This window comes from Aedes aegypti, chromosome 1 (genome assembly GCF_002204515.2).
Source record: "Aedes aegypti strain LVP_AGWG chromosome 1, AaegL5.0 Primary Assembly, whole genome shotgun sequence".
NCBI classification, from domain to species: Eukaryota; Metazoa; Arthropoda; class Insecta; order Diptera; family Culicidae; genus Aedes; species Aedes aegypti.
This window is the reverse complement of record NC_035107.1, coordinates 18,774,037-18,901,014: the sequence shown is the minus strand read 5'-3', so window position 1 is coordinate 18,901,014 and position 126,978 is coordinate 18,774,037. Positions and strand designations below refer to the sequence as shown.

At 40.8% G+C, this 126,978-nt stretch overlaps 3 protein-coding genes and 2 long non-coding RNA genes across 11 annotated transcripts in view; 3 read left to right on the top strand and 2 right to left on the bottom strand.

Annotated features, from left to right (window-relative positions):
• The first annotated feature begins 5,350 nt into the window (after nucleotides 1-5,350).
• On the top strand, nucleotides 5,351-19,867 carry LOC5570402. 2 transcript variants are annotated; one of them, XR_002499182.1, is made up of 4 exons: nucleotides 5,351-5,475; nucleotides 5,533-5,568; nucleotides 5,624-6,260; nucleotides 19,662-19,867. It is a non-coding gene; the product is annotated as an uncharacterized LOC5570402 (long non-coding RNA). The 2 variants fall into 2 exon arrangements; XR_002499183.1 differs by having other exon boundaries at nucleotides 5,357-5,475; nucleotides 5,685-6,260.
• A 1,840-nt stretch (nucleotides 19,868-21,707) lies between these two features.
• LOC110674775 lies at nucleotides 21,708-40,169 on the top strand. Its single transcript, XM_021839064.1, has 6 exons — nucleotides 21,708-22,640; nucleotides 23,188-23,229; nucleotides 37,384-37,658; nucleotides 37,727-38,859; nucleotides 38,936-39,106; nucleotides 39,511-40,169. The coding sequence occupies exons 1-6, from the start codon at nucleotides 22,527-22,529 to the stop codon at nucleotides 39,714-39,716; spliced, it is 1,941 nt and encodes a 646-aa protein (XP_021694756.1). The 5' UTR covers nucleotides 21,708-22,526; the 3' UTR covers nucleotides 39,717-40,169.
• Nucleotides 40,170-51,494: 11,325 nt separating this feature from the next.
• Nucleotides 51,495-111,369, bottom strand: LOC110674772 (amyloid beta A4 precursor protein-binding family A member 2-like). Of its 6 annotated transcripts, XR_002499179.1 has the most exons (13): nucleotides 111,125-111,369; nucleotides 95,035-96,018; nucleotides 78,568-79,459; nucleotides 77,636-78,095; nucleotides 77,431-77,578; nucleotides 77,088-77,342; nucleotides 76,942-76,978; nucleotides 58,138-58,259; nucleotides 57,898-57,903; nucleotides 56,937-57,809; nucleotides 53,178-53,318; nucleotides 52,035-53,107; nucleotides 51,495-51,793 (listed from the first exon to the last, which is right to left on the bottom strand). XR_002499179.1 is itself a non-coding variant. In XM_021839060.1 (12 exons), exons 2-12 carry the CDS (start codon nucleotides 95,800-95,802, stop codon nucleotides 53,036-53,038), a joined length of 3,792 nt encoding a protein of 1,263 aa, XP_021694752.1. In that variant the 5' UTR covers nucleotides 95,803-96,018; nucleotides 111,125-111,369; the 3' UTR covers nucleotides 52,288-53,035. The 6 variants fall into 6 exon arrangements, 4 of the variants coding, with proteins under 4 accessions (XP_021694752.1, XP_021694755.1, XP_021694753.1 ...); XR_002499180.1 differs by lacking the exon at nucleotides 57,898-57,903 and having other exon boundaries at nucleotides 58,138-58,277; nucleotides 79,318-79,459; nucleotides 111,125-111,368; XM_021839060.1 differs by lacking the exon at nucleotides 51,495-51,793 and having other exon boundaries at nucleotides 52,288-53,107; nucleotides 58,138-58,277.
• Nucleotides 70,188-70,622, top strand: LOC110674774. The gene is made up of 2 exons (XR_002499181.1): nucleotides 70,188-70,391; nucleotides 70,459-70,622. It is a non-coding gene; the product is annotated as an uncharacterized LOC110674774 (long non-coding RNA).
• A 13,990-nt stretch (nucleotides 111,370-125,359) lies between the features above and the next one.
• The window catches only part of LOC5570403, a 1,885-nt gene continuing 266 nt past the window's right edge, over nucleotides 125,360-126,978 (bottom strand). Inside the window, exon 2 of the mRNA XM_021838645.1 lies at nucleotides 125,360-125,787. Within this exon, the coding sequence (XP_021694337.1) occupies nucleotides 125,407-125,787 (381 nt within the window). The 3' untranslated portion in view covers nucleotides 125,360-125,406. The remainder of the gene's footprint in view (nucleotides 125,788-126,978) is intronic.

The window sequence follows — 126,978 nt, the reverse complement described above, 5'->3', positions numbered from 1 at the left end:
ATCAGCTTGAAGCTAAGTATTCTCAACTGTTAAGAAAGGTGAATTAATGATTGAATTCTGGAAAAAAAAATCATGCCAACCTTTTACACTCGCGTTAGTCACTGTTAGATAATTAGCTAAACCTTATTCATGTTTTAATTAGAATGACCTGCATTGTTTCCATTCAAATGAAACTTCATAAACGTATCGCTGACATGCTATGTCATTGAACAAAAGATTTCCAGGATGTATATCATTGAACAGAAAAAAAAAACAAGTGAGAGAAGGATTAGTATTGTGCATACACGCTAAGAAAAAATTATACTAGATGGCTTAAATACCATTCTAAAACCATATTCGGTCTATTCACTCATTGTAATGCATTTTGACGCATTAAGGCTTGGTTAGTATAAACAGATTTTATATCCGGAAATGATTTTTCGTGAATTATTTAACTCATGCATAAAGGTCTATAATCCTGTACAATCAATAAAATTAACCATTTTCTCTTGTTGTGAACAAAAACAAACAAAAATGAAACAACAATTAATATTCGCATGAAGCGCATTTATTTTCAGTCAAATCATGAAGAAGTGTGTGATAAGGGTCTCATTATATTGCATTTGATGATCATCGTTGATTTTAATTCAGATCACTTCCACTTTTGCGCCGCTTCGAACAAGATTCATTATCCACAAGCTTGCAGCTGTTCTTCCCAAACATCTGTCCGGAAAACTCCCGACGATCGCAATGGAGCTCTTCTGGAGAATTAAATTGAAAAAGTTAGACATAATTATTAAATAGTACCGAGATACTTCAGACAAACGAACTTAGCTTCATATTCATTGCTACCACTACGTTTTTTTATTTATTAAAGTTGAGGCCCCGCCGCTGGTGGCGGTCGCGGATGGTTTGCTATGGAGCAAATTGTGTAGGGAACTTTTTCCACATTCTTATTTTACTTTAAATAACTTTCACGCGAAGGATCTTCGACTATGAGTTTAATATTTAAGATCAAACTTCTCAGAACGCGTGCTATTCGGAAAACCACCGGAGTTCTTAAACGCAACGGGATTGCAATAGGATACTGTAGAGCAAACTAAGACAAAATTATTTTGGTTAAGTCCCAAGAGTAGCGTGATTCACCGCATATGCACGTCCAAAAATAATTCATGGTTAAGCATGGAAAAGTATAAAGCAAAATATTTCGACGATTAATTTTTAAGTTTCTTGATGATTAAAAGGGAATAATGTTGGGAGAATAATAAATCTCATACTAATTAGTATTTTCGATTTTCTCCGTGTAGGTTAAGTGGTGAACTCGCCAAGGGCAAAAAGCCACTCTAATAAAGATAAATAATAATAATTGTGCATAGGTTGTCATATGTCTTAAAGTAATTTCTCCTGAGCTGAAGTTACATGTTGGAGACGAAGAATAGTTATGAATTCGGTAGAAAACTTATTCCATCCTATAATTGTTTATAAAATAATTTTTGCAATTATATATGTTGACAAATTGCATGCATTCGATTATGGTTAAACTCATTTTCGTTTTTAAAGAAAGGGTGGGATGTAGGGTGATGAGATGCGCACAAACACTAATCAATGCGCGCAGCAGCCTTACCTAGTAGGATAGTCATGTTGGTAGAGGATTGACAGGTGGAGGGGGAGGAAGATGCGCGAACGGCGAGAACGCAAGAGAGTTTGGAATCCGGATTCCTGGTAGTTCCCGTAAACCTGGACAGGTGGAAGTTCCCGTTGGAAGTCCGACACTACAACATGAACAATATATCGTATTGTATTTTCAAAATGTTTGTATGATAAAATATCTATATTTGTATTGTTACGATACTTAACCACCCATATATTATATTGCAAAAATCTCATATACCATACAGTGAACTGTTCAAAACAATATATTGTACTGTAATTGTATTGTCATTTTACAATATACTGTATTGTATTTCCAATACATTGAATGGTACTGTTTCAATACGTTATATTGTTTTTGTATAGTATTTTTTATCCGGGTATCATGAACGCTTTTTATTTGCGTTTTGTTTCCTCTCAATCCAACCGCGTCGATAGCCGTTGAAAAAAGTTGAAATTTAGCGTGACATAATTTGTGTACCATCCCATAACCGTGTCCCAGGCTAGTGACCAGGGTTGTGAGAATTATACTGTACTGTGCATTCTATTGGTTTACTCACAAATTTTATAACGCCAACCCAAGGACACCCACCCACCCGAGGGGCGCGACTCTAATTAATTTCGTTCAAATTTCACCAACTGACACGCACATTTATTTAATTGTTCAAATTATTTACAGATTATTTTCAGTTTATCGAATTCATCATCATTAACGACCCGCATAAACCAAAACCACAACTAAACCGTACTGAATGGGCTTGTTCATATAATTCATAACGCTAAAAATGGCCATTTTGGACACCCACCCACCCCCTTGTGACGCTTTTTGTATTGATATTTTTCTGTTTTTGTACGAACCGTAACACCGCAAGGACACCCACCCACCCCCTCCAGCGTTATGAAATTTGTGAATGAGCCCAATATGGTTTATGGTTCACTTTCAACCATTTCTAAAATGGTACAGTCGACCATAAGCCAATCACAATTCTGGGTAATGTTTTTCGAGATCCGACCATATGAACAACGGGTTGTTAAGAATGTTTACCGTTCCAAAATACAACTTTCCTCATACAAATTTTGAATGAGAACATCAAATGAAATATATCTGGTAAGGTTGAATATCATACAATCGGAAAGTTGAAACTACAGTTGGAGTATCCACTTATCCGCGAGTGGGAATGGCGTCTTGTGGGTGCTGGTTGATGGCGGGTGGGATTCAAAATTTGACGTTTGTTGGAGGTCATCAAAGCAACTGCACCTACCAGAGACAGCATTTTAACCATCCAGAGGAGAATGATAAGAAGAAGAAGAAACACCTTCCGCAGATTATTTTTATAACTGTTAATTTGGCAATTGCTTCAATTTACGGTAATTTTGGAAAATATTTGTAAATCTAAATGTGTAAATATTGTTTAATAGGCGTCCCGGACACAGTGTCGTACCACAAATTTCCATTCTGCCCCAGTTCAAAGTAAACTAAGCGACGCTGGTTTATGAACAAGCTATGATAGAAGTTGTTTCACGCGAAGTCAAATAAAAATACCAGAACAAAAGTGAAATCATCAAATGAATATTGTTCCCATCACCCACGAAAATGAAATGACTTCTCAAGCTACCTCAATGCTTGGATCCTGCGGAACAAATATATTTGAGGAAAAGATATCAAGATAGAGTAGATTCCGGATATGCTTTAAGGAAGTTGCTGCTTCTGAAATCTTGAATTCTTATCAATTTGATATTGGCTTGTTTGGGCTAAGGGATGGTACACAAATTATGTCACGCTAAATTTCAACTTTTTTTTACAACCCTCCCCCCACCCCCTTTGTCACGTTTTTTGTATGAGTCCTTCGAAATTTTTGTAAGGCTTGTCACGCTTGGCTTGACTCCCTCCCCCCCTCGGAGCGTGACGTAGTTTGTGCATGACGCCTAATTCATGTTTTGCGGTGGGATTAGAACTGATTAAGTTAAACTTGTTTCAAACCGTGTCGCTCTTTCACATTGATATTTTGTAAACATCAAACCAACCCAGCGACGACAAAATTCTCACAGGTAGGTGCAGTTTCTTTGACGACCTCCAAGAAACGTCAAATTTTGAATCCCACCCACCATCAAGCTGCACCCACAAGACGCCATTCCCGCTGAAAAGGAATCACCTATCTCGATGCGTGGAAAATTTCTTCAAAGAAATGGTCAAGAAAATCTCATTTTTCTGATCGCAGTACGCAGTTGAGAAGAAATGTCACTTCAAAGGGTGCTCTGGCGGCATTCATTTATTACGTAACGCTAAAATTGGAAATTTTTGACCCCTCCCCCCCTCCGTAACGCTTTTTGTATGAAAAATTTCAAATTTTTGTATGAGCCGTAACGCTTAAGCCTACTCCCCCCTTCCCCCTAGAGCGTTACGTAATTTGTGGATGCCGCCTCTCTGTAGAAAATTTCTTGACCCATTCACTCAAGCAATTTCTTTACTTTTCTTGGGCGAAACAGCATACTTAGCTTTACAAAATATCAATATGGAAAACCGGCACGTTTGTATGGAAGTTTAACTCGAATTTCACCTCAGAAAAGCTGATGAAATTCAATCTGCTTGAGTGAGCACGCTACCCAAAAATTTATTTCTTAATCTTTCTGTTGGCCCAACCAAGCCAACAATTCAGAAGAAATCAAGCTTTCGGGAGCTGTAACAACAACTTTCCCATCAAGTACCTCCCATAACACGTAACACTCTCCGGAAACTACTCTATCAAAATCCTCAAAAAATGGTTCCGCAGGATCGTAGCATTCAAATAGCTCGAGAAGTTCTTTTTCATGGGTGATGAAAACAACATTCGCTTGGTAATTTCACTTTCGCAATTTCTAGTGTATTACCAAATTTGCGTGAAACAGCTTCTATCCTAGTAATCAGTGTTGATCATTTTCCTCAGAACTGGGGCAGGATGGAAATTTGTGGAACGATGCTGTGTCCGGAACGCCTTTTGAATTATATTTACATTCATTTTTGTTCGATATTTCAATTTGAAACAGCTGAAATTCCAAATCCACAGCCATCGAAATTCTCTGCTTTTTTTTCTTCTTCTCTGGGTCGGGTGGCAAGACTGCTGTCTCCGGTAGGTGCAGTTGCTTTGACGACCTCCAACAAACGTCAAATTTTGAATCTCACCCACTATTAAGAAGCACCCACAAGACGCCATTTCCGCTCGCGGATAACTGGATAATGCCTGCTACGTTTGCAGACATAAAATTTCACTCAAAATACCGTTATGCTTCGGTGTGATACAAACGCAATAGTTTTTGGCTGCGATGGTCATGTGAGAGCTTGAACGGTTTGCGCAAAATTGATGTCCACAGTGGATGGAATAAGAAAAAAAACTCAGCAATAGCAGAAAAAGAAGACCGTCTCCGCGAGTCTCGTCTCAGATTACGACCAAGTTTTTGGGTTGGAAACATGCATTTTTGACTTCACAGCAAAAAATTATGTAATATGGCTCGACGTAATACCGTTGATGTAAAAAAATTCCGATGTAATCGTGTTTTCCAGATACATAATCACACCGGTTCGATGTTAAATTACGTCCATTTGAAATTACACAGAAGTGGAATTAATTTTTTTCATTATGTTGGATATATGTAATATTTACATGAACGGAATGTGAATATTACACGCAAACAGCTGCAACCAACTCGTTGCGACTAAGTTGGGTAAAATCACACAACATCAATTTAAGATCGCATTCTTTTGAAATGCGATATTAAATCTAGCAACACTGTTCTGATTTTGTTGCGCACGCGTGCTCGGCCTCAAGCCGCCATTTTCAGTTTACCGCAACCGATGGATGTTGTGTTTTGGTAAGTATTTTTTGCGTTTTAAGATGTTATTTGAATTAATTCGTTCTTTCTTTGCAGGAAAATCATTGACGGTGTTGATACATATGCAATGAGGTAAGTAAGTAGTATGTAAACTCGTTGTATGTAATGTTGAATATGATTTCCGTAGTGATGTTCCGATGCCAAGGAACTTCATTGGGAATATTTTTTCTGAAAATCTTCAATTCCAGCATTCTTAAATGACGGAACACAACTGTTGCTGTCCGAAATCAGCCTATCAGCGGCCTAAAGAACGCCGTCAAGAGTGAATCCTTGAAAATATGGAGGAAGCTCGTCGGATCGAGTGAAACCAAAAGGAATCGAGTGCGAAAAAAAGCGACCACCCAGCGCTCCACGCTAAAGAATCGTTATCGATTCCTCCAAACTACAGGTCAACCCAATGCGTTGGCAGCATCTACGTCTTGCTTGCTCAGCGATGGATCAAAGAACATATTCCGGTAGCAGTTCGGTGTACCTGTTTCCTCAAGCTGTAACAAATTTCCAACCGGAAGAATCAACAATAAAAGGGGATGTTGCGCTGGAAGCTACATCATCCTCATCTACAAAACTTCCGCCACAGCAACGTTTCGTCAACAGACAGCGTGGACCTCAATCTGGTAAATATAAACCATTGGATGAAGGCTACGATTCCATCGCACATGGCAAAAAACGAACCATTCCTGGCTGGTCCACCGAAGGCACACGGGTGACCATGATTTCGCTCTACATGGGATGTAGCGGAGACACCAGCTGCTCCGCTGTTTTGGGTAAGTAACGATTCTATAACATTCTCCCCTGAAAGCACCATTTCTCAGAACACTATCAGGGCTGATAGCGCCTGAGTATTTCACAATTGGAAATATTAGAGATCACATGCTTAAAAAGAGATTAATCAGGAACAAAATAAATAGTCCAATCAGGAACCAGGAGAACTTCAAGAGTAATTTTATATATCAAGTATTTTATTAAAGATTACTGAAGAATCCAACCAGACACTTCTCTGAGAGCATTTCTATGATTTTCTTTAGGGCTTCGTGACATTACGCCAGATGTTACTCAAGGCATTTTTGCATGATTTTTTTTCCAGAAATTTTATAACAAATCTCGCGTTTAGTATCATAAGGGCGTAACTGCAGTGATCGATTTCTCTTAATCGATTTTCTCTTTAGTTAAATATTTAGCCGAGCGACTGTTTTCGACTGCTATTTTTGACATAGTAGATAGTACTCATCATCCTTTGTCTTACTGCATCGTAAAATGTTTCGAAAACCTATTGAGTTTCGCGTAATAATGCAAAGAGAAAATCGACGAAGAAAAATCGATCACTGCAGATACGCCTGTATGATACTCAACGCGAGAAATGATTTTTTTTGCGCTCGGGATTGTATTGTATAAGAGCACATCAGTACCATCTACCGAGCCTGCCACACGATATACGAATGCGAAAATGGCAACTTTGGCAAAGAAAGCTCTCAGTTAATAACTGTGGAAGTGCTCATTGAACACAAACCTGAGAAGCAGCATTTACGTAAGGCTTGACGGGGGAGAGGAAAGGGTTATAATGCCGAAATTAGAAGAATATTTATACAAAATGCATTACAAGGAGGTGGGTCGGTGCCGAAAATGATAATTTGTGGCTTTATGAAATTTGTGAATGAACACTTATACTCTTTATAGTGGATAAAAGTTCCTCCAGAATATTGTTTATTTAGGTTTACATCATGTTCAGCTCAAGGCATGGCAAAAGAAATTTTTCGAATGATTGCTTTAAGGAATTTAAGAGGGATTTTTCTGAAAATTTAATGAAATTCTTAAACGAATTTTAGTTCCCTTTTAAAATTTCTTTCTAAGATTTCTCGAATTCATCACATACATTTCTTAAATATTTCATGAAAGTTTAATGATTAAATATTTCATGAAGACTTAATCTTCAATAAACTCTTATAAAGATTATTCCACAAATTCTTGCTTAATTTATGATCTTGCCCTAAAAGCCATTGGTAACCAAGTGTGTAGCTTGTTTTCGAGTAAACTTTCAACCATTCATTCCGTCTTGAATTCTTCCAAGAAATTTTATATGTTAGAAATACTTAAAAAAAAATATATTCAGTAATCACTTTGAAGTTTTTGTTTCCCAAAATGTAGGGGGAAGTCCTCTATGCCCGGACACTTTTTGTTTTTTGGTATTGTCGCACCGCCACCAAACCGGATCGCGCCAAAGAGACTCGCGACGCGCCTCAACTCGCCGCATTTTGAAATCAGTTTTTTAGTGTGGCGCTGCATTCTTACGATTTTTATGAACACAGCGCACTATTCAAATATTAGCTGCGATTCACGGTGCCCGCGAAAACAATAATTATAAATAAACGTTGGTCTTGATTTCTACCGGATACATAAAATATTTCAAAATCTACATTAGTTTCACCATTAATTTTTGTACAGTATAAAAAAATCACATTATTTTAAGTAAAAACTCACAAGACAACGAAAATAAACCTTTACAATTCATTTTTATGAAGGATTACATTATGTACCAAAAATGGTGTTCACTAAAATGTGTCCTCTATGGCCGGACACTATGTCCTTTATGCTATAGGACACTATGATTTTCGCCATCAAAGTTTACATCAAACCCACAGAAAGGCCAAGGGGTACTTCGTATGTCAGTACATGCCTTGTGGGTTCAATCTTTGCATATTAGCGAGATCATAGATCAGTTCCATAAACTCCTTCTTGATCAGCGCCATAGATCGACTCGCCATATGTCGTCGTCTATGTTGCATAAGCGGTTGCTCGTATCCAGCTTTTTACGAGCGCTAATGGCTGCCGCCAACAGGCTCACTTTCTAGTAGGGATTAGTCGATTTGACGTTTGGCTTGGGTTGGCTCAATATAAAACGACCCAAGCCAAACGTCAAATCGACTGATCCCTACCAGAAAGTGAGCCTGTTTGCGGCAGCCATTAGCGCTTTTAAAAAGCTGGATTCAGATGAAAATGTCTTCGGGAATTCAACGCGTTTATAGTTCTTCACAATCAGGCTGACCATAAGCCAACCAGATAAAAACGGGACAAATAAAAACCAAAAACAAAACAATTTTAAAAGACAGATTATGCGATTGTGCTACTTTTTTTGACCCGTTCCCTTGTAAAGCAATGCAGCTCAAAAAAGTGCAATAATAGTCTTTACCCAAGGAGGCGAAAAATGCTAAGCAATACCAAATTTTGATATGGACATACAAAAAAGATATTAACTTGAAAGATACAAGAGTTAAAAGATCCGAAAATAATATCTAAAATTTACTCCTGGAATACTATTAGCATATCATATTTAGCTTTTATAAGGTCTCACCAATATCAGCGAGCTATTCCTTAGATCTTCCAACATCAAATTTAGCTATGGCTCAGAAGTTCCAGGAATAAAATTTTGATATTATCTTCAGATCTTTTATCTCTTATGCCAATCAAATCAATATCTCGATTTAATGGTCAGAACTTTGCTTCTGCTCGGGTAGTGAGATAGTGTTGAGTTAGAAAGATCAATGAGCTACCAAAGAAGGAGATATTTGATCATTCTCGACTAAATACATATTGCCAAAAATACATATTGTTCACCACCTTGAAATGCGAAAGGTTATGACAATTATTAGTGTTAGAACTTTTCGGATAACTGAGCTCTTCGGGGAAACGGGTTTTTTTTTTGGGGAACTTGCATTCTGAGAACTGGCGTTGGGAGAACGACATTCGGGAAATCGCCATTCGAGGGAAAGTAGCAGAACCAGATTATGGAATCCCAAGCTACATGTCTATATGATACTATAAAAATCACTTAAGAACCTTGAAGCGCATTCTTTGATTTCCAAAAAGCAGCGTTTTTTAAGAATTTCCCAAAAAAAATCGTTACACTTTTCAATTTTCCAATTCAAGCTTAAACTTTTCTAATATTTCATTACTTTATTGAAATATCCAATTTTTAAACAGGTAATCCAATCAATAACGTATCAGAAGTAAACACATATTTGTACTTTTTCATATAAGGTATTATAGAATAATTATCTTATGAAGATCCGTATTTTGGAAATCCACCAAAATTTTTCATAAATATTAGTAAAGAAACGCAAAAAGTTAAGCAGAAGCGTGTACGGATCAAGTTAAATGTTTAATTCCCTACATTTAACTCTGTATGAGAAACTAATAATTGCTTGAAAATAGATGAGTAAGACAATAAACTCTGAAATATTTCTAAAAACTGTTTGTTATGTTGTTATTTTTATTGTTTTACTGGTGTTGAAAATTATGTGCCAATTCTCCATTTCCTAAAATACGGGACAGTTCGGGCATTTTCCACAAAACGACGGGACAGCCCGTCGAGTTTAAGATCATCGTCTATAATCACGGATTCAAATTTACTTCACATTTTGGAATTGCAATGCTCCTGGCTTCAACAATGGAATTTGTTATAGTTTCAAGAGCATTGTCAATATCAAAATCCTGCAGAAGCTTCTAGCTATCGTCCAATCAGTTTGCTATATCAAGTTTTGTTTGTAAAGAAATGTTAAGCTGAATAGCTGAATCAGCTGAAGAAGCTGATAGGATTAAGAATCGCTTCATGGGATATTTGAAATGTAACAGGGACATGATCATAATCAAAATATGCACAATGTAATATCTTTCCGAGAAAAATATAAATATGATCGAAACAAATTACATTTTTATGTTCAACGGTGCGAAAATCTGTAGTGGGACTTTTATGCGATTACTTTTCATCATGGAACAATTTGACTTGCTGTTGTTTCCTAATTTTTTCGAACAAATCATATTATTCTATTAATGCAGCTGAAAGAGCATTGGAAGATATGTTGAAAACTGAACTCAACTCAATTTTGACGAAAATGCACTTGTAATACGAATACTGCACTGACTTGCGATTCACGGCAGTATTCGTATTACAAAAAATCCTCAAAATGAAATTCCTAAATTGGTTTCAAAGAAATATTATGAAAAAAAAAAGAAAAAAAAACATTTGCATGAGAACGAACATTGTACAAGTACTTCTTAAGAATTCTAAAGGTCTAGAGGTTAAGCAATTTCATAATATTTTACAACCAGTAGGAAATCTTAGAGGAATTTCATGAATAAGTTTTACAAGAAATTTTATGATTTTTTTTTCTATAAAAAAAACATTTGCAGGATATCCAGATCTTCTTATGATATTATTCAAAGGCGATGTTATAAAGTACATATTACAATAATCAGAAAGAAATATTGGAGGAAATTCATAAATTAATCGCTGAACAACCTGGAAAGGAAAAAAAACGTATGGATGGATTCCAAAAAGAAAGCCTGACAGGATTAAAAAAAAACTTCTCTATTCTATTATGGAGAAAACTCAAAAGCAATTAATAAAGAAATTCTAAATGCTCAATTTATTCTATGTGGCACAATTCCACGAAGAACTTTTATATAAATTGTACAAGAAACTATTGCTGGATTTACCAAAAACTGGTAATATAATGGAACAATTCTAAAAGTAACTATAGGTTCGAATTACATTATTAAATCCAGAAAAAAACACTGGATGAATAACATAAATGTTTCATAAATTCATATTCATATAAATTCAATTTGATAAAAGTACACTAAAACTATATGAGAAACTCATGGAACATCTACACTCAAGAAAACAACCCCCTTAAATAAAGGTGCATTTGTGCATACATTGGTCGAATTTTCATTCTCATTAATTGTATGTGTACCTCATATCAAATAAGCTCGTAATCAATATTATGTATTTGAGTAACATACCTATATCATTTGAAGAACATTCAAAGTATGTGCAAAGTTCATACCCTTCTGGAAAACATTGTGTAAATAAACATGGTCTCCGAAAAATGTTTCCGCGATTGTGATCTCCTCGGTGTACTCAAATAACAGTATTTCAACGATATCTTGATTGAATATACAGGTATTTAGAAAAGAAAAAAAAACTATCTCAGTGGTTTTTTAACATTTATTTACTTTTGTGCAGATGCGAGAGTCTTCAAACAAAGAGTTCCTGAACAGCAGCGGGACCAAATGTTACAAGCCATAAACGAAATCGAGGATAAGTTCCACTAAGAATGATAATATGCAGATGCAGGGTGTCCATCCATCCGGGAAAACCGGGAAAAACCCGGGAATTACAAATGACCGGGAAAAATACGGGAAATACCCGGGAATTTGGTGAACACCCCGGGAAAACATGTATTTCAAACATAAGACTACCAGTTTATTTAAATTTTAAGTACTATGGGGTAAAACTAGAATTTTTAACAAGGGGTGCAACACCGTCTGCAATTCGTACTTTGCATTATGATTATTTTTTGGTGAGGTGATAGAGAGATACTTAACGATTAGGATCTTTGAAACATTTCAAGGTACCCCTCTTGAGGATTTCTGACAATGTTCTTGGCGAGATGATTGTTAGATTTCCATTTGAAATCATTGCAAATTTTATATGAAATCTTTGGTAGAATCCTAACGAAAATCGAATCGATATTCGATAAGTATTTAAAAATTCTTTCTGAGAGATCACTGAAATGGTTAATAGTAGATTGCTAATAAGATTTTCTGTAGACTCTAGAAAAGGTCCTTGGCTGATTTTGCTTTAAATTCTTAGAAGTTAATGTCCCTCTGACATTTGGATAAGAATTTTTTTTTTTTTTAATATTATCCGTTCAATTTTTTTCTCACATGAGCTCTTTTTACTCACAATTTCAATCACAAACACATAGTAAATGTTCATTCAAACAGCATAAATGTTGATACATATTTTTTAAAAAGCAGTTTCCTGAGAAAAATCATATTAATTCAATGTGAATTTAAGAAAATATATTTTCTAGAGGAAAGCGCAAAACATTACTGACATATTTTTGATTTTCCTCGTTGTAAAAATCCACGAGATCTTTGAAAAAATATCGTAGGGATGAACAATAGGTGTAATTTTTGAAATTCAAAATTCTTCACTTATTGCACCCAAATCCTTGGCGCAACTCGCATACAGTTAACTGGATTTCTATTTGATTCCTTGTTAGATTTTAACATATTCCTGCAGCAGTACTTCTTGGGAAGATTCTTGAAGGTTATCTGACTAGCTTTTCTGACAGTTCCAGGCGAAATTCATCCCACGGTATACAATGAGCTATGAAACCATGCTTGCTATATTCCTTACAATATCCTCGAAAAATTGTCTAGCAAAAATATCTTCACGGGAACCTTTCAAGACGATTTTTGGGGAAATCTTTAACGCTAATCCCTGGCCAACAAATTGATCGTGAGATTATTTGTTGGAGTTTTCGCAAGAGCTTATACTGCAAGAATTTTGTAGAATTTGAGCAATATTCTTTAGAGATGTTTCTTAGATACTAGTTCCTTGTTACAGGGCTGGTAGCAAGTCACTTTTTAGTGACTTGGTCACTTTTTTCGACCTGGTCACTTAAAAGTCACTATTTCCAACAAAAAGTCACTAAAGTCACTTTTTTCAGGAAAATGGTCACTAAAGTCACTTTTTCCGTGATCTGATGATAATGAAATTGAATATTTTTGGCTGGGTTAGCTTTTCAAACACAAACAGAAAGAAATAGATATTTGTTATTATAAAGACAATTACATATAGCGTGTTTAGGGAAATCAAACCGTCAAGATTCTTGAATCAAGTAAAAATATATACTCTTGGCTAACTTTCTGGAAGAGTTCAAGTGAATATTCCGTAGACATTTCCAACGGAAAATGTAATTTTTTTTTTTTTTTTAGTTAGTTCTTACGTTAGCACAAATCACACAAATTGATAGTGAAATTCAGCATGAGTTTCTATTTTTCATTTGGTTTTGAGCTTTGAATTCTGTCAGGATTTTTTACAGAATGTTCTGAAAATTATTCACGATTTTCGCCACTCTTTTGACTCTGATGTTCCTTGGGGGACCGACATTCCCCATATAAAATTTCTTTGGCCACACAATGTTAGATAATGAGGAGCTTCTTTGCAAAAAAAAAAAAATCATACAAATCGGTTGATTCTTCTCCAAGCAATCTTAAGATTAGAATATGGTGTGTTTTGAAATTTTCAAGATCCTCCTTCGGCCAGAGTGGTATCACAAACATAAATGCTCATATCTCAAAAACGGTTGCACCAAATCGTTTCATTTCTTAAGACATCATCAACAGACTGTCATTAAATTGTTTCAAAAAATGAACAACCGAACACGAGAAAAAAATCTGTAGCCTGAGATATTACCGTGAGCTATTGCTTCGCGTCGGTCCCCCAATGAATTTGGGAATAATCACTGGATCCAGAAGACCAATGAATAAAATCGACACTTATTCCAAAAATAGAAGTGTTTTCTTTAAACTTGTAAATAAATGGTGCCAAAAAAAAAAACAAAAAACTTATCGCAATATTAAAACCTTTTTGTTGGAAGAAATTGATGGTGCTAGTAGAGTGGTGAATATACACGTAGAATGTATTTTATTTTGTAGCCATTTTTATGACTAACACTTGTAGTTTTCAAGTCACTTTTTGGTCACTATTTGGTCACTTTTTTGATCATTTTGGTCACTAAAGTCACTATTATTTTGTTGTCTGACTGCTACCAGCCCTGTTGTTATTTTTACTGTAAATCCATGCAGAAGGCAATAGAAAATATTATACATGGAACGCAGACGTAATCTCTGTGAGACCCTGTCAAGGATATCTATTGATAAATGTATAATTTTTCGAAGGATTTTCCTAAACCGCTAATCAGTTTCCTTGCCAAGATGGAAATCACGAAGCATCTTACGCGTGTAAACCAACGCAAAACAAACACGACAGATTCGCGAACAAACTTGATGAGAGTAGGTTTGCACCTGCCTGCACGAGAGAACATACCAGAACATACCAATCAAATCTTTTTCATTTATTTAACAAAAAAAATCAAATCTTTTTCATTTATTTAACAAAAAAAATCAAATCTTTTTCATTTATTTAACAAAAAAAAAAAGAAAATTTTTGTTTGCATGGGTCCGCGGGATATTTGTAGAACTTGAAAGGGGCCACAGCTCCAAAAAGGTTGGGAACCACTGGCTTATGAGGCCTCTGACGAGATTTTGTATAGATTTCTGCAGATTGACAGCTAATTCTTTCAATAATCCAAAGCAAATGTCATGGCTAGTTATTTGATGAATAAATAAATAAAGAGGTCCTTTAGGTACTATTGGTAAGATTTTTGTAAAGTATTTGGCTAGATTATTGATATTTTGATTGAATCTCTTGAAGATTACTTTGAAGATGCAATCTTGGATTCATGTCAAAAGTTTTAGCCAGCTTCAAAGGAGAACAATAACATGTATTTGGAAATATTGTTTCTGTTAAAAGAACTTTTCTTGGATCCAAAATGAGATTCATCACAGATCAATCATTTCTCCATAAATCAGGCATAAGCCATGTCTAACGCATAATTCTTAAGACATTCTTAGAAGGTAATAGCAACCTATTGAATTTTGCCCTTTTGTGGAAGTTTTTTCATAAGGGCCTATCTACATTCATCGATTTCTCTTCATCGTTAATCTCTTTGCGTTATTGCAGAAAACTGATTCTGTTGTCGTAGGATGAAGAATTACTATATCTTCTTCATTAATAAGAAATATTGAAGATTTATCTAGTTTAGCTAAGTTATTAGCGGAAGAGAGGATCGATGAAGATGTGCAGAAATATTTTAAATCTTTTTTCCCAAAACCCTTTTAAAATGTAAACCATTTTTTTAATTGTATTAAAAATAATTCATAAATAAATTAGATCATGTCCTCCATATTTGTCAATATCGTATAAAAAAGAAGAAATTTCTTGGACACCCGGGAAAAATCCGGGAATTGGAAAACTGATTTTGAATGGACACCCTGCAGATGTAACTTCCGTGTGATAACATGTCTTTTAATAATAAGTTTGTTTCAATAAACTTTTATGAAGTTTGCTCATTATAACTGTTCATTGTTGATTGTTTCTTGGATCTTATTTCATTGGAATCATGTGTGTGCGTGTGTGATTCCGATAAAACATTTCTGATCCAAGGAACGAAAAATGGAAATTATTCCTTTTAATGTTAAGAAAAAGGTCGCTACAATATATTTAATATATTCCATATATTCCATTCAAGCCAGCTATGAAAAATATGTGTTTCGATCATGATTTCAATGAAGATAGAGATTGGTGATGATTTATTGGTTTCGCACATACTATGTATGGGCATACCTCCATTGCCAAAATCCATATGGGTTGGCACATGAATCAAATGGGAAGTTTATCTTGAGTGTAGAAACGTTTCTAAAGGAATTGCGGGAAAAGTCAAAAGCAAGTCTTGTGGAAAATATTGAAGGAATGCTATAATGTCAGGAAAATATCCTCATGTAGTTTTATAAGAAGCTCATGTAAAAAACACAATAATCTCCCGAAAAAAGCTATAAGGTATTCCTTTATGAAATTCATGATGATCTTTATGATAAATTTTAAAAGCAACTCCTCAAGTAATTACAATAAAAAAAACTGAGGTGGGTTATTATATTTCGTTTATTCATCGGGGCATATGTTTATGGGCCATAATATTGCTGTGCACGTTTGAAATGCAAATATCAAATGCGGGAACAACAAACGCGGTATGATTTTTCTCAAGGAAGGCGAAGTCAAAATTTTATTTTCTTTGCTAGGGTGGCGGTGATTTGGATCATGGTTGTTAAGTATCCTTTGGTTGCTTTGTGTTACCGCATTTGAAGCCCAGTTAGCCAAGTTTTGCACGTCAAACGCAAACAGCAATAACACCAGTATCTTCAAACTTTCAAATGATTTTAGAACATTTAAAATAGTTAGTGAAGACTGAAGATTTACAAAACTCGTAGAAAACCATAAATGAATTTCAAAGCTTTTATGATCCATGCGAGAAGACTAAGTATTAATGTGGGACAAAATTTAGATTCTCGCTCCAGTAGTCCACCCAAGAAACATTTGCCTATTTTATAATAATTTATTAAGCAATTTTTCACAACTACATACTGAATAGTTGCTTTATTATATTACTTTGCAGCTGCTACGCACACATTGTTCAAGCAAATCTGGCGAAATTATTAAGCTTCTTATCATTTAGTGACTGTAATCATATATTGTAATGATGTTTATTCAGGTTTCACTTAGCTTAATAAGGATTGATGATTTAACAACGCTAGTTTAACAAACTACATTATTGCAGTTTAATTCAGCATCATGTTTAACAACATTTTAATTATTTTCAAGTGAAGCCTTTGTTCAGGCGTTGTTCACACACATTTGGAGAAGTTATAAAGCGTATCGTTGTATATTGACTTTATTCTACAACTTCAAAATCGCTTTATAAGCATTCATATCAGCTTTTATTCAACTGCCACAAAATTGATTGAAAACAAATAAATGACTAAAAATAGCTAACCTGTATACATCAGCAGTGTATACCTTTACCATGAATTAATAACCACACTTTTAATAATTACCTGAATACTGGATTCAAACTCGAGACCTTCCCATCGTCAGCGGTATACCTTGCCATCTACGCCATCCTTGAATTCATATATCAGCCTTCCAGTGCCCAATATAAACCTCTTGTAGCTGATTATTGATCATGCTTGAGCTTCTATTCAACAATAACTAATCAACACGTGCTATGCTGATCAACAACTGAATAAGCGCATTACTTCTGCTGCTGTTCAGTACTGATGCGAGCTGAACTCAGTCGGCTATTTATAGCGCACAGTGAGAAAATTTATTTCAATGCCGGTCAAAAATAAAGTTTATTCCCAAAGTAAAAACAGTCTGAAATGATTAATCGAATTTCGTAATAAGTTTTAACTTGCTAAAACTTTAATTGAATTGTTCATCTAACTATACTAAAATTCATTTATTAAATGTATAATATTTCTACTAGGTTAATATTTTAATTATGTGTCGTACTTTTTCCATCTATTAAACATTATACAAATATAAAATATATTTCAATCAATAATCCTATGTCAGAAGACTGATTCAAAATATTTTCTAAACATAATTGAATATTGTATTGAGAAAACATCAGTTATTATTGTATCCAACATGTTTTTATATATTAGTTAGTTAGTGGCGAATTCGCCAAGGGCGAAAAGCCACTCAAATAAAAATAAATAATAATAATATTAGTAAGTTGAACATTGCAATACATTAGGAATACAACGCAATTTTTAGATATTTTGTCCATTTTTCAAAAATTTGGCTATGGTGTGACCTCTTTTGTAAAGCTTCTTTGTTGCTGAACAATGTGTTTAGTAATCGTTATTTTGGACTTCTTTGGATGACCTGCTCGGATGATATATCTATGTTGTATTAGGATTTTATAAAATACCTATTCAGCTTTTAATCATGTTCATGTTAAACATGGAAACAGCTGAAGTGCGAAGCAACCAAGACGTTAGTTCGTCTCCTGTACATCTGTTTACACAACCATATTTGTTTGGTGGAATATTGGCTCTTTAATAGAAGGAAAAATGACTTGTTCAACTCATTAGTAAAACAATCTTGACAAGTCGGCAGAGATTCATTGGAGAAGTTTAATAAGTGTTGATTCTACTATTATTGATTCCAATGGAAAATGTTGAACATTGACTTAAATTTGGATCTAAATACCATCTTCTCAGCTCTTTGTAGGGCATTTTTTCAGCTGTCACCATTATTCAACAATAATTAACTATGTATGTTTATTTGTGACACTTGACTGTAAGTTGGGTAACCACTTTCATGTAAATATTGTTAAATTATTATTTTTACTTTGATTATCATTAAAAATGTTATGATTAGTAACTTTTCCGATATCAATAACGTCACAGATGATGATCACTACATTTGGAAAATTTAAATTTTGATATTTTTAATCCAATGTGATTCGAACTTTACCCTCGTTGATCCATTACGTCGCCATTACGTCCATTACGTTAATCCATCCATCGCATACACGTCTTGGATTTGATTTGAAAAAACATTTGAAACATTTGAAAATAACATAAAAAGACATTATATGTTTTGCTTGAATAAGAGCATACTCATATACTGTTATTCACATTGTTTATAAGTTTTACTAATCATGCTGGTCAACATTTTAAGTATTAGACACTGAAACTTTTGTACGATTTGTTGTTAATCAAGTGTTCAATATGCTACTAAAATGATGGCTTCACCCTCTAGAAGCTTTTAATCAGTCAATTGTTAAACTTCTTATGTGTTGTAGAACAAAAGCTACTATATTTGCATTTTTGGAGGTTTATTCAGCTATTATTCAAAACACAAACTGCAAGTGGAATAACAGCTTTTTTATAAGCGGAAATTAATTTTATTCAATTAATGATTCAACTAAAATTTTGTTCAGCAATGGTTGCTGCTATGCAGCTTGTATTAAACACGTAAGTATCTTAAAAGCTACCAATTGTTCCTTGGGCAGTCTACTTTTTGGATTGCATTTAGGTCCCATAACAACTGTACAAAAGTTCAGCTCGATCGGAGAAACTATATTTTAGCGCCAGCCGTTCAAAGTTTGCATGGGATTTACTATGGGAAAAGTTACTTTTACAAAGAAAAATCGCCAGAGGTCGCCCATTGTCCTCTATAAAAATTCTGAACACAGACTTAGATAGGTATTTTTACGATGAAGAATATTGCCGAAGACCGCGAAACAATCCGACACTTGTGAAAAAAGTTATTCAATGAAAACCTATTGGCAAGGCGACGTTGATTAACACGTAAAGGAATAACAATAATAACAAAATCGGGCAAAATCTCCGAATAGTCTATGTCCAATAACTTTTTTCACAAGCATCGGATTGCTTTGCGTTCTTCGGCAATGTTGTTCATCGTAGAAATACCTATCGAGATCTGAGTTCAGAATTTTTATAGAGGACAATGGGCGATCCAGAGTACCAGAGGGTTTTCTGAAGCGGGTTTGTTGAATCTTTGCATCTAAGATTTCCCCAAAGCAGAAAAAAAAAATGAAAACTCATATTTCCGTTAAACATTTGAATAGAACTTCCGTTTAAAATATCGATCCGTTGTAGTATACTTAAATTATATATATTTATGTATAATTCAATAATATATTCTTTTGTTATTTTTTTAGAACGGCACGAAAAACATGAACGAGCTCTACGATTCATTTCACTGTTGGCTGAAAGAAACTAATCACTACCTGAAGTGCCTGCAGGCTTGAATTTAATCTCTGTCCACTGCGGGTTCTCGGACTATCACCTGAAGCGCTCCAGTCGTTATGCTGCATCATTTTAAAGTTTTTGAAGCAATAAAAATGAAATAAATAATGTAAATTTATTTTATTTTGTTTGAAACATATCTTATCTTACTATCAAATCAAATTCCCTTCAATGGTTGATTAAATTGTTTAAATCGATCCCAAAACTCAATAACTTAGTCTGTGGGTAAAACACAATTTAACATCATAACTATTATTTAAATGCGAAAAAATATTAAAAAGCAATTTAATCAACCATTGAGTAGAATTTGGGATCGCTTTTTTTCGCACGGGGGATTTGCGATCGCTATGATTACATAGTTTTTATATTACACCGCATCGATTACATCGTATTTTGTACGTCGAATATATTACATCGGAAAAATTACATCGGTCGCTTTCATTACACCAATAGCCCGCGAGTACGTCGGGCTGTGTAATATTACACAACCGAGGGAATGACTTGGTTGCAGCAGTTTCGATGTAATATTCAACAACTTTTTTTGCTGTGTTTAATAAACATTTCAGTGATATTTCTCTTGTCCCCCCTTGCAAACTCTATGACGGTGGCGCATTGTATTATGCATCCGGTAGAAATCAAGACCCACACGTATTTGAAATTATTATTTTCTCTGGCCCCAAGCGTCGCAACTAATATGTGAATAGTGCGCTGTGTTCATAAAAATCGTAAGAACGTAGCGCCACACTAAAAAACTGATTTCAAAATGCGGCGAGTTGAGGCGCGTCGCGAGTTTTGCTGGCGCGATCCGGTTTGGTGGCGGTGCGACAATATTTGCCTACAGTGTGTGATTCATTTCTCGATTACTTTTTCAAATCGACGTAAGTAACTTTCACATGGTTTTGAGAAAATTAATTCAGAAGAATCACAACCTGTCTTTTAAAACTGTTTTAAAATTAATCAACTTTTTAAATTTTTTTCGCCGTGTACATCGCTTAAATTTTGCATACATTAAGCTCGCGTTAAAAACTAGGGAGTTCCTGTTATTTCCCACAAAAAAAATATTACAAAATGATAAGCCGATTTATTCAGTTACTTTCGACGTTCTTCTACCAGTGTAAAATCGGCTCAAGTAGTGTTTTGTTTTGATTCGTGGTTAAGTCACTTTGTCTCTCCATACAGCGGGGCGGCGAAAGTAGTGGTTAGGTGGCGAAAGTTGAGAATCTTACTTTCGTCGTTTTGTAAATCCTGAAATTAAACGTTTTAAAAGTGAAAAATCGAGTTGGTTCAGAGCGCAACGTGTAGAATTTCGTCTGCGAAACACGTTGAATCGATAAAGTAAGTTTGTATACTTTTTTGACTTGAGTCTGTTAGAATAAGTTTTCGAGATTTGGTTGATTCGCTCCCAATACGACAATTCGTCCGGTGGGGTGTGCTGCTGTCGTCATGATGATGGTTGACGAGAGCAATGTCAAACTCATTCATGGTTTCAAAACATTCGGAACAAAATATTTATTTTCACCGCTTACTTCACTTATGTATGAAATTGAATGAGATCCAATGGTAGAAAATTCATTTATCTACCCAATGGTATTTTTAGGAGCAGCGGAGAATGTTCCGAAGCGTGTTTTATTTAAGCGCAAAAATCTCGCCGGTGAAAGTTCCAATGAAACTAACCTCACATATCCTGGTTTTCCAACCTCAAACTAGTGCTCCTACCAGCCGGATCTCATTTTTTATGAAAGTAGTGCAATAATACAAAAAACAAACGTATGTAGAACATAGAAAATGGATATTCCTACCTTTTCCGCCTAGCTGTTTTACTGTGAATTGTCTTATATCAGGAAAATAAAACATTTTTCCCCACAGCGGCATGAGATGGATGCGTGAAAAATCAAATCTCTCATCATCTGACTAGTTGCGCTACCAAAGTATAGATGGCTAACAGTATGTTGCGTTTTGCGATTGGAAGCGTATTTGGAAGACTATAAATTAAAGTATAAAATATCATGGAACATACTTTCAGTGCACTTTCCTGTTAATTTATTTTTTACGTGTAGTGCTCTAGACAACTATGCAAAAACCAGACCTACCTTGATCCGTGCTTCGCTGAATGACCGCACCGTGGCGCTCCCATCGCACGAGAGCACCATCAATGGGTATGAATGACGAGATATTCTCTTCCTTCTGAAAAATACCTACCAAATTGGCAATTAAATGCCGAGGGTCAGCTGTTAGAAGCCTCATTACTTCGTAAACGCTTACTTTTGATTGACCAGCGCGATTAAAATCTGCCCAGAAACTCGACCGGCTCCGGCGCCGGAAGTGCGTACCAATCCAACACAAACCATCAGCCAGCTTCCGCACAACCGTTGCGCGCGTTCGTTTGTCATAATCGTTCCTTTCAAAGCACCGTTTGTCACTACTTTCAAAGGGGAGAGAGGTTTCTGTTCCGCGAAGAGAGAGCTTCGCTGATGTCTGCCTGCCAGAAGAGAAGTAATCCAAAAACAACACGCATAGTAGGCTAGAGGTCCAACTCGTCGCTTGAAAGAGAGCAGCCACATATCACATCGCCGCCGCCGTCTACTTGGATGGTCATTCTGTCTGTCCCGTGGCTCGGTGAATATTAATCGGAAAAATTCGCGTCAGCCGCAATCAAAGTTGCGTAGATTGGTGATTTGAGTGCAGAAACTGTGAATAGAGGAACTAATTAGCGAACTTTTGCAATCACTGTTCAGGGGAGTGACATTGGGATAGTGGGTAGTCAGTGTGCATTATAAATGGTGAATCCAAGTCTGAAGGAGAAAATGCTTCGGTTCCAGATACCGAGCGACCTGAAGGACGACCTCGTCTACTGCCAGCGATCTCTGCGTCACTTTGTCAAAGTGCATCAGGTAGGTGCAATACTTTTGAAGGCCTTTCGATTTCGATCGCACGCAAAAACAATATTCCCCGCAAGGGAAGGGAATTTCGTGTGCTGTAAGATTTGAGTTCACGGTCACACACACGTCGTAGTCGTCGTCGTTGTCACGTTCGACTCGGAAAATCGTTTTGTTCGCCAATTGGTCGCGAAGATTTTAGAAGGATTAGACACTTCCGGTGCAATTCCATGGTATCCTTAGATGGGACGATTCGGAATCATTCCCCTTGAAAGGAGCATGGCATGCCATGATCGGTTGCAATCAATCACACCTACACAGCCTTCTGAGGTGGAAACATTGCCTACTTTGTTCAATGCTCTGCGGCTCGAAAAATTAAATCGACGTGCAACCAATGCTGAGTGTGTGACGCGTGTTAGGTATTTGTTGATTTGATAATATAATGTCGACAAAGGCGAACGAAATCGAATGTGGAATGGATGGTTGGGATAACATCGTGACCGAAGAACGAAAATTGATGCTCCATGACATGCTTTGATTTTCTTCTCTTTTTCATTCACAGCTGCTGGCATCCAAGTTGGCCAATGGATTAACGCAGAGTCAGGTGAGTAAAGCTTATTTCTCCTATAGTTTTAGAAAGATCAATCATTTCCAATCGCTCTGGGATGCATTTTTATCGCTATCGTTTGTTGGGATGGTGGTGTGCGCTGTATTATTGCCACAATGAGATTTTGTAAACGTAAATATCACCCAGACTAATGCATAAACAAGAAACTGAACGGCGATGCGCTGCAGAATCCATCTCCGATGGCATGCATTTTTCGTGATGAATAATAAATTAGGAAGTCATTTAACTGATATTCTTTCTGAACTATGCATTTGGTTGGAGTTGAAATACGACATAAAACATTCAAAAGGTTACTTAAACTCGTTCAAATTGTTGTCAAAGGTTGCTATGATTGAAAATTATTGAACATATTTTGACCGATATGACATAAGGCGGTCGACTTATGTATGTATTGGTTTGGTGTTTGTGAAGCTCTCCGAGGAGTTTCTTCAACACATGATCAAATCCAACGATTTGATGTTATCAGAACGTGCTTTTGCTTCTTGTAGGCAAACATACGCATAGGTACAAATTTTGGGGATCAATTATCGGCATCTGGATGAGTCAATCGGCTCGTCTTTAAAGCCTCTGTTGAATACAATCGACATGCATATTTTATGCGCTTTTAGGCGACTTTCACTAATCTAATCGACTTGGATATAATTTCAGGTCATCGTAGTCTACAGGGTTGACTTTAATACCTCAGACAACATAGTTTTAGGGAGATGTGTCATCCAATCCAAGGCCCAACCAAGATACCCTTGCTAGAGTTGACACAAAATGACAGTACTGACATGCAATATGAGAATATTGATTAGCTCAAAAATCTTATTAAGTCTACGGTTAGTACAGTCAAACTTGCATGAGTCGATATCTTAAGGCCCATCGACTCATGGAAATATCGAGTCATCGAACAGAAATGTTTTCTAAAGCTGATTGAGGGACCATCATAGTAATTACTAGTAAGTAATTTCTATCTTCTGTTCAGCTTTTGGCCTGCTCCTGCTTGACAATTTTGAGCTTATTTGTTTCAACAGATGCGATTGCATTCTGTGACCCTTCTTGAAATCGGAATCTTATCAAACTTGAATTGGAATCGAATCAAAGTTGAATGGAAATCAAAATCGAATCAACTCGATATTGAATCAAAATCGACATCGAATCGAAATTGAATAAAAGTCGGTTCGAAATTAAAATGATATCGAAGCCCAATTCTATTATATTAAAATCATTCAAATACAATCATCAACTACGGGTCGCCATCTTGAAGCCACTCTGATTTGCTCGAAGCGAAGCAGCTTGGAAGAATAGTCCGACCCGGTTTACATTGAATTGAATATTTATTACAAAGAAAATCAATTTCAAAAGATTTCTCTGGGCGCTTTCTCCAAGAAATTAACAGAGATTGTTCCTAAATTCCATTTCTCATTAGATTCTTCAAGAATTTGTCTATGGTTTCAACTAGGGATTTTTCGGTTACTTTCCTTACGAATTGAAAGGACCAAATCTTTTAAAAACTTCTCAGGATTTCAAGTGAGACTATAAAACTCTATGGGCACAAATCTCCCGATTGGCGGGCAAAGTGTCTCTGGAGCAGCGTTGCCAACCTTCCAGATTTGTCAGGAATATTCCAGATTTTTGAGGCCCCATTTTACAAAAATCTGGAAGATCCAGATAAAATTTGAAGCGAATTTGTAAGGTTTTGTAAATAATTTGTAAGGTTATACGACATACGATACGACATACATACGACATAAGCGATCCAGACTTTTCCAGACGAATTTTCTAAATCTTCCAGATTTTGGAATACCGTTAAGTCACCAGTCACCGTGCGGTCTCCATTCACCGTGCACATATACAAATTCCTACAGAATATTCATACAATTTTCACAAATTATTATTTCATCAGCATAATAAGATAAAACTGATGAAATGAAGTAGTTCTTGTCACAAAACATTTTGAAAAACCTAGTTTATGTAGTAAACATCATGTGAATTATGTTTAATAATGGGATTTTTCAATACTCTTAGAAGAAACGCCAAAAATTAACATTTTTCATTTTAACGTTAGAGTATAAAATATTTCATAATTGCAACAAGTTTTTGCTGTAGTTACTTCCAGTAAGATGTATTTCATCGTATGAACCATGAAATTTTATGCAAATAACATTTTTTTTGTGTTCCAGTCGAAAGACTAATGCACGGTAAATGGACCCTTTTCAATATATATGGTTCCTATTACCGTGCATTAGTATAAAAGGCTTGAAATTATTGGGTAACATTGGATTTATTGTTATGTCGTGATTTAACTACTTCATATTTAGTTTTGAGCGAATATGAAATGATTTGGACAATACAGTCAACCCTTCTATAACGATTTTGATGAAAAAAAAACTTGATTTAGCCTTTTTTCAACTTTCTATGGATTTTATTGTAAAAGAAGATTTGAATACCCTTAAAAATGAGTGTGCACACTACTAGCAATATATTTGCTCCACCAACAACGTTTCTTCAAGATACAAAATTAAATCATGACGAAAACTATACGCACGGTAAATGGTGCACCAGCGTGCACGGTGAATGGTGACATAGAACGGTACGAGGCAACCTCAACATGATATTTGTAAACATAATTTTTCAGTAATTTTTTGTTATGTATCACTGATTTTAGATTTTTCCCTGAATTATGGTATAATTGCAAGCTTCGTTGTGGTATTCTAGTTCGCTTTAAATGATTGGGAAAAAATATACAATTTTTTGAAGCGTAATTTTAAATGCACGGTGAATGGTAGCTTGACGGTAATTGACTTGGCATCCCTGCTCTGGAGCAAGCCTTCTGATACCTGATACTTCTCAAATAACCAAAGAAATCTAATGATTCATCAAAGCGTTCTGTCAGGGATGGGCAGCATCAATTTATTACGTAACGCTGAAATTGGAAATTTCTTACCCTCACCCCCCTCCGTAACGCTTTTTGTATGAGGGGTCATGCACAAATTACGTCACGCTCCAAGGGGGGAGGGGAGGGGCCAAGCCCCAGCCTTACAAAATTTTCGGAGAACTCATACAAAAAGTGTGACAAAGGGGAGGGGGTTGAAAAAGTGGAAATTTAGCGTGACATAATTTGTGTACCATCCCTGAGTCGTAACGCTCGAGCCTATCCTCTGAGGAAAATTTTGAAGAAATTTTTGGTGGAGCTCATAGAGGAATTGTTGAATGAAATTCCGTTTTCCCCGAAATCTTCTCAGTGTTCCACACTTAGGATTCCTCCAAGTTTTAATTTTATAAATCCTTTCAACGCTCTCTTTCGACATCATCTTTGAAAATCTCATAATACTCGCGTAACTTTTCAAAATGACCTATGTAACAATGAAAAATTCTCTCCTTTCTTTCGAAAAACATTCGATTTTTACATTGCAATACTTAATCAATGAATGATGTTCATCAAATGATACAAACGGAAGCCCCCTAGTAAGGATATTAGCCGTTTCATCATCAGTTGGCACATAACCCACCTCTACCTTGCTTTCTTGTACACGCTGCTTGATGAATAACAGCTTTACCCCAGTTTGTTTCAGCTTCTTTGAAGGTCCATCAGATTCCGCAATGGCTATCGCAGACTGATTGTCCTCGACCAGGATCCGCAACTTCAACTCCTCGAATAACTTGCAGGTCCACAGGGGCAACTGTCTTCCACACATCGTATAAGCAAAGACGTTCCATGCAGTTGCCGAAAATGTTATGGCACATAAGGTACTAGAGCAAAATGCCGTGAAAAGTGTACTGAGATCTGTCAAACTTGGGTACCTTTTGCCCCAAGGGACCAAATGCAGTACTAGAAATGGCACCGAATCTGAACCCTACTACAATGTCTCTATTTGCCTCTGGTTGAAATCCACATTTATTCACATGTATTCGTTAAAGCGATCGTTCCAGCAGGTCCGTCACACTCGGGCTCAGATTGAGTACCACTTCTCGTACTGCATTTGGTCCCTCGGTAGTACAAAAGGTACCCAAGTTTGACAGATCGCAGTACACTTTTCATGACATTCTAGATTAACTTATGAGCCATAAAATGTTGGGCAACTGCAAGGGACATGAAGGTCTTTAAGAGGAAAATAACCATCATCGTTTTACAAATTTCCAAAACCAGTTTTTTTGCTCAAAATTGAAGCAATGATCATGAAAACCTATCAATGCATTGCACTCACTATCTGTAATGCAGTGATAGATTATAAAGAGGATATCTTAAGATTTGAACGAAAAAACTGGTTTTCAATTTGTGATGATTGCTGATGATTGAATGATGGTGTCTTGAGCCTTAACTTGTCTTTGGTTCCAGGCTTTCGCGGCTTGCCGCATTCATTTCAGACCTTTACATATAGCCCTATCCAGCTTTTAACGCTAGCATGCCATGCATTTTGAATCACCCCTCTCTGACATTTCTTGCCATAAATGACAATCTTTGGAGGAAGTTTTCATGTTGACGAAAAACCATTATTTTCATTTGTGTTTCCAGGACACCAAAACTTGAAAATACTTCATATGTTGTATTCTTATCGGAATATAGTGATGTGGGGTTCGGTCAATTGACAATGAAGACTAAGGTCCTGAAAACGTAATGTACAGCAGCTTTCCATTATTTTACCTTACTAGGATAGTACGTTAGCGGCAGCTAGTTTTTCTTCAGAATTCTTAGTTAGTTGCGATCTCCAGCAAAAACCTATTTGTATTTATCTAAGTATATTATTACCCGATGATTGAAAAAAAAACTGGAAAACCTGCGGTATACAATTCCATTGCTAGTTCAAAGCGCATTGCTTCTGTACAAAAGAGTGTAATTATTCGCTTTTGTAGATTTTCCAGAATCCTAAAATGATTAACCTTTCAACAACACCGATTATCGGAAACGAATGGCTGAAGAATACTGATAGATAGGACCTGAGAGAGACTCGCGAAGAGAAAAAATCTAGCGTAACATTTGAAAAGAGCCTATCTGCAAAACGTAAACATTGAGAAATTCTCAATTGAAGATTCCGTACCATATTTATAATTCCTATTTTAAACCCATTCGCATGTTTACTAGTTTCATACCTGTGTTCGACACCCATTAAAGTCTGTTGTGTGGCCCATTATGTTTCTAATCTCAAGTAACACAACAACTCGTAAAAATTGTTGAATTCAAACATCATCGGCAGATAGGCCCTTTTATGAATCTTCAAACCAGTTAGGCCCTTTCAGTTAGGCCCTTTGATCGAACATGGTTTCAGTTAGGCCCTTTTATAATTTGCTAATTTTATTGATTTTTGAATTGTTTTGCATAAATCTTGAACAAAATTTAGCGATTATGTGAAAAAACACTATATAATAGCTAAATATTGGAAATTTTCGGTTGAAGATTCAGTACCATATTGATTATTCCTATTTCAAACCCATTCGCTTTTCACTAGTTTCATACTTGGGGAAGATCCGAAAATGACGTCCATCGTTTTTCGGGATTTCTAGAACCCTTCTACCCCCTCTGTCACGCTTTTTCTAATACTCAATCCATGCACTGTCACATTTTCGTACATCCCCCCATTGGAGGAGGCCCCAATTGATGGACGTTATTTTCGGATAACCCCTTGTGTTCGACACTTATAATGGTCTATTACGTGACTCACAACGATTTGAATTTCAAATAGCACAACAACTTGTAAAAATAGTTCAATTCAAACATCATCCGCAGATAGGCTCTTTTACGAATTTTCAAACCAGTTAGGCCCTTTTTGAATTTAATAATTTTATTGATTATTGAAGTGATTTGCATAATTCTTCGACAACATTTAATGATTAGGTGAGAAAACAGCACAATATCATACAAGCTAAATATTGGAAACTATGCTATACAAAATCAGCAACATATTGATTATTGATATTTCAAACCCATTCACTTTTTTTACTAGTTTTATACTTGTGTTAGACACTCATTATTGTTTATTACGTGGCCCAGAACGTGAGTAATCTCAAATAGCATAACGACTGGTTGGTTGCATTCAAATATCATCAGCAGTTAGGCCCTTTAATGAATCTTCAAACCAGTTAGGCCCTTTCAGTTTGGCCCTTCGATTGGACATGGTTTCAGTTAGGCCCCTCCCGTTAGGCCCTTTTATTAAACATAGTCCAGTTAGGCCCTTTTGGAATTTGTTGATTTTATTGCTTATTGAAGTGATTTTCATAGTTTTTAAATAAAATAAAGCGAGAGAAAAACAATGTAATAGCTAAATGTTGGATATTCTCGGTTGAAGGTTTAGTACCTTATTGATTATATCTATTTCAAACCCATTCACTTTTTTACTTGTTTTATACTTGAGGGCCTTCCTTAGCCGAGCAGTTTAAGTCCGCGGCTACAAAGCAAAGCCATTCTGAAGGTATCTGAGTTCCATTCCCGGTCGGTCCAGGTTTTTTCGTAATGGAAATTCCCTTTACTTTCCTGAATATAGAGTACCTTCAGGTCCGTCACACTCGGCTTCAGATTGGGTACCACTTCTAGTACTGCATTCGGTCCCTCGGTAGTGCAAAAGGTACCCAAGTTTGACAGATCGCAGTACACTTTTCACGGCATTCTAGATTTTGCCATGTGCCATGAAATTTTGGGTAACTGCAAGGGACATGGGGGTCTTTAATTTGTCTTTGGTACCTTCGTACTTATCACACGATATACGAATGCGAAAATGGCAACTTGTCAAAGAAAGCTCTCAGTTTATAACTGTGGAAGTACTCATTGAACACAAAGCTTAGAAGCAGGCTCTGTCCCAGTGAGGACGTAATGCCAAGAAGAAGTATAAGAAGAATTATTGCAGGGCTGTTACAAAAACAAACGAATTTGTTTTTGTAAAAATCGCGACTCTTGGAACTCGATCCACAACTAGAGGCAACAAATAAAAATTAACAAATAAAAATTATTCAAAATTTTTAATGTAATTGATTTTTTTTTTCAGGATAAAAAATCAGTTACTAACTTCGTATTAAGATTATGATAAAACTAGTAAGAAAGAGAATGGGCTTGAAATAGGAATCAATATAGTACTGAATCTTCAATAAAGAATTTTCAATATTCAATGTTGATTTTCTCACATAATCGATTGATTTTGTTCTAAAACTTTGAAAATCTATTCAATAATCAATAAAATTAACAAATTCCAAAAGGGCCTAACTGGAACTATGTTAAATAAAAGGGCCTAACTGGAGGGGCCTAACTAAAACCATGTTCAATTCTTCTTCTTCTTTCTGGCGTTACGTCCCAACTGGGACAAAGCCTGCTTCTCAGCTTAGTGTTCTTATGAGCACTTCCACAGTTATTAACTGAGAGCTTTCTATGCCAATTGACCATTTTTGCATGTGTATATCGTGTGGCAGGTACGAAGATACTCTATGCCCTGGGAAGTCGAGAAAATTTCCTTTACGAAAAGATCCTCGACCGGTGGGATTCGAACCCACGACCCTCAGCTTGGTCTTGCTGAATAGCTGCGCGTTTACCGCTACGGCTATCTGGGCCCCTGTTCAATTAAAGGGCCTAATTGAAAGGGCCTAACTGGTTTGAAGACTAGTGAAAGGACCTATCTGCCGATAATTGAATTCAACATTTTTTACTAGTTTTTATGTTATGTTAGATTTAAAACGTTACGTGGCCCAGTAATAGACTATGAGTGTCGAACAAAAGTTTAAAACTATTAGATAGAAATGAGTTTAAAATAGTAACAATCAATATGTTACAGAATCTTCAATCGAGCATTTCTCAATTTTTACGTTATGCTGATAGACCCTTTTCAAATATTTCACTAGGTTCCATTATGTAAGAAAAACACTATACAATGGCTAAATATTGAAAAATATGTAGGAAAATTAAAAATGCACGAAAGGGCCAATCTGAATTTGATGGAAATTTTCAGTTAGGCCCTTTTATGACCAGTTAGGCCCTCTTAGTTTTATCATTTTCAGATAGGCCCTTTTAAATTTGAATAAAATTACCATTGATAATGCATTTTGCATGCCCGTAAGAGTATGTAGGAGCAATTTACGTAAAAAATGATACGAATAATGAATAATCAAGTTTGTTTAAATTCCGCAGTTAGGCCCTTTTCAAATGTTACGCTAGAAATATCAACGTCATATGCAGCCCAGATCCCGCTGTCACGAAACGTCAAATGCAGCCCATTGTTTTTATGGCTGAAAAGTAAAAAGTATTGTATTCAAAATAAACTACTAGGTATTTAAAACCTCAATCAGCGGAGCAGATTTTCCATAGATGCTGATGAATCTAGACACAAGACTAGTTATTTATAATATCTGCTACGTCTGCTGGCATGAAATTTCACTCAAAATGCCGTTTATGCTTCGTTGTGATGCAAATGCAAAAAAAAATTGCTGAGATGGTCATGTGAAAGTTTGAACGGATTGCGCAAGATTGATATAAACACTGAGTGGAATAAGAAAAAACTCAGCAATTGCAGAAAAAGAAGACCGTCTCCGCGAGTCTCATCTCAGGATAGGACCCTATTCAACGTGATAGTGAGGAAGTAATTTTGCGCGATCACTTTAATCCCGTTATTCAATAATTCACTGGAATTTGTTCACATCGGGTGTCTTGTCATGAGTCCTAATGAATGATTGCCTAAAATCATGAAAAAAATATTTAAAGATTATAGAAAAATGGTTGATGTAGGTTTAACAAATTGAATACGAAGATGTCGTTGCTGCATAACAAAATAAGTGGAAATTAATGACATTTCAACCAACAAAATAAAATCATTGCCTACTAAGCTGCCCTTATACGCCTACTTGTCCCATGTTCTATGTAAACCTTTTGGAACGCGGAACAAATATGCGTAGAACGGCAGTAAGACTCGCTATAAAATCTGTAGGCAAGAAATGTCAAAATTAAATCACCCCTTGTCGTTTTAGAGTCAGCATAAAAAGCTGGATAGTAATCATTTCAGAATTTACCCATGGTTCTTCTCCAGAAGACCCCTTTGAATCTTCTCAAAAGTTCTTGAAGGTTCCTCTCATCCCTCTATTCAAAATTGCTTGGAAGCAGTCTTATTGCAATCCTCCTTAAATTATTAATCTTAGAAATTTGCTCGGAAACTTTCCAATCCTTTGAACGAAATCAACTAAGAATGTCGAGTAGCATTCATTACCAGGGTGTCTACTACCTGGAAAAACCTGGAATTGTCAGGGAATTGCAATTAGGGAAATTATTTTGAGTCTGTAATTTATGATAAAATATGTTCGCGACAAAGAATTTTGGCATCAAAACCCAGAGCTAACTACTATTTGCTGTAACTTTCCAGAATAGAAAAAAATTCGGCTGCGCCGCTTTCAAACCACTATTTCAGCTGTTCAGTGAGGATCTTTTTGATTATGAAATTTTATCGACTTACCAAAACATGATTTTTTTTTTAATATCTCTATATTTGATCAGTAAAGGATTCTCATTTGTAGGATTGGTGGCAGGTTTGTTTTTGGAAACTTGGTCTCTATATTAATGCAAGTCTTTATTTCTGATGAAAGTTCTCTGCAGTCTTTATTTTATTCGAAAGGGTCTCTAAAGTCCCTTTCTTCCTTATTTTGCTTGAAGTGCAAAATTTCATCTCATATTTCTCGAGAAAATCTTCAGGAATTATCCTAGTGATTGTTTCAGAGATTTCATCTGGAATACTTTCAGGTACTAGTACAGGGTCTCTCCAGAAATTCTTCAAGAGAGAGGAATCTCTCAATCAATAATTGAAGAATTATTCTTCTAGCAATTTTTCGAAGGATGTTCAAAGTATTTTTCCAGAATTTGCTTCAGCACTACTACTTCCTGTATTTTTCACTTGAGCACTTCAACATTACTACCTCCAGTAATTTTCTCATTGGTTAATTGAACAATTTTTCAAAGACTAGCTAAAGACTTCACTCTCTCTAGTTGTTGCTCTAAAAGATCTTCCAAAGATTTCCACATATTTTCTTCCAATAAAACCCGCCAAGATCAACTCCAGAGTTTTTGATAAAATTCATTTAAGGATTTTTTTTTCCATGAACCCGACAAGAATTGCTATGCTATTTCATTCACGGTTACTGTAAAGAATTACTTCAAAAATTCCACAAGGTGTTATTCGAGTAAATTATTGAGTTTCTCTACAAATTTTCTTGGAAAACAGGATAACTGCAGTTCTTTCAAACATTAGTCAACAAATCTGTTGGAATCTCCAAATGATGATCAAATGTACCGCACCAGATAACACTACAGCAATTTTGCCAAGAAATCCATCGATCATTCCTACACAATTTTTTAGGTTTTTCGCCTGATGTTTTTCAAGAAGTTCCTTCACAAATTTCTGCAATATGTTATCAAGAGATTCAATTGATTTGTTTTTTTTATTATCTTAGCAAAAATCTAGAAAATCTTCTAAAATTTCATCAAGAGTGAGTTCTTCTAGAAATCCTCATTCATCAAGATTGACACAATAACATACACAAATTTACCATTTGCTTTAGGAATACGTCATGAGTTTTTTCAATTTTAAATTCCATAGTTTTGTGGAACAATTCATTCATTCATTGTGGAAAAACTCCTGGATGAATGCTTGATTTTTTTTTTTAAAACTTCCTTGAGGAATCTGTTAGAATTACTGGAGGAATTCCCAAAGAAATCTTATGAGCAACCCCTGAAGTAATTCCTGAAGGTGACGTAACAAAAATCCTAGCTAAAATCTTAAAGAAATTCTGAAGAACATTTTTGTAAGAAATCCTGAGAAATACCTATTGGCATCTGGAAAAGTTTCTGATTGAATATTCCAACAGTTTTTAAATGGGAGTCTTGGAAGATGTTCAAGAAAAACCGATGGGAGAATCGTCGGGTTAAATCTTGGGAGACTAAGGGCTTTATTGAAGAATATCTGAAATAATATATGAAGAAATTCCTGTTAGAATCTCTTAGCCTATGAGGTAATTTTTGTGGTATTGTTTGGGAAAACCCAGATTGTATTTTTAAATATAAAAAAATAATCTTGGAGGAATTCTGTCCATCTACCTAACCTAAAGTAATCTTTGAAGTTATATTTGAATCTTTGGGCGAATACCTAAAATAACTTCTGATGAAATTGCTTGAGAAAATCATTGAAATTACATACTCTCTCTCTCTCTCTCTCTCTCTCTCTCTCTCTCTCTCTCTCTCTCTCTCTCTCTCTCTCTCTCTCTCTCTCTCTCTCTCTCTCTCTCTCTCTCTCTCTCTCTCTCTCTCTCTCTCTCTCTCTCTCTCTCTCTCTCTCTCTCTCTCTCTCTCTCTCTCTCTCTCTCTCTCTCTCTCTCTCTCTCTCTCTCTCTCTCTCTCTCTCTCTCTCTCTCTCTCTCTCTCTCTCTCTCTCTCTCTTCTATTGATTAACATTACTATTGAACACCAACTGTTTGCTTAAAACTATTTTGGCAAATTGAGCCCATTCATAACGATTGTTTGTTCAAGAATTTTTTATGAACACTGTTTTCGTAAAACAAGTGGGAATTCACAGGCAAATACTGCGAGATTAGTGCGCAGCTTTCGAATACTGCGATTACAGTTATCTGACTTCTTTAAGCCTTTTTGTCTCAGTATTTATTTTCTTTTCCTTAGCATTGCTTCCCCATTGAAGACAGAAATCGACATTTCTTGAACTCTTGCAGTATTCCCGTATGAAACTGTCGAAGCTTCTTTTGGCATCTTTCAGAGAATTTGCCTCTTTGGGATTTTAGAGGTTGTTCTTAAGGCTAAATAGCCCGTCATTCGTTTTGGCAACAATGATGAGTTTTCAGCTTGCATTTCAAAGTGATAAAACTCAGTCTTGATATTTTATATTGACTTGAAAATGTATCACTGTACGCGCTAACATGCATAAAGTATGCTGATACTTTTTCAGCTATGTCAGTGCAAAACCAACTGATTTTCTTTGATTCGAAATCGTGAGATGAATTAGCAACACTCATCAACGACGAGTACAAACTTCAATGACGGCCTACTTCGCCTTAAGAAGCTTCTCAAAACGCCCTTCAGGAGTTCTCCTCTGCTTACCCTTCGATCCCGTCCAAGATTCCCAGGTGTAGGTCTTATCTCAAAAAATTTCCAAAGGCCCACATTGCAATCCTTCAGATATCCCTTTTAGAATTCTTTTCGATATTCATTTCTATAAAACTCAACAGTAACCTTTTTGAAATTTCTATTAAGAATCTAGTGCAGGCTTCCCTTGAAATGATGTCTGAGGTTCTCTGAGGACCTTTCAAGATTCTCCGCAGCAAATACGTTGACAATTCTATGAGAAATCGACTGACGATACCTCTCAGGTCGACTGACATCAACGAACGATATCCTCAGAAGTTTTACAAATTTGTCATTCCTAATTTTCCTCAAAAACCTCTCGAAATATCTCTAGGAATCTCCAACGATTCAATTCTATTCAGTTTTACTCTAAATCCTCCAAATATTTCCATGGGAATCTCAATCACAAATAACTAAAACATGTTTTACATGCATCAGGGCCCTATTTTATAAGTCGAGTCGATCAAAATGACTCGACTGGAGTCACTGTCGACCGAAAAATTCGCTCGACACGGCTCCGTCACTCGAGTTTTTCGACAGTTGTCACTCTATATGACTGGATTACTATGGGAGTCGACGGGTGACATCTGAAATATGCATGCTTGCTTTGATCGACAATGAATATAGACGAGTGACATGAATCTGCTCGATTTATAAAATAGGCCCCTCAATAAAAAATAATTAAAAATTATTGTCATCCAAAGAAGTTGGCGCCTACGGGAAGGCATTTTCTAAATTTGTGCTGACGAAACTTCATGCTTTTGGAATCCTTCTCAATATTCTTCGCTCTTGCGGAATCTATAGGTTTACAAATGATAGCTTTTTCAAATTGGCGCCTCAAAGATTATACCGGATAAAAAAAAATAAATTAAAATCGATTCGTAATAGAATCCTATTTTAAAAAGAATTTAATCTTGATTGAAATCAAACCGAATTGAAATTAAAATTATTATGGGATGTTATGGGATTATTCATCACGCATGTAAAATAAAACACCTACTCCAATAAGCGAAAGAAATGAGTTCATCAGTCCTCTCATGGCGTAGGGGTAACGCGCCCTAACTAGAGATCAGGGAGTCGTGAGTTCGATTCTCACTGAGAAGACGTGTAACTTTTTCGCAAATCTTTACATCAATTTGTCCATCTAATCCAATTGCAAATTATATGTAATGTTTACTGCCCATAACTGCATTACAGTCACATTCGACATTTTTGACAAATTGGAGTTAATACCATGGAGAGTCATCAAATGATAAATACTTTCGATCAACTTACCAAAATCTGTGAGATTGTTCTAGAAAATTTGGAAAAAATACCAAGTTGTTTTGTCACATTGGCAATTGTAACCGCATAACAGTCACATTGAGATTATACATGAGCCTCATAATGTAGTGGCAACGAAATTTTTATCAGAATTATTTTCTGACTATTCACCCAATATGCGCTATGAGTTGAACAAAATTTCAGCCTCAAATAAGCTCTTTTGAATTCTTAATGATTTTTTGAAATTTTAGTCTCCTCCCATACTGCAGTAAAATGCAAACTTGGTATGCCATTTACTCAATGCCTACTTTTGTCGAATGTTACAAATATGCAGTTATGGGCAGTTTAGCTTTTCGGTAGTTGTTAAACTTCCACTCGGCTGATTAGCCGTAAACCACGATTCATAATTAAAAACTAGTAGAGAGAAATGAGTTTTAGCATCTCTCTCTCTTTGGGGCTCTCGTTCGCTGCTGTTATTTATCAAGCTTGTTACAACTTGCGAAACATGGCCGATGAACATGAACCGAAACAAATGGGATGTTTATTTTTGTTTGCTTTCATCTTGCTTCGAAATCAAATGAGAACGAATTCTGCAATGCCTGATCTCGTAATCGAATTCCATTCGAATCAATATCGCATCAAAATCGATTTAAAAAATGATACGTGTCGCTAGACACACCAACCATACTTGAGTTTAGGATTCTTTCACCAGATGACACTAGTGATCAAATGCATACATGATTGATTCTAACGGTCTTGCTTGTTAAACCACCCCCTAATCCTCCACCCCGTTCCAGATATCCAAGCTCAAGCGCTACCTCCAGGAGCTGGAGGGCGAGATGATCGACATCGGCAACGAGCAGCGGCCGCTGGTTCGCGAGCTGGACCGCCTCGTGCGCGAGTACATCAAGGAGGCGGCCGCCAAGGAGTTCGTCGACATCGACCGGGAGGTGGCCAACGGGTACGTCACCCGGGCCCTGTCCGTCCACTACGAGATGTCCTTCAACACCAAGTACACGCCGAAGACGGTCAGCGATCGGCTGACCGAGGCCCAGCTGGTGCACAAGTACGAGTGAGTATCCCGGAAGTTTGTCAAGTCTGAGATCGGATTGATATGTTAAGATGATTTTTCTATTGCAGACTTGCTTCCTTCGATGAACCGCAGCCGAAGAAAGAGAAGGACGAATCTCAAAGTAGCAGCGGGTCGTCGATTTCTCCGACCGCCACACATCCGTACAATCAGCGGCAGATCTCGCTGCTCAAGCCGAAGGAGGAGCGGGTTGCTTCCGGAGGCAGTAAGAATCTTCCGCCCTTCAACAACATCACCTACTCGAACGCAAAGGCCCTGGTCAACGAGCAGGCTCTCAAGAAGATCACGCCGGAGAACATCGCCGTTCCGAAGAAGCTTATCAAGGTCCCGCCGAAGATCGAGAACCTTCCGCGTCCGGTTCCGAAGCTACCGGAAATCGATTGCTCCCCGGTCAAGCAGGAGGAAGACTACGAGCCGGAAGAACTTCCGGCAACCGTCGCCATCAAGAAGAGCCGTATGAATCTGCTCCAGGCGTTGAACAAGGCCAAGAACAGCAGTCTGACCCTGAGTCAACCATCGGAGGATCCACCGAAGGCCGGATTTGCCACCCGTCAGAAGGGCATGGTCAAGACCAGAAGCGATCCTCTGCCCGGATCACGCAGCAAGCGTCCGTCCAGCGGAGCCTCGTCCGACTCGTCCCCGAATTCGCGCTCTTCCACGCCCCTTTCGGTGAAGGCCTCGGACGATTCGTCCGTCGATCGGGCCCCGATGCCCATAGAGGAGTATTGCGAACCGCAGCCGACGGACATTGCCGAACTGGAGCAGCCCGTCTTCCTGAAGTTCTTCGGACTGCTTACCCTGGACGAGAGCAAAGCGCTGGCCACGCGGAAGACCGAGCGGAAACGGCGCAGCTGCAACAGCACCGAGCGGAAGGATTTTCACTACGGAAAAATCGACTACTATGAGCAGCAAATATCGCACATTGCCCGGCGCCGGAATAAACGGCCGACCCTGTACTCGCCACCTTCGACCAGGGGAGTCAAGAAGCGGAAGCACTTCGATCTGATTGCCTCCAGTACCGGGGCGGGATCGATCCGAGCAGGCGGGTCGGGAACCAGCGGTCAGCAGCGGGAACAGCAGGCGCAGCAACGGGTCGGAAGCGGATCGGTCACCGGCGGGGACGCGTCCAAGTCAGTGCTGGCCGGCCTGGAGAACAAAATTTGCATCGTCTGCAACAAATCGGGTAAGTTTTCCTTCAGAAATCAGTTTGCGAGCCCTTAATTGACCTACATTCTTTTTTGATGATTGGCGCATTTCAGGTTCCCCGGATAGTCTGAGCGCGTGCGTCTACTGCTGCAACATCTACCACCTGCGTTGCCACAGCAACAGCATCTTCAATCCGCAACTGCTGCGCCAGCGGGATAACATCTGCCCGGTTTGTCTGCAGAAGAAGCAACAGGCCGCCGTGGCGCTCCAGAACCAACAGCGGGGTAAATTTCAACAACCACCACTTTATTAGGACGCGTAATTAGAAACCTATTTGTGTTTGTGTTGTGCTAGAAGCACAACGGTAGATGTAGTTTTTTCTATTGTTCATTCGTACGTAGACTAGGATTAGTTAGAACTGAATTAGGGCTTTAAGTCTGAAAGGCGACTCCGCCTTGGAACCAAATTCAAGTGGCTCTCCGTTCCCTCATCTCATTTTATTCAACTTATGATTTCCATTCCCCAAATTTATCATTTCGTTTCGCTTTTGTTTTATTTTTGTTTCTCTTTTTTACGTTCCGTTTGTCCTCCTGCACCACCTAACCTAAAAATTGCACCACCTCATTGGCATTGGCACACGCATACTGTGATTCATTGCACACGTACACGCTTACTGCGATTCGTGCAGATCAAATGCTGCGCAAACGGTTGCTGCGACGCAACGCGCAGCAGAGGGCGCGCAACGAGCGGCTGCAGCAGCAGATGAACGTGCTGGAGGAGGAGTTCACCGTCAAGCAGGCAGCGCGTCGGATTTTGCTGGAGCAGGAACGCTGCACCCGGGACCAGATCGCGCAGCTGATGAACTACGTGCGCACGCTGCGGCACGAGCAGTGAGATACCCAGCGATGCTTCGTTGAAGCCCCCAGGCCATTCAGTACAAATGTGTGCGCGGATTCCACGCCAAGCTCTTCCATCCGTTTTTGATTTTGATTTCATTTTATCTCTTTTTTTTCTTTTCTTTTTTTTATGTTACATTGCGTCTGCTTATTATTTCGCAAGAAACTGCCACATTTAGTTGTAAAAGCTTATTGATTATTTATATGAACACATCTTCATTATTCGTTTCTGCCGATATCAGGTTGTTGAAGACCTGTCGGGCATTGAAGAAGAGAGACAGAGAAAGATCTAGACAGCTAGATGTTTATTGGATTTAACGTATCATTGTATTTGTATTTATAATAGTTGTAATACACTCTGCCAGCAATATCATTGAACAGTACTGATTAGTGGAAAACTAGATGGATTGATTGGAAATAAAAAGACGTTATGATAGATTGTAATAATTTAGATCAAAGTTTTCTTTGAATACCGAGAAGACCTTTTAAACATGGAGGTATGTTCGTTAATGGTTATGTTAAGTCCTAGAAATAGGGGTGCTATGGGGCCTTCCTTAGCCGAGTGGTTAGAGTCTGCGGCTATAAAGCAAAGCCATGCTGAAAGTGTCTGGGTTCGAATCCCGGTCGGTCCAGGATCATTTCGAAATGGAAATTTCCTTGACTTCCGTGGACATAGAGTATCATCGTACCTGCCACACGATATACGATTGCGAAAATGGCAACTTTGGCAAAGAAAGCTGTTAACTGAGAGCTCTAAGAACTCTAATACCCAACTTTGGAATTTTGTGTATTTTTTCGTAGCTCGGAAATCAAAATGATTTAATTTTTGGCTTACACCTTGACTCATAACACGTATATAAGAAAAGTGTTTTATGACTTTTGAAACTTTTTGAAAATTGTTGGAATTTTTTTTTTTTTGGAAGACATGTCTTCCATTGGAAGACATCTGAGTAGTGTGGAAGACATTTGGAAGACGGAAGATTTTTGGAAGACTTTTTAGAATTCGTGAAGACTTTTGGAAGACAATTTTGAATTAAGGTACCGTGGGACAAGTGGGTAATGGAATTCGCATAGTTGAGATTCTTCCAATTCTAGAGACTTTAAATTGAAACAAATGAGGTTGTGTATATTTTTTAGCTTGACTCCCACCATATATAAGCAACATGCTGAAATTGATTTTTATGAAAAATTAAAGAAAAATATACAGAAAAAGTTTTTGAAAAATGTCTCCTTACTTTTCACTTGCCCCAAAAGTGGGGCAAGTGAAAAGTTTACCGTTTTGAACAATAAATTCGAAAACAAACAGTTATATTCACGATTTCTATTAGCTTTAATACTTGTTAAGGCTTCCAAATGAACAATAACATAAGTAACATGTAAACAAAGAAAATGTTATTCTTTTCACTTCAATTTTCTTCTGTTCAGTTATGTTAGTTGAAATGATTCGACAACATTATAACTGCAAAATTTCCAATGTAAGTTCTTACATTATAGGACAGTAATTGCATTTCTGCTCTGTAGAATTTCCACCGCTCGTTATTTGTTTTTGAGAAAGTCAGATATGACGTCGGATAACTCTTCGGGAGAAATCAAACGGAATCCTTCAATAACGTATATTTCGACCTATACCCCATTTTTATGTTTTGAACTAGTTTCACTTAGACATTCCACGAGATTTCCGTGTGTTCTCTAATATTGCAACTTTTCAGTCAACGTCTTCCTTTTAATTGGCTGCCCGAAGTAGACATATTGATATTGTAATGTTTGGCAACATCTTTTAGAGAATTTCCATGATTTCTAATAGCTTTTAACGCTTGAGTATAGTGTTTCTTGAATTATCAGCACGTTATGTTTTTCCAGGTCCGTCACACTCGGGCTCAGATTGGGTACCACTTCTAGTACTGCATTCGGTCCCTCGGTAGTGTAAAAGGTACCCAAGTTTGACAGATCGCAGTACACTTCTCACGGCATTCTAGATTACCTTGAGCCATAAAATTTTGAGCAATTGCAAGGGACATGGAGGTCTTTAATTTGTCTTTGGTTTTTCTATGATAATTGCGTACCATGTTTACTTATGGCTACTTAAAGAGAAAACACAAATTCAATCTCTAATGATAAACTTTTCACTTGCCCCACCTGATAAGAAAATTGACGGTGTTTAAATTTAGTTATTTTTAGGTCTACGTCGAATTAATTCTAAAACTTTTTTTATTGCAGTTTGAAAACTGTCACAGAGGACAACTAAGAAGTGGTACAGCAAATTATTTTCCGCAACTTTTTTCCACTGGAAATATTAAAATAAGATTGTACGCCGCCAACTTGTTACGGAGTAACAGTTGACAGGTTAACAATTTTTCACTCTATTATGCAATAATGGCTGAAAAATCTCAGAAATCTCTTACCTATCGTAATGTTCTCAATGACCTCAAAGGTTTACGCATAAGTTTAAAACGTTAATTCCCATACTCAGTAAAATATATCAATTGTTTTCACTTACCCCATTTACCCACTTGCCCCGCGGTACCTTATTGGCATTTTTAAAATTCCTAGATTTGGAAAAATAACATATGAGTTGGACATTACAGAAACTCTACTAAGATTTTTGCACGTCTAAATCAAACTATAGAGATCCCTCTCCGAATTCCGTTGAAAATTCTTTAAGGATTCCTTCAGATATTTATCTGAGAATTGGGTTGTTTAGCAATGAAAAAGTTACAGGTTTTCGTAGCTTGATCGAAAGAATTTACATAATGACAGCGCGTCCCGAAGTAAAGTTTGCCGAGGGGTGATTCAAAAGCGATTTCCATACTAACTTCAAACGTGTTTTAAAAATAGTTCCAGGGCACGGAAAATTATGAAATTTTGGGTTATGGTTTAATTTCCAACGAATAATAAGAATATGTAAAAAACTGGATACAAGCCAATTCTGACAACAGTTCGCTCAGTGCCGTAGCGCAGGACAGTCGATGTTCTTCATCTAGAGACTGTGAGTTGAACTATTTTCGCTTTTCGTTCGTCGCCTAAATCTTGAAGGGCGGACTGACCTTGACAAAGTACTGAAGTTTGAAGAGTTCTCGGATTAAACGACAAAACAAAAGTGTTTTTGGACTGCAAATTTTATAAAAAGTGAAAAATATACATCTTACCCACGTGTTCGACATCGCGTCAGAAAGTATCCATTGTTCAGTCGAACAATAGTGAGCAATACGCGAGTGATTTTCATGTTATCCAATCATCGTTTCTCGTCCGATACGTACAACCACATTCAACGCAACAACCGTTGTTAGCAGTCTGACGATGGCCTCAGGGTCATCTCAGGCGATCGGCGGGGACCCGTTTCCCCCTGACATTACAGGAAGAAAACCGTGGTCAAATGGAAACGTGGTTTCAAACATAGTTGATGGCAGCTTTGCGGGTCGAAGACAACCGGAGTGGATGGATCCGATCAACGGGGAGCTGTCTATGCTCTTGATGAAACCGGTTACCGAGAAAGATGTGCTACCTGATGATCCGTTTGTGATTCAGAAGTCCATTGATGCAGCTGTTGGTGCGATCGAAGATGCCCGTCCAGAAGCGAGAGGAGCCCGATATGTGCTGAAAGTTCGTCAGAAGCGACAAATCGACAAACTGATGAGACTGCGTGAATTGATTGATGGTACCCCTATTAAAATCGATTTCCACGAGACTCTCAACGTGAGAAAATGCATCGTAAGTTGTCAGTATGGACTGCAAATTGCGGACAACGAAATGGTTTCACACCTCAGTGCTCAGCGTGTCATCGAAGTACGTCGTTTTACCAGGAAAGACCCCAAAGACAGAACGAAGACTATACCAACGAACACGATGGTATTGACACTCCAAGGAACGACGGTTCCAGAGTTTCTCTACTTTGGGTATGTAAGGGTAAAAACACGCCCCTACTACCCTTCCCCATTACAATGCACAAAATGTCACCGGTTCCGACATACCAGAAAGTATTGTACGCAGAACGAATCATGTGCGGATTGCTCTTCGGGGCATGCTGTTTCTACACCTTGCGCAGCTGATCCTCTCTGCATCAACTGCAGCGGGCCTCACAGCTCTAGATCAAGGGATTGTCCGGTCAAAATTGACGAAGTCAACATAGTCAAAATCAAGATTGATCAGGATGTATGTTGAAGCGAGGAAGAGACACGAAGCCCAAAAACAACAAGCAATCACAGCTACACCGAGTACCAGCGACCTAATGAAGACATTGGAAGCCAAGGATCAGGAAAGTGCGAAGTTGAGAACCCTTTTACAAAACCTAATCAAGGAGGTAGCAGATCTGAAGAAAAAAGAACATCAAGCCATATCAGTATCAGCGGAAACAGATGATGAACACAGGATGGACACCAACGAAGAACAAAAAAATACGAAACGTCAGCGAAGCAAATATAAATCACCAAATACCTCGTGCGACTACGGTAGAAACTCCCCTCCCATCAAAAAGGCATCCGGAGGCTCAACGGATGTACAGCCACAAGCCGCATCGAAGAAGGATACAAGGAAAAAGAAAACTGCTAACACCGAAGGACGAACCACTTTCAACAAATCCGATTTCTGCATTTCTCCCTCCCGTGATACAAACGATTCTGAGTGGATTGAACCTACTCTCTAATGCATATATGAGTAAGTCTGCCTGATCCCAACCCAACCAACTAACATTCAATTCTAAACATAACTCTGAACGTACCAATAATCTTGAAACAATCCAACATTCTCATAGTACTAACACAGGCATCGAGCACAACAACAATAATTACAAAAAATCCTTCAAAAAAGCTACCGCGATACAGTGGAATATACGTGGTTATCGTGCTAGACGATCGGAACTACAAATTTTAGCTAGAATTATCAACCCGATGTAGTTTGTCTACAAGAAACTCTTTCGTGCTTATTCTGCGCGGCGTGTGAGGTGAGACGAGTCGAATGAGGTGACATTTGTCGATTCGCTCCCATTTGATTAAAATTAGTCGTCTCACGTCACTCGCGGTGAGAGCGACTGGTCTCGACTCACACGTCGCGCAGAATAAGCACATTTGCCAGCCTAACTGCCCATATTTTTCAACTAACTACAATTTTTACTGCTTGCATCCAACCTCAATAACCGGTTGGGGTGGAGTTGCTATCGCAGTGAGTAAAAATGTACCGCATTCAAGAATCCCTGTTACTACAACTTTACAGGCGGTGGCCGTACAGGTTAATTTGCCCACCAAACGAACATACGTTTCACTGTATATCCCCCCTTCTCATGACAACAACATACTTAAAGATGAACTTAATGAGCTAATTCTTCAACTACCCAAACCTTTTTTAATAATGGGTGATTTAAATGCGCATTCTGAAATATGGGGTGGACATTCGACCGACCTGCGAGGAAAGATTTTGATAGAAATAATAGGAAATCATGTGCTGACGATCTGGAATGACGATTCTATGACATTCTTCTGTCCAGCTAACGGAAACCAATCAGCCGTTGATCTGACATTGTCCTCGGAGTACATCAACAATCTCTCCTGGAGTGTTGATAACGATTTACGCGGCAGCGATCATTTTCCAATCTTTCTGGCTCCTATTGATAGAAATATTGATAATCCCGGTAATCCTAAATGGATCTTCGAAAAAGCTGATTGGAGCGAATATCAAAGTAGAATCGACCTCATTTTAGATCAAAATATTTCTTATACCCCAGAAGATCTCTCTAGCTTGATATTCAACACAGCTATGGGCCCTATTACGGATTTCGATCACGGTGACAAAACGGTGAAGTGATCACTTTCCTATTACGGATATCACCTAAGTGACAAAATGTGGAGAAGTTCATCGCAAGTGATCGCGCGCATGAACACGAGCTATTACGAATGGCACGCTACCCGGCGAAGATCGACAAAAGCAATCACTTGAAGTGGAAACTTTACACCGCCGTTTGCGGTGGTGAAGAGTTGTCACGTAAAATGAAATAAGTTCAAAACAGCATTTTTTCTGCTTTTTAATTAACATATTAACTTATATTTTGAATTCGGCACCGCTCAAACGTCAAATTAGTGAACTCGTGCATTGATCCATTCCCGTTGTCACGGACGGTGAAGTGACTGAAAATGAACTCAGTGGAGTGACAACTGCAGTGAAGTGGTATTCATCAGAGTCTATGAATGGAGAGTTGCGCAAAGAGTGAAATCAAATCTACCTATCGAACTGTCAAACCGTCTACCTATCGAGCACACCAGCAAAACAGATAGGGGTTATTTTCGAAGACGAGGAAGAACAATCATTGAAAGAAGTCTCTTCGCGCAACTCTCCATTGATAGACTCTGGTATTCATAATAGCATTGTTTTTAGCGAGATGCCATGAATAGTCACTAGTTGCGTTGAATGGTTTATGAACATGATAAGGTAATAGAAATGTCTTCGTTTATTATTTGCCTGATTAGAATTGTTCAATTTTGAATCAATGTATCGATACTTACATAAAGATTAAAATACAGGTTTGTTTGGTGCGATTTTGGAAGTAGATTTGAAACTTTCGCGCGGATATGAACTATTAAATTTCAATCAGATTATCCAAATTATAATCAATAATTCGAATGACTTAACAGTTTTAATTGATTATGTAGAACATGAGATAAGTCTAACAAGAATTGCATTTGTGTTCCTACAAGCGTGGGATGCCTTTTGAATTTCATAGGCAAGGATTTACTGGTTTGGTAGAGAATTAGAAAAAGGGTTTTGTCGACTACTAAATACTTTAATGTATTTTAAATAGTGGTGAACGCAAACAGGACTTCAATTATAGGAAATCTTCAAAGTACGGAGCGTTTATCGGCAGAAGATCTAGCTCAATACTTTGTAAACAACAACTAAAACTATGCTAATTTTATTATTTTAAATCAGAATTTTTTTTAGAGTTGGATAGAAGAGATAAAATCCACATCTTTCGATTTTCATATACAATGATTCGTTGTAGTCCTTTTTTTTCAATAAACTTTTTATCTGTGAGTTTATTGAAAAAGACTGGTTTACTGCTGAACAGAAAAGTAATCGCTCATCTCGATGCGGGTGAAATTCAAATCTATTCAGAATTGTTCAACGATTTAATTTTTCTTTAATGGCAGTACCCAGTTGAGAAGAAATGTAAATTAAAATTTTAGCTCTTTGTTGAAAATATCATGATCCTTTCGGTCAAGAAATTTGAAGTAAACAATAAAACAATTTATGTTTTTGAGCCTCCTCCAGTAGCTCCAACTACGTAGTTATTATTCCGCTACATTTTTTTTTACATGTGTAGGCCCACATCTATTGTCTAATTTGCAATTACAAAAATGTTCATGAGATTTCTGTCAATAAGCAGAAATTTTCTACAGCGACTCCCGTTTGAGTTGACCTTTCTTTCCTTTGCGTATAGCGAGCGGAAAAAAATGTTTTGTTCGATTCTTGCCTCACTTTCCCGCAAAAAAATAAAGGCCAATACATTACTTTTTAACAGCAAATCGGGACTAAATATAATGTTCTGCTTCCGCGAATAACAAAAACATAAGATTTGTTAAACAAAAAGCATTAAAAATGCTGTTTTAAACTTGTTCTTTTTTACGTGACAACTCTTCACCTACCCGAACGGCGGTGAAAAGTTTCCACTTCAAGTGATTGCTTTTGGGCCCTATTCTGAATATAACTTTCACGCTCACTTACACTTCACCTTCCAGTCACTTCACTTGTTTTGCTCTATTCCCGTTGTCACGGACGGTGAAGTGATTGAAAATGAACTCAGTGGAGTGACAACTGCAGTGAAGTGATATTCATAATAGCTTTTTTTTTAGTGAGATGCCACAAATAGTCACTAGTTGCGTTGAATGGTTTTTGAACATGATAAGGTAATAGAAATGTCTTCGTTTATTATTTGCCTGATTAGAATTGTTCAATTTTGAATCAATGTATCGATAATTACATAAAGATTAAAATACAGGTTTGTTTGGTGCGATTTTGAAAGTAGATTTGAAACTTTCGCGCGGATATGAACTATTAAATTTCAATCAGATTATCCAAATTATAATCAATAATTCGAATGACTTAACAGTTTTAACCCCTCTACCGGCAGCTTCATTTTTTTACCGCTAAAAAAATATTCAAATCGCGTTATCTTTTTTGTTTCTCGATATTTTTGCACCATTTTTTCACAATATCTCAAAAAACTCTTCTACTTCAAGAATCCGTATCGATATTAATCATTGGTGATCTAGTTTTGAAGATATTCCGATATTCCTTGGGGGACCGACATTCTCCATACAAAATATCTTTGGCGGCCATTTTGTTTTTGGTCAATTTATCAAAAAAATAAAATGTGTACTATACAATGCCAGGTAATAAGGAGCTACTCTGAAAAAATCATACAAATCGGTTCAGTATTCTTGGAGAAATCTAAAAATTACGATATGAGGTTTTTTAGGGTTTTGAAGATCTTTATTTGTCCAGCGTGGTACTAGAAACATAAATGCTCATTACTTAAAGACAGCTGCACCAAATTGCTTCATTTTTTCACAACATACTCGCATTAATATATAATTCCGTGGAGTGAATATCCAAATACGATAAAAATTTTGTAGGCTGAGATATTTACGTGGGTTATGGCTACGCGTCGGTCCCCAAAGGAATTTTGGAATATCTCCGGATCCAGATGATCAATTATCAATATCGACACATATTTTTAAACTAGAAGAGTTTTTTAAGAGCTTGCGAAAAAATGGTGCACAAATATCGAGAAACAAAAAAGTTAACGCGATCTGAATTTTTTTTAGCGGTGAAAAATGAAGCTGATGGTAGAGGGGTTAATTGATTATGTAGAACATGATATAGGTCTAACAAGAATTGCATTTTTGTTCTTACAAGCGTGGGATGCCTTTTGAATTTCATAGGCAAGGATTTACTGGTTTGGTAGAGAATTAGAAAAAGGGTTTTGTCGACTACTAAATACTTTAATGTATTTTAAATAGCGTTGAACGCAAACAGGACTTCAATTATAGGGAATCTTGAATACATTTCGAGATAGATCCATTTATCAGCTTTTAATTGTCTATCACGTTTAAAATATTAAATATTCTTTTCAAAGTACGGAGCGTTTATCGGCAGAAGATCTAGCTCAATACTTTGTAAACAACAACTAAAACTATGCTAATTTTATTATTTTAAATCAGAATTTTTTTTAGAGTTGGATAGAAGAGATAAAATTCACATCTTTCGATTTTCATATACAATGATTTGTTGTAGTTCTTTTTTTCAATAAACTTTTTATCTGTGAGTTTATTGAAAAAGGCTGGTTTACTGCTGAACAGAAAAGTAATCGCTCATCTCGATGCGGGTGAAATTCAAATCTATTCAGAATTGTTCAACGATTTAATTTTTCTTTAATGGCAGTACCCAGTTGAGAAGAAATGTAAATTAAAATTTTAGCTCTTTGTTGAAAATATCATGATCCTTTCGGTCAAGAAATTTGAAGTAAACAATAAAACAATTTATGTTTTTGAGCCTCCTCCAGTAGCTCCAACTACGTAGTTATTATTCCGCTACATTTTTTTTACATGTGTAAATAAAGGCCAATACATTACTTTTTAACAGCAAATCGGGACTAAATATAATGTTCTGCTTCCGCGAATAACAAAAACATAAGATTTGTTAAACAAAAAGCATTAAAAATGCTGTTTTAAACTTGTTCTTTTTTACGTGACAACTCTTCACCTACCCGAACGGCGGTGAAAAGTTTCCACTTCAAGTGATTGCTTTTGTCAATCTTCGCCGGGTAGCGTGCCATTCGTAATAGCTCGTGTTCATGCGCGCGATCACTTGCGATGAACTTCTCCACATTTTCTCACTTAGGTGATATCCGTAATAGGAAAGTGATCACTTCACCTATTTGTCACCGTGAGTGAAATCCGGAATAGGGCCCAGAATCAGAGCAGACATTTCTCTAAGAATTTTTGTAAGGCCTATTTTGAAAATTACTTTCTTTCGACTAAAGATCTTGCCTATTGTTAAACAGTCCGTGTTTTCCTTACTATGTGTTAAACCAGGCCTGCCCAACCTTTTTGAACCGCGGGCCAAATCACAAAAACAATTTCGTGTTGCGAGCCACATTGATACGAATACGCATAAAGTCTGACAAAAGCAAATAAATGTAGTTCATGAAATCTGACAAAACTCAACGAATGAAGTAGATTTACTTTGAAGAAATCGCAAAATTGATAATTCTTGCTAATCTTTCTGCTGGATATTGTGAGGGTTTCTTTCAAAACTATTTAATAATCTCTTGCAGAATATTTTGAAGAATCTACCCCCAAAAAAATATAGTCTGTGCGAATAATGCCCAGGATTTTATAAAAATCATACTCCGCATTCTGTCAGAATTCGCCGCGAAATGTGCTAAAACTCTGATCAAGCTTCTACGAAAATATTGGTCAGAATGTCCAGGATTTTACAAGAATCGTGCCTAGGATACCTTCGGAATCTAACTGAAAAATCATTTCGAAATATTTCAAAACCTGATCAAAATAGTATTATAAATTCGCTTAGGGTTCTAGCAAAATGTTATATAGTGATATATTGCAATCTTGCATAGGGTTTTAGAAAATTATGTATTGAATTCGTTGAAAAGCCGGGCTAGAAGTCTATGGAATTCTGGTAAAAATTCTGTAAGAATCTTGCCAATGTTATCCGTGAAAGCCGTGTACAGAATTCTAAAAAAAATCCTGTTCAAGATTTTCTAACAATCCCGCCTTTTTATAATCCTGTCAAGGAATCTGCCTGAATAACGCCGAGGTGTTGTTAAAATTTATTTCCAGGATTCTGTGAGAACAGCCTCTTGTCCATGAGTTTTATTCAGGCTGCATTTTTTAAAGTCATGATAGAAACATTGTTGTAACACACAAAATTTGAGATTAAGAATTTGAATCATTCATGAAATTAAGTACCTAAGAAAATTTGAAGAAAACAAAACAATTTAAATAAAAAATTGGTTTGAAATTGAATTTAAAATTGAATAGTTTCTAACTTCGGATTGGTAGGATAATGAACGGGCCAAATATGAGAAGAATCTTTGAACCCTCCGCGGGCCGCACAAAATGAGGTCGCGGGCCGGATGCGGCCCGCGGGCCGTACGTTGGGCAGCCCTGTGTTAAACAATTAGCGAGACGTTCGACAATTGGTAAATTATCCTACTGCTTATATTACTGTATGCATTTATTTATAATTTTCTTCAAGAATATCACAGCAATCATTTCAGAAGCTTAGGAAGTTTCTTCCAGAAGGTTAGGAAATTTCTTTCAGAAGCTTAATCCAGAAACTAAGTTTCTTCCAGAAGCTTAGGAAACTACTTTTGAAAGCTTAGGAAGTTTCATCCAGAAGCTCAGCAAACTTCTTTCATAAGCTTAGGAAACAGAAGCTTACAAAACTTCTTCCAGAAACTTAGGAATCTTCTTCGTTTAGGAAGCATCTTGATGAAATTCACATTAATATTCGAAAAAATAGAATCTTTTTTTTTTCAATCTCCTAAAAAGGCCCTACTATTAGCCCTGCGACCATCTGTTTCGGCATTCTGCTTCTTCAACAATCCATACGCGTCTTTCGTGTAGACCATCATCCTGATCTTCTCCAAAAGCTTACCACGAGTATTCAGCGAGCTTAGAGGATTATAAAAAGCAGGATAAGAAGTAAACATTTCAAACCACAAGGCTTTCTTTTAGTTCCATTTGGAGCAAACAATTCCCAATCATTCACCTGTTTTCTCATTTCGTCATTTCGTGTATTGTTCTGATTTCGTCTCTAGTTTTGCACCTGGTTTGCGTCTACTTTGCTTGCTCAATTGTTTGTTTCACATTGCATTGATTCGCTTTATGGTTACGCTCATGATTATATCAGTTTACAGTTTTTTTTCTGTTTGTTCAACAACCTTTTTTCTTGATGCTGATTGTTTCCAGAATGATTACTTGTTTGTTTTTTTTTGGTTATCACATTGAATACGTACTTACCTTCTTTCCGGATTTTGCTACCTTGTGTCTATTGTTCTGCGCGCTTAAGGGGACACGGGAGACCGTGTTATTTTCCCTATCTTTCGTCTCACTCTAACAATAATCATCAAAACATTGTGGAAGCAAATCTCGAGTTTTAGTGAACCGATGAAGCTGAAAATTTATCGGGTTGTGCACTACATATATAGAATCATAGTGATACATTTTCGCATCGATATATCTAGTGGTTCTTGGGATTTGCTTCTTGAAATGGATAGGGTGATTATGATGACGTCCCGTGCGGCCTTAACGTTCGACGTTGATAATACTGCTTCAACGGTATGACTTCCGCTTTCGCTCTCAATTTGATGTGTATGCGATTAGATGCATATCCCGTAGGGATATATGTAACTGTTACTGGGCTTCCGATTTGGTTATGTCTTCTTCCTAATAAGTCGACGAAAAGCGCATCGCTGCGGTAGCAAGCTGCATCCTCCCTAGGACTACTTGCAGCAATCATTCTTTTCCTAATCTCTGCGCGATTCTATTGTGTATTCCTGTCTGGCTTACATGTTTGTCGTCCCTAAGTATACGTATATATTGCTACAAATAAATACTTTCTTTGCTCGCACAAATGCTTTCATCGGTTTTGCTTTGGGTTTCACAAGTGACGCGATTTCCTTATAGTTTGCGGTAGATAGAGGCATGCATTACTGGTTTACGGAGTTATAGTATAGAGTTTGGTCGCACCGATTTGACAGTGTCTCTTTCAATTCGTGATGAAGGAAGATTCGCATTTTGAAAACCGTGGCTGAGTATGAGGAATGAGTGTGAGAGTGTATGCAATGCATGTCTGTAACGTTTTGTTAGGCCCCCGTCAGTCAACTAGAAGGTAGATTCGCTGAGCAAGAGCATCGTCGTATCTCCCGTGAGGAATTGTTCTGCATTTATGTTTTGTATTGGAAATCCACTCGTCTTAAAGGTAGATCTGTTCTTAGCTCCCAAGTCTTAACGTTTAGTATTAGCTTAAGCTTACCCATTATGAAATTCGTCTAATCATTCGACTACAAACTCCCTACTCATCATCGGTTCACAATCTCTTGGTTTCACGTCGTCGAAAACTTGTTCGTTTTGCAACAGTTTAAGAAGCGTCTTTTGCTTTGCAACTTTTTTTTGTCCCTAAATGCAATTATCATGCAGTTTCTACTGTTTTTTGGGTGTCCTGTACCAACTAGCCAACAAGTATCCGCTTTCGTGCGTTATCCGTTTCGTATCACAATCTTGATCCTCTTAGCAGGTCGCCTGCTTAGATGTACACAGGATTCTCCTGTCCCGTCAGCAGGCGGAACATCGAAGTAGGCATAGTTTTCATGTGAATCTGCGTAAGAGTAATAAAACGCATTTTTACTGCTTTTTGTATGTAAAGTAACGCACCGTTACACACTTACCTCGCCCACAGATGTCGCTAGCAGGTTGACGATCTTTTCGTGTGGTACAGCCACCACGCTTTGGTTGTTGATTTCGATGATTCGGTGCCCGACGCGGACGCCGCCCCGCTCCGCAATGCCACCGCGTAGCAGACTGCAAATCTGTTTACCGGACAAGGAATATTGTTTATTTAGAGCATTGATCTTCCGGGATACCCGAAAAAGATTGTCTGCGAACACACCGAAGGACTATACCTTGAGAATCTCTCGAAGAATTCTTTCTGAATGTTTTTCAAAGGGTTCCTTTAGAGAAGCTTGAAAGATTTTGTTGGATATATGGGAGATATTTCGTAGAGAAGCTCGAAGCTCGATTCTCCTCGAAAATCTTGAAGCATTCCGAAAAGCTTGAAAGATTCTTCTTGGGGTGGTCCCAAGATTCTCCTTCTGAAGGCTCTAGAAGATTCTCCCAGAAGCTCATGAAGCTACTCCAGGAAGCTTAGCCCAAAAGCTTAGAAAGCTTCTCTTAGAAGCTCAATTAGCCTTTCCCAGAAGGTCAGGAAGATTCTTCTAGAAGCTCATGAAACTTCTATCAAAAGCACAGCAAGCTTTTCCTAGAAGCTTAGGAAGTTCATCCCAGAAGCTCAGGAAGCTCCTCCCAGAAGCTCAAGAAGCTTCTCCCAGAAGCTCAGGAGGCTTCTCGCAGTACTTCAGTAAGATTCTCCCAGAAACTTAGGGAGCTTCAGGCAGAAGCTCAGGCAGCTTCTTCCAGAAGTTCAGGAAGCTTCTCCCAGAAGCTTAGGAAGCTTCTCCCAGAAGCATGGGAAGCTTCTCCCAGAAACTCAGGAACATTCTTCCAAAATCATAGAAAGATTCTCCCAGTAGCTCAGGCAGCTTCTCCCAGTAGCTTAGGAAGCTTTTCCCAGAAGCATAGAAAGATTCTCCCAGAAGCTCTGGCAGCGTCTTTCAGAAGCTCTGGCAGCTTCTTCCAGAAGCTTAGGCAACTTCTTCGAGAAGCTCAGGCAGCTTCTTGGAGAAGCTCAGGCAGCTTCTTCTAGAAGCTCAGGAAGCTTCTTTGAGAAGCTCAGGAAGCTTCTTTGAGACGCTCAAAAAGCTTCTTCTAGAAGCATAGGAAGCTTGTTCTAGAAGTTTAGGAAGCTTTTTCTAAAAGCTCAGGAAGCATCTTCTAGAAGCCCTGGAAGCTTTTTCGAGAAGCTCAGGCAGCTTCTTCGAGAAGCTCAGGCAGTTTCTTTGAGAAGCTCGGGCAGCTTCTTTGAGAAGCTCGGGCAGCTTCTTCTAGAAGCTCAGGAAGCTTCGTCTAGAAGCTCAGGAAGCTTCGTCTAGAAGCTCAGGAAGCTTCTTCTAGAAGCTCAGGAAGCTTCTTCTAGAAGCTCAGGAAGCTTTTTCTAGAAGCTCAGGAAGCTTCTTCTAGAAGCTCAGGAAGCTTCTTCTAGAAGCTCAGGAAGCTTCTTCTAGAAGCTCAGGAAGCTTCTTCTAGAAGCTCAGGAAGCTTCTTCTAGAAGCTCAGGAAGCTTCTTCTAGAAGCTCAGGAAGCTTCTTCTAGAAGCTCAGGAAGCTTCTTCTAGAAGCTCAGGAAGCTTCTTCTAGAAGCTCAGAGCTTCTAGAAGCTCAGGAAGCTTCTTCCAGAAGCTCAGGCAGCTTCTTCGAGAAGCTCAGGCAGCTTCTTCGAGAAGCACAGGCTGCTTCTTCGAGAAGCTCAGGCAGCGCCTTCGAGAAGCTCAGGCAGCTTCTTCGAGAAGCTCAGGAAGCTTCTTCTAGAAGCTCAAGCAGCTTTTTCAAGAAGCTCGAGCAGCTTCTTCGAGAAGCTCAGGAAGCTTCTCCTAGAAGCTCAGAAAGCTTATTCTAGGAGCTCAAGAAGCTTTTTCTAGAAGCCCAGTAAGCATCTTCTAGAAGCTCAGGAAGCTTCTTCGAGAAACTCAGGAAGCTTCTTCTAGAAGCTCAAGCAGCTTCTTCGAGAAGCTCAGGCAGCTTCTTCAAGAAGCCAGGCAGCTGCTTCGAGGAGCTCAGGCAGCTTCTTCGAGGAGCTCAGGCAGCTTCTTCGAGAAGCTCAGGCAGCTTCTTTGAGGAGCTCAGGAAGCTTCTTCGAGAAGCACAAGCAGCTTTTTCAAGAAGCTCAGGAAGCTTCTTTGAGAAACACAGGCAGCTTCTTCGAGAAGCTCAGGAAGCTTCTTCGAGGAGCTCAGGCAGCTTCTTCGAGGAGCTCAGGCAGCTTCTTCGAGAAGCTCAGGCAGCTTCTTCGAGGAGCTCAGGAAGCTTCTTCGAGAAGCACAAGCAGCTTTTTCAAGAGGCTCAGGAAGATTTTTTGAGAAATACAGGCAGCTTCTTCGAGAAGCTCATGAAGCTTCTTCAAGAAGCTCAGGCAGCTTCTTCGAGAAGTTCAGGCAACTTTTTCGAGAAACTCAGGAAGCTACTTGAGAAGCTCAGGAAGCTTCTTGGAGTAGCTCAGGAAGCTTCTTGGAGAAGCTCAGGAAGCATCTTCTAGAAGCTCAGGAAGCTTCTCCTAGAAGCTCAGGAAGCTTTTTCTAGAAGCTCGGGAAGATTTTTCTAGAAGCTCGGGAAGCTTCTTCTAGAAGCTCAGGAAGCTTCTTCTAGAAGCTCAGGAAGCTTCTTCTAGAAGCTCAGGAAGCTTCTTCTAGAAGCTCAGGAAGCTTCTTCTAGAAGCTCAGGAAGCTTCTTCTAGAAGCTCAGGAAGCTTCTTCTAGAAGCTCAGGAAGCTTCTTCTAGAAGCTCAGGAAGCTTTTTCTAGAAGCTCAGGAAGCTTTTTCTAGAAGCTCAGGAAGCTTCTTCTAGAAGCTCAGGAAGCTTCTTCTAGAAGCTCAGGAAGCTTCTTCTAGAAGCTCAGGAAGCTTCTTCTAGAAGCTCAGGAAGCTTCTTCGAGAAGCTCAGGAAGCTTCTTCGAGAAGCTCAGGAAGCTTCTTCAAGAAGCTCAGGAAACTTCTTCTAGAAGCTCAAGCAGCTTTTTCAAGAAGCTCAGACAGCTTTTTCGAGAAGCTCAAGCTGCTTCTCCAAGATGCTCAGGAAGCTTCCCCTCTGAGAATCTCGAAGAACTCTCTTCCGAGAGGATCTAAGGATTTTTCTTTCGAAAAGCTTTTAGGATTGTTTTCTTGAGAAGTTCTGAGCATTTTTCTCTTGAGAAATCCCGGAGATTCTTCTATTAAAAAAAGAATCTCGGAGGATTCTCCCTGAAAATCTCGGAGGATTCTCCTCGAGAATCTCGGAGGATTCTCGTCAAGAATTTCGGAGAATTCTCCTCGAGAACCTTGGAGGATTCTCCTCGAGAATCTCGGAGGATTCTCCTCGAGAATCTCGGAGGATTCTCCTCGAGAATCTCGGAGGATTCTCCTCGAGATTCTCGGAAAATTCTCCTCGAGAGGATTCTCCTGGAGAATCTCGGAGGATTCTCCTCGAGAATCTCGGAGCATTCTCCTCGAGAATCTCGGAGCACTCTCCTCGAGAATCTCGGAGCACTCTCCTCGAGAATCTCGGAGCACTCTCCTCGAGAATCTCGGAGCACTCTCCTCGAGAATCTCGGAGGATTCTCCTCGAGAATCTCGGAGGATTCTCCACGAGAATCTCGGAGGATACTCCTCGAGAATCCCGGAGGATTCTTCACAAGAATCCCAGAGGATTCTTCTCAAGAATCTCAAAGGATTCTTCTCGACAATTTAATCGCAGAGTTCTCCTGAAAGTGCTCTCTAGGTTATCTATCGATGGATTATTTTGAAGAGTTCTCCTCAATCTGGATATGGTATTAAAACTTACCACCCCGTTCTGCACGCTGAACCCCAGCTGATATTTCGTGTTCGGCCTCTTTATCCGCACTTCCACGACAGGCGCACACGGAACCACCGTAAACTTGACCGCCGTCTGGTTCTTGGTGTTCTTGATGTACCCCTGGCAGGTGGACAACGGCAGTCCCACCAAACTCAGCCCGTTGATCGCTATGATCTGGTCACCGATGTTCAACTGGCCGCACCGGGCCGCCGCTCCGGACGAAGCCAAGTTCGCAATGACCACCGTCGGTAGCATCGATCCCCACCCAGACTCGACGATCACCACTCCGAGGATCTCGCCCTTGGCCTTCGGGACCACCACCTCCTTCTGCAGTTCCTTCTTGGCGAAGACCTCCAACTCGTCGCCGAAGATCTCCTGACTGTTCAGCACCTCCTGGTAGTCCATCTCCTTCATAAAGCTGTGATCCTCAATTCCGTTCGCCTTCAGAAACTCCATGTAGGCCACCTGGAAGGCTTGCCCAATCGACTGCGCTATGAACTGGGCCTCTTCGCTTTCGAACACGTGGCAGATCATCTTCGGGGTCCGGTTGCCCCGCGGGAGGGACTTCTTTGGTGGACTATTGTTGTTACCACTGTCGCCGGTGGAAGCATTCGTGGCGGAGGTCTGCTGAGTGGTGGCCGCTACAAGCGGTGCGGCCGGATCTCCGGGATCCACGTCCTGCGGTACGAATCGCCTTCGGGCCATCAACACCACCAGATCACCGATGTCCGCAATGTAGGAGATCGTCCGCAGGGCGTGATCCATCATGATCTCCTTGAGATCGGTGTTCAGCACCATGATCTTCTCCGTCGAGATGAACAGATCGACCTCGGTACTGGGCTGGGACTCGCCTTCCGGAGCCTGAAACGGAAAAGGAAAGCGATCATGAAGGTGATATTCTGAATGGTATCAACGACACAGTTAGCAAATCTAGCGATCAGAGTCTTACCAATGCCTTCGGAGGGAGTCAATAACGCGGAATTTTCGTGTGATTGTGTTAGTGGTGGTAGTAGTGGTAGTAGTAGGTAGCAGTAGATCATCGAGCAAGCGAGCAATTTAGAAAGAAAAAAAAACGACAAAGGATCATCAAATCGGTTAGCGGTTCTGGTTCTTTTAGCGGTGGTTTTGAGGGAACAACGATCACACTCAAAGATCGTGAGAGAGATAGATCAAGCGCGGGAGGTGTTACCTTGATTCGGGAAACGGCCTCTTCGGCTTGCATCATCCGCGTCGATTTGGTTGGTTGACCTTCGCAAACCAGCTGGGTGGAACCGAGGTAGCGCGCGCGGAAGAGAACACCCTCGATGAGGACTGAAGGATCCAGAAGGCCTGTTGGGTAGAAGGGAATACAAATTAATATATTTCGAATTAAGGCGAACATATCTGATATTTGTTAAATTCTTCTGAATACTTGGAAAACGAACTGAATTCTTGCCGAACATAAAAGTATATAATTTTTCACTGAAGCATAAAAAATAGTAAGATCTTCCAAGAGTCGAAAACATACAATGTAAATATCTTGCATAACCCTCAAGAGGTTTTTATAACTATATTTTTACGAGTTTATCAAATTCCTTCTTAAAGCATCTCAAAATATTATTGTGGAAGCAAGCAAAATGACTGGATCTTCTAAAAACAGTCGAAAGGCTACCATCGTGTATGACCGGATGGTGTAGCGTAATCGGTGCGAATGGCGTCACTGATGCTGTTCGATGACCCCATTTTGTGGGGTAGGTCTTGAAAAACGAAGGAAAGCGAAGACGAAAAAACAGATATTTGTGCGTTCTTATGACATTTTGTGGTGAAGATGTGATCCTATGAAAGGTTGTCTGGACAAATATCAGCAATAACAGAAAAATTTCCGCATTGGCGGTGGGGGTTGCTACTGGGGTCTGTTGCGAGTAGATCAATTGTAGTAACCTACGACACTTCAATACTAGCAACGATTGTTTAGTTGATGTAATTAGAAAAAAAGGGGTCTTTTTTATAAGTCGAGTCGATCAAAATGACTCGACTAAAGTCACTGTCGACCGAAAAAATCGCTCGACTCAGCTCTGTCACTCGAGATTTTCGACAGTTATCACTCTATGTGACTGGATTACTATGGGAGTTGACGGGTGACATCTGAAATATGCATGCTTGCTTTGATCGACAATGAATACAGACGAGTCACATGAATCTGCTCGATTTACAAAATAGGCCCCTAAATGTTCATTACCTCTTCAGACTACAGCCAACACAGACGTGTTTTTCTACAACTCTCAACTGGTTATGGGCCCAGGATTTTGGCCATAGCCTGAAGAAAAGTTAACAAGCGTGAAGAGTTCTGAAGTGTCCGAAAATGGTTCTTCCGAGGGATGATCCAAATTTTCAAGGCGGCGGTAGAAGTACTGGTGGAGGAACGGCAGGGACCGGTCAAGGTGATGGAGCAACTACCAGTGGAGGCAGTGTGCGGCCAGCAGCTCCGGTTCGATCGTTTGGGAACGCAGTAAGTCTTCCGGCCATGGAGAAATTAAAAGGACGTCAGAATTACGCTTCGTGGTCCTTCGCAATGAAGATGATCCTGATACGTGAAGGTACGTGGCGCGCAGTGAAGCCTGCTGAAGACCAGAACGTGGATCCAGAGATGTGCGAACGGGCGTTTGCGACCATATGTTTAGCCCTGGAAAAGCAGAACTACAGTTTGGTCAAGACAGCGAAGACAGCCCGAGAAGCCTGGGAGAAGCTGCAGCAAGCTTTCCAAGACAACGGACTGATCCGAAGGTTTGGACTTCTCGACAAGCTAACATCCGTCAAGCTAGAAGAGTGTGAAACTGTTGAAGATTACGTGGACCAGCTGGTGACAACATCGAACGATTTGAGCGAGATTGGATTTGAAGTCAACGACCAGTGGCTTGCGTCCTTGCTGCTCAAAGGACTTCCTGAGTATTATAATCCGATGATCATGGGACTGCAGGCATCCGGGATCAACCTCACAGATGACGTAGTCAAGACGAAGATCATTCAAGACGTGAAGTGGCCGTTGAAAAGTTCCGGTGTGGGTGGCGCTCTGTACACGAAACCGAAATCGAAGCATTCAAAGGTGGACAAGAAGAGCGGATTGTGTTTCACCTGCAACAAGCCTGGACATTTCGCTTCAAATTGCCCTCAGAAGTCATCAAAACCCAAAGGTAAGGCGTTGTGTGCAACATTGGCCGTTGGAACTGGTAGCAAAGACTGCTGGTATTTGGCTCTGGAGCGACGGCACATATGACGAGATGAAAAGATGGATTTGTGAAGCAAGTGGATTGGGTACATCCAATTGACACCGCTAGCAGCCATAGCATCAAGTCTGTTGCAAAAGGTACGGTCCAACTGGAGTTGGATGAAGGCCCGATTGAAGTTAAAGAAGTCTTGATGGTTCCGGAGTTGTCGGCGAATCTTCTGTCTATCAGCAAAATCTGTGAGAAGGATATGACGGTATTATTCAAGGCCGGTGGATGCGAGGTACGCGACGAGAACGGCGACATCGTTGTAACCGGAATTCAGGAAGATGGCATGTACAAGCTGATTACGAAGAAATCCCCGAAAGCGTTCTTGATGACCGATATGGAACTGTGGCAACTGAAGCATCTACGTGTGTTTGGTTCCCGAGTAATGGTGCACTGTCCGAAGCAGAAACGACAAAAGTTTGACCCGAAATCCGTTGAAGGTTTCTTTGTGGGATACGGTGAACGTTCAAAAGGATTCCGAGTATTCAATCCAGCAAGAAATGATGTGATCGTTAGTCGTGACGTGGTGTTCATCAACGAAGGGCGTCCGATAACCTCGACAGCAACTGAGGACCGGAGCCAACCGGTAGAATTCAACGACGCTGGTGAATCCGATGATGTAGTGCTACCTGGTCCCAGCACCGAAGAATCGCCCGTGCCTGCCGTCGCGCTCCCACCGCAATCAGAAAGATCAGCTGTAGAGCAGCAAGGATTGAGGCGCAGCGGTCGGGAGCGCCAACCCACAGGCAAGTATACAGATTTTGTTTGTCTTAGTTCGACTTCTGGTTCCGATGATCTTACAGAACCAATTGAGGCGTTTCCCGGTCAAGCACAACCCGGATCAACTGATGACCCGATCAGCTACGCGGAGGTTCTACAACGGTCGGATCGAAATCGATGGCTGGAAGCTATGCGAGAGGAACTAGAGGCGCTGGACAAGAACGAGACGTGGGAGCTGACAGAATTACCAAAGGGTAAGAAGGCGATACGAAACAAGTGGATCTTCAAAACAAAGTACGGGTCCGACGGAAATGTGGATCGATTCAAGGCTCGATTGGTGGTGAAGGGCTGTTCCCAACGTTATGGTATCGATTACGAGGAGGTGTACGCGCCAGTGGTTCGTTACTCAACAATAAGATACCTCATGGCCCTAGCAGTGGAACACGATTTGGAGATAGAACAAATGGACGCCGTAACCGCTTTCCTTCAAGGGAAGTTGAAAGACGAGGAAATCTACATGGATCAACCTGAAGGCTTCATCAAGAATCCATCGAAGGTGTGCAAGTTGAAAAAGGCACTATACGGTTTGAAGCAATCAAGCCGCATATGGAATCTTCAACTAGACGAGCATTGCGAGAATTTGGTTTGCAGCGGTCGGAAATTGATCCCTGTTTGTACTTCAAGAAAGAAGGCGGACGAATGATGTTTGTGACGATATATGTGGACGATTTTCTCCTGTTCACAAATGATCAAGCTTTGAAGAAGAAATTGAAGGCATTTCTGAATAGTCGCTTCAAGATGAAGCGCAAGCAAAATTGGACAAGACGATGTGCCCATCTGACCCAGAAGAAGTACGAAAGATGCAGACGGTTCCTTACAAGGAAGCGGTAGGTTCCCTGATGTACGCGGCGTACGCTACAAGGCCGGATATAGCGTTTGCTGTGAATACGGTGAGCAAGTTCAGCAACAACCCTGGACGTCGACACTGGGAGGCGGTGAAACGCATAATACGGTACCTGAAGGGGACAATGGACCATCGTTTGCAGTTTTCGAAGCAGAGCAATCCGGATTTGACAGGTTACTCGGATGCGGATTGGGGAGGAGATGCGGAAGAGCGAAAATCAACTACTGGTTACGTTTTTACCAAGATGGGAGGAGCCATATCCTGGAACTCCAAGCGGCAAGACGTTGTGGCTTTGTCTACGTGCGAGGCCGAATATATTGCGCTATCGAAGACGGCGCAGGAAGCACTCTGGTGGCAGCAGCTACTCAAGCAGCTGGACGATCAACAGGTGGTGCCGATCATGTGCGACAACCAGTCGGCGATCTGTGTAGCGAAAAACCAAGGCTTCAACCCGAAGACGAAACATATTGCGATTCGTTACCATTTTGTCCGAGACACGCTCAATCGAGGAGAAGTTACATTGGATTACGTTCCCACGAAGCAGCAACCGGCAGATGGACTAACAAAACCTTTAACTAAGCAGAATCACGAACAGTTCAAGAAGATGCTTGGTATCGTATCGTAGGTTAAGGAGGAGTGTTGCGAGTAGATCAATTGTAGTAACCTACGACACTTCAATACTAGCAACGGTTAGACCTAGCAACGATTGTTTAGTTGATGTAATTAGAAAATAAATGTTCATTACCTCTTCAGACTACAGCCAATACAGACGTGTTTTTCTACAACTCTCAACTGGGTCTAAGCCATTTCTAGAAAAGTTCAATCCCCCCTAGAAAATTATAACTTTCATGCTTGCTCAAGGCTAAGTAGCCCGTCATTCGTTTTTGCAGCCATGTTGACAATGCAGCTCGCAATTTCAAAGTAGTAAAACTTCGTCACCCTGTCACCATAGTTCATTTCCGGATCCGGAAAAGTGTTACTACTTGCGTCTACATGCAGATAATTTTTGCAGATATGCTGATAATTTTTCAACTACGTCAGTACAGTACCAACAGATTTCCAATAATTCGAAAGTTGATTTAGCAACAATCATCGACGTCGCGTACAAATTTCAACGACGAATTTCTGGCCACTTCGTAAAGGCGTCTACCACTATGAGGAAGTACAGACCGCTGATTGGGCCAGCAAAATCGATATGAATACGCTCTCAGCGAGATTGATCAAGCGGCCACGACTGTAGAGGAACCTTGGATGGTGTCTTCGAATGTCTGACACAGCTTTCACATCTCTTGACGAAATCACCAATGTTATCATTGATTCCTAACCAGTTCACGTGGCTAAGTGCAATAGCTTTCATCCACTCCATTCCCAGATGTCCTCGGTGGAGTTGCTTGAGAATCCACCGACGAAATCTGTCCGTTCACTACCGATAGTGCGTCTCGATGAACGGAGAACGGGCGAACTTCAGGGTTAGCGATGTCATCAAGTTTGGAGGGCCATCCACGCTGGTTGTACTGGAGGGTAGCGTCGCGCACCGACTTGAATGTTACTGGCTGCGATCTGATGGCTTCCTGGGATGGAATCTCGATGCCATCTTCCAACTGAATCGAGGCGATGATGAAATCCTCCTCTGGTTTAACGTGACTGTCGAACGTCGGCGTGTCCAAACTGCGTGGTAGACACGTAATCGACGTCGAAGTTGTAGCACAGAAGCGTCAGGGCCCAATGTTGAAGTCGGTTGGACATATAAAGCGGAATCCCTTGTTCTGTCCGAATATCTGCAGGAGTGGCTAATGATCCGTCTGGAAGGTGAACATGCGTCCTAGCAGCATGTGATGAGATTTCGTTACGGCAAACACCAGCGCAAGACCTTTCTTTCTCGATCTGTCCGTAATTTGCCTCCGAGGTAGTGAGTCAGCGGGAAGTGTGCGACGGCTTTGAGTGAACCATCAGGAAACCTGTGTAGAAGGCAGGCACCGATTCCGGACTGCGAGGCATCGGCAGCAACAATGATGTCCAATGTAGGATTGAGTGCGTCAGCAGCAAATCCGACTGGAATACCTCTTTGAAACGCTTGAATTATTGCTGACACTCGCTGTTCCAAACGAAATTGGCATCCTTTTTAAGCAGCGCGTCCTCCGGAAATCTAGGGGGTTGGTGTCAGGCCCTGCAAGCCAGCCGTAAAAATACACCAGCACAGGAACGTCAACGAGAGAATACGGACCGGAACAATCGGCAAAGACCACAGCGACGAAAATGGACTAGCGATTGGAAACTCGGTACGTGGAACTGCAAATCTCTCAACTTCATCGGAAGCACACGCATACTCTCCGATGTACTGAAGATCCGCGGTTTCGACATCGTAGCGCTGCAGGAGGTGTGCTGGACAGGTTCGATGGTGCGAACGTTTAGAGGTAATCATACCATCTACCAGAGCTGCGGCAACACACGTGAGCTGGGAACAGCTTTTATAGTGATGGGTGATATGCAGAGGCGCGTGATCGGGTGGTGGCCGATCAACGAAAGAATGTGCAAGTTGAGGCTCAAAGGCCGGTTCTTCAACTTCAGCATCATAAACGTGCATAGCCCTCACTCCGAAAGCACTGATGATGACAAGGACGCATTTTACGCGCAGCTCGAACGCGAGTACGACCGCTGCCCAAGCCACGACGTCAAGATCATCATAGGAGACTTAAACGCTCAGGTTGGCCAGGAGGAGGAGTTCAGACCGACGCACAATGGTCGGAAAAAAGTGAAGTTTGGCCAAAACTATTTTTATCGCCTTAATCGATGAAATATGTAATCTGAATATGTTATTTGGCGTTTTTGTTGTTTCAGAAGGGGTTATTCACAAATTACGTAACTTAAAAAAAATATTTTTTTTTTAAATTCAAAATGTTATCAAACTGGGCTGAAAGAACAAATTTTGTTTATATTTGATCGAGTTTGATCAAAATGTGTATAAATACTGGTTAAATATATTTTAAATAAACTTTGTATGAAAAATATCGTCAAAATATATGTAAAATATTGTGTTATTCAAATAGCCCTAACTTACAAATCAGCAAATTTCTGCAAAAAAATTAAAGCTTTTTTGTAAGATCTAAGGATGCTTTTTGATGTGCAATATTCGAAATGGCGGCGACATGACGCGACAAGAGTTGTTTTTCATGTTGAAAATCATCAAAATTACTAAAGTGTAATATTGAACAGTATTAAAACTTCAACCAAATATTTTTTTCCATCCTCATGCTCAATAAAAGTGTTGAACCATAAGCTTTCAGATAGTGGGTAACTTTGGGGAAATATTGCATTCCTAAATTATAAATTTTGTGCTTTATTTTATTGTTACATTTTTCAAATTTTTGACTTCTGCCGATTTGCCGTCATAAAACTCAAAGAAATTGAAATTTTAGTTCAATTTCAATTCGTCCCCTTAATGCTACAACTAGATAACTCGAAAATCAAAATTTTGAGATGTGCAACTTTGAAAGTATGACCGTTTAACAAGGTGATGGTTAATCGCAGCGATTATGATTTAAAAATAATCTTTAACTTGTGTATTTTGAATCACACGCTTAAGACCTGTGGATATTTTGCAGATCTAATTAAGAAAAATGTTTTGACATATTGAAGTCAAAAATTTCAAATTTCGAGTTATCTAGTTGTAGCATCAAGGGGACGAATTAAGGGCCATAATAATATAACACATGAGGTATATTTAAAAAATAAAAAAAACATAAAAATCTCAAAAAAGTTTTTGGTAGTTTTGGCCGCTCCTTTATATGGAGCCCGACCATTGTGCGACGATTGGAAAGTTCAGCGCCCACCGGCTGACGAACGAGAACGGCCTACGATTCATAGATTTTGCCGCCTCCAAGAACATGGCCATTCGCAGCACCTACTTCCAGCACAGCCTCCCGTATCGATACACCTGGAGATCACCACTGCAGACGGAATCACAAATCGACCACGTTTTGATCGATGGACGGCACTTCTCCGATATAACCGACGTCAGAACCTATCGTGGCGCTAACATTGACTACCTGGTGATGGTGAAACTGCGCCAAAAACTATCCGTCATTAACAATGTACGGTATCGACGCCCGCCTCGGTATAACCTAGCGCGACTGGCCCAACCGAACGTCGCTGCCGCATACGCGCAGCATCTCGAGGTAACGTTGCCGGAAGAGGGCGAGCTTGACGAAGCCCCTCTTGAGGACTGTTGGAGCAACATAAAAGCAGCCATCAACAACGCAGCCGAGAGCATCGTCGGGTACGTGGAAAGAAGGACATGTGACGATTGGTTCGACGAAGAATGCAGGCAGGTTTTGGAGGAGAAGGATGCAGCGCGGGCTGCAATGCTGCAGCAAGGAACGCGACAAAACGTGGAGCGATATAAAAGAAAACGAAAGCAGCAAACCCGCCTATTCCGGGACAAAAAGCGACGCCTGGAAGAAGCGGAATGTGAAGAAATGGAACAGCTGCATCGTTCACAAGAAACGCGAAAGTTCTACGAGAAGCTTAACGCATCCCGAAAAGGCTTCGTGCCGCGAGCCGAAATGTGTAGGGATAAGGACGGAAGCATCTTGACGGACAGACGTGAGGTGATTGAAAGGTGGAAGCAGCACTACGATGAACACCTGAATGGCACGGAGAACACAGGCGCCGAGGGTCACGACAGCGGAGGAAGTGGCTACGTCAGCACGGCGGATGAAGGAAACCAACCTGCCCCCACATTGAGGGAAGTTAAGGATGCCATCAACCAGCTCAAGAATAACAAGGCCGCTGGTAAGGATGGTATTGGAGCTGAACTCATCAAAATGGGCCCGGAGAGGTTGGCAGCCTGTCTGCACCGGCTGATCGTCAGAATCTGGGAAACGGAACAGCTGCAGGAGGAGTGGAAGCAAGGGGTCATATGCCCCATCTACAAGAAGGGCGACAAACTGGAATGTGAAAACTATCGTGCGATCACTATCCTGAATGCCGCCTACAAAGTGCTATCCCAGATTATCTTCCGTCGTCTATCACCAATAACAAATGAGTTTGTGGGAAGTTATCAAGCTGGTTTCATCAACGGCCGCTCGACAACGGACCAAATCTTCACTGTACGGCAAATCCTCCAGAAATGCCGTGAATACCAAGTCCCAACGCATCACTTGTTCATCGATTTCAAAGCGGCTTATGATAGCATCGACCGCGAAGAGCTATGGAAAATCATGGACGAGTACAGCTTTCCCGGGAAGCTCACAAGACTAATAAGAGCAACGATGGACGGTGTGCAGAATAGCGTGAAGATTTCGGGCGAACATTCCAGTTCGTCCGAATCCCGCCGGGGACTTCGACAGGGTGATGGACTTTCGTGCCTGCTGTTCAACATTGCGCTAGAAGGTGTCATGCGGAGAGCCGGGTTCAATAACCGAGGTACGATTTTCACAAGATCCAGCCAATTTGTTTGCTTCGCGGATGATATGGATATTGTCGGCAGAACATTTGGAACGGTGGCAGACGTGTACACCCGCCTGAAACGTGAAGCGACAAAAGTCGGCCTGGTGGTGAATGCGTCAAAATCAAAGTACATGCTGATAGGCGGAACCGAGCGCGACAGAGCCCGCCTGGGAAGCAGTGTTACGATAGACGGGGATACTTTTGAGGTGGTTGATGAGTTCGTCTATCTCGGATCCTTGTTAACGGCTGATAACAACGTTAGTCGTGAAATACGGAGACGCATCATCAGTGGAAGTCGCGCCTACTATGGGCTCCAGAAGAAGCTGCGGTCGAGAAAGATTCACCCTCGCACCAAATGTACCATGTACAAAACGCTCATAAGACCGGTAGTCCTCTATGGACATGAAGCATGGACCATGCTGGAAGAGGACCTGCAAGCACTTGGAGTGTTCGAACGAAGGGTGCTTAGGACGATCTTTGGCGGAGTACAGGAAAACGGTGTGTGGCGGCGGAGAATGAACCACGAGCTCGCTAGGCTCTACGGCGAACCCAGTATCCAGAAGGTTGCGAAAGCCGGAAGGGTGCGCTGGGCAGGACATGTTGCAAGACTACCGGATAACAATCCTGCAAAGATGGTGTTCGCGTCGAATCCGGTTGGCACAAGAAGGCGAGGAGCACAGCGAGCGAGGTGGCTTGATCAGGTGCAACAAGATCTGGAGAACGTGGGCCAAAATCGAAGTTGGAGAGACACAGCCATGGACCGAGTAAATTGGCGTAACATCGTTAACGAGGTTTTATCAAATTAATTGATGTAACACCAACTAAATAAATAAATAATTAAGCAGCGCGTCGAGTGGCCGCCTCAGCTGGTGCATCTCTGCATAGGAATTTACCGCACCAAGGAACGAACGTAGAGTTGTGACATCTTTGGGCGGTGGCATCTTGACAATGTCTTCCATCTTGTATGGATCTGAATGGAGACCGTTTTTTTTATCTACGATGTGCGCAATAAACTTGATCTCCGACTGCAGAATGTCGCACTTTGCTTCACTCAATACGAATCCGTAAGCTTGAAGGCGTTGGAATAGTGCGTTGAGAATCTTGTGGTGCTCCTCTTCAGTTTTGCTGTAAACGAAGATGTCGTCCAGAACCGTGTCCAATCCTTCGAGCTCGGCAACCATGCTGTTAATCAATTGCTGGGAGGCCCCGGAAGCGAGTTTTATTCCTGATGCGAGTCGGTTGGAACGGAATAGACCTATATGAGTGTTGATAGTGAGCAGCTGCTTCGAGTCATCGTCAAATTTCACCTGCAGATAAACATCACTCAGGTCGATGACGTTGAAATATCGGCACTTGTTGACTTTGGTGAAGATGTCATCAGGAACCGGTAGCGGGTGGTGGTTGAGCTCCAGGGCAGCATTCAGTCCGGTTGAATAATCAGCACAGATTCGAGCTTTACCTCCTGGTTTCTTCACTACGATGATCGGAACGTGATATTCCCAGCGATTGAAATCAGTACAGCTCCGCATCAATCATCTCCATGGACGTGAAAAGAACTGGGCGCTTCGCTTTGAAAACGGGATTAGCATCGGTCTTGAGATAAAGTGGGACCTTCATCTTCTTGCTGTTTCCGATGCATTGCTAGAACACTTTGGGATACGCAACTTTGTATCGTTGGATTAGAATGACTTGACCAGCGTCACCCGACGCAGTCCGTGTCCTTGGGAGTCAACGTTGACGAGCCCAGGTTCTTCCACTGCTTCTTAAAACTATGGTGATGTCGGACGCGGTGTCCAACTGCAGAGTGACTCGAGACCCGTTGTTATCCACCGTTAGTAACTTCCTTCTTGAAGTGCAGCTGACCTGGTTGATGGAATAAATGCCATTCACATTCTTCTTCTTCTTGAGTGCCGCCTTCGAAGTGTAGCTGCCGCAATACCCCTCTTTGTGGCCGGTTTGCTTGCAGTCCCGACAAACGTACTTCGTGTCGTAATGCACTGCCACTTGGACCATCTGACTTCGTCTTCTTCTTTTCTTTGAAATCGGGTGACATTGGTAAAGGCTATAGATAAATACAATTCGTCATTTGTTCCGTACAGTAAATATACTTTTACCATAAAGGTAAATGTATCACGAACAGTTGCTTCTATGTTGAACAATTTAAAAACTAAAACTTTGGAGAGTAAAAAACGGTTTGAGTAATCCACCCTGAAATGTAACATTGTCTCGTGGTGTTCACATATTGTTGAACAATACGAAGGTGCCAATTCGTGGGAAATGGTGAGAACGTAACATTACCTTCTTGCAAATAGTTTTGTTTCATATTTGTACAATAATACTTACACATACTCATTTTACCATATATTACTAATTTGTAACAGTTTACCGAACAGTCAAGCGCATTGGTATTTGTGAGCAAACTTTACTGGGCACATTTTCCGAGTTATCAACTTCCCAACGTTTCTCCGCACACGCTAAAAAAAAACTTTGGTATGATCGAGAGCATGACTTTGTTTCAGAGGGCATTCACATTTTTTTTTCATCTCGCAGTACATTTTTCTAAACACTCCAAGCAAAGGAATTTAAATAAAAGTATTTTTTGCGTTAGTTTTATGATGTTAGAACACTCTTTTAGTTAAAATGTTTGTGAATAGAAAACATAATGAGATATTTGAAAGTTACATTGCTGCTTCATTGTGTGGGTTTCTTTAAACGTGTCATGTTTATTTTGGTCATCCAGCGAGACAAAAAGATGAAAATTTTGTTGCGAAAAAAGTCATCCCGCACCGAAGAAAACATTCCGTTGCAGCTAAATGGTGACCTGCACTGGCGATTTGGAGTTGTATGTTCCGAGATAAATATGTTTTCAATTAAAAAAATGTGTAAATATTAACATATCCTGTTGCCCGCCAATAGATTGCGCAAGCTTCCCGTTGGATCTGTCTCCGCATGCGGTGTCAAACATAGGTTCAACTTCAACATCCAGGCAGGAGATTCCCGGAAAGCCGCTGATAATGTAGCACTCATCCTGTTCGTAGCTGAATGCAATCCGATCATGTCCGATTGCCAGGACTAAGATTAGAGCGAATCAAAATTTCAATCTGGATGATGTTGAGATATGTAAGTGCAGAAAATTCTTATTAAACTGTAAATTGTCTAAACTATTTTGTTTTCTCCTATACGACAGGTCCTGCATTCCGCTTGGCAACGTAAAGCAGACACAAATCTAGGCCGAAGCTCAACCCATATCAAAAATTCAGTGTATATTGAGTAAAAAGACCCACAATGCAAATTAAGTGTATGCTTATTTATCGTTAGTTTAATTCAAATAAAAATGAAGTTCTCAATTTATTCATATATTTTTCATTTATTGTATAAACATATCACAATAATACAGTTTTTAGTTAAAATACCATAACGCATCGTAAACCAACAATTACAGATAATGTTTTCGTTTTATTTAAATTTTATAGTTCAACTATTCTTGAACAGTTTGCTTAATAGTGGATTGGACAAAAACTGGGCAAAAATGGATAGTTTATCTACTGTTTGGCAAGTTGTCAATGAAAAAAAATGTTCGCGAAAATTGCCATTTTTTTATGGTTACATAACTTAACCGCCTATTTCCCACATTGTACTTTTGCCAATTACAATTTGCCAGATTGTTAAAACCGTTCATGGTACGGTAGACTTATTGTTATTTTGGGTGTTATACGAAGTTGTTCAGATATTGTTGCAAATAGTTGAGGATAGTTTCGGAAACAGTGAAGAAATGGTTTATGTTTATGCGGGACTGCTTGACTGCACAGATTGTACTCACCGATTTCCTTTGTTGCACCATGGCTGTGTCGTGCTTGAGTTTTGCAAACGTTGGCACTCCGTGATGAGTGATTCCAGCGTGCATTCTTCCGCGTCCGCGTCTGCGTTCTTCGACGATCGGAGCCCATAGGTGAAAATCAGAATTTTGAATGGATCCACGGTGATCATGCTGAGCTCGAAGTCTTCACAGCATCGGTTGACTGTCTCAGCGTACGTTAGAAAATCGTCTGCCTCGTTCTTCGTGAGTTGGAAGCACTGCACAATGGTCCAGATAGCAAGTTTAGGCGGACATGAACTTTTCGACGTCATTTTGTGGTTTTAGAGTATAGGTTGCTTCCCAGAAATGTCTCGAAATTAGTTGTACTACAATTCGTACGAAAGGGATTTTTTTTCTGCACTAATCGCAATAGTGTCCTATACGACAACTTTTTTATGTTGATAGATAGCAAGTTGGTATGTTCAGCAAAGTTGTAGCATATTTTGATCCAAAAAGTTTTGTAGAACAGACTTTGTCTCTATCTCTTATACTTTCTGAGATAATTGACTTTATATATGAAACATACGAAGAAAATCATTTTTTCACTCATAAGTCATTTATTTACAAATTTTAGCAGCCTACTATGTTCTACAAGGTTTTGGTACTGCTATATTCTACAACTTTGGTGAATATACCACAGTTGTATTTCTTCTCGTTTTCTTATTGTCTTCTTCTTCTTCTTCTTCTTCTTCCTGACTAACGTCCCAAAGAAGATTTTAATTTAAAATCATGCCGTATTAAAAGTCATAAATGGTAATATGTTGCAAGAGTTGAGAGACATTGAATTTATTTATCTTGAGTCTTTGATTTATGTATAGCAGTAATTATTACAGTAGTTAATGTCGTATTGAAATCAGTCATAGTAACCATGTCAAAAAAATACAATTGCGATTGCTACTCACATCAGATCCATAGTGATCTCACTGACAAATCGTCGAATCGCACAGAAGCATTCGGAATTGCACGAAGAAGCGCAAGAATTATTGAAAAAGTTTTGAAAATTATGCTTTTTAACAGATATAGTACACTCTACAAAATCAAACAGGTGTTGATTATTTCATGCTGAATCGCGGCGGCCATGACTTTTGTGTGTTTTATAAAAAAGATGACTAACTAATGTGTTTTAATTGCAAATCACCCGTCATTGAAAATAGTCTTAAAAATATATATAAACATAATATATTCACCAAATTTCACTCAAACTGCTCATTAAGGGGTGTAGAGCCACGTTGTGACAGGTAGGTTCATTTTCAAGTGCATCTTTGCGAGTTATTTGGCCTGTAGTACGGTATGATTTTAAATTAATATCTCCTACAATAAGGAAACCAGAAGAAACACAACTGTGGTATATTCACCAAAGTTGTAGAATATAATAGTACCAAAAACTTTGTAGAACATAGTAGGCTGCTTAAATTTGGAAATAAATTACTTATGAGAGGAAAAATGATTTTCTTCATTTTTTTATGTAAAAAGTCGATTATCTCAGAAAGTATAAGATATAGAGAAAAAGTTTGTTCTACAAAGTTTTTTGTATTGAAATATGCTACAACTTTGCTGAATATACCAACTTGCTATCTATTAACATAAAAAAGTTGTCGTATAGGACACTATTGCGATTAGTGCAGAAAAAAAATCCCTTTCGTACGAATTGTAGTACAACTAGTTTCGAGACACTTCTGGGAAGCAACCTATACTCTAAAACCACAAAATGACGTCGAAAAGTTCATGTCCGCGTAAACTTGCTATCTGGACCACTGTGCACTGGTACCGCTTGCTGAACAGGGAGATTCGGACGCTGAATAGCTCTTTCAGCGTCTTCACCATCTCATCGAACGAGTACTCACTAGGATGCTTTGGGGGCACGAAATTGACGTACTTGTCGTGCACGATCACGCTGAGGCTTCTCAATAGCAACCGCATTTTTGCCGCATCGTCCAACTTCGCTCCGTCCTTGAGGAAAAGGTCTTCGTACTTCGGTTGAAAACGAACCCGTTGACGAATTCCCGGATGTTGAATGCCAGATGATGAACTCCGGGCTGCCCGTGGAACGATTGTGAACGTTTTCTTGATAGCCGAAACGTACCATCATCTTCATCAGCCGGGCGTGTTTCTCCGCCTTCGCTTGTTTTTGCCGCATAATTTTCCGGTAGAGTTCTTGAAAATCGATTTCTTAGGATCCAGGCATCTTGATAAAAAGCGTTGAATTCTTGAAAATTTCTCGTCGCAAAAATGTTGTACTTCTAATTGTTCTTTATTCTAAGGTACAAACTGAATATTTTTCACAGTTGATGATAACTTATAAATAATCTGGTTACTAAGATGAAAACTAGTTAGAGTAACAACTGGTGGTATTCATGGACTGCTTTGTTAGTGACTAACAATCACCAAACGGGCTTTGTATCGCTCCACAGGCCCATCCAGGTTTGTCTTCACTTTGTAGATCCACTTGCATTGTTAGGGTTTCCTCCAGCTTAGCAGTTCGACCAGATTCCAGGTTTCGTTCAACACCAGGGCCTGGAACTCCGCCACCATCGCTCCCTTCCATCTGTCGCTGTCATGCCCGGTGATTGCCCCACGAAATGTCTCTGGCTCGATTCCCGTTTCAACATAGCTTAGCTGCTCGAGTTGGGAAACACTTTCAGGGAAAGCATTACAGCTCATGATATAATCACAATACTTGCCTGGATAACGTGCTCCCTCGCATTGCGCCAACTACGGAAGGTTGTTGCTCCTCATCGATAATCGAATCTGCATCGCTCTAGATTGATTCGTCTAACTGATTCTCGCCACTTGCAACGCCATTGGATACATCGCCAGCCTCGATTGATACCCTCTGGATAATCAGCTCACTTACTTCCTCGTTGACGTCTTGCTGCGTTTCGCTTGGTATTCATCAAAGAATACCACATCTTAGCTGACCAGCACTTTCTTGCTCATTTTGTTATACTCCCTGTACACTAAAGAGCCTTCGCTGTAGTCAACGAAAATACACGCTTCCGACTTCTTGTCCCATTTCTTCCGCTTCTTTTTCGGTGCATGCACCATCACATTGGTGGATCAGCTCCAATACTTGGTCCTCTCGATGCCCCTTCGCTATGAACGGTTGACGACAATGCTTGCCTTGAATGCACGGTATGCATCTCTCTGGGGGTTTCGCATCATATTCCAGCCCGGGTACCATTTCCTTCAATCGCTTCATTCCACCGGCGTACTGATGCCCCATGCGCCGATGCCACTTTTCGTACTTGACGTCCTGGACCAAATTCACAATGGGCTTCTTCACTGCAGATAGCATGTAGAGGTCAGAGTCTATGAATGGAGAGTTGCGCGAAGAGGCTTCTTTGCACGGTTGTTCTTCTTCGTCTTCGAAAATAGCCCCTATCTATTTTGCTGGTCTGCTCGATAGGTAGACGGTTTGACAGTTCGATAGGTAGATTTGGTTTCAATCTTCGCGCAACTCTCCATTCATAGACTCTGGTAGAGGCTAATCACTTAACAGCCAGTTGAGACTACCTTATTGCCGGGGTTAACAACTTTGCACTCCTCTTCCGTAAACACCTGAGAGGAGACAGCTAACTGTCAGTTAGCTTGTTTTCTTGCCTTTTTTGATTTCTGTCTTACGTTCTTGGGTTGTGCACAACGGTTAGATAAACATAATCTAAATCAAAATCATTTTCACATCTCCTTCACTATTAAAAAGGGCTATATAAAAAAAATCCAACAGCAGTTTAGCAACACCCAACTACATTTAAGTTTTCAATAGTTTAGAATGTGAGATCATCGAAAACCACCTAAAAATTTTAATTACAACTGTTTGACAGTTGATGACAGGTTCTCCATGCTTTTTGGAGCTCGCAATACATTGCATATCTTGCTTACGCAAAGTAGACTAATCGCCAAATCAATAACGTAAATCACGTCGCTCATCGCGAGGTTTCATGTCGCTTCACCGCAATCTGCCTCTCCGATCTTTTCGCCACAACGGCCAACTCCACATTGCTGGCCACGTTAGTCCTCGTCGACACATCCAACGAATGTTCCAGCATATTTCTGTTCCGGCGCATGTAAGTGGTTGCACTAGAATAAAAAAAGAAACAATCGCTGTGTACAGATCTGTACCAATACCATCCTTACAAGTTGACTCGTTTTTGAGCTAGTTGATGGCATCTTTAACTTCCCTCAATGGTTTGGAACAGGTTGGTTACCTTCATCCGCCTTGCTAACGTAGTCATTTCCTCAGCTGTCGAGACCCTCTGCGCCTGTGTTCTCCGTGCCATTCAGGTGTTCATCGTAGTGCTGCTTCCACCTTTCGATCACCTCACATCCGTCTATCAATCATCCTTATCCCTACACATTTCGGCTCGCGGCACAAAGCCATTTCGAGATGCGTTAAGCTTCTCGTAGAACTTTCGCGTTTCTTGTGAACGATGCAGCTGCTCCATTTCTTCATAATCCGCTTCTTCCAGGCGACACTTTTTGTCCCTGAATAGGCGGATTTGCTGCTATCGTTTCCTTTTATATCGCTCCACGTTTATCGCGTTCCTTGCTGCACATCATTGCATTCTTCTCCTTCAAAACCTGCCTGCATTCTTCGTCGAATCAATCGTTACACGTCCTCCTTTCCGACGATGGCTTAGTCAAACTCGCCCTCTTCCGGTAACGCTACCTGCTGTGCGTATGCGGTGGCGACGTTCGGTTGGGTCAGTCGCGCTAGGTTATACCGAGGCGGACCTTGGTACCGAATATTGTAAGCCACGAAGGGCTTAGTACTTTGCTAGATGTGGCCTAAAAACGGACTAAGCCTCTTACTCTCCACAATTTGGAAATGACGAATCTGTTGTTAGAGCCTTATTGATTTAGAAACTCGTTGTTGATACTAGGAGGGCATGGGAAGCTACGCCTAGATCATAACGAACCTGCAGTTCTACAGCGATACATCTACTATGGAACCATTTCTACAGGCTGGAGAGATGCGATCATTTTACTCAGTTCGGAAGATCTAAAGCAGGGGTATCCAGCAGTAAGAGCGGTACCAGGAGACTAGCTCCAGGATCCCAGGTTCGGAAGGGGGACAAGGAGAAAGTAGCCGCTGTTAGCTCAGCGATCATGAAGAATTCACTGAAGATCATCACTTAGTGTGATTCTAAATTGTGCCCACCTTGTTGACCGGAAATTCCAGTGAGCTGGTGGATTTCGCTTCCGTCTTTTCAGCTTGTTTCTAGGTATGTCCGTTCAAGAAGTTTTTTTTTTCGATCTTCGAGAGACAAGAAGTCGAAAGGACAAAAAGCCCGAAACAATACTGAGTTTCGTTCCTCTTCAAACCTTTAGACTTTGTTCTTTAGACTTTCTGTCTTTCAAACTTTTGTCCTTACGTCGTTCTGTTTTTCGACCATTTGTCATAGATTCATGCAATATAATCTTGCATGGCAAGATAATAGTTCCCGGTATAACATTCTTTAAATTAAATGTTCTCTGGTTAGGTTGCTCAAGAGTAGAATATTTTAAGATGATTTAAACGTAACCTATATTATGAATATGCGCTTAGGACACAGAACATCAAATCTCAAAGAACTCAAGAGCTTAAATACTTTTTTGTGGGTGGGGACACTTACACAGCGGTATTTGTGGATGAACAACGCACACATTGTAATCCAAAATGGGTGAGGTTAAGCGTGCAAGAAAAGGGCGAATCGTATCAAAGATTTAGACAAGTGGATTTAAGCATTTTCAATTGCAAAAGGACAACAGTTATCATTAATCACGAGGGGATCACGACTTTCAAACACAATTTTGACTCGGTTCAAAACTACTTACCTTCTTTCGTTTTACACTTTCCCTTCTTGTCCGGATCCTGAAATCGGAAAATGAGTCTAGGTTACGAATCAAGAATTTTGAAACACCCATACTTAAAAGAACTCAAAATGAACACAGAAATGCAACACAAATACAAACACACTAACACTCTTCGAGATGGGACTCTTGTCGGCCGGCGAACCGGTCTGCTTCAGTTGCTTGATGTCCTCCGCGTCTGCCCCGAGCGGTATTGTTCCACCGTTGCCGTACACGTTGGTGATGCCCACGTTGCTCACGGGCGATTCGGCCGATATCTGCGTTCCCACTCCGGCCCGAATGGCCGTGTGGTTCTTGCTGATCAGCGGCACCGTTGGCGACCGGATCGATCGGATCTTGGCGGCCCGATCCGCTGCCGTCCAACTCTGTGGGGCCATACGACGGAGCAAGGACAAAGACACAAATGAGAGTTCCAAACGTAATTGATGAAGATGAGAATGGAGATATTAATACCTTTTCGTCACTGAATCCGAGATCGTCTAGCCGCTGCTGACCGAGAAGTCGATCCGTTTCCAGATCCGTGTCGGCTTCCTCCTCGTCTGCACTCAGCAGCTTCGCCGGTTGATCCGAGTCCAAGCTTTCCCGCGATTTGTCGAAGGACCTGTGAACCATAGATATCAATCTACAAACAAAGGTACAACCAACGAGTTCAACCAACCTCGGAACCCACACCGGAGAAACCTCCGTCCGTCCGACCTGTTCCGCATCCAGCATCGACGGTCCCTCCGTGGAAGGCAGAATTTTGGTCTTTTGCAGGGCCGCCTTGATGTCCTTGATCGCTTCCTGGACTTCGTCGCTGGAGTCCAGCTGTGCTGGTTGATCTGCGGCCGCCATCTGGATGGAAGATATGAAGGGATGGCCGGATTCCTGTTCTATCGCCAGCGCCGACGGGTCATCCGATGGCAGTTGTTGTTGTTGGTCCATGACGATCGAGATGCCCGATATGGGTGGCGGGGGTGGAGGAGGAGCCAGGTTGTTCTCCGTATCGGAGGCGTGCCCGCTGGAGAGCCCATCCTCCAGGATGGGCATACTGCTGTAGAGACGTCCGTAGTCGGTGATGGAGTTGTCGTTGCCTCCGCCACCGCTGCCCATGTGACCGTTGAGGTCCCCTGAGAGCCCTAGTAGAATGAATGGCGGAAAGATGTATGTTATCGTATGGGATTTGATAATTTCAAGATTGAAGATGTTGAGTCAAGTTAGTTTTACATCGTTTCCTGGAAATTTTTGAACGCGATACAGTTCAGTCCAAAGCTTCTCTCATTCATGCATACTATATCTGAGACATCTAAAATTCAGCTCTATATTTTCAGTGAAACATTGTTTCATTGGCTTCAGACGCAAACCAATGTAATTGAAAGGTGGAAGCAGTACTACGCGTTAATTATTGCAATTTGTAACCTTAGAACTTATTGAGAATTTGAGAAATATATTACTGATATTATCTTCCAGGAAACGACGCACAAGCAAGCTCATTGAGGAGTTATCCATCAACCACGTGTTTCTACCGCGACTTCAAGACCACGTGGTTTATGGAAGAGCCTCAACAACTAAACACAGGCAAGCAACACATACAAAAAGCCCATCACCAACCGTATTCATTGCCCATGTAGCGCAGCGACACCTCCGAGTCCAGATCGCCGCAGTTGGAGTCGTAGTCGGTCGTCTCCGGCGAAAGCGTAAAACTCCGGATCTTGCTGTCCACGTGCGTATGATGCTGGTGTTTGTGGTGCTGCTGAAGCTGCTGTTCAACCTCCGATTCCCCTCCGCTGCGACTCCCGGAATCTATGTACAGTTCAATATCCTGTGATTCCCCACCCCCACCATAACCCTGATGATGATTCGGCTGCTGTTGAGCGTAATGCGAATGATAGTAGCGTTGCTGATTGTGCGACTCCAGCTGGTCATGCTGCTGCTGTTGTGCATTGCCGCCAGAGTTAGCGTAATGGCACGGCCTGTTGCTGTACTTATGGTAATAGGGATAACTATTGCTCAACTGGCCCCCGATTGGGGTGCTCGATTGCTGTTCGTCTTCCTCCTCTCCGTCTTCATCGTCTTGGTCCTGCTCTCCGGACCCGGAGCGATTGGACTTGGTGGTGGCCAACCGTTGAGCGACATAAGCGTTACTTTGAGCATTGCGATTACTAGTAGCGCTTGGATCAGTGCTATAGCTAAAGAAGTAGTCCTGATCGTTCCCACCACCTCCACCACCTTCTCCCTCGTTCCCCATATTGGTTAGTAGGTTAGTCGGAGTTTGGTTATTCTGGTCACCCTCCTCCATCATCGACAACAGCTCGTCGTTGCTGGAGGTGAAATAGTCCACGTAGGTCAGATTGAACTTACTCTCGTTGGCGGCGGTTCGCCGTAACCGGGATCCATCCCCATCGTCATTGAGATCTATCAACTCCGACTGGCTGTCGGCGGCCGGCGAAGACTGGGGACGGTGGTGCTGCGATTCCGACGATGGACTCGGTGAAATCACTCTCTGGAATGAAACAATATCATTTTAGTACCTTAATGATGCTCTATTTTTACATAAAAAATATCAAACTATAGTAACTAAGTAAGTAATCATATTCTGGTTTTCCATATAAAATGCATAAGTTTGTGGATCTGTATCTCAGCTTCGGGTAGTACAAACTGACTGAAATTTTTATGTCGAACTACAAACCTAAAGTTTTATCTGTAGTAAATTCATTATATTTCAATCATTTTCCAAATAGTTTTAGTAGGTTGCTCAAAAACAAAAATAAGTAATCTAGTAAATTTTGTCGAACACACCATTAATACATACTTCATACATAACTTTAACCGTTTTTGAATTAAATTAAAACGTCTCTCGGTTACTTACTTTTGTCATTGAACAACCCTCTGAAACTCTTTAAAAATGACTGATATTTGATGAATCCACTACATACGAAACTTTAAGTTATTTGTAGTTCGTCATTCAAATTTCAGTTAATTCGTACTACTATAAGCTAAGAAATAGAGTCCCAAACTTGGGTATTTTGTATTGAAAAACGGCATTTGTTTACTAACTATTGTCATTGACTGTACAACTCCAAAATTAAATTTGTTCATTTGGACCATCCAAAGCTACTGCAGGGTTGATAGCGACCCGGTCCGAAGTTAAGGAGGGATGTTAATTACTCCAGCCCCCCCGTGCATTTGAAAAACTTTCAAGAATTTTGAGTCAATATCCCGGGTAGAGGAGAATAGCAAAAGAATAACAAAATTTCCTATTAAAATAGAATGTTTGAATAGCAAAATTTGTTCTTTGTTTGTTTGAAATAAGAGATAAAATAACAAAAATAATAACTAAGTTTGTATGGCATAAAAACTAAATAATAACATATTTTGCCATTGTAATAACAAAATAATAGCAAAAATATAGACAACCGTGAATAACAAAATATGTTATTACTTAGATATTGAGAACAAAATAATAACTTAATAAGCTATTGAAAAGTAGATCAAAATAATGGTGATTTTAGTTCTTCGACTTCAATATCTTAATTTAGCATGATTGAAAAATAAAATTTTTGCTTTCCTGCTAAAAACTTTTGCTTTTTGAATCTTCAATGAATATCAAACGAATAGTAAAATGAGCTATTATGGCAAAATATGATGTTGGTTTGTTCTCATGAATTATTTAAATAAAGTTTTCAAATATCAAAATAATAACATAATTTACTGTGATGACGATGTTTGTTATTCTTTAGATATTTAATGTTTTTTAGTATTTTTGCACAAAAAACAAATTTTACACTATCATGGTATATTTTGTTATTGATTAGTTATTACATGACTTTCAAGTATAACATACCAATGACAAATTTTGCTATGATTGTATGTTTTGCTATTGATGAGATATTTATGTCATATATTAATAACATAATAATGGTTAAACTAGATATGATTGCAAAAATTGTTCTTGTTCTACCATTATTTTGTTATTCACCTCATTTCATTTATTTAGTTAACATCTACACAGATAACACTGAATCAACAATTTCACGCCACAATACTCGGTTCCTGGCCGCATCTCTCCATCCTCGGTTCTGCCCCACGCTCGCCAAATCGATACGCACTTGATCCGCCCACCTAGCTCGCTGCGCTCCACGCCTTCTTGTACCAACCGGATCCGAAGCGAACATCATCTTTGCAGGGTTGCTGTCCGGCATTCTTGCAACATGCCCTGCCCATCGTATCCTTCCAGCTTTGGCCACCTTCTGGATACTGGGTTCGCCGTAGAGTTGGGCGAGCTCGTGGTTCATCCTTCGCCGCCACACACCGTTTTCCTGCACACCGCCAAAGATCGTCCTAAGCACCCGACGTTCGAAGACTCCAATTGCTTGCAGGTCCTCCTCGAGCATCGTCCACGTTTCATGCCCGTAGAGGACTACCGGCCTTATGAGCGTTTTGTACATGGTACATTTGGTGCGGGCGTGAATCTTTTTTGACCGCAGCTTCTTCTGGAGGCCATAGTAGGCCCGACTTCCACTGATGATGCGCCTCCGTATTTCACGGCTAACGTTATTGTCAGCCGTCAGCAAGGATCCAAGGTAGACGAACTCGTCGACCACCTCGAACGTATCCCCGTCTATCGTAACACTGCTACCTAGGCGAGCCCTGTCGCGCTCGGCCCCACCAGCTAGCAGGTACTTTGTCTTGGCCGCATTCACCACCAGTCCAACTTTTGTTGCCTCGCGTTTCAGGCGGGTGTACAGGTCTGCCACCTTTTCAAATGTTCGGCGGACGATGTCCATATCATCCGCGAAGCAAACAAATTGACTGGATTTCGTAAAAATCGTACCCCGGCTGTTAAGCCTGGCTCTCCGCATAACACCTTCTAGCGCAATATTGAACAACAGGCACGAAAGTCCATCACCTTGTCGTAGTCCCCGGTGGGATCCAAACGAACTGGAGTGTTCGCCTGAAACCTTCACACAATTTTGCACACCTTCCATCGTCGCTCTTATCAGTCTCGTGAGCTTCCCGAGAAAGCTGTTCTCGTCCATGATTTTCCATAGCTCTACGCGGTCGATACTGTCGTATGCCGCCTTGAAATCGATGAAAAGGTGATGCGTTGGGATCTTGCAGAGTAAAGTAAAACTCGACTGTTCTGGTTGAACGTCTAACTAATAATGAAAATTTATTACTAATCAACAACCTACGTTGCTAAGTGTTGCTACGGTATTGCCTAGGTGGCTATGCTATAGTACATAAGAGAGTGGGTACATAAGAAGGTATTCGTTGGTTACAAATTCAAATAATCATGGATTGCTTCGATTGCAACACTCCTCCTTAAGCAACGAATCCAATTAACTTCTTATTCTCTTCCAGCTTCTGATTTACAAGGGCCTTGGTGAATCCGTCGGCAGGTTGCTGCTTTGTGTTCACGTAGCCCAGTTCCACTACTCCTTGATCCAGCACATCTCGGACAAAATGGTGCTTAATGTCCATGTGCTTCGTTCGTGGATTGTATCCTTGGTTCCGTGCGATACAGATGGCTGATTGATTGTCGCACCGGATGGGAATCGCTCGCACGCCGAAAATCTGCGATTGGAAGTGGTGCCACCAAAGTGCTTCCTGAACCGTGCGAGAAAGCGCAACGTATTCCGCTTCGCACGAGGACAATGCAACTGTTGGTTGCCGTTTTACGTTCCACGACACAGCTCCTCCCATGAACGTGAAGACGTATCCGGTGGTGGACTTCCTGGAATCCGGCTCTCCTCCCCAATCGGCATCTGTGTAGCCAACCAAATCCGCGCAACGTTCCTTGGAGTACGTCAGTCGGCTCGATCGGGTGCCTCGCAGGTACCGCATAATGCCCTTGACAGCATTCCAGTGGGTACGTCCGGGATTCGCGTTGAATTGGCTAACTTGGTTGACCGCGAAACTGATATCCGGCCGCGTCGTTTGCGCCAGATACGTGAGACAGCCCACTGCCTCCTGGTAGGGTACCTCCTTCATTTCGCGCGTCTCTTCCGGTGTCGTCGGGGACATGGACTTGTCCAGCTTAACACTCGCCTCCGCTGGCGTGGAGACTGGGTGGCAGTTCGCCATGTTGAACCGCTGCAAAATGCTGTCGACGTAGTGCTCCTGATCTACCCACAGCTTGCCATTCTTCCTGTCCCGCGTGATCCTCAGTCCCAGGCAGAAATTCGCTTCGTCGAGGTCCTTCATCTTGAAGCAGTTGTGCAGAAACGATTTCAACTTCTGCTTCAGCTTGGCATCGTTGGTGAAGATCATGAAATCGTCCACGTAGATTGTGACGAAAATCATATTCTCACCGTCGATCCGGAAATACAGGCACGGGTCGACCTTCGATTGCTCCAGTCCGAATTTCTTCAAGGCCTGGTCCAGCTGGCTGTTCCAGACACGGCTCGACTGTTTGAGCCCGTAAAGTGCCTTTCGCAACCGACACACTTGCTTCGAGGTGCCAGGAAACCCTCTCGGTAGCTCCATGTAGATGACCTCGTCCGATAGTTCCCCTTGAAGGAACGCAGTGACGGCATCCATCTGCTCCACGTCAAGGTCGTGCTTCACTGCCAGCGCCAGAAGGTATCGAATGGTGGAATACCGTACCACCGGGGAATACACTTCGTCGAAGTCGATGCCTGGCCGTTGTGAGCACCCTTTCACCACCAAGCGCGCCTTGTACCGCTCGATGTCACCGGTTGGTCCTCGCTTCGTCTTGAAGACCCACTTATTTCGGATGGCCTTCCTGTCACTAGGAAGACTGGTCAGCTCCCAAGTTTCGTTCTCCTCCAGGGCTGCAATCTCCTCACGCATGGCCGCGATCCACTTTTCACGATCCGGTCCGTTGAGGGCTTCTTCGTAGCTTTGCGGGTTATCGAACGACGTCTTGGGGCACATCGGGGTGGACTGGGGGGAAACAACTTCGCCAGAAAACGAACTATACGTAACGTAATCAGAATACTTGCCTGGAGTTCGGCGCTCCCGGTCGCTGCGCCTAAGCCCTTGCTGCACAACAGCTGGCCTACCAAGTTGCGACGGGAGCGCAGGCTCATTCTCGGAATCCAGGAGGTCCATGAACTCAAGATCACTTGAGCCGCTATCGGATGCAGCCGACTCCTCAGAATCGTCTTCGTCGACATCGTCGTCGCCGACGATGTTGCAAATGTTGCAAATCCGGCTTCTTACCGGTCCAAGCTTCTTCAGGAGTGGTCTGGAGTGACCTCGTCGGGCTTCGGTTGACGAGGTACGCCGCCGTTGAAACCGCCTCGGCCCAAAATTCTTTTGGCAGGCGCGAATCGTTTAGCATGCTTCTGGCCTTCTCGATGAGTGTCCGGTTCATTCTCTCCGCTACCCCGTTCTGCTCAGGGGTGTACGGACAAGTCTTCTCGTGCCGCACTTCATCTTTCGCCATGCTGGTCCTGAAGGTCTTGTTGACGTATTCGGTCCCGTTGTCCGTTCTCAGAACCTTCAACTTCCTCCCTGTCTGGCGCTCGGTCATGGCCTTGAAATTTTCGTAGGCCCCAAACGCTTCGTTCTTTCGTTCCAGCAAATAGAGGAACACCTTTCGACTCGCATCGTCGATGAACGTCATCACATAACGACTGCCACCGATAGATGGAACTTCGATGGGTCCGACCAGGTCCGAGTGGACTAAATCCAATAGCCCTTCGGCTCGCGACTCACTGGAAGGAAAAGAATTACGTGCATGCTTACCCTCGATACAAGCGATGCACTCGGGGATGACGTCGTTTGCCAACTCGATGCCGTCTGCCATCGCCATCAGCTTCCGCAAGCTCTGACGATTGAGGTGACCAAGCCGTCGGTGCCAGATACCGGTGCTCGGTGTAAGCATTGCCTGCTCGTGCTTCCGGTTCAGCTTGTACAGGCCGCCTGACTGCGTACCGGATGCGATAACGATCCCATCGTGCTCACGAACCTCACACTTGTCCGCGTCGAAGACCACCTTCAGTCCCTTTTGGCAAATCTTGCTGATGGATAGGAGATTGGTGGCCAGTTCCGGAATCTGCAGCACTTCCTTCACTTCGATCGGGCCTTCCGAGAGATCCAACTTGACCAGACCCTTCGCGACTGACATCATGCTGCCGTTGTTCGCCGTTGCCACCGGGTGCGCCATGCGGTGTTGCTCGACGAAACCATCGCCACTCCGAGACATGTGGCACGTGGCGCCGGAATCGAAATACCACTCTTTATCGCTTACCTCGCCCATCGCAAAAACGCTGCACAAAGCTTTGCCAGCCGTTCTTGGTGAGTTTTGCTTCTGTGGACACTTGGCTGCAAAATGCCCCCGCTTCTTGCAGTTGTGGCACGTGTCATTCTTCTTCGTAGGACCATTGTTGCCACCACGCCGCCTCGATTTTGGGTTCGAGTACAACGCTCCGTCACCGCCGCTGGTCTTGGGTCCACTCGGCAGCTTCACGTCCTGCAAAATTTTTGCCTTCACCGCGTTAACGCAGTCCCCGACGCCTCAAGTCCCATAATCATGGGTTCGTAGTGCTCCGGAAGTCCCATCAGCAACAATGCAGCAAGCCATGTGTCGTCGACCCTGAAGCCGATTCCCACAAGTTTATGCGCTGTGGACATCAGCTCGTCGACGTACGATTCCACGCTGCCGCACTCGTCCAGCCGAATGGATGTGAGCTTCCTCAGCAACCCGATTCTCCTCGTCAGACCGTTGTCCTGGAAAGCGTTCCGCAGCTTGTCCCAGGCCTCCTTGGCATCCTTTGCGTCCTGGACGAGACTGTAGTTCGTCGTCTCTAGGCTCAAGCAAATTGTGGCCAACGCACGCAAACTGACCTCATCATCGATAGCCTGGCCTTGGGCTGGCGACACCGTATACCAGGAACCTTCTCGAATGAGCGTCATCTTCATGGCGAACGCCCACGTGGTGTAGTTTTCACGTCCCTTCAGCTTCTCGATGATCGGTAGAGCGACCGCATTGATCCGACCGTTTCCTGCGGCCGGCACTCCGGCTCCGCCTCCAGCGGCCGGCAGTCCTCCGCTTCCAGTGCCCTGCGATCCAGCTCCGCTTCCGTTCACCTGCTGACCGTTCGTCATCTTGAACTAACTTCTTCCACGTGGCTTCACTTCTTGAGAAAAAAAATATATTTTCTTCTTGGCTATGGCCAATACTGGGCCCATAACCTCTTGCAGAGTAAAGTAAAACTCGACTGTTCTGGTTGAACGTCTAACTAATAATGAAAATTTATTACTAATCAACAACCTACGTTGCTAAGTGTTGCTACGGTATTGCCTAGGTGGCTATGCTATAGTATAGAGAGTGGGTACATAAGAAGGTATTCGTTGGTTACAAATTCAAATAATCATGGATTGCTTCGATTGCAACATGGGACCTGGTATTCACGACATTTTTGGAGGATTTGCCATACAGTAAAGATCTGGTCCGTTGTCGATCGGCCGTCAACGAAACCGGCTTGATAACTTCCCACGAACTCGTTTACTACAGGTGACAGACGACGAAAGATGATCTGGGATAATACTTTGTAGGCCGCATTTAGAATGGTGATCGCTCGAAAGTTCTCACAATCTAACTTGTTGCCTTTCTTGTAGATGGGGCAGATTACCCCTTCCTTCCACTCCTCCGGTAGTTGTTCTGTTTCCCAGATTGTGCCTATCAGCCGGTGCAGACAAATGGCCAGCCTTTCCGGACCCATCTTTATGAGTTCAGCTCCGATACCATCCTTACCAGCAGCTTTATTGTTCTTGAGCTGGTGAATGGCATCCTTAACCTCCCTCAAAGTGGGGGCGGGTTGGTTTCCATCTTCCGCAGTACTGACGAAGGCATTTCCTCCGTTGTCCCGTCCTTCATTGCCTGTGCTCTCAGCACCATTCAGGTGCTCGTCGAAGTGCTGCTTCCACCTTTCGATCATCTCAATTTGATTTATGAGTATTGACCTATGATTTTTCAAACCTTAAAATAAGCCTAAACACACATTTTCAACTTGAAGCATATTGAAATCTCTATCAAATGAGCTGAAAATTTGACCTGACATTGTTCTTAGCATGAGAATTCAGAATACTGCTTGACCGGAAGATTTCCAGACATTTTTTTTTTAAATATGAACAGGTCTACTGCTTACCTTGTTGTAACGGTTGAAGATATCATACCTTGGGGAACAATGACTTTGATTCGAATGAGATTTAGTAACGGGTTTACTTGGCGTATGAATGAAAGACGGAATAAAAGAGAAAGCACGAGAGAAAGTGGTAGAACCGGAATGACCGACAAGAGCTGAGTCAGTCGTGTTCGGACGGTGATGACGATCGGTTGACAAGCGAGTCGTGGAGTGAGCAATCAGGCGGAGAAGAGATTCGGACGCGGAATTTTACACTTGTGTTATGTCTACCTATCTCAAGCGGAATTATTAATTCTACTTTATTATTTTGGTACCTTTTACTTATTCGTACCTATGGGATTTATGTTCTATCAATATTGGCTGTCGTAGACGTTGAAGGGAGACTCTCGCGGACTGTGGACAGATTATTTTATTCTTTATTTGTAGGATATAAAACCTTGTTCGTCCATCGGTTAGCGTGATGGAAATCACCGAACTTGGCTGTGACTGTGTTCGTCGAAAAACGAACGGTCAAAGGTCACAGCACATGTGCGACGTTGCTCCTGAGTCGACGACACACATTTGAATTCGCGGTCGTAGTAGCCATGAACGCGAATTGCGTTACCATGCCAACCGTCGCCCTCGATTTGTATTTTTTCTTAAATACGTGGCTCTGGCTAGCACCGCTATTAGTTGGTGTCAATCTCGCCGAGACAACGTCCGTTGCTCGCAACAATCTCTTATTAACTGACCCGACCTTCAACGGGTAATTACTGCATAGTCGGATTTCCGATTTACTCTCTTTTTCCTGTCATTTTCTTGCACACAGAGGATATCTCAAATTCTCAATTCTTTCAATTCATTATTGAGAGAATGACAGTTTGCTTCCACAATTCGAAAAGTCTACACAATTTCAAAACCGTTGACAATCCTCAAGAGCAGTATGCAGCCAATGTGATGGATTTTACCAAGGTGGCGCAGATGATTGATGCGTGCCACTAGTTCTCTCTTTCATTCTCCCGCTGTTCTTATGCAGCGCAAATAGTGACGTCACTATTTGCGCTGCATAAGAACAGCGGGAGAATGAAAGAGAGAACTAGTGGCACGCATCAATCATCTGCGCCACCTTAGTAAAATCCATCACATTGGTATGCAGCCCAATGATTGAATACTGAAAAGGGCCTAATTCGTGAATGCTCTAACATTAGTATTGATCAAAACATATAATATAATATTTTGCACATAATGATCAATGAATATAATTAAGTATCCATCTCCACAGTTGGATTTTCCGGTTCTTGATGCTGGGCACTTTCGCTTCATATGTCCGAGCTTGTGGCAATTGTCCCCAACCAGCAAGCAGAATGTACTCACCTCGATGACTTTTTTCGGCTCGCTTCTGGGCTTCATCCAACAGCTTCCGCTTCACCAGCTCCATGCTGAGCTCCTCGTCGGAAAGGCTTTCCAACGTATCGAACGAGTCGGACATGCTCTTCAGCACCAGCGCTACCTCCAGGCTTGGTTCCAGGTCTTGTCCAGCATTCGCAAGACTCGCAAACAGCTCCTCCATGTGGAAAAGGTGACCCTCCATGTCCCCGTCGTCGGCGTACTCAGCTTTGCACAGCTTTTTCAAGTACGACACACGGATGCACATCGTCGTTTTCTTGTGATGTTTCCGCTACGCTTTCCAGGTCTCCTTGGCAGTCTTGCAGTTCCGGATCAGCGGGTGTTGGCTGTCGTCGACGAGCAAAACGATGGTGGCCCGTGCTTTGGCGTCTCCTTCCTGCCACGCGTCCGTCAGAGGTTCTGGGGCGGCCTCCGCAACGTGTTTCCACAGGTTTTCGCGCACCAACAGCATCTCCACCTTGAATTGCCAGTATTCGTAGCCGCCGCTCTTCAATTTCTCCAGGCCGAATTTGCTTCCTCATCCATACCGGGAACGTGGAAAAATCTTGATTACGGGGTGAAATTTTTTCTTCTCGAATACTCTCTCGAACTTTCTACTAAATGGCCCATAACCTACGACCACATCTCATAAGTATGACTCCGCTCATTCAGCCCTCGATTGCGTCAATTGTTTGCATCACCGATATCTCCATTCTTCCCGTTACCGTTAATGACACATCATCCACAAAACCAACAATCTTCACCTTTCTGGACAGCCGCAGTGTCAAGACTCCACCATTCATCCAGTTCCAAAAAGTTGGACCGAGAATGGAACTACATAAAGATTCTGCTCTGGAAGTAGCTCTTCAGGATCTTACACAGATGCACGCAGAAGAATTTCTGTATGTAAAGATTACAATCCTGTCAATTACTTTTACTTACGCACAAATAGTTGTTTCGAAATAAAATTAACTTACACTAAATTAACGTCAAATCAAATACACACACTTCTTTGATTGAGCTATCCACTTGTACTTATAACAATTATAATTTTAATAATTATCACTATTCGGAAACATTCACCTCCCTAGACTTCAAGTCATGCTCACAAATCTACTTACTTCTAACTTGCAAGGAATAGTGTAGGTGCTAAGATGACCACCTCTCACGCAGGAGACCACATACAGTGTTGCCACATTTCTATCTGTACCGAAGGCTAAAAAATCTTTTTTATCTGTACCAGAGATTCTAAATATCTGTACCCAAAATCTGTACCACATCCAATGAAAATTATTGAAAAAATCCTTAAAATCCTAATGAACTTGGAAATTTAAAATAGTTTTTATTGAAATAATTTCACTAGTTATATAATTATTATTCAATTCTATGGAAATTGTATCTTTCAATTAAGGTTTAGTGTACATTAGTTACAAATTTCATGTATCTTTTGGATTTTGTGTCTCAAAATTACCAATTCCAAAAATCTGTACTAATCTGTACTTTTTCGTAAAAATCTGTAATCTGTACCGTACAGAATCTGTACCAAAAACTATCAAAAAAACTGTAACTTTCCAGATAAATCTGTACTTGTGGCAACACTGACCACATATCAAGTTTGTCGGCTCGCCCTCTGTTTTCTTTTTTGCAATGTTTTTTTTTTTTCAGATCGATAAAGCAGCACCGAATCTTTTCAGATATGTTGATAAAGCAGAACAAAATGCTGAGTAAACATTGCAAAGTATTGTAAACTCAATAAAGTTCACTTTGAGTCAACTAAAATATAGTTAAATTTTGACGTTTGACGTTTGTAAATTCAATCAAAAATATAGTTGTCAACAACTATATGGTATAGGTATATTTAACCCGTAGGCTACGGGGCTGACAACCAAAATTCAAATTGCTCGTATTTGAGCATAACTCCATATTTTTCAGTGAAATTTTGAGGATTGCTTCACTAATAGTTGTAGTTTCATGAGTGAGGGGAAAGTATAGATTCAGAGTATTGTGGACAAAGTTATTCCAGAACATCTCTGGGTCAGGTAGGGTATAAATCACATAAACTTCCTTTTAGAACTCATTTATCATTTGGAAACTAAATGTTTTCATACAAAAAGTGAATAGACCCGTTATTTGTAATAAGTTACGATGCAGCAGGATATTAAGAAAAAATAAAATTAACCTGGAACAATGCTAAGGCCTCCAAAACATTCTGAAGTTTTGACCATAATCTACACAGGTTCATAATAGTAGTTTACGGAACAAGTTGCAGAATGATGATTTTTACAGTACGAGTCTTAAGTTTATCCTACGAGGCTTGCCGAGTAGGATAATTACGACGAGTGCTGTAAAAATCGAGTTCTGCAACGAGTTACGTACAACATTTTTTGCAATTTCGTAGAAGACCACACGATGGTATCATAAATTATATAGGAATACATACACTAACATTTTACAATTTCTGAGAAATTGTTGTGTTATGATTCATTACGCAACTCAAAACAGTTGCGTAATGAGAAAGCGTTGCGTAATGAATCATTACAGCACTGGTTTCAGTTAGGTAATGACTATTCCCGCACTGCATACTTCAGTGCAGGAAAGTAGGCCGTTTCATGACAGATTGGCGTGATGAAAAACAGCCTATTACGATGAGAAATTGCAAAAATTATTTTAAGCAAGTGATGTCCTCGTTTAGTGGTTTACAGCACTCATTAAGCCTTAACAGAGGTGTTCAAAAATTTTGACAAGATATTGGATATTGAAAGTCATCCAAATCAACCTGGAGTTCAGGTCATTTTGATCTATCAAATCTACTACAGTTTATACTCACCCAATTCCCGTGAAACTTTCTCGTTCCTATCCATAAAGCTTTATATGACTCGGAAAGTGTACTGCTATGAATATTGAACATTTTAAGGTCTTCAGAACATACTGAAGTTGTGGACATTGATTTCTATATACAGCTTAACTTATTATTCGAACAAAATGTTTATAATATATCCATATTTGATCACAAATCTCCGTTAAAGTTAAAAAAAAGTTTCTGGTATTGTTTTTCACTTGTTAACAACATTTCTTATAACAGTTCCACTTCTCAACAGGGGGTCCGCGGACCGCCGACCAAGTAAAAAGCACGCTGAAAGGAACCCCTCACAGCGAGCCGTTTTTTCGCCGTTAACAAGGTTGAGAAACAGTGCTCTAGAGACATCTGCAAAGCTTTTGAAATGCCATATGGACATTCAAGGGTACTGAGCATCTCCACTAATTTCAACAATGTCTCTTGCAAAGTGTATTAAATTATTTGCATGAGTTTTTGGAAATCACTGAGCATGTAGTCGGCTGGTAGTTTTTACGAATGTTAAGACGCGTTTACAGGAATCAAATCAATTATGTAGATGATGATGGTGATGATGATGATGATGATGAACTACACGCTTTGAAGTAGACCATCGAAAATCATACATTTTGCCTTACGAAAGATGGAACGATTATTGCAATACGAACGCTTTATGTATCGTTCCTATACATCATTAACTGTAAATTATGTGGTGGAAACAAGTCGACTGTGTCAATTTGTTGTAGCGTATATTCAAGAAAGATTTTGTATTTTTTCTGACGACGTATTTTTTACGAGACGTTTCGGAAAAGATGATCGCTCAGTTACCTTAAGATGTTCAGTATTCATAGCAGTACACTTTCCGAGTCATATAAAGCTTTATGGATAGGAACGAGAAAGTTTCACGGGAATTGGATGAGTATAAACTATAGTAGATTTGATAGATCAAAAAGACTCGAACTCCAGGTTGATTTGGATGACTTCCAATATCCAATATCTTGTCAAAATTTGTGAACACGTCTGAAACAATTTTTTTAACTCTAACGGAGATTTGCGATCAAGTATGGATATATTGAAAACATTTTGTTTGAATAATAAGTCAAGCTGCATATAGAAATTGATGTCCATAACTTCAGTATGTTCTGAAGACCTTCAGATTATCAATATTCATAGCAGTACACTTTCCGAGTCATATGAAGCTTTATGGATAGGAACGAGAAAGTTTCACGGGAATTGGGTGAGTATAAACTATAGTAGATTTGATAGATCAAAATGACCTGAATTCCAGGTTGATTTTGATGACTTCCAATATTCAATATCTTGTCAAAATTTTTGAACACCTCTGTTAAGGCTAAATGAGTGCTGTAAACCACTAAACGAGGACATCACTCGCTTAAAATAATTTATGAACCTGTGTAGATTATGGTCAAAACTTCAGAATGTTTTGGAGGCCTTAGCATTGTTCCAGGTTAATTTTATTTTTTCTTAATATCCTGCTGCATCGTAACTTATTACAAATAACGGGTCTATTCACTTTTTGTATGAAAACATTTAGTTTCCAAATGATAAATGAGTTCTAAAAGGAAGTTTATGTGATTCATACCCTACCTGACCCAGAGATGTTCTGGAATAACTTTGTCCACAATACTCTGAATCTATACTTTCCCCTCACTCATAAAACTATAACTATTAGTGAAGCAATCCTCAAAATTTTACTGAAAAATATGGAGTTATGCTCAAATACGAGCAATTTGAATTTTGGTTGTCAGCCCCGTAGCCTACGGGTTAACAATATACTGTCAATTCAACTATATTTTTAGTTATCTCCAAATTAACCTTAAAATATAGTTAAATTGACCGGAAAAATGATTACGAACACTATATTTTGTTCTCCGTGTGGTCGGGTGAAGGTAATTCTGTGCAATGCTGCGGCGATGGCCTCGATATCTTTTTCCTTTCTGCTTTTCGACAACCCGTGCTCACTCTCTCCGTACACTTCATCAGCTTGTTGAGGATGATTTTTTCCAGGAGTTTTCCGAGCGTATCCAGCAGGCAAATGGGCATAAATGTGACTTTCCTGGCTGTGGCAGCAGTACCAGCTTGTGGGTCTACCATATTCCTGGAAAGTTACTTTTGTCAAGACACTGACATGTCCGGATATGCCAAGATGGTAGCTTGCAGAGCCACGCTCGGTATTCCGTGTGGACCAGGGGCTTTCTACGATTTTAGGCGTTTCGCCGCTTCTACAAACTCGTCGTTAGACACTTGCCGGTCCTCGGCGATTGCTTCTGCGTCTCGCTGTACGGTGTGGCCAGAACGTTGGATCGAGTTTCTGGAAGAGATCTTCTATGATTACCTTTAGCTTGTCAGAGGTCATCTCAGCTAGCGTCGAAGAGCCCATGATCTTTTTTTTTAAAAGACACTACACGTTAATGCTTCCAGTGGGCTATTTGCCCTTTGAAGGAAGCACCACACTAGACAACGGACTAGCATGCAACGCCCAGTGGCACAGTCAGAAAACATTTCTCTCGAAAAGTTTTCGACCTGAGGCGGGAATCGAACCCACGCTCCTTAGCACGATGCGGCTAAATACCTCGGTGACACTAACCGCACGGCTACGAAGCCACGTGCGCCATAACGACTCGATACGCATCACCCCACGGATTGGTGTCCGCATTTCAACACAGTTCCTTATAGCAATTGGATTTACTAAGCTTGTTCTCGTTTGAGTGCGGTCCCTTCTCTCCATTTCCGTTCCTGCTCTCTGACCCCACCTTCTGGCTCTGAGACAAGCAGTGCGCGTGTGCTATGTGCGTGTCATTTCACCAGTAAGCTGGTCGTCATCTGATTCAGGGCTATAATTTTCGCGGCATAGTTGCGTCTCAAACCATCCTCGAATCATGACGATGTGCCTCAACGAACATTTCCTTGTTAAAAGCTTTCGCCTTCCACTTCACTTATTAAAAAAAATCGAATCTCCAAATAATATCCTGCACGTTTCTGATTTTCTTAAACATCGGGAAGAATTCCAGAAAAAAATATTTTGCTGGGAATCATAAAAAAGTTTTATAAAAAAACATGGAGAAATTACTTGAGAATTATTTGAAAGAACTGTAGGAGTAGTACTTGGATGCAATGCTGGACTTGGAAGAGACTGCATTCTTGCTGCTAATGGACCTATGCACGAGTTCACTATTTGACGTTTTAGCGGTGCCGTGTTATTTATGTGACCATGGAAACTAGTGAATTCGGCACCGCTCAAACGTCAAATTAGTGAACTCGTGCATTGGTTCATAGGAGAATCATCAGGTCATCAACGAAAAGATTTCATCGACTAAAAGATGAATGGATGGATGACCCTATGGATAAAAATGTTGTTTGAACAGTTTTCCCTATGATCCTTTTTGGTTAATTTTCTCCATACAAACTTTACACTGAGATGAATTAGCAACAATCATCAACGACGTGTACAAATTTCAATGACGGCCTACTTCGCCTTAAGTTGACGGACCCGCTCAAAATTTTACAGTGGACCGATGCACGAGTTCACTGATTTGACGTTTCAGCGGTGCCAAATTCACTCATTTCCATGGTTACATAAATAACATGGCACCGCTTAAACGTCAACGAGTGAACTCGTACATTGGTCCGTAGCTCTTGAGAGTTCAAATTTTGGGAGGTGTAATTTAAGATATTCGAAGTTTGATTATTGTTAACCACCCAAATTATCATATTTCAGATTACCCTCAACAAAATCCTTACCTTTGGAAATCCGGGTCTCGCCATCCCGCCGGGTCGTCCAAACCCCCCACCGCCTCCTCCGCCATCTCCCGCCTCATCCCTATCGACCACGCCGAACCTCCGAGGCGACCCCTCGTACTCCGCGATCGTCAGTCCACCAATGATCCTCTGAATCTTCGAACTATCCACATCGTAGTAATTCCTCTCGTCATCCCTTCCCCCATCACCACCACCGCCCCCACCGGAAGCACAGCTATTGTCCTCTTCTTCCTCGTCTTCGGAAGGCACCGGTGAACTGCCCAGTATGTCCCGGTCTCCACTCATGCGCCAGTTGCGCATGGTCGTCGTGTCGATATCGTCAAACACGACCATCTCCCCGTCCGACAGGAGCGAGAAGGACGAAAAGGCCGCATCCGGCTGGTGCCGCGATCCCGGATGGACCATCGTCGGACTAGACGGATTGGTGGAGTTATTGCTATCGTTGTTGCCGCCGCTTCCGACCGGACTCCGGCCCACCTTAATCTGGTGATGCTGCATCAGCGTGCTGTGCTGGTAGCGAAGCTTCGTGTCCAGATCGGTCAGGTCCGGCGAGTTGAGCACCGTACTGACCGGGGTCGTGTTCGGCGTACGATTGGCCGGACGCATTTCCCATAGGAGTCGGTCCGAGTCCCGGCTGTAGCTGTAGCTCTGGGGTCGACCCGGTGGATTCAACGGCTGACGGGGCGGATTACCTCCGTTGGTGCCCCCGGAAGAGGACGACTTGAGCTGGGTGCCGTTGGAGAAGGACATGGCTGGTTTCTCTACTCTTTGCTGGTGCTTCTTGAGGAGTGTTCTAAAGGGTGAGTGAGTGTGTGTATTTAACGTAAATCAGTCTTGCTCAATTGCTGAAGATTAACAAAGCGTTCGCGGTTAATGCTGTTGTTGGTTTTCTTATTTGGTTGATGTCCTCGGCGAATCCGGTTCAACGGCAGCCAATTCATAGTAGTCGAAATTTGACGATTAGTGCTGAAAGGAAGAAAAAGAGAAAAAGTATCAGTAACTTGAACGAATTACTAGTGTACCGTAGAGTTCTATACACATTTGAAGACGAAGCAACCCGATGCAACCGTTATTCAAGTCGCAGTAGCCTACACTTTTTACGTATCATTTTCATTGTGTTTTTCCAAACTCAAACCTCAAAGAATAAAGACGTGTTTTTCCAAAACTTGAACCTAAACTTATAAAAGGTTATGGGCTCCATGGCGAATACTGCAAGAGGAATTCCGCAGTTTAACGACGGACCGGATTTCCAACATTGGAGCTTCAGAGTGAAGATGCATTTGGATTCGGTCGGCGTTTTGAATAACCTGACGGAGATTGCACCTCAAGCGCCTGCGGACAAGGTCAAGTTTGAAGAGGCGGATCGTAAGGCAAAGGCACTCATCGTAAGTTTCCTGGCCAACGAATGTTTGGAAGTCACCAGTGAGAAGTCGACGGCCAAAGATATGTGGGAAGCCCTAAAAGCGACGTTCGCAACCAAGTCTATCGGATCGCAACACCTGATCAGGAAGCAGCTCAACCGGTTGAAGCTGAAGGAAGGTGAACCGATGAGACCGCATTTGCTGGTGTTCGACGAATTCATCCGGCAGATGAAGACGGCTGGTGCGAAAGTGGACGAAGCTGATCTGGTGGTACTGTTGTTTCAAACGTTGCTCGATTCCTACGACCCACTGGTAACCGCTCTGGAAAACGTTCCGGAAAAGGATCTGAAGATCGAAGTCGTGAAGCAACGTTTGCTGGCCGAAGACATGAAGCGTCAAGAACGAAATGACCAAGATGGTGAAGCTAAAGGAGCGGCTTTCTCCGATGATAAAACCAAGATACCCTTCAAGTTTCAGGTTAAGTGCCATAAGTGTGGTAAGCGCGGCCATTTCAAGAAGGACTGCCGGCAGAAGATCGGGATCGGCGGTGAAGCTAACGCAGCTGAAAATAAAAGAAAGGCGGTGAGCTTCGTGGCAAACCGAAGCAGTGTGAAGCGGAAGAGCGGATAACTAGTATTCAAGCTAGATTCAGGATCAAGCGATCACCTCTTCAACGACAGCGGAGTATTCTCTGTGGATCAGAAGCTGAAGCAGCCCATCGTGATCAACGTGGCAAAAGATGGCCAGTCCCTGATCGCGAAGACTAGTGGTGAGGTCCATGGCAACAGCAACAAGCAATATCCGCTGCATATGAAGGACGTTTTGTATATTCCGGAACTGCGTGATAATTTGATGTCCGTGAAGAAGCTCGTTATGGCCGGTGTGCAGGTAAACTTTGTCCTCAGCGGCGGACTGTATGAACTGGAGATCGACCTGGAAGGACCAACGGCAAACTTGTGTAAATCTATGACGGACGAATTATGGTATCGACGGCTTGGACATTTAAGCGAGCATGGAATGAAGGCGATGGCAACCAACAACATCGTGACTGGTGCTGACTTCCGAGGAGAAAAGTTGAATTTCTGCGATGCTTGCGTCCAAGGGAAACAATGTCGGGACCCCTTCAACGGTACTCGTGATCGAGCAACCAGGCCATTGGAAAGGATTCACTCGGACGTGTGCGGTCCCATCGACCCTGCAGCATGGGATGAATCAAGATACTTCGTGAGCTTTATTGATGACCATACCCATTTCGCGGTGCTGTATTTGATGCGGAGGAAGTCTGAAGTCTTCAGCAAATTTCAAGAGTACGAGGCCATGGCAACGGCCAAGTTTGGCTTGAAAATTTCAAGATTAACAGTGGACCAAGGACGTGAGTATGGCTCCAACGCGCAAAAAGATTTCTATTGCAGAAAGGGCATTCAAATTGAACCAACGGTGGCTTATACGCCACAACGAAATGGCGTTTCGGAACGGTTCAACCGAACTGTAATCGAAAAGGTCCGTACCATATTGATCGATGCAAGCGTTCCCAAGAAGATGTGGCCCGAGGCTGTCCTAACCGCTGTCTATCTCATCAACCGAAGTCCGACGACAGCCCTCTCCAAGACGGTTACTCCTGCTGAGTTATGGTATGGAAGCAAACCGTGTTTGGCAAAACTGCGTGTGTTTGGATGCAAAGCATACGCTTGGATTTCTAGTCAGCAGCGTAAGATGCTAGATGCGAGGAGCCGGGAAACCGTAATGGTTGGTTACGCTCCAAATGGTTTCCGGCTGTGGGACCGTAAGGCTAGGAAGATAGTCATTGCTCGAGACGTAAAATGTGACGAAGCCTGTTTTCCGTATAAGAAGTGTCCCGATGACAAGAAGGATCCTCCATTGGTGGTGTATTTTCCGCCCGAGCAAGAGGGGAAGAAGCCCACGGTATCGAGGATGACAGACCCAACCATCTTGTGGATATTGAAGCAAATGGCAATCAAGATACCGACGATGAATTTGTAGATACCGTAAATACTAGGGCACTCCCTTCGCAACCAGAACAGCACGACTCCGAGGATGAGGGTCAACCGTTGCTGAGGCGCAGCGAACGGAAGCGCAAGCTCCCCGGTAAGTTCCTAAATTTCTTCACTGGATATAGAGCTACTTCTGCCGGTCCGTGCTTTACAGATGTCCCAGACTGCTTTAACAAAATCGAAGGCCGAGATGATCGTGATAACTGGTTGAAGGCTGTTCAAGATGAATTGGAATCCTTGAAGGCCAATCGCGTTTGGAAACTACAGAGCTGTCCTCAAGGGGTCAAACCGCTTAAACCCAAATGGGTGTTCCGTGTGAAGGAGAACGAAAATGGCGAGAAGGTCCGATGCAAGGCCCGGCTGGTGGTGAAAGGGTACCAACAGCGCGCGGGCATCGATTATGAAGAGACCTACGCTCCCGTTGCGAAACTTACCACAATCCGAACAGTTCTGGCCGTAGGAGTGCACCATCGATTCCTGTTTCACCAAATGGACGTCAAGACCGCGTTCCTTCATGGTGACCTGAAGGAGAATATTTACATGGTTGTACCGGATGGCGTAGAAGCTGGTCAAAACAGTGTATGCAAGCTAGAGAAGTCTTTGTACGGGTTGAAGCAGTCTCCCCGCTGCTGGAACGAAAGACTGAATGGCCAATTGCTGGGTATGGGATTGACCAGGTCATACCACGATTACTGCCTTTACACGAGATGCACAGAAGGGGACGAAATGTACATCATCATTTACGTAGACGACCTGCTAATCGCTGGAAGGAAGCTGAGTTCAATCGTACGGCTCAAGAAGGAACTATCCGCCGTATTCAAAATGACCGACTGTGGCGAGGTTCATCACTTCTTAGGAATGAAGGTCGAATACAATCGTAATGAAGGAAGACTACGGCTATCACAAGATGCTCAAGTAGTGAAAATTCTACAACGATTCGGGATGGTCAACTGCAATTCGTGCAAAACTCCGATGGAAAAAGGACTCCAATTGAAGCGTGACGGACCATCAACGAACGAGCCATATAGAGAGCTGTTGGGTAGCATAATGTACACCATGCTATGTGTTCGTCCGGACATCTGCTATCCGGTGAGCTACATGGGACGGTTCGAGCAGAATCCAACTGATCAACACTGGCAATCATTGAAGCGGATCGTACGTTACCTGCAAGAAACAATGAGGATTTGTCTGGAATTCAAGCGTGACGAATATGCAGCACCACTGCTTGGATTTGCGGACTCAGATTGGGCGGCGGATAACGAGGACCGAAAATCGGTGAGTGGCTTCATATTCAAGGTCTTCAATGCTACCGTATCATGGTCTAGCAAAAAGCAAACGACGGTAGCGACATCTTCAAGCGAAGCAGAGTACGTAGCTCTGAGTGCTGCAGCATCAGAAGCCATCTGGTTGACGGGGATCCTAGAAGATTTGAACATCACCGTGAAACCCGTTGTCATTCACGAAGATAACCGGGGCTGCATTGGTATGGCGAAGAATCGCGAGACGAAACGCAGCAAGCATATTGATGTGAAACATCATTTTATTAGGACCTGGAGAGCGTGGGTCACAGTCGAGGATGGAGAGAAGCGGCCATGAACCGAGGGAATTGGCGAAATATTGTTGGCGAGGCTTTATCAAGATAATTGATGTAAAGCCAAATAAGTAAGTACAGTCGAAGCGCGTTATAACGACATCGCAAGGGACCGTCGCAATAGAGAAAAGTCGTTATAGAGAATAGTTATAACATCGAAATGTGTTTCATGGGATCGAAAAATGTCGCTATAGAGAGCTTTTGTCGTTATAAAAGTTGTCGTTATAATCATTTTATTCGTGACCACGTAGAAGAAGGACGGTTACTGATCGAGCCGGTGAGCACCCAGGATCAACTTGCGGATGTATTCACCAAGGCTCTAGATACTTCCCGTTTCCAGGAACTGCGACGTAACCTCGGACAACCCGATGCAACCGTTATTCAAGTCGCAGTAGCCTACACTTTTTACGTATCATTTTTATTGTGTCATTCCAAACTCAAACCTCAAAGAATAAAGACGTGTTTTTCCAAAACTTGAACCTAATCTTATAAAAAAAATTCTTACACCCACCTAATAAGATAATCGCAATAATAGTAGTTTTTTTTTGTATGGTATTCAGTTGGAGCTGCCTGACAGCTTAACTTGTCAAGGCTGAACCCTCGGTCTGGCTTTTGCCAAGTTTCCCCTCTACCAGGTCCAATACTCAGACGGACTAGGCAATGGCGCCCATATGAACACTGCTTTTTTTTATTAGTATTGCGACGTGGTAGCAAGTGTACCCTAATGAGATCGATCATTACGTGATTGCGTCTTACTTTCCATAGTCATTTTTATAGTGAATATTGAAGAGTAAAGTTACCTTAGGCTTATATTACAGTCGCCTACAAGATTCACTTTTCGGTGGCAAATGCAGTGCTTCACAACGCCTACTTTCTACTTGTAAATTTTGCGAAAATGAAGCTGGAATTAGATTATTTATACTGCTGTTACAAATGAGGTATTTCTTATTATTATAATGTAACAACCATATTAAAATAAGATTGTCGCCACTTATTTCTACTCAGTGAATCTACTAGTCATTTTCCTAAGAGTTCCTAAGTATTCCCTACGTCGTATATGATAACGATGTATCTAGCTAGCTAATAGTAATCATTCTGGTTAGTAAAAGGCAAACTGAACGTCACCAATAGTATTAATGTCCACTTCGAATAGATTAATTATTTGAAATGGGCATCAATTCTATCAATGACGCAGAATGTCCGTTGGATCACATCCGAGATATTATTGCGTCTATGCCATATGAATTATGACGCGACTTTAAGCAAAAAATGCCAAAATGTGATACCACCACTACAGGTTACGCCTTTGGTTTCCATTAGAAATCCTATAAAGGATCACTAGTGAAAACATACGTGGTTTTTTTTCCATCGCACTTTTCACGTAGCACTTACGTGAATCATTGGTACCACTGAATGAACGCATGAACACATAGAGCTCGTCAGTTCCATCGAAGTTTCATGTGGCTGCTACGTGAATTTTCACGTAGCTTCTACTGAATGTTTCAATAATCCTAGATGTATTGTTTATTAAATGTTATCGGAATGAACCATGTGCCTACGTGTTTTCCACAGTAACAATCACCGGTACTTCATTTGGTGATTATCCATGCTCTAGTAATTATTACCTTAGTCAGGTGAAAAGGCGGCAAAATGAATTTGAAATGAGCTACGTGATTTTTCACGTAGCAATGACGTTCGGATTATTTTGAGTGTAGAGAATACATGACATACAAGACTCGAAAAAGGACGAAACGTTTCAGATAGTTCTTGTTTGCGTAAAGATGGAAGTCTATTCCACGTTTTGCACATCAACAACGTTCATTCGAAAAATGGATCTTCCATCGCTATCGTTGCGCTTGATTCATATTCGACCGCAATCCATGAATGACATTTTTAACATCTATCATGGTCAAAAGATGCTTGTAGATGACACCTGTGCTATAATTTGTCAACATAGACTACAACATAGCTCTGTATGTTATTTCCAAGAAGTACATTTACTGAAGAAGAAAACGGAGCAACCTATGACTAGTAAACTAGAATAAGGTTTTGTAAAATAAACTTCACTTTAGTTCCGTCCACACACGAGACAAGACGTTTTTCTCTAACCTCTGCCCAATAGGTTATGGGCCAGCAGAGGTACGAGGTTGAAAATTCGTAGCTTCTAGAACTCAAGATTTTTTCAACTGAGGGTCTGTCCCAACTGGGGAATTAAAATGAAATCGAACTTAAATTTGACAGTTCGAAAATTATTTCAACTTCAAATAATCCTTCAAACGTCAAAGTAAATTTTTGTCTGGTCCAATTCATTTTATTTTGTGCTTTATGGAGCTACTAGTTTATGTTCGTCCCGTGTTTTTTTTGTCTGAGAGGAAAATTACAGTAGACAGCGAGGACAGATGACGAAAAGTAATCTGATAATTATTTCAATCCATGTTTGGCAAACATTTTGTTACGTAGTCGTGTCTTGCTGCCTCAAAATGTGCTAGGTATTATGTGGAAGATCACATTGTCTAGAGATTTAAATGGCAAGATCGATTCGAAGAAGCTATATTGAAAAGTTGTTTGTGATTAAATCCAAGAATGAAATAAACGTAAGCGTTTCCTTAACACAGTTTTAACAGCACCACAATCTATCACAGGCTGGCTTGTTAGAGCACCGATGCCTTCTAATTGTAATTGTAATTTATTGGCAAAACGATAACATGTTAGTAATGAACCAGAGGAGGGGAGAATCATGTGAACAAACGTAAAAAGGTGAGGAAAATATAAAATAAAATTAAGTCTGCATGTCTTACACATCTGGTGTTACATTTATTTCATGTTATTTTTATCCCAGTAAATGATCTACTTGAACCTCTGATTAGTCTTCGAGGATATTTTCGGGTTGGAGTTTTTTTCGACTGCCCAGGGCATAGGGTGACTTCATACCTACCACACGATCTAACATGCAAAAAAATCTAAGCTAAGAAGCAGCCTCTGGTCCAGTTGCGACGTAACTTCAGGAAGAAGATGCTGAGTGTGGTGAAATTATGAATTTTGACGACATTTTATCTTGTATCTTCGTGAGTGCAGGGATGGTAGTGACCGAATGTCTTTAAAAATATGGACTCGAAAGACCTCATGCCAGAAAAAAGAGTTCGAGAACAATCGAAAAGAGATAAAAAAGAAACCAAGAAAACAAAGCTGTTTTTAATACGAAACAGTTAAGAGCTTTGATTTTTTTTAGAATATTGAGCTAGACATTTCTTTAAGAATATTTCAGACGCTTTTTTATTACTACATGTATTACTGTTTATTTTAGTGCACATATGTATTTTCCCAGAAAATTATTCAATGGAATGTCTCCAGAGATTCCTTTTCTATCCCTTAAGATTTCCTCCAAAATTATCGTAAAAGAGTAAAAGTATGCATACGTTCAACAATAACTTTTACTTCAACAAGAATCTAACTTCAGGAAATCTTCCAGAAATTCTTTGAGAAATTTAAAAAGGAAGTTCTATAAGGGATGGTACACAACTTATGTCGCGCTAAATTTTAACTAAAAATATAGCCAAGTACGGAGCTGAAACGTAAATCACTCAAGTAAAATTTCTCCTTTTTACCAAAGTAATTTTGACAGCTGATTCAGTATGAGCGAAATGTCACTTTTACTTGCGGAATAATTGAGTGGCACATTTTTCCGTTCGGAAAAGTGACAGCTCCCTTTGATTTGTATGGCAGGCGTTACCGACGTTATGAAATCAACTCTACTTCTCAGCTGCGTAGGGTAACCAATATATTTTGGACCCCTATATATTTTGGACCCCCTGGGCCATTGTCCTGCAAATTTCCCTGTTTAAATCAAAAGACCAACTCAATTCGCATGCCATTTGGAAAGATAGGACTATTCCGGACTTGCATCAACCATTTGTACATAGAAAATGTGTTTATTTTATCTGAAATTAATTTAATTTAATTGGTTCATCTATGCAACCGTTACAACACGTTACACACAGAAATTGAAGCCGTCAGAAATTTTTCAAATGTAAACAAAAATTTTGTTCAAATTTCTGAACCAAAGGCGTAGAATTTCTTCGATTTTCCATTGTCAATCGATTGATTAGACTACGGGCAAGCATATTATACAACCAGTGTCGTGGACTTTGTCGCTAAACGATAAAAAATGCCGGGGGTCCAAAATATATACTTTGAGGGTCCAAAATGTATTGGTGTGTCCAAAATAATGAAAAACAGTGCTTCACAATTCAATTATTTTCGACGTTTTCTGGACCCTACATGGGTCCATGGGCATTTTTGTCTCGAAAAGGAAGTTTTTCTTTACATTTTGGAATGCTCTTTGACTTGGTTATGCTGTGCAATTAATTAATTGGGACAAGAAACTAAAATCACTTCCTTAGGGGGTCCAAAATACGACCGCTACCCTACAGCTAAAGTAATTTCGGTAGCTGAATCATTCCTTGAAATAGAGGTAATAAACTATAGAGGAAGAATGTCGCTGGCGTCGCTGTCGGAACATCTCTTGCTGGCGGAGATAGGCGGGGCTATAAATGTCAACGCGGAAATGTATGCAGTTTGACAGTTATGTACCCGACATGTTCCTGAGCGAGAACAAAGGGAACACCATCGACATTCGTTCTCTATAGTTTTCTATCTCTATTTTCCTTGACCGTTTCTTGTCCTATCCTTTTGCACAGTACTTATGATCAGCGTACCGGCCATATCCAGGGATGTCTCTAGGAAATTATAGCGTTCGTATATAATCCGAACAACAACTTTTGGAAAAATAAAACAATATAAAATCAATGTGCAAAAATTGTAATTGTAATTGCTCAATCCACACCCTGGCAGACAGTTATCCGCCCATCTAGACACGGGCTGGGTGAGGACCTACCAAGCCTCCCCCGTTAACATGTCCTATACCGTTTAGCACACCGGGATCTTCCACAAGCAGGCGCCGGAATTAAAGCGGTCCCACAAGCTTCAGATACATTAAATAGATATAGTCCCTCTGGCACTAAACCGAATGGCGCCCTCCGCTTCACCACTAGTACTGCCTCCCCACACGCCAAGGACAATATCGAAAGTAGCGCGTTGTATAGCAAATACAGTACACCACCTCCGACACTATGCCAAATGTACAGGAAAGACAGCACCAGTAATAAAGCGGAAGGCGCACCACTCGGTTCAGTGCCAGAGGGACTATAAGTATAACGAAGAAGAAATGAAAAGATAGTAGAGTTGGTTCGGTTTTTGATTGCTGAAACGAAAAACAGAAAAAAACAGAAACAAAGTGTTAACATTAAAACGGGGTTTTATAATTGATAAATGTATCGATAGTTTCTCATCTGTTACGTTTCCTTATCGTAGCGCTGTCGATTTTTCCATCTCCAGGGTGTTCGTCTCCGTTCGAGCAATGAGGACCATGATGAAATGAGAATATAAAAATGTGAGCATTAGTGTTGATCTACTAATAGATTAATTTAAACTGCTTTTCATGTGCTAAGTAACTTTTAAACTCCTACTCAATTATGTTTTTTTGGCCTACACGTTTTATTTAGACACAATTTTTATTCAGCAAACTATTTGGATCCGAGATTTTAGGTACCGATTGAGCATGTTTGATAAAACAAGCATCCTGTTTTCAGTTAAAGAATGTTGAAGAAGTTAATGATATTGTTATTTATACTAGCTATATACAAGAATTCACTATTGATGTAATATATGGATATTGAATAAGTTTCAACGCGCGATTATAATACTTCAGTTTTCGTGCTGTTGTATTGGTGTAAGTAGTGGGAAACCAATCAGTTTGGTGATTCTAACGGTAACAAATAGCACGACGAAAGGAAAGTTGATAATCTATCATCATTATGATTTCAGTCCTAATTTCATGATCCGTTTAATAAATTCCGCGTATGATTCGGCAATTTTAACAATTTATACATGTGTATTCGAAGAAAACAGACTACGAGCATTTATTACCTTGCAACACATTCCTAAGTGATCAGATATTTACCATTTTCTACAGCCTAATTTAATAATACCTACATTGGTTGTAACAAAAATTTGATCTTGGGATGTTGATTTGCCTCCTAATCATAGTTTCGACAATAGTCACATGCTTACTATCCCTTATGGCAGTGTTGTTGATTCTATTGTCTATCGCTCATCAGTTTCGCGCCACCCGGCAGGGACTTGGTCCTATGTACCCAATACTCTGCTGTGTCTAAACTTCACGCAATACATTCTGTAGATGTGTGATACAGTTTGCGGAATATTATGATTTATCACTTCGTTCAGATGGAAAATTCTGTTATGGTACCATATTCACATATCAGATAACTCCCACCTGGAACGATGTAATACATCGGAGACATGTAGATTCAGATGTATGTATACGATCTATGCCTAGTTCGGCTCTGATCGACAGGCAATCAGTGTATTCAGTTTTTCAACTAGCTTGAAGCGAGGAACGTTTCAAGACAAGCTCTCCACTATATCTGCTAGCAATCACCGGTCGTCGATAGACATTTCGGTTCTTTTCTGCTAAAGAAAGATCCGATTGTATGCCAAAGACTATGGCTCATGCTTTTCAATACAGCTGGAAAAACAAGAACTACACCCAGCACCAAATAGTACGTAACTATGAGGCGGACCGGAAGGTTTGATGAGCAATCCCCACCAACAACTTTTGGAAAAATAAAACAATATAAAATCAATGTGCAAAAAATGCAAAAAATTAAAGACATGCAATAACATAAAATTTTAATTTTACCAATTATTTAAAAAGGCAAATGTATGTGTACTATACCCCTTCTAGCACTAAACCGAATAGCACCTTCCGCTTTTTTACTAGCGTTGCCTTCCCTGTAGGTTAAGCCTAATATCGGAGTTTCTGGAGGAGCTTGATAAGGCATTCCGAGATAAATTTATTTAGGATTTTTTAGAAGAGTTTTTAGTTGACTAACTGGAATGATGGGTGAAATTTTAAACCAATTTCAGGGAGAATAACTGCTAAGTTGATAGAAACTCTTGAAGGAATTATTGTAGGATTTATCACTATCTTCTAAGCATCCCTTGAAAAATCCCTGACCGAATTGAAAGAATTGGCGAGAATTCCATAGAGTAATTTTTTAAAAGATCCCTTGAAGAATTCCTAAAATTATTGCAGAAGAAATCACAAGAATAATGCCCAAAGCTTTTTCTCGAGAGATCTTAGAATACATTCCTAGAAAACCTTTCATGTAGTAGCCTCTGAAGTTTTCTGTATCCTCTAGAATTAAGCACCAGGTTTCAGTGCAAGGTGAAAGAAAAAAAATAATAACTTCAAAAACAATTTCGGTTAAAAAAAGACCTGCGATTGAAAATAGAGATTTCATAGATTTATTTTAAAATAGTGAAGTCCTCAAGAAGAAACTTGCTACCAGCCCTGTAATTGACATTCAACATACGGTAATAATGCTCCCAGTGGAATTTTTGCCCTTTGAAAAAAGCACAACACCAGACAATCGGACTAGCACGCACAGACACAGTCAGGAAACATTCCTCACGAAATTGGAAAACATGCGGCTGGAATCGAATCCACTTCCTTAGCACGATGTGGCCAAATGGTTGGGGACACAAACCGCACGACTATGAAGCCATAATACCAGAACCCGATTTCGAGCTTCACTGGATAAACTTTGCTATTTGTTCCTCTTCCTCCCGAACTGCCTTCTCTTTACACTTCCGATAAACCTTTCAAATATTTTCCTAAACGTTGGAGCCTTCAGTTCGCACTATTTTTGAAATATCAGCCTCAGACACAATAGATTCACCCAGAATGCGCTGATCCTGGCTTGCGTATGATTCTTTGATTTTGACTCCGCCGATGTTCCAAGTTTCTTTGTTCGGTGGCGGGGCATTATTGGTGTGTTTCTGGGACTTCCGTTTTATGCAGCAATTCCTCAAATCTCGCGCCGGCGGAACATCTCGGGCGATAACGCCAGAAGCGGGATAAAAAGCCTGAACAAATGCCGCTTACATCAAACTCCTCGCGTGAGCCCCCTCGGGCATCGACACTGCGCAAATTAGGGTAACGGTCGTATTTTGGACCCCCTAAGGAAGTGGTTTTAGTTTTTTGTCTCAATTAATTAATTGCATAGCGTAACCAAGTCAAAAAACATGCCAAAATGTAGAGAAAAACTTCCCCTACGAGATAAAAATGCCCCTACGATCATGGAGGATCTATAAAATGTCGAAAATGATTGAATCGTGAAGCACTGTTTTTCATTATTTTGGACACACCAATACATTTTGGATCCTCAAAGTATATATTTTGGACCCCCGGCATTTTTTTATCGTTTGGCGACAAAGTCTACGACACTGGTTGTATAATATGCCTGTCCATAGTCTAACCAATCGATTGACAATGGAAAACCGAAGAAATTCTACGCTTTCAGTGCATAAATTTGAAAAACGTTTATGTTTACATTTGAAAAATTTCTGACGGCTTCAATTTATGTGTGTAACGTGTTGTAACGGTTGCATGGATGAACCGATTAAATTATAGTAATTTCTGATAAAATAAACACATTTTCTATGTACAAACGGTTGATGCAAGTGCGAAATAGTCCTATCTTTCCAAATGGCATGCGAATTGAGTTGGTCTTTCGATTTAAACTGGGAAATTTGCAGGAAAATGGCCCAAGGGGTCCAAAATATATAGAGGTCCAAAATATATTGGTTACCCTAAATTGGCATAAATAAAGATACTTTGTGGAAAATATGGAGTCGTTAGTTACCTTTTTGACTAAATATTTTTCTTGTTTGTTGGTCCCGTTTCTAACAGATTTTCACTCCAGGTAATGCAAAACTGCAAAACAGATAAACTTATGAAAAACAATCTAGCGACGATGTTTTCCGCGACGCGAATAATTCACGATCTGTCAAAAATAAGTCTACTCGGAAGCAGACTTATTTTTGACAGATCGAAATCAGGGGTGAAATAATTTTCGAACTGTCAAATTTAAGTTCGATTTCATTTTAATTCCCCAATTGAGACAGACCCTGAAGATGAACGGAGGTGGTTCGAAGACAGCGACCTCACGCGAAAATAGGGATTTCTACACAAGCTGATCACGACCAACCTGGACAGCTGCGGGTACGCCTCTGTGACGAGGATGGTTGATACAGCCCACCAACTGAATGGAGTCGACTTGAAGATCGACGAAGAATGGCTCGGAATGCGGCTCTCGCTGGATTACCGGAAACCTACAAGCCCATGGTCATGGGATTAGAGAACTCTGGAGCTGCGATAACTGGCGATGTAGTGCAAACGAAGCTATTGCAGGAGGTTCAGCAGTCATCGACAACCGTCGATCCAGCGTTCGTGTCCAAAGGGCCAGGAAGAAGCAAGCATAGCGGATCTGAAAATTTCTCGTCGAAGGGTCCGAAATGCCGTTGCTGTGGAAGATTCGGGCATATCGCTCGATTTTGCCCTTCGAAGGAGTCAACGAAGAAAGGTGTCAAAAAGGGTGACGCTTTTTGCACAATTTTGTCGGTTGCTGCGATGGAAGAAGCCGCAGACTGGTTTTTCGATACGGGATCCTGTCGCCATCTCACAAGGAATGAGTCGTTGCTAAGCGACATACAAAAAGCCGAAGGACAAATTTTCGCTGCAAACAAGGGTGTAATGAAGGTAGTCGCGGAAGGCTCCGTGGCATTGCATCCACGGTGTTCGGAATCATCGATCGACGTCAACGAAGTGCAACTGATGCCGGAACTGGCCGCCAATTTACTCTCGGTGATTTCTTTTTAAATTTATAGATTGAGCTCCGGAGGGTTCCTGAGAGAACTTCCTTGTCAAATTCTTGATGCGGTATGTGTAGAATACCAAGTATTCAAGAATTAATTTCTCATAGTGTTGCCCGACATACCTGACCCGCCATGGAATCACTGAGCGTTCTCTTTGGAAATTTGTTCAAAACTTATCGGAGTAATTTCTTAGATGATTTCTAAAACATTTATTTTCGCACAATTTTTGAAGATATAGTTTTAAGTTCCATAAACACATATACGAACCAATGGCCGATGACTAAGTTTTCAAATTAAATCCTACATCAATTACAGAACGTAAAACTGTAAATAGACACTTTCTAGAGCGTCTGTTCTGTTTCATTCTAGCGGAAGATATGCAAAACGCATTTCCAAACAACCATCGAGGAACGTGACTTCCATTTGTAATCACTCATATATTGAGCATTTGGTCTATCAAACCAAACATCCATTGACTAAAGGGATGCTATCATAGTCTATGGAAGGTTCATTGTATGAATTACTCATCTGTTCGAAAACTAATTGCTTTGCACCAGAATATGCATAATACGATGCATGGTGAAGCACTAATAATCTATATCTAAGCGAGTAGGCATAAAATAGTGTCAGAGATCTGAAAGACGATTGCTCCCAACCCAACTGCAGTCGTGGATGAATGAATGAATGATCTAATACCGCTATTTAGCTCCGGTGCAATCATCACCGCGCGGTTCGATTAGAATAATTACAGTACTTAGTCCCATGAATAAGGGTACTGCACCTTTTCCTCTCGCGACCCTGACCATCAGCTGCCATCCGAAAGGAAGATGATAATTCAGTGAAACAGTGTTTTCCCTGTAATCAATCGAGGACCGAGGTCGGTTTCTGTCAGCTGAATGCGGTTTTAATTAGGCCACGTCTTGAAGTCTTCCGAATTTCGCTTTAATCCCTTCGGAACTTCTCAAGTTCCGTCGACGATACTTTTCAATTTTCTTCCCATCGGTTTTCATTCTTCACACAGAAAATCCTGCTAGCAGGAAAAATCAATAATTGGGCTTATTCTACGACTGGGGTGAGGTGACAATTGTCGGTGTCGTATAGCGAGGTGACAATTCTCGACTCGAGTGAAGTGACTCTCCATTTGATTTGCACGGCGAGTCACTTCACTCGAGTCGAGAATTGTCACCTCGCTATACGACACCGACAATTGTCACCTCACGCCAGTCGTAGAATAAGCCCAAATTTATCACGACGACGACAAACTGCGAACTGGAATCTTTTCCTTCTGCAAGTGTGACAACACGACTCACCTTTGACGACTTTCGATTCCTGGTTCCCCGTCGGAAGCAGCATCCTCCGCAGCCAGGCGACTCCGAATACCGATGCAGCACTTTTCTCTCCTATTATTGCAGCGTTATCAAAATCAGATTCTGTCCAAGTTCGTTCACACAACCACCTCTCCAATCAATCCTCCGTTTTTCCCGTTCTGTTACTCCCGTTTTCACTTCACACCCGTTCGACTGCACTGACTGTGACTGAACTTTTGCCGTCATCAAAAATCCAACCGCGAGAGAGGAAAACAATCCGAACGCTGACAGGCGGGCTTTTGGATTTGCATGTTTTGGTTTTGAGGCGTGATTTTAGACCGACGTCGCTCTGCGCTTCACACTGGAATTCACAGCGAAGCATGGCTATCTTTTGCATACATTTCGGCGCTTCCTATAGGCCCGCCTAAAAAATCTTGTTGTTATAAGGTTTTGACGTTTTTTTCAACACTTCAGTCGTCGCGCTGTTGTATTTTGTACAACACTGCTGAGAAAACCTCGCTTTTCGTTCACAACTGTAGCGCGGTGGTTCTGACGGTGACAAACCGCGCGACGACAGGACGGTTAAGTTTGCATGATACACGACGACACACGCGTCCACGCGAATCATCCACGAATTTCGTCGTGTACATGTATTTAAACTAAAAAAAAAAAAAAACGTCAAAACCTTATAACAGAAAGAAAGTTTTGTTCTACGAGATGATGAGTTTATAAGGTGAATTTTGCAATAATCACTTCAATATGGTCCGTCCCGAAAGGGCTATAAATTTACTCGTAACATTTTTACTTTATACCTCCTGTTCACTTTCAATTTATTGTGATTTAGATGTTTTATTGATTGAAAAGGGCCCAGATAGCCGTAGCGTTAAACGTGCAGCTATTCAGCATGACCATGCTGGGGGTCGTGGGTTCGAATCCCGCTGGTCGAGGATCTTTTCGTAAAGGAAATTTTCTCGATTCCCTGGGCATAGAGTATCTTCGTACTTCTTCACTAATTTGACGTTTGAGCGGTGCCAAATTTACTGGTTATTATGGCCACATAAATAACACGGCACCGCTCAAACGCCAAATAATGAACTCGTGCATTGATCCATAGGTCCATACCTGGGAGGGAGGCACAAATACTACACACGAAATATAGAACATCGTTTGTTTGAACTGCAAGATAACTCCAGCTTGCCAACAACAATCAAGGCAGGTTTGGGGAAAACCGCTAGTTTTCTTTTGTTGTGTACTTTCGATCTTTCCTGACAAAAATGGAAAAAGGGCCACAGTTTTCTATGCCCTAAATATTTATTTTCATTGGAAAAAGTAAAACGATGCGTTTTTCAATGTTTTATATTCAATCAGATTGAAAGGTGCTCACGTGACATTACTTGCATTGTGCGCATGAATTGATTTTCATTCGATTTTTGTCACTTTTGATGAAATGCGAAAATGTGTTTTAATCAGTTACGCGCTTTTTCCATGTTAGTCCCATGTTTGAGATCTGGGCTCACAGTGAAAGTTCGTGACAGCGGAATCCCGGCTCACTATGACGTACAGAAATTTTGTATTGGTTTCTCCCTCCCAGGTCCATGTACTCATATAATTTTGTTTAAATTATTTGAAATTTTCGGCTTTCAATCAGCGATTAGCAACTTTTCATATTCATTCTACTACGAATGGAAAGATTCATAACTACCAGAAAAATACAATATTTCACACTCCGAAAAAATCATGTGATTTTACGTCTTTTGGATGCACATAGAAGAAGCGAGCCAAATGACGTGAATTGATGTCACATTTCAAATACGATAATGTCTGATTCGGGAAATGCCAATCATAGGGGCACAGACAAACAGACGTAACACATAGAACAAATCTCGTTCAAAATCATAGTCACGATGACATGTACGCCCAACGCTAAAATCGGTGTGTTTGGCCGACAGGCCAACAGATGGCGGTAGTGTGTAAACGTCAAATACGAACAAAAACGATGCAAGCGCTGTGGGTGGCGGATTAGCCACCTATGATATTTTTGAATCGACCGTTAAAGAGGTGGTTGATTGACAATGATGAGAGTGTGACGTCTGTTTGTCTGTGTTACTAGTTTAAGCCATATAAGAATATTCTTAAGCCACTCTGGTAGGCTAAGTCAGTTGTGAGTATAGCTAATTATAACAACGTTAACAAATATTTACTAGTTAAGAACAGTTTGGCCAACTTTTTGAGCGTTTTTGTAGTTTTTTTCGGTGCTATTGTGTAATACTAATATCACAGACAAACAGACGTAACACTTAGAACAAATCTCGATTAACATCATGTTGGAGTAAATCGGTAACGCAGTGTGCTGATGACCTCCTTGGAGACCGATGGTCTCCCTAGCAACCGAAGTTTTCTTTAATAAACAACGGTGCAATTTTTTTCATTCCTGTTCAAGTCTCCACTCAAGCTAGTTAAATAAAATTCCTTTCTACTCTTAAAACTTTGTTCCGGTTATTTCCAACCATCAAGAGGTTATGGGCGACTCACGCAAGGATTCGATCCACGGGATCCCGTTATTCTCGGGCACCGGTTTCGATAACTGGCGTTTTCGAGTGGAGAAATATTTGAAGTCCGTGAAGCTTTACTCAAGAACGATCCTCCGGCGGAAGTGGCCGAGCTCACGAAGTTCCAGGAAGATGACGGTAAGGCGGCGTACCTGCTGATCTCATTCATCCATGACGATCTGCTGGATCTGGTGCGGGACAAGGAGACGTCCAAGGAGATTTGGAATAGCCTTGAAACCGTTTACGCTAAGAAGTCCGTCTCATCGCAAACGTTCGTCAGGAAGCAACTTGCGAAGCTGCGGATGTTAGAAGGTGCGTCCGTGAAAGATCACCTGAAAACCTTCGAAGAGCTGATCCGGCAACTGAAGCTGGCTGGAGTGAAGCTTGAAGAAAACGATATTGTGTCCCAGCTGTTTGCTACCCTTCCCGAGTCGTTCGATCCGTTAGTAACGGCGTTGGAAAATCTAGGTGAGGAAAATCTCAAGCTGGATGTTGTTCGCGAGCGACTTCTTGCCGAGGAGCTCAAGAAAACCGACCGGGCGGATTCCTACCAAGAAAAACCTGCAGCATTTCAAGGATCAAAGCAAAAGTCTGGTAAGTTCACCGGAAAGTGCAATCGTTGCCAGAGGAAGGGACACAAGGCAAAGGACTGCCGTGTGAAATTAAAGACGGATAGGCACGCTGAAGCTAACGCTGCTTCTGGAGGTAAGGCGGTGGCTTTCATGACCGGAAGATGTTCCCAAACGCAAGACAAGAAAGTGGTTTCCTTCAAGCTGGATTCCGGAGTATCAGACCACATTGTAAACGTGAAGCATTGTTTCGCCGACCTCACGAAGCTGAAGCAACCTGTCGTTATTAACGTGGCGAAGGACGATCAATCTCTGATTTCCTGGCACCGAGGCACGATCAAAGGCGTCAACAGGGAAGGTAACTATATCAGCCTGAATGATGTCCTTTTCGTACCTGATCTTCGAGCGAACCTGATATCTGTAAAGAAGATGGCAAAAGCGGATCTGGATGTCACATTCACGAAAAAGGAAGCAATCCTCAAGCACGGTCGTGATCTGATTGCGAGATGTCCTATGCGGGGAGACTTCTACGAGCTCGATCTCCGCGTCAATACTGTGGCGGCCAACATGTGTGGAGCTGTGAACGGTAATCTGTGGCATCGTCGACTGGCCCATTTGGGGAGCAAGAACTTGCAGGCACTCGTCAAGCATGACATGGTAACAGGTATTCCTGAAGATCCAGGTAAATTTGATTTTTGCGATGTTTGTGTTCTCGGAAAGCAGTGCCGAGAACCATTCACGGGTACTAGAGTGCGTGCTGCAAGACCTCTAGAACGAGTGCACTCCGATGTGTGCGGTCCAATCACACCAGCGGCTTGGGATGGTTCTCGGTACTTTGTCACCTTTATTGATGATTACACGCACTTCGCAGTAGCATATCCCATCAAGAAGAAGTCCGAGGTGTTCCAGAAGTTCCAGGAGTATGAGGCCATGGCTAGTGCTGCTCTGGGGCATTCGATTTCGAAGTTGACTGTCGATCAAGGGCACGAGTATTGCTCCAACGCTCAACGGGATTTCTACGTTTCCAAGGGGATCCAAGTCGAGCCAACCGCAGCGTACACTCCACAGCAAAACGGGGTATCCGAACGGTTCAATCGGACAATTGTCGAGAAGGTGCGTGCGATGCTGATTGAAGCCAAAGTTCCGAAAAATTTGTGGAACGAAGCGGTCTTAGCGGCGGTATACCTGACAAACAGGAGTCCAACGAACGCGGTATTATGTTGGAAGACTCCTGCGGAAATGTGGACTGGTCACAAGCCGGACGTGAGCAAATTACGTGTTTTCGGCTGTAAAGCGTTTGCTTGGGTGTCCACAGCAAAGAGAGGCAAACTGGACCCGAAGAGTAAGCCTGCTGTGATGATCGGCTATGCGCCGAACGCCTATCGCCTGTGGGACAAAGAGAAGAAGTTATTCTTGGCCAGAGATGTCAAGTTTGATGAGAGCAATTTTCCGTTTGCCACTGAGATGCGTGACGAAATTCCTTTGGTTGTGGCTCCGTACGATTTCGAGGATCAAAATGATGTGGAATGCGTGCAACCCTCTGAACAGTCCGTTCAATCCGATGAGCCGCTGGTGCCTCAATATAATGACATCCTGACTGACGATGAAGAAAGCGAGGTTGAAGACGACGGAGTTGAAGCGACCGGAGCGCTCCCTTTGCAAATAGACCGTGGTTCAAACCTCGAAATGGAAACCCCGAGGCGCAGCGAACGGGAGCGCAGACTCCCCGGTAAGTTGAAAGAATTTCTGGTTGGAAAAATTTTCACTGCCGCGCAGTCCCATTCTACAGATAAAGTCCGAAACCTTCCTGATGTGCCATTCGACGGTTCTGTGGGACAAGATGAGTTCGAGCGTTTTATCTTCGATGTGCCTGAGGCGTACAAGGAGATCGCTGGACGGGCCGACGAAGCCCTTTGGCAACAAGCGGTCGGTGAAGAACTGCAGTCGCTAGCGGACAACCATGTTTGGCGACTGGTAAGATGTCCTGCTGGTGTGGTTCCGCTTAAATCGAAATGGGTCTTCCGAATCAAGCCGGACGAGCATGGCGAACCAGTTCGTTACAAGGCGCGCTTGGTAGCGAAGGGGTTCCAGCAGAAGCCCGGAGTCGACTACAACGAAACGTATTCCTCCGTAGCGAAGTTGGCCACGATACGTGTCGTTCTTGCTGTAGCAACCCACCGAAGGATGCACGTTCACCAACTCGATGTGAAGACCGCATTCCTGTACGGTGAGCTTGAAGAAGATGTCTACAAGGCCGTACCCGAAGGAGTCACGGCCCCTCCGAATCTCGTCTGCAAGCTGGAGCGATCACTGTATGGACTTAAGCAAAGCCCTCGCTGTTGGAATAATAAGCTGAACGACCTTCTGCTAAATTTCGGTTTTACCCGTTCCCGGCATGACTACTGTCTGTATACCAGGATCGACGATCGAGGGGGGGTATACATCATCATCTACGTAGACGATTTGCTCATCGCTAGCGATCGGCTGGACCTGCTAAAGGAGATCAAGCGTGCTCTTTCCAAGAAGCTCCGGATGACGGATTGCGGCGTTGTTAATCATTTTCTCGGAATCAAGATCCGATACGATCACGCTACTGGATGTATGTACCTGACACAAGAAGCTGCTGTGGACCGTGTTCTGACGAAGTTTGGGATGCAAACCAGCAATCCCGTCAAGACCCCGATGGAGAAAGGCTGCTTACTGCCCGTACGAGCTGCGAATCCTGTGTCGCATCTCTATCGTCAATTGCTGGGCAGCCTCATGTACACGATGCTATGTGTCCGACCCGACATATGTTATGCGGTTGGATACCTGGGTCGTTTCCAAGTTCAACCTGGTGAAGCCCATTGGCAAGCGCTGAAAAGAGTAGTCCGTTACATGCAGGGTACGAAGAAGCTGAAACTCAAATACAAGTTGAACGACGACGCTGAGGCACTGGTCGGTTATGCGAACGCCGACTGGGCATCGGATGCTGAGGATAGAAAATCCGTTAGCGGCTACATCTTCAAGGTTTTTGGGAACACCGTGTCCTGGGCCAGCCACAAGCAACAAACCGTTGCACTGTCGTCATGCGAAGCTGAGTATGCAGCTTTAAGCACCGCGGCCTCCGAAGGGCTATGGCTGCATGGAATCCTCGAAGACCTGAAGCAAGTCCGACCAGGCACGGCATTCAAGTTGTTCGAAGACAACCTTGGATGTATTGCGATGGCCACAAACACTGAAAGCAAGCGTGTGAAGCACATTGATGTGAAACACCATTTTCTACGCGATCATGTGGCTCAAGGACGACTTCAAATCGAAGCAATTGGTACCGCAAACCAGATAGCGGACACGTTCACCAAGGCCCTGGAACCTGGACGTTTCCGCGAACTGAGGACCCTCCTAGGACTTACCGATTCAGAGGGGGTGTTGGAGTAAATCGGTAACGCAGTGTGCTGATGACCTCCTTGGAGACCGATGGTCTCCCTAGCAACCGAAGTTTTCTTTAATAAACAACGGTGCAATTTTTTTCATTCCTGTTCAAGTCTCCACTCAAGCTAGTTAAATAAAATTCCTTTCTACTCTTAAAACTTTGTTCCGGTTATTTCCAACCATCAAGACATCATAGTCACGAGGACAGTTCGCCCAATGCTAAAATTAGTGTGTTTGGCCGACAGACCAACTGATGGCGGTAGTGTGTAAACGTCAAACGCAAACAAAAACGATGCGAGCGCTGCAGGTGGCGGATTGGCCACCTACCATATTTTTGAAGCGACCGTTAAAAAGGTGGTCGATGCACAATGTCGAGAGTGTGACGTCTGTTTGTCTGTGCTAATATGGAATATATGGAAATGGTCAATCAAAAACTTTAAATCAAGATTTCTCGAGATTGCTTCTAGGAATTATTAAAAAATTTGACCAGAGGAGTTGAATGACCTCAGGAATCGTACCATGTAAATAGATTTTATGGACATTTTTTTCATAATAACAGTCTGTCCGGGCACCGTACTTGAATGTTAAAGTTTAGAACCAAAACAATTACATGCAGCTGATATATCAGTTCATGATGGATGAATTTACATGATGAATCCCATTGAGGACATAATGCCAAGAAGAAAAAAAAGAAAAAGAAGAAGTTGAAGAACTTGTTTATGAGAATTTTGACAACTGAATCCTCTTGATCGATGCCGACATGAATTTTTGGCAGCGTCATCCATAATCAAGGACATCATTGGTTCGAAAGGTTCCGGGTCATTTGGCCGAACGCCATTTGGCCGAAAGTGTCATTTGGCCGAATGCCATTTGGTCGAATGCCGTTAGGCCGAAAATTAAAACAAAAGGGAACTGTAACAGTTAGCATGTAATTGAAATGAATTTCAAAGAACAGCTCATTTTTGAAGAAAAATAAATCATCATAATGAGTCCAAGCAACAGTCAGAGCTGAAAGAAGAACATCCTTAATGTAAGCAACTATTCACTTCTCTACTACCCGGAACAGCTGCCAGTTGAGGTTTTTCTCATCGCCTTTGTAATCAACTTTTGACAGTGACTTAAACGGTTAACGACTGCTTAGATCCCCCAAGAATCGTACTTAGAACATTATTTCATAGTACTAGCAATCAAAGTGACATGCAGCTTATGCAAACATGAAATATTGGCTTATTCTTTTGACTTTTGACAACGGAGAAACAGTTAGCTTCTTTGACGTGAGTGTACGCCGAGTCACTTGATTTACGGCTTCGCGCAAACAACGGTGCAGGGTTCAGTTCACACGATGCAATCTTAATTTTGGAAGAGTAACGTCTCTAACAACCCTTGTGCTGTTTTGAATAAGTCTCTGTGAACGTTTATAATACGTTCTTAATGCCTTAATTCCAAAATATATGAAAGATCAGCCTTTGGTAAAAAGAAGGAAAAATCTCATATGAAAATATAAGCAAGGGAAATGCAAATAACCATTATATTAGTACAACTACGAGGAACTGCCGATGATTTAAAGAAGGTAAAATCCCTAAATTATTGCCAATAATTATGAGCAATTCGTTGCTTTTGAAAGAACAGCCTTTTGTCAAAAGAATAAAAACAATTCTATGAAAACATTTCTCGATTACTTTTTCAAATCGACGTAAGTAACTTCCATAAAGTTTTGAGAAAATTAATTCAGAAGAATCACAACCTGTCTTCTAAAACTGTTTTAAAATGAATCATCTTTTTCACATTTTTTCGCCGTGTACATTGCTTAAATTTTGCATACAATAAGCTCGCATTCAAAAACTAGGGAGTTCCTGTTATTTCCCACAAAAAAATTATTACAAAATGATAAGCCGATTTATTCAGTTACTTTCGACGTTTTTGTACCAGTGTAAAATCGGCTCAAGTAGTGTTTTGTTTTGATTCGTGGTTAAGTCACTTTGTCTCTCCATACAGCGGAGCGGCGAAAGTAGTGGATAGGTAGCGAAAGTTGAAAATCTTACTTTCGTCGTTTTGTAATTCCGGAAAGTAAACGTTCTAAAAGTGAAAAATCGAGTTGGTTTAGAGCAAAATGTGTAGAATTTCGTCTGCGAAACACGTAGAATCGATAAAGTAAGTTTGTATACTTCTTTGACTTGAGTCTGTTTGAATAATTTTTCGAGATTTGCAAATGTATTGCAATTAATTGTTAGATCGGTATAACCACAAAGAACTGCCGATGATTTAAAGAAAGTATAATTCCCAATGAAAATGTAAGCGAAATTATTGCCAATAGCAGGGCCGCATTTATGGGGGGGCCGAGGGGGCCATGGCCCCCGGGCCCCCACATTTTAGGGGCCCCCACAAATCTTGACAAATATATTTGGAGTTGAATTTTTACGAATAGTTACAATCAATGCAATACATAGTACATACGTTTTTTGGATAACATCATATGATTTGAAAGATTTAATGACAATTTAAGAAACCCGGAAAAATGGGCGAAATTTATGCAACAATTGTGAGTTTAAATGAAATCACTAAAACAAAATATTACAACATTCAGAATGGAATTTTGTCTACTCCATGAGAAACAAGAAGATTCGAAAAAGATTTGGATAAACAAGTAGCGTACAATCCTTTTGCTAAAATTCCTAACGATTTTCTAACGTGACTTTTCCAACCGTAACGAAAGCTTTTTCCAACTGATACGAAGTTTAGGACTAAGTTAGAATGCAATTTATAGATCTGCAGATCAATTTATTAAATTATTAAAATAATCATTTGCAAAACGACTATATCGATCACATTGCATAACTGGTAGTGTTCAAGGCACTTAACTTTAATATCGGAATTTTAGAGACATTTAGCTTGGAGAAAGAGGGCGAAAAGAGACCGAATACGGACCAAATAGGAAACGCAAAAACAAAACGTAATCTAATAGGAACCATAAAACAAGAGTTTGATTTTTCATCATAGAATCAGGTCAGACATTTATCTTCTTTTGTAATTCCGCGTGATATTATGACAGTATTACTGCTAATATGAGCCCATTGTTAATTTCTTAAAAAATTATAGATTTTTCAAAGTTTTCTCCAGAAAATTATTAAGTGATTATATCCCGTGGAATTCCTCCAAGATTTTTTCTAAGGAATTCTTCCAAGCATTTTGTTTCGGATATCTCAAGAATATATTCTGGATTTTTCCAAGGATAACCATAATAAAATATCCTAGAGGCTCCAGCCGGAATTTGTCCAAAAATTCTGAGATATTTTCCAAGGAAGTCCTAAATCCCAAAGAATTTTCTAGCGATCGATTTTCCATCATTTGCCTTAGTATATCCTCCAAGATTTACGTTTAAAACATCTTTAAAAAATCTGTAACATCTCCTAGAGAAGTAACTGGAGAATTCTGTTGAAGGATTAGTGAAAAAATATCTGGAAGAACTCCTAGTATAGTTTTCCCTGAAAAAAATACTAGAGGTAATATCGTTGGAGTCTTCAAGGATTTCCTGGAGAAAATTCTCTAAATATCCTTTAAAAAATCACTGCACGACTTTCTGGATGAATTGGTAAAGCAATCTCTTAAAGAATTTCTGGAAGCAATCTCTAAAAGATTTCTTGAATTTCTTGATGAACCTGATGATTAGCCACATCAAAGTCTTCTATTTTTTTACTGCAGCCTGTAGAATTTTGCATCAGGTTTTACTGTAGCCAGAATAAGGAAATTAAGGGGATACAGATACCATTTTGATTAAACTGGAGATCTTAGAGACTTTCCATTAAAAATATAGACTTTTTAGAGACTTGCATTCAAATAGAAACTCAGTTTTTAGAAAAAGATCTGTTACCAGCCCCAAATCACTTTCTCCATCTCACAACTGTTAAATAATCTGTATGTTCAACAACTTCAGTATTCAAGTTCATATTCAACAGGAATAGAATAATCATAATTTGAATTGAGGTATCAATAAGGAAGGAATCATCAAATATTTTTTATTGTTGAAATTTAAACCCCAAAAACATTGAATTTAACTTGAACATATATATAAACATGACATCTAATAATAAGTAAGGTTAAGCCTTAAAACTATCTAATATATTCTAATGCATCAACATTTTTTTTTCCTGGGAAAAGGGCCCCCACTAGACGATGGCCCCTACATTTGTAAATCCGGGCCTGGTCAATAGTAATGAAACCAGTAGAACTCGAAAGAAGAGCCTATTTCTAAGAGAAGGAAAAATTTCGGATGAAATAATTGAAAATCATCCTAAACTTCAGCACACCGTTGATAACCCAGAAACGAACTAATCATCAGCTTAGAGTCTTGAAACGGCGTGAAGTTCGCAACTTCGTCCTGAATTAACAAGTCAATTTTTTTCATTCCTAACAAAAATGATGACCTATCCTATCACAGTTATGGGGCCACTCTACAGAATCCTACACATCAGTGTTGAAGCAATTGGATTATTTTTTGTTCGTAATTCGGCCAAACGGCATTCGGCCAAATGACCCGTTCGGCCAGATGGCATTTGGCCAAATGGCGTTCGGCCAAACGGCATTCGGCCAAACGGCATTCGGCCAAACGGCGTTCGGCCAAATGGCCGGACACCGGTTCGAAAAGATGAAAAATTTACTCATGAACGAAGCTCAACTGTTATAAGAAATAAAAAGACTACATTAAAAAAGTGTCAAAGAAAAAAGTCGATTCGAACTTTTTACGAGGAAAGTCATTCCGATCAATGTTACCTCGTTCTACGGTACCTATCACATTTTGATTCAGAGTTCCACTTATGCTTTGTGGTGAAATGGTCGACAAATTCTTTTAAAATGGAAATCGTTCTTACACTGAGAACAGCGTTGCGGTTGAAAATACTATATCAGAGGGTTAAATTAAATACACAACGCCACTTGATTTGTGCAGACTAAATTCGCATTTATTTAGAATATTTTGTGCATTCAATCTTACCATGACACCATTTGTGTAGTAAAAATTACTATATCATGGTTAAAAACTTGCAGCAGACCAGAATCGAACCGAGGATCTGGCGATTGCCAAGTGCGAAAGCTAGCCGCTCGGCTATCGACGCGGTTGGATCGAGAGGGAACAAAACGCAAATAAAAAGCGTCCATGCTAGCTCAATCGTGGTTGGAATAGTAAATTTAAAAACACGTTCATGGTTCTCATTACTGCAACGCTTGTTTCAGTGTAGTGTTACGTCTGTTTGTCTATGGCTATGGTTAAAATCACCTCCAAACACTAGCGATTTTGCGGTGGGATGTTGACGTTAGATCACGAATATCGCTCTACAGTGAAAATAATTGGAATGTTACATCTGTTTGTCTGTGCCATTACTTTGATAATACCCTGGGAGGGAGAAACCAATACAAAATTTCTGTACGTCATAGTGAGCCGAGATTCCGCTGTCACGAACTGTCACTGTGAGCCCAGATCTCAAACATTGGACTAACATGAAAAAAGCGCGTAACTGATTAAAACACATTTTCGTATTTCTTCAAAAGTGATAAAAATCGAATGAAAATTAATTCATGCACATAACGCAAGTAATGTCACGTGAGCACCATTTAATCTGATTGAACAAAATGCATTGAAAAACGCATCGTTCTACTTTTTCCAATGAAAATGAATATTTCTCGAAAACTTATCCTAACAGACTCAAGTCAAAAAAGCATACAAATTTACTTTATCGATTCTACGTGTTTCGCAGACGAAATTATACACGTTGCACTCTGAACCAACTCGATTTTTCACTTTTAAAACGTTTAATTTCCGGATTTACAAAACGACGAAAGTAAGATTCTCAACTTTCGCAACCTAACCACTACTTTCGTCGCCCCGCTGTATGGAGAGACAAAGTGACTTAACCACGAATCAAAACAAAACACTACTTGAGCCGATTTTACACTGGTAGAAAAACGTCGAAAGTAACTGAATAAATCGGCTTATCATTTTGTAATATTTTTTTTGTGGGAAATAAAAGGAACTCCCTAGTTTTTGAACGCGAGCTTAATGTATGCAAAATTTAAGCGATGTACACGGCGAAAATAAATTAAAAAGTTGATTAATTTTAAAACAGTTTTAAAAGACAGGTTGTGATTCTTCTGAATTAATTTTCTCAAAATCATATGAAAATTACTTACGTCGATTTGAAAAAGTAATCGAGATTTAGTGCATAGAAAACTGTGGCCCTTTTTCCATGTTTGTCAGGAAATATCGAAGGTGCACAACAAAAGGAAACTACCGATTTTCTCGAAGCCTGCCTTGATTGTTGTTGGCAAGCTGGAGTTATCTTGCAGTTCAAAATAACGTTGTCTTATATTTCGTGTGTAGTATCGGTGCCTCCCCCCCAGATTATACCTGTACAGTGTTGTCAGCCATTTTTTTTTATATTGAACATCAAAAGACCCTAGGCACCATCTCGCACTTTGCTGCACATTCAAATTTTCAATCTTATTATTGCATGAATGTTACCTATTTTATTATATATTCTTGCAGCGTTGCCAACTGCCATAATAATTTCACGTTATAGGGGAAGGGGTGGTAAGATGAACACCTTAAGGGAATAATCTTGTTTCTGATAGAAAAAAGAGGAATTTTTAAAGTTCTATCGCACAACATTAAAAATATGGATATAATCTATAGCAGCGACATGGATTCAGACTAAAATTGCTAAATTTTCACATATTTTCATCGCTATCAAAAAGCGATGCAAATGTTCATTTTACCTGCACTATGTGGGTAAAATGAACAGCTGTTGGTGGTAAAATGAACACCACCGCATAAACGTGAGCAAAACAAATATTTCTGAAAAATTTAATTGTCCCACCGAAAATACATCCATTAATGATTGTAACCCATTCAAAAAGAATTCTAAAGGCTTCTGATTTGACATCATATCATAACGATATTCACCTCACTCAAAAACCTCAAGTTTTCCGAGCTTAAAGTTACGTCAGCTCTAATTTTCAAACGTAGTTTTCTAAAATCTCAATTTTCATTGATATTTTCACTTCAATTGACCTCCGTATCAACTCGAACACTCAGATTTATGCTCTAAATCGTTCGTGCGTGATAAAAATTCATCGGAATTTGTTTTTTCTCGGTAAAAGGAACGGTGTTCATTTTACCACCCCTGTTCATTTTACCACCACTTCCCCTATGTCATTAACTCCGCATGGTAATACCACAGTGATACATTTCGTTCACCTAACCCTATCATCTTGCTGTGGCTCATACCGAATAGGCCTCTGCACTGTTTTGATTTTGTACGGGATTTTGACGTTTACTGGCCTTGTTGTTTACACAATTTATGTAAGAAGGAAAGAGAGAGGTTGAGTTTTGTGCAGAGCCCTATTGTGGCAAAGTTATATTTACAGGAATAGTGTTGCCAGCAATGTTTTTTTTATACTATACACGTCTTTGATCCACTCTATCAGTACTGAACATCGACGTTTGTTTTGTTCTTGAAATTACAATTTCTTGTGGTTTATTTGATCTAATGGAACAGTGCTGCCATCAACCATGTAAATATGTAAATATGACATATCTAGAAGGTCCTCAAGTTTCTGAACGATTTTGGCATATCGTCCAATTTGATATCTTGAGAAGGTATTGATTATTTTTTAAAACGAAGAAGTGGTCGTAAAAATAGAGTAAAAAAAAACAATCATTAATAAAGTTTGAAGTGTATTTTGACAAAATCCTTAAATTCACTTTTCATTTCTGATAAATCGGCCTCTCGCAAACGAAATAGTACTCATCCCAGCAGTTCACCACGATCCACTTGAACCCATCCGGCGACCCTTCGTCGTTCTGATTCCCGAGCAGCACACATCGATCGTCCTTCCGGTTATCGCCGGTCATCGGCGAATCCGACAGTTCGTTCCAGTTGTGCCACACGAACCGGGTACCCATCGAGTGCCAGTGGAAGTTTCCCAGCTCGGCCAGATCGCTACCGCCGATCCAAAACGAGTTGTCTCCTGCCTTGTCCGTCGCTTCGATCACCTTGGCCACGACCGCTTGCTTTTCTGGCGAACCCACCATGACCAGATTGCGGCCCAGATAGTGGCAGTACTCGGTCGCTTTGAACCAGTTTGCCTGGAAAAGATTTCAATATCAGAGTAATACTTTCGTTTTCCCAATATGCTTTGGAAGCTTCTTCCAAGAAGCTTGGAAGCTTCTTCCTTGAAGCTTGAAAGCTTCTTCCTTGAAGCTTGAAAGCTTCTTCCTTGAAGCTTGAAAGCTTCTTCCAAGCAAATCGGATCGAAATCGAATCGAAATCGAATCGAAATCGAATCGAAATCGAATCGAAATCGAATCGAATCGAAATCGAATCGAAATCGAATCGAAATCGAATCGAAATCGAATCGAAATCGAATCGAAATCGAATCGAAATCGAATCGAAATCGAATCGAAATCGAATCGAAATCGAATCGAAATCGAATCGAAATCGAATCGAAATCGAATCGAAATCGAATCGAAATCGAATCGAAATCGAATCGAAATCGAATCGAAATCGAATCGAAATCGAATCGAAATCGAATCGAAATCGAATCGAAATCGAATCGAAATCGAATCGAAATCGAATCGAAATCGAATCGAAATCGAATCGAAATCGAATCGAAATCGAATCGAAATCGAATCGAAATCGAATCGAAATCGAATCGAAATCGAATCGAAATCGAATCGAAATCGAATCGAAATCGAATCGAAATCGAATCGAAATCGAATCGAAATCGAATCGAAATCGAATCGAAATCGAATCGAAATCGAATCGAAATCGAATCGAAATCGAATCGAAATCGAATCGAAATCGAATCGAAATCGAATCGAAATCGAATCGAAATCGAATCGAAATCGAATCGAAATCGAATCGAAATCGAATCGAAATCGAATCGAAATCGAATCGAAATCGAATCGAAATCGAATCGAAATCGAATCGAAATCGAATCGAAATCGAATCGAAATCGAATCGAAATCGAATCGAAATCGAATCGAAATCGAATCGAAATCGAATCGAAATCGAATCGAAATCGAATCGAAATCGAATCGAAATCGAATCGAAATCGAATCGAAATCGAATCGAAATCGAATCGAAATCGAATCGAAATCGAATCGAAATCGAATCGAAATCGAATCGAAATCGAATCGAAATCGAATCGAAATCGAATCGAAATCGAATCGAAATCGAATCGAAATCGAATCGAAATCGAATCGAAATCGAATCGAAATCGAATCGAAATCGAATCGAAATCGAATCGAATCGAATCGAATCGAAATCAAATCGAA

Bases quoted from the DNA above. Each gene is read 5' to 3' on its own strand.
- LOC110674775 (XM_021839064.1), top strand. From the start codon at position 22,527: ATGGTGAATCCAAGTCTGAAGGAGAAAATGCTTCGGTTCCAGATACCG. The intron at 23,230-37,383 runs GTGAGTAAAGCT...ACCCCGTTCCAG, and splicing joins ATGGATTAACGCAGAGTCAG to ATATCCAAGCTCAAGCGCTA. The intron at 39,107-39,510 runs GTAAATTTCAAC...CGATTCGTGCAG, and splicing joins GCTCCAGAACCAACAGCGGG to ATCAAATGCTGCGCAAACGG.
- LOC110674772 (XM_021839060.1), bottom strand. From the start codon at position 95,802: ATGTCCTTCTCCAACGGCACCCAGCTCAAGTCGTCCTCTTCCGGGGGC. The intron at 77,343-77,430 runs GTATTAATATCT...ATGGCCCCACAG, and splicing joins TCGGATTCAGTGACGAAAAG to AGTTGGACGGCAGCGGATCG. The intron at 76,979-77,087 runs GTTAGTGTGTTT...TTCCGATTTCAG, and splicing joins AGAGTCCCATCTCGAAGAGT to GATCCGGACAAGAAGGGAAA.